The 130691-nt window shown below is 36.5% G+C and overlaps 3 protein-coding genes across 3 annotated transcripts; 2 read left to right on the forward strand and 1 right to left on the reverse strand.

Moving 5' to 3' along the window:
• The first annotated feature begins 47928 nt into the window (after positions 1-47928).
• Positions 47929-81145, forward strand: LOC132559686 (uncharacterized). Its single transcript, XM_060224305.1, has 6 exons — positions 47929-48035; positions 51996-52115; positions 61285-61370; positions 73545-73677; positions 78813-78859; positions 80358-81145. The coding sequence occupies exons 1-6, from the start codon at positions 47929-47931 to the stop codon at positions 81143-81145; spliced, it is 1281 nt and encodes a 426-aa protein (XP_060080288.1).
• A 9801-nt stretch (positions 81146-90946) lies between these two features.
• Positions 90947-113373, reverse strand: LOC132559671 (uncharacterized protein F13E9.13, mitochondrial-like). Its single transcript, XM_060224288.1, has 6 exons — positions 113298-113373; positions 111949-112031; positions 105026-105212; positions 102791-102941; positions 95478-95605; positions 90947-93358 (listed from the first exon to the last, which is right to left on the reverse strand). The coding sequence occupies exons 1-6, from the start codon at positions 113371-113373 to the stop codon at positions 93156-93158; spliced, it is 828 nt and encodes a 275-aa protein (XP_060080271.1). The 3' UTR covers positions 90947-93155.
• Positions 113374-114622: 1249 nt separating this feature from the next.
• LOC132559693 (G1/S-specific cyclin-E-like) lies at positions 114623-119808 on the forward strand. The gene is made up of 10 exons (XM_060224312.1): positions 114623-114655; positions 114768-114849; positions 114981-115034; positions 116224-116538; positions 116729-116875; positions 117201-117296; positions 117422-117568; positions 117909-118020; positions 118760-118917; positions 119234-119808. Exons 1-10 carry the CDS (start codon positions 114633-114635, stop codon positions 119417-119419), a joined length of 1320 nt encoding a protein of 439 aa, XP_060080295.1. The 5' UTR covers positions 114623-114632; the 3' UTR covers positions 119420-119808.
• The last annotated feature ends 10883 nt before the right edge of the window (positions 119809-130691 follow it).

Below are 130691 nucleotides of genomic sequence, written 5' to 3' on the forward strand. Positions count from 1 at the left end.
AACATAGAGGACCATACCCAAACAAATAGCGAGTTGAACGAAATAACACGCAGAACATACCAATTTCTTAAACATTCTCTGCAACAAACAGGAGTTTGGAAGTGATCAAGCTAAAATCCTGTATAAGGACTAAACATGTTATCCGAAATGAGATATCAAGATCCTTGTGGAGTCATGTCACTTAAACTACCATTTGTCAATATCCAGGTCAAAATAATTATATAAATTATAGACTGTATTATCTGCCTTGGTACAACATTTTCCCGCTAGACTGCGCTCCTTGTATTTTCGAAGCGTAGTCTAGCGGAGAGTGGAATAACTACGGCAGGCAATCCAGTATAATGTGACATACAGTGAAGCAGAAGGACGACAGCCTAATCCTCTTATAGACAGACAAAATACGCATGCCTATTTTCAATTAACTAGTTCTTATTTCCAATGAATTCTCTTTGACACGTGATGTAACATGCTGTACCTTTCTAACAACGCCTGACATTACAAGGTGGTTGACAGAATCCTCAGAGACCTGGCAAATGGAAAAGTTATCACCACTTTCACAAAATGGCTCAAATTCAGTTCAGAATACTACAGACTAATATGTTTGAACTGTATGCCAAGGACAATCATGTCGCTCGCTAAAGAGTCATCCCTATTGCGCCGTCCCCCTTCGGAAGCTCTCTGCAAATCGGTTGGAGTAATCGGTCTTTGCCCATGAGTTCCGAATACTTACAAAATGGCTGGCGAGAAATCGATGTCACCATGTGAATGAAACGAAACGAAATTGATATAATTTCGCAAATTATGAACACATTAAAAACGAAGAAAAAAGACAACATTGGCAAAGATAATCCATACAAAGGTAACCACGACGAAGAAACCCTGGCAAAGGCAACCCTAATAAAGGCAACCCTGACAAAGTCAACCCCAATAAAGGCAACCCTGACAAAGGCAACCCTAATAAAGGCAACCCTGGCAAAGGCAACCCTAATAAAGGCAACCCTGGCAAAGGCAACCCTAATAAAGGCAACCCTGACAAAGGCAAATCTAATAAAGGCAACCCTGACAAAGGCAACCCTAATAAAGGCAACCCTGGCAAAGGCAACCCTAATAAAGGCAACCCTTATAAAGACAATCCTTAAAAGGGAATCGTTAAACGGGCTTTAAGCTGATACCCATTTCTCTTGTTGGCCCGGATGGGAACACGCGAGAAATCTGAATGTGTGAGGATACCGGAATACCTAGGAAAAAGCAATGTGGTCGGACAGGTAACTCCCATACCACCCATAGAAAACAACGACAAAGATAACCATGGAAAAGCATGACGGACAAAGGTTACAATAATTAATTTAATCCTGACAATGGAAAATTTAACATAGGTATGTACGAAACATGGAAATGTATTAAAGGACACCTTGACAAATCAGCTATGACAAAGTCAACCGTATCAATGATAACAGCTACCCAGTACGTATACGGTAAGATCTGGTATTGTAGCATAAGGTGTGTGTTCTCCACGGTTACTGCTGAGTACAGATCTAGATATAAAACCATCTTCTAAACCACACGAATGAAATTGGCAGTACGTTTCCTAAGGCAACAGAAACCTGTAACTGTCCAACACAGGACTGCATGCCATGAACCGAGCTAACATAGAGACAGGTGACCTGTAACATTAGTGTCGTGTGTAGATACACATATGATACAATTGTAGTAATGCTGTCATTGGGGGAAAACAGGTACTTTAAAGGGACATCATGGTCAAAACATCAATTGTGTTATTGACTGTACGTGTGTTATAAATTTCCATTTAAGTTTCTTGGTCATACCATTATTCATAGTAGATTCCCGATGTCCCGTTTGACTAATTCTTTGGTCCGAGAAACCCAATTTAGCGCTGATAACGTTACGTAATAGTTTTGAAAATGAGGCAATTAATTTTGTAAACACGAATACATGTTGACAGTCAAGGAATTACAGTGACAGTATAACACATTAACTTAAATCCCGTTTTTCAGCTCCGGATTTTGCTATGGGTGTGGCAAATGTTATTTGATATCTTTTAGTCAGTTCATAATTACGATATAAGAGACATTAATCTCCATCATTGTCGCGACCAATTCAGACGGTAAGTTATTTTTGTTGACAGGCGACGGTGCTATGTGCACATGCGCTATTATAAATATATATATATATAGATTGCTGATCAACAGCTAAGAATTTCCTTTTTATGATTATTTTTGTTTTGTTTTCTTTATGTGCGTATTTCAGGGAGAACCAACTGTCATTGTTCATAGATGATATACTTGACATGTAGACGCAATAAAAAAAATCGTTTTACCGTGATGTCGCTTCAGTATAGTTCATCATAGAAAATAGACACGCTCTTCACCTGTCCTCTAAACACGTGTCAGTCTTAAATCTGTCGTCAAATATCGGGCTGAAAACTGATACTTCAAGATATTTTACCAATTCTCTCGTTTATCATTATGTACCGTGAATCTATTCTCTGTCTGCACCGGAAACACTTCCCACTTATAAAAGTAAACTTCCGGGTTCCAGGAGCCTAGTTTTCATCATTAGACCACACAACCGTACGTTCCCACTTGTGCTAACAATGATATATAATGCAGATCTTTAGTTCGCAGCATTTTTTCTCTTTTCACATGGTAATCTTCCAAGCAGACACCATGTTTTAAGATTTTCTGTGATGTAATGGACTTTTTCACTTCCATATTATTTAAAAATCTGAATGATGCTGGTGATATCGAGCAATGATATCTGGCCATATGCCAGTTACATATATCACGTCTCGCATGGCACGGCCCTTTCTTGTTGAATATCTCACCTTCCTCCATCAGCAGCTTTTAGTTGAGCATTGCATTCGGTTTCATTCGGTTGATGTGATGACAACAGATATGCAAACCCAATACTTAAATACAAACAAAACTTAATATACAAAAGTCTAGCAATAATCGACTCATTATGCACAACCAGTTGACTCATTGGGTACGATTGCCCTAATGGTCGGATTCTCGATTTGCACTTAATATAAACAAAAAGCATTGTGTCTCTATAAGTCAGTTAAATATGTACCCTAACAGTCACCTCAATGAATACAAGTTAGTTGGCCATGCTAATTTCTACGAATGTTGCGTCTAAATCATCATTTAAATCATATTTATCTAATATTTGCATTAATAAAATCCTAACAATGCGAATTTTATCGGACATCCGAGGCTAATATTCGAGAATATGTCCGCGCATCCGGTGCTAATACAAAACCCGTGTCCGCGCGATTGTCCAGATTACCGGTGGAGAGTTTGCCATGACGGCCAATCGAGGTCAAACCGAAAATGTCTAAATCCTATTATATTGTGTCAATTCATACATTTATATCTACTTTAATTATGCATTGTCCGTTGATCGTCACTGCCGGTCCGTTCGTACAGACACAATGGTTGGGAAATAAGGAGAGGCCTTTTCTCGTTACAACTGAGTCGGTAAATGATGGCGGAAATTAAAAGCTAATGCCCTTCACACGGAGATCGGCACACAGGTAATGGTGTTAATAAGCGGATCAATGCCCTCCTTCATCAAAACAGTGTTTCTACTGCATCCAAATAATGAAACGCACTCGAACGAAAGTATTATTAAAAGCTTTGTGAGAACTCTGAACAGTATGTTGTCCGCTAGCTTCATCAGGACGCGCGCATGTGCAGTGAAGGGTGAAAGGCACGGTATTATGATAATAGTTGATATAAATGTTGGTCTGACAATATTTTACCCATTATAGGTGATTGAATTACGACATAAACAGGAGATATTAGAGTGTAGCATAGATCAATACAGAAGAAAAGTCTATCGAAAGCTTCCTGTATCTAGGCCCACACACTAGCTATAGCGGTACAACACAGTATGCGCTCGGACCGGAATCTGATTTAGAAAGTGAAGTATTTGTTGTCTATGGGACTAGTAAACAAAGGCGTTAAATGTGGACAGTGCTATTTTTGACTACGAACGATAACCTGACGAACCCCAGGTAAGTAACGTATACATATTTAGCTTATCAATCTCTTAGAATATTTTTTGTTGGAATTGGATAAACCGATTCGCCGCACGAGAGCGCTGTCGTCTGCTCTAAGCCACTCAATCGTTTTGGTTTGTGAAAACTTCAATGTTCTTTATCACTAATATTATGTCGGTTGTTGTCCTTGGAAAATAAATCCGACCAAAACATCTAGGAAAGGTACGCTGTTTGGTCCGTTATCGAGCGTGAAGGATCATATAAAACCAATAGAGATGGCTCTTTTTCTATCCTATTCAAATGAACCCAATTTCTCCATCCAAGAAAAGTCGATATCTTCACAAAAACAAAAAGGCAGCACAACGCCGGAATGAATGGATGGATGCGTCACTATAGCTGTGTATGGGAGACGGTTTTATAGGGTGAAAACATGCGCGTTGTTTACATAACACGGAGTAGTTACCCTAAATTGCCTGATATCGTGATTAAAAAAGTAGATTGTACTGATTAAGCAACACTTATGCGCCAGAACCACGTTTCGCAGAAATATTGTACCAGTCCCGAGTCTCACAGTAATATTGTACCAGTACCCAGTCTCACAGTAATATTGTACCAGTCTCACAGTAATATTGTACCAGTCTCACAGAAATATTGTACCAGTCCCCAGTCTCACAGTAATATTGTACCAGTCCCCAGTCTCACAGTAATATTGTACCAGTCCAAAGTCTCACAGTAATATTGTACCAGTCCCCAGTCTCACAGTAATATTGTACCAGTCTCACAGTAATATTGTACCAGTCCCCAGTCTCACAGTAATATTGTACAAGTCCCCAGTCTCACAGTAATATTGTATCAGTCTCACAGTAATATTGTACCAGTCTCACAGTAATATTGTACCAGTCTCACAGTAATATTGTACCAGTCTCCCAGTCTCACAGTAATATTGTACCAGTCACCAGTCTCACAGTAATATTGTACCAGTCTCACAGTAATATTGTACCAGTCTCACAGTAATATTGTACCAGTCCCCAGTCTCACAGTAATATTGTACAAGTCCCCAGTCTCACAGTAATATTGTACCAGTCTCACAGTAATATTGTACCAGTCTCACAGTAATATTGTACCAGTCTCACAGTAATATTGTACCAGTCCCCAGTCTCACAGTAATACTGTATCAGTCTCACAGTAATATTGTATCAGTCCAAAGTGTCACAGTAATATTGTACCAGTCTCACAGTAATATTGTACCAGCCTCACAGTAATATTGTAACAGTCCACAGTCTCACAGTGTTATTGTAACAGTCTCACAGTCATATTGTACCAGTCTCACAGTAATATTGTACCAGTCTCACAGTAATATTGTACCAGTCTCACAGTAATATTGTCTCACAGTAATATTGTACCAGTCTCACCAGTCTCACAGTAATAGTCTCACAGTAATATTGTACCAGTCTCACAGTAATATTGTACCAGTCTCACAGTAATATTGTACCAGTCCCCAGTCTCACAGTAATATTGTACCAGTCCAAAGTCTCACAGTAATATTGTACCAGTCTCACAGTAATATTGTACCAGCCTCACAGTAATATTGTAACAGTCCACAGTCCCACAGTAATATTGTACCAGTCTCACAGTAATATTGTACCAGTCTCACAGTAATATTGTACCAGTCTCACAGTAATATTGTACCAGTCCCCAGTCTCACAGTAATATTGTATCAGTCTCACAGTAATATTGTACCAGTCTCACAGTAATATTGTACCAGTCCCCAGTCTCACAGTAATATTGTACCAGTCGAAAGTCTCACAGTAATATTGTACCAGTCCACAGTCTCACAGTAATATTGTATCAGTCTCACAGTAATATTGTACCAGTCCCCAGTCTCACAGTAATATTGTACAAGTCCCCAGTCTCACAGTAATATTGTATCAGTCTCACAGTAATATTGTACCAGTCCCCAGTCTCACAGTAACATTGTACCAGTCTCACAGAAATATTGTACCAGTCCACAGTCTCACAGTAATATTGTACCAGTCTCACAGTAATATTGTACCAGTCTCACAGTAATATTGTACCAGTCCACAGTCTCACAGTAATATTGTACCAGTCTCACAGTAATATTGTACCAGTCTCACAGTAATATTGTACCAGTCCACAGTCTCACAGTGATATTGTACCAGTCTCACAGTAATATTGTACCAGTCTCACAGTAATATTGTACCAGTCTCACAGTAATATTGTACCAGTCCCCAGTCTCACAGTAATATTGTACAGTCTCACAGTAATATTGTAGTCCCCAGTCTCACAGTAATAATCACAGTAATATTGTACCAGTCTCACAGTAATATTGTACCAGTCCAAAGTCTCACAGTAATATTGTACCAGTCCACAGTCTCACAGTAATATTGTAACAGTCCCCAGTCTCACAGTAATATTGTACCAGTCTCACAGTAATATTGTACCAGTCCACAGTCTCACAGTAATATTGTATCAGTCTCACAGTAATATTGTAACAGTCCCCAGTCTCACAGTAATATTGTACCAGTCTCACAGTAATATTGTACCAGTCTCACAGTAATATTGTAACAGTCCCCAGTCTCACAGTAATATTGTACCAGTCTCACAGTAATATTGTACCAGTCCACAGTCTCACAGTAATATTGTACCAGTCCCCAGTCTCACAGTAATATTGTATCAGTCTCACAGTGATATTGTACCAGTCTCACAGTAATATTGTACCACTTCTCAGTCTCACAGTAATATTGTATCAATCTCACAGTAATATTGTAACAGTCCCCAGTCTCACAGTATTATTGTATCAGTCTCACAGTGATATTGTACCAGTCTCAGAGTAATATTGTACCAGTCTCACAGTAATATTGTACCAGTCTCACAGTAATATTGTACCAGTCCCCAGTCTCACAGTAATATTGTAACAGTCCCCAGTCTCACAGTAATATTGTAACAGTCTCACAGTAATACTGTATCAGTCTCACAGTAATATTGTATCAGTCCAAAGTGTCACAGTAATATTGTACCAGTCTCACAGTAATATTGTACCAGCCTCACAGTAATATTGTAACAGTCCACAGTCCCACAGTAATATTGTACCAGTCTCACAGTAATATTGTACCAGTCTCACAGTAATATTGTACCACTCCCCAGTCTCGCAGTAATATTGTACCAGTCTCACAGTAATATTGTACCAGTCTCAGTAATATTGTACCAGTCTCCAGTCTCGCAGTAATATTGTACCAGTCTCACAGTAATATTGTACCAGTCTCACTAAATCAATGTAGCAGGTCCCAGTCTGGCTTCATTAAAGTACCAGCCCCCATTCTTAGTATAATGATTTACCATGTCCCAGTCTCGCTTTAATATTGTACCAGCCCCCATTCTCAGTATAATAACTAACCATGTCCCAGTCTTACTGTAATAATGTGCTAGTCCCCATTCTCAGTATAATCATGTACCAGGTCCCAGTCTCAGTATAATCATGTACCAGGTCCCAGTCACAGTATAACAATGTACCAGGTCCCAGTCTCAGTATAATCATGTATCAGGTCCCAGTCTCAGTATAACAATGTATTAGGTCCCAGTCTCACTGTAATAATGTACCATGTCCCAGTCCCGGTATAACAATGCACTAGGTCCCAGTCTCACTGTAATAATGTACCATGTCCCAGTCCCGGTATAACAATGCACTAGGTCCCAGTCTCACTGTAATAATGTACCAGGTCCCAGTCTCAGTATAACAATGCACTAGGTCCCAATCTCACTGTAATAATGTACCAGGTCCCAGTCTCAGTATAACAATGTACCAGGTCCCAGTCTCACTGTAATAATGTACCAGGTCCCAGTCTCAGTATAACAATGTACAGGTCCCAGTCTCAGTATAATAATGTACCAGGTCCCAGTCTCGCTTCATTAAAGTACCAGCCCCATTCTCAGTATAATAATGTACCATGTCCCATTCTCAGTATAATAATTTACCAGGTCCCAGTCCCAGTATAATAATGTACCATGTCCCATTCTCAGTATAATAATTTACCAGGTCCCAGTCTCACTGTAATAGTGTACCAGGAACCAGCGTCACCGTAATAGTGTCTTCCAGTTGATGAATCAAATTAAAAATTTCAAACAGAAAAGCCTTTTAGAATATAAGGATGTCTAATGAAGCTTATCTTGCTGTACACATCAATATCGGTTGTAATTGTACCCACTAACAACTATGTATTCGGCTTTTTTAATGTAACCTATGGTACATTATACATAGTTTTTACTTATCGCCCATTCAATAAACAAGAAAATAGCGAAAAGGAATTTAATAAAAATATTTCCATGATTATTTTACCGAGTTCGTCTTAAGATAAATCATTCAGTTACCGTTGTTTTTTTTTTTAATTATTTTCTTCATTAATTTAATGCTGCACTCGCTCGGGAGAACATAACGTGTCAGGGAAGAATTAATGAAAAATATTTCAAAATTTCACAAAGGCAAATTAGATCATTTTGAGAACATTTGGATCATCACGAAGGGTGTGATAAAGGTTTACTTGAAAGTTAGGTTATAATTTTTCATACATACTTAAACATGTTCTTGAACCAATGAGATTAGTTATGCTCCGTTACTAGTATATAATTGATCTGTTCTCTATTCACAGAGCTTTGTTAGGCTTTACCATATCTTCTTTGGCAGTATTACTGGGGCTTCAGTTTCATATCTGTTCTTTGAATATCATTTTTACACACCCCTCATAAAACGAATCCAGGGACTTCTTTTAATTCGTTATCTATTATACGTCGCTGATGAATACTATAGTATCTGTGAAAACCTATTGTTAGCAGGTGCCCGGACTCACCACGTGTTGTATTTCATCGATTTCTAAATGGTAAATGTCCTATTGCAGTGGACAATGGTAAATAACGGGACAGACACGAGTAAATGTTAGGCTTCAATTATTCTGTAACGCCAAGGGAAATCGTATTTATGTAAGCATCAACTGTCATTCAGTCCACGTGTTTCGGTTGCGCGTGATAGACCGACACGTGGAGGAAACGCTCTGTCTTTGTAGGAAACAATGACCTTGGTGTGATCGTGTGCCAAGTGAGTAGTACTGTTGAGTAAACCCCAATGCGTCATATGTCTATTGTAATATAGAATGTAACAATTCTTTTCACTAACCAAAACCCGTTGAAATAGTTAACGGAACTCTATTGTAAGGTGTAAGTCATAGAACCAGAGACTACCTAACAGTTCCGGAAATTTGTAGTGCGACAGAGTGTACATCATACAGACAATTGGAATAGAACTACTGCGTTCCACCATCTACTGTCTGTTACATATATATTATACAGTAGAAGCCCCAAGACTCTAGACCGACTTCATATTAAATTTGTTGAGTTTACAGAAACATTCACCGCGATACGTTCGTTGGTACGGCGTGGAAATTCAATTTGTATCCCACAGCATTTAGATATATATGTCTATTGTGACATGTTACTGCAAACACAACTGCGTGGCATGATACCGGTTCAACGTCGGGAAATTTGTCGAGGTTGAACTAAACACAACAGTTCTTGTAATCTATTTTGTCACTGTTTGTATAAAATGAAAAGTTTTCGCCAGATATAGCAATGCCAATTCATCGACAATATTTTGATGAAAGTCGTATCCTGAACAAGGTGTGACATGTATTCATCTTCCATATGATCACGCATTATATACTCTGTTCTGATGTTGAACGTTTCCTCAAATCGTTAATTTGACAGTAATTGGCTGTGTCTATGATTTCTAACTTAGCCAGAATAGCGACATATCCAGACAATTATCTCTTCAGTGACGTTCGTAAATAGATTATAAGTTTCCTCTTTTTTCTATTTAAAAAAAAAGAATTTTTTTCATTCTCATTTATTCCTTATATCGAACATCAATCATTCGCGTTTTTAAATCTGTGATCCAAATATAGATATGTACATATTTAGTTTTTTTACATTAATTTTGTACCTTAGTGTATAAATGATATACATGGTCAGTTTTTTTAACTATAAAAGGTGTATTCTGGCAAGGATGAAAAAGGATAGATGTGACGAGACTTTGTCGCGCAAAGTCTATCTCGACCGAAATACAGCTTAGATTTTAAGTCCATATATCAAATTCATCCTGTTAATACTCACAGGAACTCGGCACGAATTACAAACCCACGGTCTATATATATGCATTATAATGACATTATAAAATATGTATATGCGTACAGTGGGTTGGGAATTCGTGCCAAGTCCTTTAAGCAACAATTATTTTATAATGCCTGATGACATAAAACAAAATAATTGCTCCGCGGGTTAATATTGTTCCAATTTCAACTAATATATCAACAATTTTATGAATTTTCGTTAATAAACTTAATATAATAATGTCCATTTCAACAATTATACTAACAGTCATTCATATTTTAAATGAAATATACTAAATGCTAAAATACAGGCGTTTTCCGTCACTGCCGAATACAGCAAAAATGTACGTGAGAGGTATATTCCAACAATGGTGAGGCCAGTGGCAGAATAAAATTCTTCACGTCCGCACACTTGACATTAACTTACTTAACTGCAATATTTTCTTTCATTTTATATATAATCATCTCCACTTCTAAAATCACAATTTTCGGTCGTTCTAAACACCAAGATCATATTCCTCCTAATGGCAATTTATTGTGACTGCTCGTTGAGAATACAAACTTCGGAATTCATTCTAAACACCAAGACTTATGAACTCGTTCTCGGTATTACAATGTTTTCTCTCTGGTTAAAAGGCAAAGAACGAACATGGCTTATTATTCCTTTTAGATCATTTATCGAGTTATTGACTGTTTTACCAACAAAATCACTTCATCAGAAAGGACTAGAATTAACGCTCATTCTTACAGAACGACCCGGTCACCATTTGCATTTTACCAGACGGGTTTGTGTACTACTCCCTGAATGAGACCATTCAGTAGGCGCCATCTTTGTTTAGATATTCGGGGATGAGCCGATAACATGGTTGCGAGAGATATTTGCCGGAGTCATGGAGACCAGGCTAAGTTAGGAAACGTCGGTGACATCCCGCACAGCATTCCAGTCAGCATAGGACAGTTTCGTTTCGTTATAATTATCTTTTCTGTAATTTGTAAAACGCAACTCGAAGAGGCACCGAGAGGGTAAGCCGGGAACGGGTTTTCGGAGCCTCTACGTCGGGCCTGTCTGAAAAACTCGGCGACGCTTGTAAGGACGTGAACAATGTGAATTACAATTCGAAATATGATGTTCTTATATGTAATGAGGGATGAAAATGAGTAAATGTTGGTCGATTATGTCGCGGCTTGCTGACGCGTTGAGAGTGTCTTACTCTCAGACTATCGATAACCCTCCACTGTTGTTATAATCCATAGTGATATAACTATAACGGTCTCCTCCAACATTTCCTCTCGTATGTTCCTAGTTAAGGTGAACTGAAGCGTAACTCATTGTATCCAATTACATTTTCTACAAACGTCCTTCACCAAGGATTGTTATGATAAATTGAACTTAATTTTAGAAATTTTTTTTCGTGTTTTTAATCGTTCCGTCAACAGTAGTATTGATTTTCCTACAGTTTGTCAGGGAGGATTTACAGATGTTTTGTCTTCCCATCACGTTTATTCTCGACTGATCAAGGATATGACTAATGACTTTAATTTGTATCTTGTCGCCGATCGGTGACATTTCGAGGGACAAACACGGACTGTTTTGGTAAGTAGAACATCCGTCCTCACATGTTAGTGTTATCACCCAGCATTGGTCTCTAGGGACTTCCGTAACCTGCATACAACGTTTTAATCCATTTGAATTATGAATCCCGCATGTTATACTTTCATTTGAAAAGGGGCATGGTTCAGAATATATACATGTACCCGAGGCTATTTTGTAATCATCGGACTCAGTTCAGAGTTTGTACACGTACCCGAGGCTATTTTGTAATTATCGGCCTCCGTTCAGAGTTTGTACACGTACCCGAGGCTATTTTGTAATTATCGGCCTCGGTTCAGAGTTTGTACACGTACCCGAGGCTATTTTGTAATTATCGGCCTCGGTTCAGAGTTTGTACACGTACCCGAGGCTATTTTGTAATTATCGGCTTCGGTTCAGAGTTTGAACACGTACCCGAGGCTATTTTGTAATTATCGGCCTCGGTTCAGAGTTTGTACACGTACCCGAGGCTATTTTGTAATTATCGGCCTCAGTTCAGAGTTTGTACACATACCCGAGGCTATTTTGTAATCATCGGCCTCGGTTCAGAGTTTGTACATGTACCCGAGGCTAATTTGTAATCGTCAGCCTCGGTTCTGAATTTGTACATGTACCCGAGATTATTTTTGTAATCATCGGCCTCGGTTCTAGCCCACCTTCACATCAAGGATTTGACATGTTTTCTGACCAATTTCGATTTTACTTAGTCACCTACAATGCTTGCCCTTCATACCACTGACGAGTCCTAGTTAAATATCCTTTTGTATTGAAAAGTATCTTCATCTGTGTGTCTTTTGTGCAAACTTTGTGTCCGTTATCGAAAACATTTCTGTGAAATTCTGGTGTTTGTGTGGAAGTACATAATATACGGAGGAAAAAGCAACGTAATTTTCAAAAAGCTGAACTAAATGAATATATTTATTGTAGTTACAGCACTATTATTGGATAAAGCGATGAAAACAAGATTAAGGTGCGGAATTTTATATGTTTACGATCATAGCAGAATGAACTAAATATTGAAAAGTTACCTTTGTGGTTTAAGTCTTGTATCATAAAACTACAAGACATTTCTGGTTTTATTTTTCTATCACGCATTTCTCAACAACATGGAGATATTTATAGTATTGACGTTACGCGTGTCCTTGTATTGGTACTAAAATACGCTGTCAGGTTAACACTATTGAAACATTGTCTCTTCACAGCTTTACTCCATACAAAGAGAGTGAATTACAGCAATGTTATTCCTACTTCAGCTCTCAACACAATGCAGGCTATATATTCCACTTCCCCGAATTACATACGTATGATGACATTTAAATGAAAGCAACGCGTAAGGGTACTTTTATATGTATTTGGAGTGACACAACTTAAACTATTGAAACTGTAGCATTCACGTTTTAGGATACTTCTACATGTCTCTGGAGCGATACATCTAAAACTATTGAAATGTAGCATTCACGTTTTAGGATACTTCTACATGTCTCTGGAGCGATACATCTAAAACTATTGAAACTGTAGCATTCACATTTTAGGATACTTCTACATGTCTCTGGAGCGATACATCTAAAACTATTGAAACTGTAGCAGTCACGTTTTAGGATACTTCTACATGTCTCTGGAGCGATACATCTAAAACTATTGAAATGTAGCATTCACGTTTTATACTTCTACATGTCTCTGGAGCGATACATCTAAAACTATTGAAACTGTAGCAGTCACGTTTTAGGATACTTCTACATGTCTCTGGAGCGATACATCTAAAACTATTGAAATGTAGCAGTCACGTTTTATACTTCTACATGTCTGGAGCGATACATCTAAAACTATTGAAATGTAGCATTCACGTTTTATACTTCTACATGTCTCTGGAGCGATACATCTAAAACTATTGAAATGTAGCAGTCACGTTTTAGGATACTTCTACATGTCTCTGGAGCGATACATCTAAAACTATTGAAATGTAGCAGTCACGTTTTAGGATACTTCTACATGTCTCTGGAGCGATACATCTAAAACTATTGAAATGTAGCAGTCACGTTTTAGGATACTTCTACATGTCTCTGGAGCGATACATCTAAAACTATTGAAATGTAGCAGTCACGTTTTATACTTCTACATGTCTCTGGAGCGATACATCTAAAACTATTGAAATGTAGCAGTCACGTTTTATACTTCTACATGTCTCTGGAGCGATACATCTAAAACTATTGAAATGTAGCAGTCACGTTTTAGGATACTTCTACATGTCTCTGGAGCGATACATCTAAAACTATTGAAATGTAGCAGTCACGTTTTATACTTCTACATGTCTCTGGAGCGATACATCTAAAACTATTGAAATGTAGCATTCACGTTTTATACTTCTACATGTCTCTGGAGCGATACATCTAAAACTATTGAAATGTAGCAGTCACGTTTTTATACTTCTACATGTCTAAAACTATTGAAATGGAGCGATACATCTAAAACTATTGAAATGTAGCAGTCACGTTTTAGGATACTTCTACATGTCTCTGGAGCGATACATCTAAAACTATTGAAATGTAGCAGTCACGTTTTATACTTCTACATGTCTCTGGAGCGATACATCTAAAACTATTGAAATGTAGCAGTCACGTTTTAGGATACTTCTACATGTCTGGAGCGATACATCTAAAACTATTGAAATGTAGCAGTCACGTTTTAGGATACTTATATATGTCTCTGGAGCGATACATCTAAAACTATTGAAATGTAGCAGTCACGTTTTAGGATACTTCTACATGTCTCTGGAGCGATACATCTAAAACTATTGAAATGTAGCATTCACGTTTTAGGATACTTCTACATGTCTCTGGAGCGATACATCTAAAACTATTGAAATGTAGCAGTCACGTTTTATACTTCTACATGTCTCTGGAGCGATACATCTAAAACTATTGAAATGTAGCAGTCACGTTTTAGGATACTTCTACATGTCTCTGGAGCGATACATCTAAAACTATTGAAATGTAGCAGTCACGTTTTAGGATACTTCTACATGTCTCTGGAGCGATACATCTAAAACTATTGAAATGTAGCATTCACATTTTAGGATACTTCTACATGTCTCTGGAGCGATACATCTAAAACTATTGAAATGTAGCAGTCACGTTTTAGGATACTTCTACATGTCTCTGGAGCGATACATCTAAAACTATTGAAATGTAATTCACATTTTAGGATACTTCTACATGTCTCTGGAGCGATACATCTAAAACTATTGAAATGTAGCAGTCACGTTTTATACTTCTACATGTCTCTGGAGCGATACATCTAAAACTATTGAAATGTAGCAGTCACGTTTTAGGATACTTCTACATTTTACATCTAAAACTATTGAAATGTAGTCACGTTTTAGGATACTTCTACATGTCTCTGGAGCGATACATCTAAAACTATTGAAACTGTAGCAGTCACGTTTTAGGATACTTCTACATGTCTCTGGAGCGATACATCTAAAACTATTGAAATGTAGCAGCCACGTTTTAGGATACTTCATGTCTCTGGAGCGATACATCTAAAACTATTGAAACTGTAGCAGTCACGTTTTATACGTACATGTCTGGAGGATACACTAAAACTATTGAAATGTAGCAGTCACGTTTTAGGATACTTCTACATGTCTGGAGCGATACATCTAAAACTATTGAAATGTAGCAGTCACGTTTTAGGATACTTCTACGTGTCTCTGGAGCGATACATCTAAAACTATTGAAATGTAGCATTCACGTTTTAGGATACTTCTACATGTCTCTGGAGCGATACATCTAAAACTATTGAAATGTAGCAGTCACGTTTTACATGTCTGGAGCGATACATCTAAAACTATTGAAATGTAGCAGCCACGTTTTGGGTTATATACTGGAGCGATACATCTAAAACTATTGAAATGTAGCAGTCACGTTTTAGGATACTTCTACATGTCTGGAGCGATACATCTAAAACTATTGAAATGTAGCAGCCACGTTTTAGGGTACTTATATATGTCTCTGGAGCGATACATCTAAAACTATTGAAATGTAGCAGTCACGTTTTAGGAAACTTCTACATGTCTCTGGAGCGATACATCTAAAACTATTGAAATGTAGCAGCCACGTTTTATACTTCTACATGTCTGGAGCGATACATCTAAAACTATTGAAATGTAGCAGCCACGTTTTATACTTCTACATGTCTCTGGAGCGATACATCTAAAACTATTGAAATGTAGCAGTCACGTTTTAGGATACTTCTACATGTCTCTGGAGCGATACATCTAAAACTATTGAAATGTAGCAGTCACGTTTTATACTTCTACATGTCTGGAGCGATACATCTAAAACTATTGAAATGTAGCAGTCACGTTTTAGGATACTTCTACATGTCTCTGGAGCGATACATCTAAAACTATTGAAATGTAGCAGCCACGTTTTAGGGTACTTATATATGTCTATGGAGAGACACACCTTAAACTATAGTTTTTAACACATTAGTATTTTCGTTGAAAACATTTGGTATTTTCCACTAACCACTGACTCTTGAACTACCGATCAGGGCCTGGTGTTTTATGTGAATGTATTAAGTTTTGATATCGCACTGTTCCTTAATCATTCTGATTGTAGCAAAACTTGACAGAAGGAATTCTTCTTAGCTGTGCTCAGCATACATTATGATGACAGCCATTGGGACATTTGAAAGAGAACTTTGTCACCTTCGCTGTAGCTGCTGGCGGAAACTTTAATATCGGAAAGAACATCTTTGTTTCGGCCCGGAAATTCTGACGTTTGAAAGCACTGCATGAGCATACAAATCAATTATAATCCACCACACATTGAAATTCAACATGGAATATTTCATTCAGGAGCAACATGCCGTGATTGATGTCCTCTTACAAATCTCATATAGAAATGAAATATTTTGTGTTTTATGACATAGACAATGAGTTAAAGTCACGTTTCGCATGCGTAATTATCAATCTTGAGACTCGTAAACAAAACATATTAATTCGACGTAAATGACAATTAGCCTGCCATCTTAGATAAATATCCATACCAGTGCTTCTTCGTTCAAATCATTTACGCATTAGGGGAATCACAGATAATGGTACATCAGTACAGCTCACACACACCCAGAATGTCGCGGCACCCGTATGGTAAGGCATGATAATGTCTAACTGTATACATATTTATACTTTGGTTCGGCCGTAACGGCAATAATTTTTGTAGATTATTCAAATTAATCGCCGGTTGGCAAGTGTACCTTTTTATTAAACGAAAAGTAGACAGAAGTTGAATTTAAATTTTAACACCAGAATTACCGTTCACGTAAGAATTCAAAGACTTAAAACAATACAAGATATAGGATTTCCAATTAAATTGCCAGTCTTGTCACACGCGCCAAATAACAAGCAAGAGAAAGTTACGTAATCTACTTTCTGGGTTTCATTAAAACTGAAAGAATGGACCGGAAGTACAAACCCCAGAAAATGACATGAAAACAATTACTGGGAAATGTACTTTATTGATTAAATGTTTATTTCACGTCATTTAGAGGGAATCTGAACATTCTAGAATAGAATAAGTACATTGTAGATTTCGCGTGCGATCCGTAAATTGTAGTTAAACGTCCGGGCCTAATCTGTAATTAGGTTCATCATGTAAGTTTGATCCTCGTTTCTTCCGGTCAGATAAAGATAGACTCTTCCCTTTAATCTTTGTTGTGGGGATTGTTTACTCATCCGTTCTATCCTTCCGTTAGCAGACATTGTTTCTCTATCCTTCCGGTCAGATAAAGATAGACTCTTCCCTTTAATTTTTGTTGTGGACATTGTTTACTCATCCGTTCTATCCTTCCGTTAGCAGACATTGTTTACTCATCCGTTCTATCCTTCCGTTAGCAGACATTGTTAACTCAACCGTTTTATTCCTTTAATGGAGAATTTACCAAACTGTTCCTTCCACTTTCCCTTCCCAAAGCACACCACCTCTTGTAAACAGGGAGCAATTGAAACACAATGTCAACTGTTACCGAAGCTGTGAGCTCACACTTGGTTATATTGCATTAGATGGTTTGGCTTTGAGTAAGAGCGTGAGAAGCTCTCCTTTACGAATGATAAAAACCACAAATGTTTTTTCGTGGGAGGCATTGATTTCGCCATCGGAATCTGGTGCTAATAACAATAAAAGACGGTTCAGCAATTTCCCTTTAAGTTTAAAATTACGCAAGCAATTTCTCTACACAGGTTTGCTAAAATAAATAGTAATCTATTTATGCGGCAAAATTGATGCCATTGATTAAATACCGCCATCTCATACAGATATTCTTGATTCTATTTTGATAGGTTTTTCATGTGGGCTCCGAGATTAATTTGTTACAGATTGACTGATCGGGTTTGGGAGTTCCTCTAGTGCTTCTTAAAGATGGGTTACGTAAGATATGAAATGACAGAAAGGATGAGCTCTGTTTTTGTGTCATTGCTGTTTCTAATTGATGAATGGATCATATTCAGATTTTCAATTAGTACTAAAATGGTTACAAAACGTCAGAGTTTTAATGTGATTGAATCTAACGCGTTCGTCTTTAGGATTTTACAAAAGACAAGTGTAGTTGAATGTTAGTGTAATAACTTTGATATGCAATCACTTTTATTGATTTTTAGTAGAACACTGTCAATTTCTCAACTTTAATTTGTTTAAAGATTAATATTTTACTGTGCAACGATCAATACAATTGATGATGTGAAAATTCCATAAATTTGTGAAGGAAGTTTGTAAAAATTAAATTTTGACGTGACATAATTTTCATTACATTTTAAACTTTACGAAACACAAACTTATAACCCTTTCATGTTTGTTGTTGCTCGTTGCCAGTAGTTACAACTGGAGATGCTGAGAGTGAAACAAAAATGTTTTCGAGGTCTCGTTGTAGAAAGGAATTTTATACATTTATATAAAAAATAATCATGTAACGGCATATTGAATTTAAAAGCACGCTCCGTCCTTTCCAATACATATAGGCACTCCCTTATTGTTTCTCCTTCGTTGATGATCATCAGTTCTGGCTTCGCACACCAATTCCGGTGTATTAAGTACTTTCGGTAGGTGTCAAGGTATATACTTTATATATAACTTAGTCTACATTGTATATACAGGAACGGTTTTATTCGATTCATCTCATATGAAGAATACTCATTTTTTATTGTTTTATTGGAGAAATGTTTATTTTCTATTTTTGATTTGACGGAAATTCTCATATATCTTCTCTACAATCTGTACTTTCAGAAAGTGCAGGAAGGTGTTTGACACGCGGATGTTCTGGAACTTTTTCTCGTTTATTAGCACTATATCACTTACATATAGCACTATATCACTTACATATAGCACTATATCACTTACATATAGCACTATATCACTTACATATAGTGTTTTCCAAGACTTTTCCCATTTCCTCAAAGCCTCGGAGTGTGCGGAATAATATTAGTAAAACGTAAGTGTGATTGGGTTCAAAAGGACACTTTTTTCTAGACCTGAGTTTGTATTTAATGATCATACTAAATGTCCTGATATACACAGTTAAAGGGTGTATAGAAGATAAAATCAGCAAAAATTTTATATTTTACCGATAGAAATAAAATACTTACAATGAAGAAGGGAATAGTTCTATAACAAATAAATCAATTAAGACAGCAGAGAATAAATATTTTTGAAAAGAAAATAATGATAGAAAGAAAATCAATAAAGTAAAGATTCCTTCACTAAAGAAACTGGCTGTAATGAAATAAACAACAATAAAACAAACATTTGTCCAATAAAGGAACTCGCTAAAATAAAATTTCTCCAATACCCCAACTTGCTACAAGAAAACAGAAAATAGTCATTTTTCCAATAATAAGATAAACATTCCTTCAATAAACAAACTGGCTACAATGAAATAAACATTTCTTCTACAACAAAACTGGCAACAAAAATAAAAAAATTTCCAATTAACAAACTGGCTACAATACAAATACAATTTTCTCTTATCAAACTACAACAGAATTACAGGCTAAATCACGGCTCTAATTTAACTACAACAGAATTACAGGCTAAACCCTGACTCTTGTTAAACCACAACAGGATACAGGCTAAATCCCGGTTCTAATTTAAACTACAACAAAATTACAGGCTAAAATTCCACTTGGTTTTTCTATGAAGCCCTTTCAACTACAAATTAAATTAATAAATGTGAAAAAAAATCCAAGCACTTGAAGTTACCAAGCGGGGACTGACATGTATGAATTGGTTCCCAAACGGTAAAGTCCTGGTTGGAAAAAAAATATCAATTGAGGGGTCTGATTAAGGTGTTTTCTTTTTGATCTCTGTTCTCGGTGAAATTGATTCCTTTCGATGTCGGAGTTCTGTACTCGTGTTCCCCATTCTGGTTGCATGTTAGAAGAATATTTCGCCAACAGAATCGATATTCTGGCTACAATTCTTTTAATTTTTTAAAGGTTTAAACTTTTTGTCGAAGATTTGCAATATCTCACCGTTGAGAAGCCATCTAAATTTCAATTAATTCTTACTCTATGCCAATGACAAGTATAGGATGTCATCACGGGGCACTCAAAAGGAGAAGAGATTTTTCACTGTCTCAACATCGAGATATATATCGTTGTACAAGGAAATTCTGACTGAATGTACAGTGCTTCAAGGAGTGGAGCTAGAGTAATTAGTTTAATGCATATCATTATATATATTATACATTATATTAATGTACAGCCTCAGTAAAATACCTATAGATCAGGTAATGTCCACTGATAGAGGCGATATATAAAAGTGTAATGTAAAACATCAATTTTATAAAAACCGAACGATATGTAACAGTCAAATTAAACATTAAACATACTTAGGTTTAAACCATCCATATAAAGAAAAGGAGGAATTGAAATCGGGTGTAAAATCAAGTATAAAACAGGTGTTGGAGTTCAGGTAAATTCAGAAGAAATAAATCAGGTATGAAATGATTTGTACAGCGAACAAAGGTTACGACCAGGTGTAAAATAGGCATACAATCAGGTGTAAACATATACAAAAGCATTTTATACAATCACGTGTGAAACAAGTATAAAGCAATTTATAGAACCAGGTGTAAAACAAGTATTAAACAGGTATATAAACTATAGTATTCTGTTCTGATAATGAGTTTGCCTGTTCTGTTCCGATGACGAGTTGACTTATTCTGTTCTGATTATGAGTTTGCCTGTTCTGTTCCGATGACGAGTTGACTTATTCTGTTCCGATGATGAGTTGACCTGTTCTGCTGTCAGGTGTGTCACAGTTTGCTTTAACAATAATGAGATGCCACTAATCACTATATAAACTAACAATTTCAGAAACACACAAACATTATAAACTATAACAAGTAAATAACGGGTTTATTATCTTCAACGCAATAATTTGATAGAAACCTACATAAAAATCAAATTATTACAAAAACAATTTCTTACTTCGCGTTTTCATTTTCGCAAGTGCGAGAAGCATCCTTTTGGTAAAAGATAAAAGTGAAGGTGACTCAAACGCGATGATAGTTAATAATTCCACGTGTGATATAATTTTTCGTTGATGTCTATCTTCTACATTTTGTGATAGAAAACCAGGTACAACACATGTATAAATTTAGGTCTTAATTCAGACTGGTACAAAAGTGTTAGACAGGTGCAAAACCAGCCATACATCAACTGTAACATAGGGTATAAAGTTAAAAAGTTACATCGTACATACAAGGTGTAAACAAAGATAGAATCTGGAACGGTAACATATGAAACATGCGATCAATTATTTTTTTAGCAGGAACGGTTTAAAAGTGGTACAATTTACAGTGTATGTCTCGTTCCTCATTAAATGAAGTGTCAGAGAAACTACACCAGGTATGTTCCATTCTATTTTATACTACTGGACGTATATGGTGGGCTATCTAGTGTTTGCAGTCGGCGCGTGGCTGTCCTGGAATTACTTCGGCTTATGAGCTTCATGACATAACAACAGATCGGTTCCCGTGGCTTTGCTGTCTTTCCTCTCTCTCTCAATTCCTCTCCGTGTGTGGAATGCTGAGATTTATTTGAGTAATCAAAACACACATTGATGCAGTTTGGTAGCGTGTAGCAGCGATCTCCGATCTCTGTTTTGGTTTGAAATGACATGAATGTTAAAATATTCCAGTCCAAATTTCCATAACTATATTTTCTGACTTCCAACGATTTCCTTTAAATTCACTTTTGGATTCTGTCCTAATTTTATGTAAATTTGGGCACTGCTTGCTGAATTCTTAAGTGGCGGTCTAAGATAGCAAACCCAAAACTAACTTACATTTTAGAATAAATATATGACAATTCCTGACACCAGCTGCCGCGTTGGTAATATTTTAGATGTTACACAACTCCGGGAACGTCTGATCAATTACTCAGTGATATATGCTTCTTTGATAAGCATGTAGGACAGATATGTTGTATAATATCATTTAATTATTCACTGGTTCATCATAACAACAAATTGGTATGCAGCACGCGCCAGATGCGTCACAATGATTTGTACTCAGCAAATTCGTTTCCTTTAACAGCAAAAACGTTCACAAAAATTGGCGTTTTAAAGTAAGCAGCACCTCTTCGTGGTAAATTGAAGACATGTTCACGGAATTCGATGGCCGCTTTAATTTTGTTGCACCAGAGAAAAGGTCAGCGTGTCCTTAGCAAGAGGGACAATTTATTTACCTTTACTGACCACTACTTGACTGACCACTGCTTACTGACCATTACTAAATTGACTGTGACTATAGAGAGGACTGACCAATCAAATCAATCAATCAATATATTTTATTTGAGTGTCACATATCACAGTACATAGTAATAAAAACAATATTGAACAGTTATTAATAAAAGTGATACCCAGCCGATATCGGCTTATGAGACACTATATAGTTAAGCATTAAAGTTATGGTTAAAACAATAAAAGTTACGATTATAATGTCCTGTATTGATAATTACATGTACACCTAGTCAAAATATACTGATGTTTCCTACACAAGTGAGCGCCGGTATTTAAGCATTAAAAAGACTGTTTTGGCTAATAAAAACTGAATATCCGGCATCTCCATTAACCTTACAAATTTTTCACACGAAGTTGATAAAAGAAAGTTTGGTAAAATGGCTGCAGCTTCATTAAAAAGATCACTTCTAATTTCATTAAAAACTGGACAGTCACATAGAAAATGTATCTCGTCTTCGACTTGACCACTCTCACAATGTTTACACAGGCGGTCAAACGAAGACGCGACAATGCACGACGCTAATTTCTTGGAATAATAGACGTCACGTAACTATCGGGTATCATATCTTTCTTAAAACGTCGATACGTTCGCAGTTTGTTGCCATTTATTCCTTTATCTGTCCAGAGTTTTGTGAACCACACAGCTTCATCATGGATACGAAGGCTTCGCCCGATGTTACACATTTTCCACCTATTACTATTAGCACTGTTTATGATATCTCTAATGTTAAGTATTGATGCTAGGCGTTAAACTCTAGCTTCCCACGAGTTTCCTCTTCTTATAGACCATTTATGAATTTTGTGAAGAAGACGGTCTGCGTCCACATTTTGTAAACGAATGTATTGACGAAAAACCTCCATTCTTTGTTTTGTTACTAATGAAGTCCATCCCTTATCTCCTAACGAACCCAAGTTTGACGCACGTTTACCGACACATAAGAAGAGTTTCATGGCACGCGTTTGAATATTGTTCAATTTCCGATGCTCCGTATGACCATTACTGTATTGAAGCTACTATAAACAGTGTCGCTGGACTGACAACATGTTGAACTGACTTAACTTTCAATTACACTATACTAATTATCAGCATGACCATGAATTGCGGACCATTGTTGTAATTAGCCTGTCCGTTACTGCATTGACCATTACTATATGACCACTACCTCTTTACTGACATTTGATTAATGACCATTAATTTACTAACCATTTCTGTACTGACCACTAGTGTACAAACATTTACTGTACTGACCATCAGGATATTTATTATACTGACCATTACTGTATCGATAGTTACTATAATAGTTATTTCTATACTAAGCACGACTGTATTAAACACAATTGAACATCATTATACTGACCATTACTGTAGTGATCGCCATTATACTGACCATTATACTGACCATTATACTGACCATTACTGTACTGATTACCATTATACTGACCATTATACTGACCATTACTATACTGATCGCCATTATACTGACCATTATACTGACCATTACTGTACTGATCGCCATTATACTGACCATTATACTGACCATTACTGTATCGATAGTTACTATAATAGTTATTTCTATACTAAGCACGACTGTATTAAGCACCATTGAACATCATTATACTGACCATTACTGTACTGATCATCATTATACTGACCATTACTGTACTGATCATCATTATACTGACCATTACTGTACTGATCGCCATTATACTGACCATTACTGTACTGATCACCATTATACTGACCATTATACTGACCATTACTGTACTGATCATCATTATACTGACCATTACTGTACTGATCACCATTATACTGACCATTACTGTACTGATCATCATTATACTGACCATTACTGTACTGATCACCGTTATACTGACCATTATACTGACCATTACTGTACTGATCACCATTATACTGACCATTACTGTACTGATCACCGTTATACTGATCATTACTGTACTTATTACCATTATACTGACCATTATACTAACCATTACTGTACTGATCGCCATTATACTGACCATTATACTGACCATTACTGTACTGATCACCATTATACTGACCATTACTGTACTGATCGCCATTATACTGACCATTACTGTACTGATCACCATTATACTGACCATTATACTGACCATTACTGTACTGATCGCCATTATACTGACCATTACTGTACTGATCGCCATTATACTGACCATTATACTGACCATTACTGTATCGATAGTTACTATAATAGTTATTTCTATACTAAGCACGACTGTATTAAGCACCATTGACCATCATTATACTGACCATTACTGTACTGATCAACATTATACTGACCATTACTGTACTGATCAACATTATACTGACCATTACTGTACTGATCACCATTATACTGACCATTACTGTACTGATCACCATTATACTGACCATTACTGAAATAATCATCATTATACTGACCATTATACTGACCATTACTGTACTGATCACCATTATACTGACCATTACTGTACTGATCACCATTATACTGACCATTACTGTACTGATTGCCATTATACTGACCATTACTGTACTGATCACCAGTATACTGACCATTACTGTACTGATTACCATTATACTGACCATTACTGTACTGATCGCCATTATACTGACCATTATACTGACCATTACTGTGCTGATTGCCATTATACTGACCATTACTGTACTGATCACCATTATACTGACCATTATACTGACCATTACTGTACTGATTGCCATTATACTGACCATTACTGTACTGATCACCATTATACTGACCATTACTGTACTGATCACCGTTATACTGACCATTATACTGACCATTACTGTACTGATAACCATTATACTGACCATTACTGTACTGATTACCATTATACTGACCATTATACTGACCATTACTGTACTGATAACCATTATACTGACCATTACTGTACTGATTACCATTATACTGACCATTACTGTACTGATAACCATTATACTGACCATTACTGTACTGATTACCATTATACTGACCATTACTGAAATAATCATCATTATACTGACCATTACTGTACTGAACTGATCACCATTATACTTACCATTACTGTACTGATACCTATTATACTGACCATTACTGAAATAATCATCATTATATTGACCACTACTGCATTGACCATTAATATCCAGTAAAATGCTTCAAATACATGTGCGATTTTCGAAATATGATGGCAATTTAAAGAAATATCACTATTTTAAATAGTTTGACAAGAATTGCCACGTAAAAGCAAACATTCCTGTGACGGCGACCGTCTGTTCTGTCACGTTAAGTAGATATAGTCAGTTTTTATGAGCGTGTGCCGTCTGCCTCCTTCAGAGAAAACCCCGGATGAACGTTACCAAGTCCCCATCATTGGAGTATCTCCCTTTACTTATCTCGGCCGGAACCTTCCTTTACGGCTTTGTCTCATTTCCGGAGAGTTCGTCACCGATTGCATTTACGGAAGTATCTGGTCTGTGTCCACACGACGCTTAAAGCTTTCTCCCTCTACGCACATCGTGATTTTATGAGTTGACATCTTTTATGTAGATTCTCGGATCAACCTCGACATCATTTATCCATTCTAATGATGGAATAGGTTGTGTTTCTCAGGTTCAATCAGAGACTTCAGACATTAACACGGTAACTTCAATCGTAACGAATTCTCACTTATAAATCAAAGGTAATGATAACTGTTAGTGTCACAGATTAAACAGATAAGGAGGTCATACCCGTTGTCTGTCTTGGTGGTCTTAAGTTTCTTTTTGGCTTTTCTTATATATTACTTGTCATGAATAAAGATATATAAAACGATTGTTTCAAACAAAAATGACCAAACTAAAACTATTCACACAGTGACATCTGTACGTGCTACAGAGCTAGTGTTCCGAGACTTTGGTTGTAACTTTTTGTACTCGTCAACTGTTGAATGTTGATTTGACAATGGTAACAGATGATTTAAAATATTCGGCTTATAATTCTTTATACTACGTCCATTTAATGAAATGACGTAACCACAAAGGTAAATTACAGAACAAAAACCTCTTGTCTTGTATCTAAACAATTATATATGTATATATGTAGCCATATCAACAACATCAGAAAAATTAAAAAAAAAATCCCAGCAATGTCGGACGCCACTGTATGATAAGTCATAGTCATTTAAAAACGACTGTAGATTTGTTTCTATACATTGGCACAGCTCTCCATGACACTGGACCGTTTTCGCCAGACGTTCTAAAACAGAAGCCTAGGACGTCGGAATGAATATCCTGATGTTAACCATTGACCCCTTCAGCCATTTACCATTATGGCTAAGGAATGACCGGCTCTGGCGCGTATTTATTTCCGTAAACCCTCATTTTGTCCACTTGACCATTATGAAAACCATGTGGTAGACGTTCTATCAACATCGGTATATAAAGCCAAACCGTTTTGGTGTTATTTTCCCGCTTGGCCATCAAACGATTGGACTATGTACCGTCCGCACTGTAGAAGTCCATTAATACGAACAGCACTCTTTATGTTTTATGTCCAATCCTATCTTTGGACCAGCAATAGATACATTTTATACCGAAGAACAGGATATGTGGTGAATATTGTTTCACAAAAGTAAGATCTATCTATTAATAACTTTTAAGTTTTTGATACATTGTTGGAAATATTTCATCGTTTTATGTTGACCATTGGTCAGTAGAACAAATGGTAAACCCATTAGGGTGATTAAAGGATGTGTCTCTATGGTCCTATATGTTAACCCCTAACCCTATCTACACTTATTTGATAAAGTCTCTATCGATCTCTCATTTAATTACTCTACAACTGCGTTTAATGTCGTTTTGTCTCCTCGGCCACAATAAATGCATGTTAGAGAGGCCCACACGCAGTGTACATAGCGGAGTGATACTATGAAGGTCGGAGAACCTTGTCTTCAATTTCCGGTGCGTGACTACGAAATTCGTCCGCGGGATCAGAGAGTCCGTCCGAAGATCAATGCCCTGATAATGGAACGTGGCGAGAGCAGACTTAACGCACGATTACGTAAAGCAAATTGATTGGATTTGTTTTCCCCTCAAACGAACTTTCCTGCATGCAGATTTCCTCGGCATGGTATTTCCCTCCTGGGAAAGGAATACTGACTGTCCGTCAGCTGGCCTTATCTACTAAATAGCTAATCTCCTATGTCTCTTGAAGCACAATTAAGAACTTCAACTTTTCATAGATTATTCATACGTATCTAGCTTTGTACGGGTAATGTAGTCAGAACACAAAATAACCATTAATTCACAATTACTTGTACAACATGGTTTTCGTCAACAACCATTAACAAAACCATTAAGGCACAGTAAAAGAATGACAGTCGGTCAAAACACAGAACCTTCGTCAAGAATAATCGTGCTGTGTTAAATCGTACCGTGTCCCAGAAAGACATCATGATAAATATCACAATTGTCAAACATATATTTCCTTAATAAAATTAACTTTAATGTATTAAAAGTCGTGACGATATCATAAAGTTGAACAGCTATTTATCACCAACAAACTGCTGTCAATATAAGGAATATGATAGTATGAAGAGTCGTGTCTGACATCAGTTTTAAAGACACTTCTCTTCATAAAGCACGGACAACCTGTTCGTTCGGAATGTTTCAATCATTTACAGTCAAATAGAAAACTCCTTCACAATTCGATGGTGACCGAAATCTCCGTCATAACCTCGGGATAATAAAAAGGTGATTCACAATTCTAAGACAGTACAAAGCTCCTGCAAAATTCCAAAATAATAGAAAACTCCTTAACATTTTTTAGATAACATAACTGTATTTCACATTCCCAAAATAATAGAAAACTCCTTCATAATTCCAAGATAACGTTGAACCACACTCGGAATTTTATCTCTCTTCTTGACCTTTGATCCAATGACCTTGAAAGTTTGGTAACAAGTTGTTTTGGTAAACTATAAATTGATCCACCGATGAATAGAAATAAAACGTTGACCTTTTTCATTTTGAGTTTGACCTTGAGACAAGTGGTACATGTATCTCGTTCAAGTTTTAATATTTTAGGGGAAGGTCATTAAAATAACTACCTGTAACGAATAATCAATATTTGACCTCTGTGACTTTTAGTTCCAGCCAGCGTTTCCGTGTTTCCTTGGAATGTGTGTGTGGATTGTCTAGCATTAACATTTTAGTGTTAGTGACCTTGAACTTAGGGCGGATGTTTGAAACGCGAGCTCGTCCGAGTTATTTTACGTTGATAAAGTTAATCAAAGATCGATGATATGTAGATGTATATCACTGATTCAACTTTAAACCACGAGGATTCCTGAATAAACAACACAGAATAAATACACTTTTCTTACATAATGTATTATTGAAGCAGGATGCTGTGACGTACAGTGGTATTGCGTTCAGCTGCAAGGCGAGGAAGAGAACGAGTCCCCTTGCTGACATAAGAACGATTTATGCCACCTAATGAACCTTATTTGCAGGTGTGAACTAAGTAGCATAAGGTTTAAGTTCCAATATGCAGCTTTAGTTTCGTACCTGATGACACAAGGAACGCTACTAAATACATTATAGGCTGCTATTTTTATTGTCCTTTTTTACTGATCGCTACAAGGTGATGTTCTAAGAAATCAGATATTATTGCAGATGCTTGCATGCATCACAATTGAAGTTTCAGATCAGAGTTTTACATATTGTACATCAGGTAAGTAAATATTGCGTTCTATATACACATATACGGTTTTTCTGGTCTTTGCTGAGTTTCCCCTCGGCCGACTTTATATACTTAACAGTTGATGGACCAATAACAGTGTTGTCTAGTTGATAATGACGGTTATTAACTGATGATCCAATATATACGTGTAACAAGTCAAACAAAACCATTGATTCGCTACTAAGTCAACTTCTAATTCAATGATGAGATGAATGACTCTCGCCAAGATTTTAACAGACATAAAATTTATACTCGCTGCATGTGTAAAACACGTTAGTTTCGTACTATCTACGAGAAAACAAGCGAACCTTGAAGTTGCGTTGATCACATTTCCGTGTCTATACGTGAGAGAAGATCGACAGTGTTTGATGTTCCTGACGATAGTAACACTGGCGCTAATATCTGATTTGTGTGCCTGATAATAACTTTTATTAAATATGATATGTTTTAACATACGTGTTCACACATCTCTCTCGCGTACCGCCTACAAACGGATGTTAAAGCCACAGAAGCATTCATCAGCATTAAACACACACGGTGTAAATTTCCAGAACTGACTATTGTTCTGTAGGATAATTTCGGAAGTTTCTGATCAAATTAGATTCATTTAAGAAGATCGACAGGCTGTTTCTGGCATTACATTACGTGTAAACTGCTTGGTGAGAGATCAACACATTTCTTCTCTGATTGCCATACAACAGTTGATAGGTAGTCTCCCTTGATCTGTTTGCTGGTGCAGCATAATTTCACTGGATCATAGTTGTTTTTTAATCAAATTTTCCTCATATATTTGAGAGAATTGTGTGTGAATTGTTTCAATGTATTTGTGACGTCACTTATATTTAATTAGCTGTAGTGAAACTTGAATAATTACACTTCCCTTGCAAAGTTTTCAGATAAAGCGTCATTAACAATGACGTCACCAGTTTCTGATTGGGACCCTTGCACACTCTCCAAATAAAGCATCATTAACTATGACGTCACCAGTTTGTTGTTATTTATTGTAATTGGTGGTTTTGAGTTTAATGGTGTTGTTGATATGTGATGAATTGTAAATGATGGTTTTTGGGCTCAATGGTGTTGTCGATTTGTGATGAATTATAAGTGATGGTTTTGGGCTCAATAGTGTTATCGATTTGTGATGAAGTAAAATTGATGGTTTTGGGCTCAATGGTGTTGTCGATTTGTGATGAATTATAATGAATGACTCTGGGTTCAACGGTGTTGTCGATTTGTGATGAACTAAAATTGATGGTTTTGGGTTCAATGTTGTTGTCGATATGTATTTATTTGTTGCCGGAGGTTTTAAATTTCGCAGATGTAAGGATTATTCCACTCCGAATTTGTTAATCACTGTTGAAGCCCTAAAACCTAAATATTTTCTCTTCTTCCTAAAACTCTATGTTTACATATAACACCTGAAATGGCGTGCTTTTATTGATATTCTGAGAAGAGAAATATAATATCTTACTGAGATAGAGAAATGACCTTCTAAGATTTCTCCTAAACTGTCGGTAACACAATTATCTGTTCAATATTACTGTGGATTCTGCCATTACGTGGTAGTGCTGAGTGTAAAATGGTTATAACCCAGGGCTAGTGTAGGTATCGAGGGTAATTATTTGTAGATGCTTACGACAATAGGTGTTTTACAGCCCTCCTTAAAACCTTATGATAGGCGTATTAAACAATTAGGAGTGACAATATTTTTGAAAACAGTTCCATTAAAATTGTTAATGATACTTTGTGACAAATCTCGACGCTATTATTTGCAGATGTCAATATACCCTAGAGATAATGGCCGTACTTCTGTATAACGGCGCCTCGTGATAAGTCTCCGACGTGCGCGCGCATCGAATAATAGGTCTTCCCTTTCACAAATTCGTTTATATATCATCTTTTTATAGTTGCCTTTTTTATTGAGGTTGTATTTTATACGGTCCCATTTCGGTAATTTCATACTTTGGCTCTGTAAAACTCCAGTGTATCGTTCAGTTTCTCAGTCATTTAAATTGTTGATGTACTTGGCGAAACTCGGTTTATTCTCTCGCCTAGTGAGACGCAACTTCATACCACATCGTGCACATAAATGCTCGAGTTCTCCTTTGGATTTAGAAGGAATTGTATGTCATAATCAGATTGTCGGAACATAATTATCTGTTGCTGAGATATGGAGCTCGATCAGGTCTCGCCATTAAGGGAGTTGCCCCGACCCTACCGCAAGTGTAGCGCGACACGCCATCTTGGTAAAATACAGTGTTGGTTTGATTAGATTTGTTAAGAATAACGGACAGCATCGTCTCCCTCTTTACAAAGATCTAAACCAAGTATAAATAAATCATTAGAGATGACGAGTGTATCTGTTTAGAGCCTTTCCTGGTTATATTAAGTTATTGTTGGCATTTATATCCATTAAGTAAAAGCTTGTTTATTCTGTACTATTTCTCAGAATGGCGCGATTTGAAAACATTTATAAAGCGTAATTTTATTTGCCTGTACACTTATTTATATAGCTTCATGTTCTGGGTTTATTACCCCTTAAACCAGAATCATTTGAAACCGTTGTATCCTTGTATTATATGGTGGTTACCTCGCTGAAACCTATACAGGAAGTCCGCCGCAGGTCATTTAGAGCAATGGGCTAAAGTATCTTGCCCAAGGGCACAACAACAAGAGCACAGACCGGTGCCTTTCTCAGCTTCCTGGGAAAACCAAACTCCATGGACAGAAAGTCGACCCAAGTCTGAGTTTATCTTAAAAGTTCAATTAAATTCTACTATCCTCAACTACCTACAATGGGCTGCAAACTACAATGTAAACGTAAAACTGATCTTGGACATTTGTTTGAGACAACTTTCTATAAGGAGTATTAACGGAAACTTTATAACGCCTTAAGCTCTGGACAAAAAAAAAACATAATGTTAGGAAGGAATTGAATTGTAAAACATCGACGCACATCAGCTGGAGCACACCATTAAACTGCCGTCCATAAGAAGGAAATCAAATCGTTCTAAGTAAATTAATTCCCCACAGATTTGATAAATCTTTGAATGAAGTCGACCTGTGTTAACATATTACTGTACATTATATCCCGCTGTGAATATGTCTGCTTTTTCCAACTACACCAGACTGAAAGGTACGATGGCGTTAGACGTTATCCCTCTACTGGTGTATCCATGTCGGGGATCTAGTACGTCGCACTCTGTCGAACCAGTCGATCTGTATGCTGGTGGCTATCTCCCGTGTAAGGATTTGTGAAACCTTTTATCAGAAGCTACATGTACGTTGTTATTACAGATGTACCTCCATGACATTATAATTCGGCAAGATGTCTCCATCACACAGCTACCTGTAACATTTACAACGCCTGGGATTGCTGTTGATGCTTTCACTTCGGTAAAATCACCTGCTGCCCATGATGATGTACGTACCATGAGTACATTTTCTTAGCTCACACGCCATGTTATTGTGAGGATGTTGAATCCCATTAGAGAGACGATGCGGTCCTTCTTCCATTTTATAATCAAAGTAGTCATTTCATTAATTTTGCATTGTTGTCTTTTTTAATCATATGCGCTAGATGGAAATGGACGTGTTATATGACACACAACATTTCTTTGCTCGCTGAAGTATCTACCGCCATATTGGGTCACACCTTTCTCTGTTTACACAAAATAAAAAAACAACTGTAATCGGTGATTTTAAAAACTCTAACACATAACAAGGTATCTTTTGAGTAGGATAGTACACATCTATGTCTACTACCTAATTCCAATGTTACGCTTGTTGTTCGGGTTTCCAAGTAAGTTGCTGTATAGAGCCTTGTTCCGCCGTCACCACAATACCCCCATCACGTATTATATGGGTTTCTGAGTGTGTGCTGAATAGAACCCCATTCCGTCATTACCACGATACCAACATCACGTAATGTTTGTGGGGGGTTTCTGGGTATTGCGCTGTTCCGTCATCACCCGAGCACCACCATCACGTATTGTTTGTGGGGGGTTTCTGGGTATTGTGCTGTTCCGTCATCACCCGAGCACCACCATCACGTATTGGAATTCAGACGTAATTCAGAAGACACCGCCCTTCAGAAGACACCACCCTTCCCACGCCTACATGACTGACCTACCAGTTCTACATGTTCTCTACCTATCTAGTACATTATGGAGCTTTAACCCTATATTTGCATACGCGTGCACGCTGCCTCGGTCTGGCACGTGTCCGCCGAGGTGGATGATGTGACCATTATCAATGAGTACTACTGTTAGGGATGATCTCACAGGCAGTTAATAGTTTCCGCAATGTTAGGCGCCAGGCGCTCTATTCGGCGCTGAATACGTGACGTAATTCCAGAGCTACGATGTATAACCACAGATAACTTGTCCAAGATCATATTCGTCCGTACAACCTATTGTCTGTTTCGTCCGTACAATCTTTTGTCTGTTTCGTCCGAAACATCTTTCGCGCGAACACCTTCAGTCCTTGGCTCCTTATTCTTCAACACATGGATGAAGTTGGTTAATGAACACGTCAATAACATAGAACAATAAAAAATACTTTACAGAACATAGAAATAAATCTTTCTATTTTGAATTACTTAAGTTTACTGTAATAACATTCGGAAATATGCATTGTACACTAAGTACAATGTATATAAGCCATTGTTCTGATGCATGATATCAGTGCGATAAATTATTAAAATACTCTGCAATGTTACTATTTTTCGTCACTTCCGGTGTTAACTATTAAAAAACATGTCCTTATTGATTGGGGGAGCTGTCATAATATTAGTCTGAATATGTTCGCTCGAAACCTCCAAGAAGAGCCGGATTCACACAAACCGGCTTCGTTTTGTAATTACATCTCGCCTCTTATCCTCCTACTACCACTTAAAGGCACATCCTCGTCAGCTTTTGTTTTAAAAATAGTTTAATTACTCTCCTGATGATTACTTCGTATGATTATTTATCCACGCCAGTTTCAGACGGGATATTTTTTATTGGAGATCAATGGATGGTGTGTGTTCTGTCTGAGGGAAGCGAGATCTGACAGGAACAACTCAATATAACTTATCCGAAAAACAAATAGCGAAGATGCTTCGGCAAACAATGCTGACACATTTTGTGTTAAAATATTCATGAGGTTTCACGGCAGTTTTGAAACGAAATCCTCGAATGTCAATCTCATCATTATATTCCGATCAAAAATCTCGGTGCTTGCTGTCATTCCGTCTGCCCTGACTCGCCCCGTGTAGTCGATGACGTAATTAGCGATGACACGTATATCATATATGTAGCGGTGTAATGCTATCAGAGTAATGCTACGCTGACTTGACATGTAATCACTGTCTGTCTGATATAGTTGTAATCACACACGTGGGTGAAAAAGTCATCATACCATGTGATAACCAAAGTATTTTTTCTGTTCCATGTGCGGAAGGTTACGGTTCAAACCTTCGAAAATCGGCTTCTTCCGTAATTTCGTTTTTGTAATGCAAGTACCCTCTGTGCTCGGCAGCAAGCGCCTCTGCAGTCACAATAGCTACTCTAGCAACTATAACCTACTCTAGCAATCGTACCCTAGCTACTCTAAAGCCCGTGACATTCTCTAGCATTTGTCTGGAAACACGTGGCATTGGTGTGTGTTTGAGGATTTTTATTTATGAACTATATTTGAAGAAAGAGTCACTGAGATTCGGTTGATGTTTTGGTTCCATTCCTAAAGAACTCTTTGGCAAATCACTGGAAGAACCTGCAAATCCAAACTTTTTATGTAACTGGCGCAAAACCTATAGAGACCGGAACCAGGAGAGGAAAAACAGAAGTAGAACCTTACAATAACAGTGTTAAATAAGCGAAAAAGGGTCGTGATAACAAAGTTAATTCGTCGCTTCAGTGAAAACCTGGAAGCGGTTTTTTTGACGTATGGTCACTCAGACGACAGTTCTAAACAGTTGGATCAGTATTATTGGTTCTCATTACTGAGACTACGCTTGTGCTCGCCTGAACTCGAAGACTCCAGACGAAATATCGTACCATTGTGACATCTGATTCCATGTAAAGCTCATTCTAGGGTATTACCCGCACAAGAGCACTTATCAAAATAATACTTATCGGACGGAGCCTTGGCATCAATAAATGAAAATACCATGGACGTGTTTATGTTGTAACCTAAATAAAGACGTTTGATTTGAAATACATAGGTTAGTATGTTTCTAAATGAAGTGATCGATCTATCTTGAATCTCATTTCTAATCTCCAGATTTATTCCGCACGCCCGTGTCTGTGGCCGTAATCTTAAGCACCAAGTTGTTAAAAAAATTCCAATTTGTTTTTACCTGATAACAATAGTGGACATGTTTGTCTGTGGAGAGCTGAGGATCAACTGTAAGAAGCGATAATTACACCATCATCGGTCTCAATCTCGTCTCTATCACGACACTGTCCGTGTCTGTTTACCTATCGATCTATCGACCCGGTCGGCTAAACAGCGAGCGACGCGTCACATCACGCGCGCGGACTGATCGGCAGCACACCTTAAGTGGTGCCATTATAGTCGTAGATATCGTAATTCTGTCTTCCTCGTGGATTATTACACAATTATCTAAACCCTTTGTACAAATACCTGTGATTGTTCAGTTAATGAAATGTTGAGGACTATTTATTTCTCCTTCAGGAAATGCGAGATCTTTTGTTATCGTCACACACTCGGTGTGTATTCTTTCACCCATACGCGAAATGGACATGCAATTTGTATTGACCTGACGGTCGTTTGTTCAAACTATAGTCTCTTTTATTGCATGTATAAGACATTAGACTCAATGGTTTACATTAATTACTGGTCTCCTACATCGATCCTTATCCTAAAATCACTGTGAAGCACGGTTTGTCCATTACATTAATTAAGAGGGAGGCGGCAGTATCAACGTGTTTTAGCAAACATAACCAGTTATCGTTCTGTTTGTAGATGGCCGTTAATGATCTGTATTTGAATAAGTTGATTATCTTTTTTATCTTGATTTATTTTGAGGACGTACAAATTACACATTTGTTTAAAGTAAGCTACGATTTGAAAAATATTATATCCTTTTTTCATAGAATAAAATTTCTAATAAATACTGAAACCATTTTCATTTGGTAGCTCTGTGGTAACGCATCCGCCATTTTACCCGATGCCAACAGGAGTGATTAGGAACATTAGGAAAGAGGCTCAAGGTACATGTCTTTTTATTTCGACAGTAAAAACAGCTCGCGCGGTTTGATATTAAACCAGACAGATATTGGTGTAGCCTAGAATTATATAAAATTTCCAACATCATTGTTACACTATACAACATCCAAACTGACCATATCATTGTATACTAAGCACGAGCAAACGATTTTATTCCCAAATATCGAGAAATAATAAAATGGTCCTCAGGGTAACGTTTCGACTTTCATTAACATACCGAGGTGTTCCGAACAGTTGTTGGCATCTGACGTCATTTTGGAGATCTACAGCAGAACCGAGGTCATTCCGGGCCACATTTATGCGTTTAGACCCGAACTAAATATTAAATACAGACCCTTGCAGCACTTGACATGTATGACAAACATGTTTATTTCAATGTGGCTAACGCATGACCAGTCGACATTCAATTCTCCGTGAAAAGTATGAGATAACACTGGGTATCCCCATATACAACTGCCCTGGCAGTGTCTGATTATATTTGAAATCCCTGCAGAGAACTGACCCGGCGTAGTCTTGCCTATTTTATTCCGTGTGTTGCATGATGCTTATAGATAAAGGGGCTCCGAACAGCCCCTTGGGATTCGGAGTCCGGATCGATACCCTAACTCAACCGTGTCTGGGGAAGAAGGCGAAAACAAGGGCAGAAGGAGCCGTCACGTGAGCAGTTATAGACACATTGTTCATAGCCACTGGACATGAAACGTTAATATGGATGAAACAACGGGACAGAAAACACATTCATTAGTCCGCAGCGAGAGTGCGCGGGATAGGGGAATGTTCCCGTCAACAAGATATAATTTCAGTAACTGCATGAAAGATTGCCTCTACCTATTTATCAAACATGTGACAGTAATATTATGTTTTCTTTGAGGAACTAAGATTGCTTCAGGTAAACAATTTAAATTTCTGCCGCGTGCAATGTCGTGTAAACAACTTTTCTAATATTGCTATGCTTGGACTCACAGCAGTAATAAAGGATCCCTCTATCTAAGATTAAGTCGTGTGCTCGGTTGGTTTGAACACATTTAGGGAAATATATTCAATAGTCATCAAAGGTTATCCTTTTATCAAATCAGGTAATACTAGTCAATATTCAGGCGGCATTCCGGATTACTGTTTTCATGTTAGAATCTACTTTCCGTTTCCGCTTTGATCTTTTTATGAACTGAGATCAGCTCGGGGGAGTTTAGTTTATGGCTGAGAGTGGAGACAATCATAAATTCGGTGCTATATCTTTAGATATTTATTAGTGAAGACGAGACATTATATGAATAATTGACAAATATAGATATATATTTTTCTATGATTCATAAACAATTTGTACACTGGAGAAATTTACCAAAGTAGTAATACCTATACCGTTAGACATTACGGCAATTTATGGACATGCTTTTTAACACTCCTTGTATATCGACTCTATACATCTATATGAACGCGCCGTTTACTACTTACATGGTATTTTTCTCGCGTGCACTATTTTGCGTTACGTACCGAATGTGTGAACATTTTTCATAATTCATACCCTGCAGTTGCGTTATAACCGGTCATTACACATGGATCAGCAGATAGCGCCACTCTGAACTTCCCAGCGAATGACAAGTGAAATCAACCACAATATATTTACAAGGGGAGATAATTATCCTTAACTACTGCCATCTTACACTTGTTTGATTTACATTGAACGGGACGCGGAGAGATATCACGCATGGCCAGTCACCCACAAACATACATCATAACAGGACAAGATAAGCCACGTCAAAAGCAGTTCGGGTTCCATTTTATAGGTCGCGATCAAACATCCGACTCTATTTTAATTTCAGAACAAGGTAGAGATATATTATAGATAATTAGAGTTTCATGTAACCTGCTCATTAAAATAGGTTTTGTTACCGAATGTAATGGTACTTTGATGAAGATGGATTTTATATTCGGCACGGAGTTGACATATCAACTAGGATATATAAAAGTATTGATTGTGTGTGTAGTTTTTTCTAATGACGTTTTACCGAATGAGGTTGTTAACCAATATTATGATTCCAAACACTTTTCCAAACCATTTTGGATGAAACACGACAGTTGATTGGTCAATAAAAATAATTTGCTACCATTTGATCATGATAACTTCGCACAAAGTCCACTGAATTCTTATCAAACCAACCTATCAATCAAATTCAATCAACATTAAATAACCCTTGTATTAATGTAATACACGGGGAGGAATGACAATGGTTACAAATATATTGTTATCCTGCAACTGGCACCGTCATTGTCGGATAGCACCTGCCACATATATTTTTGCTGTATTCGGCAGTGACTGAAAACAGCTGTATTTAAGCACGTGCGGTAATTCTAGAGAATTGCTCTATGAATTAACTTAAATTTTACGCATAGAATTTTAAAACAGTCGTTGAAATAAACGATTTTACATGTTGTAATGAACAAGTTGATTTGTGAAAATTCATCAAATCGCTGTTATATTCGATGAAGTTTGGAACTATGTTTCCGCGCGGGGCAATTATTTGGCGTCCGTCATCAGACAAAAGTCATTGTAACGTCAATATCAGGTAAACACAGATTGAACAACAAAACTGTTTGAGTTTCAATAGTCTGATTTTCAATCAATGTTGCTGGATAAATAGAATACAGTTTTATCTTTCTTCACTCTCACCTAAAATATAGCTTATATCTTAAGACACTGACCACGTATTTTCTATGTATATATACAGTTGTAAATGACCTCGCCAATGGTCTCATTGTACTCTCTCTGGGATCAAAGTAGTCCCACCAAAGGTAACAGTGCACGTGTCATAGTGTCGTTTCTTTTTCTATTTTTTTAAAAATCAAATCTGCACAATCTTATATTTTACACTATAATTTTCTTATTTTCAATGATAGAAGCCTGCCAGTTAACACAAGAGTGTTTCAAAATATCTTATCTGTTGGATTTTCATGAATTGCAATGTTGACAGATTAATCAGTTACCGGGTTGACACTTCTATTTCAATTCAATATGTTTGACGTGTTATATTTCGATTCGTCTTCTTTTCTCCATGAAGAAAAAGCCAATGAAAAAAATAAGTGGATCAGAAAAATAAATAAGTGGAATTTAAATGTATTTTAAATTTTCAGTTGAAATTTTGTCAAAGCTTACTACCATAGTTTTTCCATAGGAATCAATCTGACCGACCATTTACAATCTGACAGAAAGCAAGCTCGAATTAGAAACTCCTGTCACATAAAAATACTGAACGATTGTAATGAAAGCTGATGCGCTTGGTGCAGAAGGTATTAAAAATATGATTGAGACAATTTTCTTTATTTGGCTATGCTGTAGTGATGAAGTGTTGAAAGATGCCATTTACTGGTACTGTACAGCCTGAGAGGCTTGTGAAGTTAAGGTGTAGTGGAAAACTGAGATGGAGAAAAAATCCGGAGCACTGCACATATTGCATGCACACGTATATAACCGGATGACAAACATGGTTATATTCATATGAAATAAATTCTCATTTTTTTTTCAGCGTAAATATTATACTAAAATAACATGCAGGGAAACATTTGAAATTCCTTTACACAATTTCTATTTCTTTCTGCGGTAGTATCTTATTGTCTTATTTTCATACATAGCAGCTTAACAACGACACAGTAAACAGTTAATGTGACTTTGCAAAGAAGTTCTAGCATCACGTGACCAAGGAAATGTAGGACAGATTAAAAAGGACCAATGCTTATGCTCCTATCTTTGTCTCGTCTGAATGCAGACCGGAAGTTCAAAACTCCACATACGGTTCTCGTCGTTGGCTGAATATCGGGACTCTTAGCGTGCAGGAAACTTACTGAACAGTTCCTAGTAATGTAAGAAAATGGTAGAGCCAGTATTTTATCACCTGTACCGTCAGGTCGGGTCCTAGTCGGTGAAATAGTGCAGCTCAACACGTACAGTGTTGGCATCAAAGAATCCTCCCATCCTTTGGGACGGCAGGAACTCTCGTCATAATGTTATCAAAGGTCAGAGTAATCTTATGGTGTAAAAACCTGCAATATAGCGCACAATCGATACTCCAGAATACCGTGAATAAATAAGATCGCTTAAGTTCTTAATGACACTAGTTTTATAGAAATGTAAACTACAGCAGTGTTGCTGGTGACGTGTATTCTTATACAGCGGTGCTCGTTTCGTGGCTTGAAAACCAGATAGAACGGGTTTCATATTGATCCTTTAGTAGAACATTTGATAAGGAATTATCTTTGGAGATGAAGTGTTCAGATGAAGTATCGACAGAAGTCAGATACAGGCTAGGCAAAAGGTCGCAACTGTCACCGACCTAGGGTGTACTTCTCGAATGGAACCACATATCTGAAGCACTAGGAATGTACTGTTTTAGACATTTTGTCATATTGTCAATACAAATATGATACTTTTGAAAGGCTTTGGCCTAGGAGAGGGAAGGGAAGGCACCATAGCGTCGGTACGCTTATTGATACATGGATTTTGATGGCCACATCAACACGTTCTCCACAAAATGTGTTTCTTTGCATTGTCCCTTTCCACATCGTCTCACTTGCCCACCATGTATACATCCTACACAATTTCCCCCACGTCGTCTACTCCCCACAACGTATTTCCTTCCTGCACAATTTCCCCACGTCGTCTCCTCCCCATGTCGTCTCACCTGCCATTTATACCCCCTACAATTTCTCCTACACACTGTCTCTTTCCCGCACTTCCTCCCTACACCGTCACTCAGGTCATCTCTTCCCCACAACGTCTTTCATTCCTGTCTCCTCCATACAGGGCCTTCTTCCCCTAACCACTGCTTTGCACACTGTCCCCTCCCTACACTGTCCCCTCCTTCCTTGCCACTGCTTCTCGTACTATCCCCTCCCTACACTCTCGCCCTCCTCGCTCACCACTTCTCATGCTTTCCACTTTCCCCCAAACCACTTCTTCCCATACCGTCCCCTTCCTACACTGACCCTTTCCCCCAACCATTGCTTTTCATACTGTCCCTCTCTACACTGCACCCACCTTTCCCCTATTCACTGCTTCTCACACTGTTCCCTTAGCCTTCACCACTGCTTCTCATACTGCCCCTTCCCTACACTGCCCCATGCCTACAATGCCCCTTCCCTACACTGCCCCATGCCTACAACGCCCCTTCCCTATAGTGCCCCCCTCTCTACAATGTCTCCATCCTGTATTGTCACCTTCCACCTCATCACTGCTTGTCATATTGTCCCCTGCCTACACAGACCTCTGCCTACAATGTTCCTCCCCGTTAGTGTTCCCTCCCTGTAATGTCTCCTTCCTTCATTGTTCCCTCTCTAAACTACCTCTCCACACTATGTTAGTAAATCTTCAGTCCAGCCAGTAAAAGACGCAGTGCGCTTTCCTTTGAATGAAATATATTCTCTATTGACCATAGTAATGTTCCGACTATTGAAGAGTGAGGTAGTCTGGTGCCGTGATGTACTGATACTTTGTCATCTTTAGCACGGAATTCCTCGTTAATATTTGTCGAGTCAGCCTTAAAGTAAATGAAACAGAAATGATTAAAAAAAAGAAACTAAAAACAAACTTGTTTTGAATGAGCCGAGAAAATTGTCAGCGAGTGTTCAATAATTCACGAACACGACATTGTTAAAGAGCGAGGTTTCAAATTCAAAGCTCATTCCCACACCCAAAATATTCTCTGAACAGTTCGACAATGTTAACGGACTCTCGAAGGCATCGTTCAGTTTGGAGTTTCCACAGTGGTGTGTCGTGTCCGTCGAGACCCACGTTGATAGAACTTCACATCTCTTATTTCTGTTCACTTCAACCATTGGAGGTAGGACTTCACAAACGTAATGTACACACTTAACAGAACAGCATGTCGTTAACTGTTGTTATTGACAAAACATACAAGTAAATTGAATCGTAAACAGAACCTACAACAAGTAAATTGCATGAAGCAGACCTAATCGATAGTAAAGCTACCGGCTGAGATGTTCACTTTAGACATACTCGGCCAGAAAAAAACCCACACAATCTTAATGTAGCAAAGTCAATCCTTTTTAATTGACTGTGTAGAAAATGTTTTTTTGTCGCGTATACATTACATTTAACATAAAACAATGAAAAGTACAACAAACCTGTCACAAACATGTAACATCGTGTTGGTTAGTTAGTGTCTGAAACATAACACTGGATACAAAGTGTCGGATACAAACTGTCGGATACATGTAACATCGTGTCGGCTACATAAAATACTAATATATTGACACTGACCTTCTTGCAAACTGTGGTAATAATTATATTCTTTTATGCATAAAAAGTGCAAAAACAAATTTTGGTGTGATGTTTTCAAAGCTTGGGGTACACTTAACACAAAATATGAGGATAAGCTATTTCAGAGTAATGTATTATCTGTCCCAATTTGGTATAACAATAAAATAAAGATAGGAGGTAAAACAGTATTTTATGAGAGTTGGTTTAAGAAGAATATAACTATTATAGCTAATTTAATCAAAGATACCAACAGATGTGTTTTCTATGGAAGGGAAGAATTTATTCGAAAATATCAAATAAATACAATTTTTTTACAATACCAGGGTCTTGTCTCTGCAGTCAAAAAATTTATTGCATCAGATACTATCTCTAACCCCTCTATAATCTATCCTTGCATACCAATCACCTTACGTATCTTTCTTCAAAACAAAAAAGGGTCAAAAAGGTTTTATAATACTCTAATTAAATGTAACGTGTTACCATCGGGTACCAAAAAATGGAATAGTATATTTGATAATATAGATAAACAAACTTGGGATAAGTGACTATTTAATGCCATTCCATGTAACAAAAAATACAAAGTTCCAGTGGTTCCAATATAGGGTAATCCACCATGCATTAGCAACAAATTCCCTTCTTTTTAAAATTAGATTAGTTATCTCCCCTCTTTGTGTGTTGTGTAACTCCGAGCGCGAAACAATCATTCATCTGCTGTGGGAATGTCAGGAAGTACAAAGACTATTACAGAGTCTTGATATTTTGTTAGAAGCTCTATTTATCCCTTTCTCAGTAAACAAGCAAACTTTCATTTTTGGTCTCCTACATCAAAACTTCCTTCCGAGTAACAGAGTAGACAATGAGATTATAATTATTATTAAACAGTATATTTATAAAATGAGATGCTTACACCGTTCACTAAACTTGCATGCACTAATTAATACAATCAAAGATAATTATATGATACAAAAATATATAGCTAATGGTAAGGATGATAAAGTAAAACGTAAATTTGAGAATGAATGGAAAAAATGGGAAAAATTAATACAGTTTTGATCTACACACTTTGATCTATTACCAATCGCATTACTAGTTTTTCTTTTTTTCTCTTTTTTTTTTTTTTTATAATTTTTTATAATTATATACAGTCCTTGACCATACCGAGTAATCAGATATAAAGAAAGAAAAACATGAAAAGATTAAATTATTCTAACCTATTTTACCATCTCACCCAACAATCCACTTTACTATTTCTTCCTTCTCTTCAATATCTTTCTCTAAATTTCTTATCCCTAATAAAGTTCTATTTAATTTCTTCATTTCTGTATGTTGATGTCAATTTATGGTTGTGTGTGTGTGTGTTTATGCATGTGTGCATGGTCGCATTTCAAACAAAAGTTTACTGTGATATTTATGAATCATAAGGTTTCATAATGGTTAAGAAAATATGAATCTTGATTTGATGATGATGATGAATTGTTGAATGTGGATGATGATGATGCATTATTTAGTATGTACAATAATCATGATAGTAATATTGATTGTGATATATATGTTGAAATGGATGATGAGGAAGATTATCATGTTTTTGAGGATGATGATGATGATGATGATGATGATGATGATGATGATGATGATGATGATGATGATGATGATGATGATGATGATGATGATGATGATGCATTATTTAGTGTGTAACATAATAATATTGATTGTGATATATGAGGATTATCATGTATGGTGATAATAATAATAATAATAATAATAATAATGATCACATGCATTGTTGAATGTTGATGATTATGTTGATGATTCTTTTGAATGGAGTGTTCTTGTTTAACACACAATGACTATATGTGCACCTGTGTTTGGATGTGTGAGAGGGTGTGAGTGTATTTGTCCTGTTCAACATGTAAAATCTTGAAAAATAAAAAATTATAAAAAAATAAAAACAAATACGGTAGAGAGTGTCGGATTCAAAAACGTCAGATACATAGTTTCGGATACAACGTGTCGGGTATATAGTGTCAGATACGAAGTGTTGGGTATATAGTGTCTGATACAAAGTGTCGGGTATATAGTGTCAGATACAAAGTGTGGGGTATATATTGTCAGATACAAAGTGTCGAGTATATAGTGTCAGATAGAAAGTGTGGGGTATATAGTGTCAGATACAAAGTGTGGGGTATATAATGTCATATACAAAGTGTCGGGTATATAGTGTCAGATACAAAGTGTTGGGTATATAGTGTCAGATACAAAGTGTGGGGTATATAGTGTCAGATACAAAGTGTCGGGTATATAGTGTCAGATACAAAGTGTCGGGTATATAGTGTCAGATACAAAGTGTCGGGTATATAGTGTCAGATACAAAGTGTGGGGTATATAGTGTCAGATACAAAGTGTCGGGTACATAGTGTCAGATACAAAGTGTCGGGTATATAGTGTCAGATACGAAGTGTGAGGTACATTAGGTTGTGTACAGTGAATTACAAATAGTCGGGTTCATAAGTTTCGGGTATAAAGTGCTTCGATATCAGTGTACTAAAAAAACTAACTCCATGATCAGAAATATAAAGTAACTATCAGGCTGACTTTAATGCCGCTCCATTGTAATTTAAGGGAAACACAGCATTAACATTAAACCACATTGGCGTGTTCGTGATGGAGTTCGCACTCTTCTCGATCTGGTGGAGGGCTAGCAATTATTCATTTAGATGGGATTATGGATTTATTCCCGATTTGGAAAAATAATTAGGCACTCTGCAGTTTCTTAAAAATATCTCTTAATACGAAAATTATCGTTAAAAAAGTGCAGAATTTTTAAATTGCTGTTCATTATCAAAATAAATGAGGTCGAATATTGTTAGGAACTAAGGGGAGTAGAGGATGTTCGTGTGATGATAGAAAGGACAACACGTGTGACACAAGACCACTTATAAAATCTTTAACAAGGATGTGCACGTGAGGATGTGTGTGTGAGGGTTTGTGTGTGTGTGTTGTCGCTTTCCTTACCCCCTCCTTCCCTTTATTACACAATCCTATTACTGTACCAGTTCTTGGTAACACAGAAAAGTATCTTAGTTCCTACTACCACAGGAAAATATTGCATAACTTACTACCAGAGGAAACCATTTCAGTTCTGGGTACGGTAGGAAACCATTTCAGTTCTGAGTACAACAGGGAACCATTTCAGTTCTGAGTACAACAGGAAACCATTTCAGTTCTGAGTACAACAGGGAACCATTTCAGTTCTGAGTACAACAGGAAACCATTTCAGTTCTGGGTACAGTAGGAAACCATTTGAGTTCTTGGTACAGTAGGAAACCATTTCAGTTCTGGGTACAGTAGGAAACCTTTTCAGTTCTGGGTACAGTAGGAAACCATTTCAGTTCTGGGTTTCACGGCAAACCATTTCAGTTCTAGGTACCAAGAGGGAACCATTTCAGGTCTGGATACCACAGGGAACCATTTCAGTTCTGGGTACCGCAGGGAACCATTTCAGGTCTGTGTACTACAGAAAACTATTTCAGGTCTGGATACCACTGGAAACCATTTCAGGTCTGGGTATCACGGCAAAACAGTTCAGTTCTAGGTGCGACAGGGAACTATTTCAGTTCTGAATACCACTGGAAATAATTTCAGTTCTAGGTACCACAAGGAATCATTTCAATTATGGGTATTACGGCAAAGCATTTCAGTTCTTGGTACCACAGGGAACTATTTCAGGTGTGGGTACCACAGGGAACTATTTCAGGCCTGGATACCACTGGAAATAATTTCAGTACCTGGTAACACAGGAAGATAATTTCAGCTCGTGGTTCTACAGATCATTTCTGTAATTTTTTATCATCTGTCATGTCTGTGTTACCCCGACATCTAACCACTCATCTTAGCTTCCAATAACGGCGTTACCCTTGTTTCTCCTGTAAATTATTGAAGGGACTCGTCCCATTCATACCCTCGGAACTTGACATGAAACAAATCAATGTTATTTTTCCCGTATCCAATATTTTAAAAATGCATGAATTGTGTTGCTCTGTTCATGGAATTCACTACATTTATTCTAAGTCACGATTCTAATGTCAGACACTCGATACAGATATCACCGATTGAGAAGCGGAGCTGATTAAAACTCCGGGAATATTATCCCTGCTCCGGTTCCTCATTCTAGGTGGCACCCCAGCTCTAGAAGCTAATAAAACATAACGCTGATTGGCGGGCTGTTTGACCAAATATCGATTTGTTTAATATTCAATCAAAATTTGAGTAGCCATGTTGTGTTAACACCTGTTAGTAAACCAACACAGATTATTGCGATCCTCTTGGCACAGACACATCGTGTAATGAACGTTGCTAAATCTGACAGATTGTCGTTGACTGTTCAATCACGTGACGTTGTCGGTTATAATTGCACGTGTAAGACTTGTTTCCGTCGCCTTATGTATTCTGTGTATTTTACAGCCTTGTGTTATTTTGAACCATTTTCTGTCTTTTTGTTGTTACAGCTTTATGTGTGTTGAATTGATTTAATTTGACATTGTACAAAGCAGCGCTTCCGATTCTCTCAGTTTCGAATCAACTTGATGCTTCCATAATTTCATGTCATTTAATATACACGTATCTTGTTTAGTTTGTATATCAGCTGAAGTACTCATACCTCTAAACTTCGAAATGTCAGAGTTTTAATAAATAAAACATGACCATGTGACGACAATCGAATTAAATTTTTTATCATTTAGGAATATCAATATTTTTTGTATACCTGTGAAAGTTTATAAAAGCTTTCCTGATTTAGATGTCGGCCATCAGCGTTAAAGGGACACCAACTCCGTATTTACAGTATCGATCCAATATGCTTTAATGAGTGATACTAATATTCAATATTGACAAGCTCTAGCTATCTGTGTTAAGTCCCCTCTCATCACCACAGATACAAAACCTGTCTCACCATCCTCCTGTGTTTATTTACAGACTGAGCGCGTGCGAGAGAGGCGGCGGGCTGCGGTGGTGACACAGTAGTACAAACAGCAGCAACTCTCTCTGTGGATGAGGAACATCACACAAACTCTTGGATGAACTGAAAATTACTCTTCACAAGCAATGGAATCGGGCACCTGGAATTTAATATTTCATCTTAGTGTCGTGTTTGGAATTTTAACATTTCTGGCCTGCCTCACAGAAGCTCAGCTTTGTACTCGTTCAGCACGGTAAGGTTATTTCTTTACTGTTACAAAAACTCCATTGTGCTTTGGCTTCCGACCCCGATCAATAAAGCACTTTCTCTTTATCCCTACACTATCATGGTTTGTTTTCAACATGGAAATTACTGGGTTTGCCGAGCAGTCTAGTTAACTTGATCAAGGCAAAGTGCTCATGGTAAATGGACTTGATATGTCCGTTAGGAATTCACCAGACTACCTAAAGACGTAAACCGTTTTGTCAGGCCTAGCCATTTCGATATTCGGAGCGGAATGCGGTTATTTTCAATTGTCAAATATGATTAATTGTTTCCAAGGAATTGTGTAAATATCCAAGGATTTGCTCTTGAATGATTGTCATTTATTATATATCTTGGTCCCAGTGAGACTCGATGTACAGCCTGTCTATTCGGAACCCTTGAGTACCGGTATATTGTTTACGGTAAAATCCGAGTGGAATTACTTTGCAAATGTAGCATTATCTACCAAAGATGATCACCATCGTCATGAATAAAATATTCAGGTCTCTTGTTTTCCAGTAGACACTTGGGATCTCATAGTATGGACAGCTTTCAACATAGAAATCAAATTACACACTTATAAGGAACTCCTTCGTATTCTCATTTTTTATCTTTTTTTTTTTTAACTTTCCGAAGAACAATGGTCGAGCCATGTATATTCTATATTCTGCAGAAGTTCACAGATATGTACGGCTCTAAAATTTGGAACACTACTATTTATCCAAAATAGTATATCTGAATTAGATCCCTTTAACATTTAACTTTCGTGTCTATATCACGCGGTTTTATGACAGTAATTTCGAGTTTATTCAGTCTTTGGGTCACTAATTAGTTCGGATATATCATGATGTAGACAATGCTTATTCATAATTCTATCCTTAATTTGTTTGCTTCATAAATATTAATTTCCCTATAAAGTGTCATTATTTAAAATTCAGTATATGTTACTCTTTCGTAATAAAAAGTAATTTGAAGGCAAAATAAACAGCATATTTAGATAAGAAACGTGTAGGAAATCAGAAAATTCGTAGTCAATATCACAAACTGACAGTAGCTAAAAATAGAGTTTGATAAAACAGGATGTAAGGTTCAGAAATTGAATTTCAAATAAATAATAAATCAAAAGTAGATTTCAATGTACATTCCAAGTTTTATATGGAGTGTAGTAATGACCCAATTGATGCAGACTTGTTTTATACAATAAAACTAAAATTCAAGTTGAATATTGAACAGGCACAGAAAGTTGTAATTAGACTTGAAAGGAAAAAAAGTGAAATTGAGATCTATTTCATTTGACATTTTGAAAGCTTTCTTTAGTCGTTGTTCTGAATATATGTTTAATTCATATACGTGTGAGTTACGTGGCGGTTCGGGCGTGATTAAAACATCAGAAACAGGACGATAGATATATGTAGCCATCAGAGATAATCACGAGGCATATGAATAAAATATTTAGTGTATAACTGTAAGTAGGCCTTCGGGACTACAGCAGAGTGTAGGGAAGACCCGGTAAGGAAACAAAGCCAAACTGCGTGCACACATTGGAATAATTGATGGTACAGCGACATATACTCCTCAAGGTGTCTGGCATGTTGTACAGATTCTGTCTAACTTCGGTTTTGCCTGCAACGTTTTGACATCAGTGTTATTCTGATTGTATGCCGGCATTAAAGTCACTGTAGCAAGCATTTCTTTCTTCTTAATCCTTGTTTCTCATTCAAATCCCGTTCAAAACATAATACTCTAAATTCGACGGAAAAAATCGCATTTTCATCAACACGGATTTAAAACCCTCTGCAGAGGAGTATTTAGAATGTTCGCTGATTGAACGATGTATTCTATAATACTGGATCGGCGAAGGAAAATATTAGTAAGCAGGTACTCGCGTATTAACTGGTCGGTAAACAAGTATGTGTATATTAACCAATACTAACTGGTCGCTAATCAGATAATTGTAAGTAGGAACTTGTATATTACCTGGTCGTTTAGCAGGTTTGGGTATATTAATTTCTATTAACTGGTCGGTAAGAGGTATTTGTGCATGAACAAGTCGTTAAGCCGTCAGTTAGATCTCAACGTATTATATGCAGGTGCTCTTATATCAACTAGTATTAACTGGTTGGTAAGCAGGTACTTGTACATTAACTAGTCAGTAAAAAGTACTAGTATTTTAACTAAAATTTACTGGCCAGTAACCTATACAAATGGGATATACTAAGGCAAATTGTAAGCTCCCCGACTTATTTTCAATCCCCTGAAATAAATCTGCTGCTGAAAATGACGGAGATAAAAGGGATACATTCGGCGTGTAGGCGAGTTTATGGTTTACACACCAACTAAATCCGATTCACCAACCATCTGTTTATCAGACAAGGAATATATGTTTCTTACGGTACTCTAGACTCGAGGAATCATAAAGAATTTAAATGAAAACATTGTCAGAACTTCAGATAGATTCTTGTGGATTTTTTGTATTTAATCAGCTTTGAAATTAATGTTCCTACAATCCTGACTTATCAAAATCACATGCATTATTATTTAGTTTAAACAATATTTAACATCAAATTATTCAATAAGATTGATATATACATACACTATTTAGACAAAACAAATTATCTATAAGCACCCTTGTACAGACCACAATTGCGCAGGTCTTATTTTGTTATATTGTTATATTATATTGTTGAAGTGTTGGAAATAGAACAGTAAAAAAGTTCCACTCTACCGAGGACTTCAACCAAAACTTGACTGTTCATGCTGCCTATTGATATAATTATAAATCAGTATTAGTGGAGATAATTACTGTAGCTCATATTAAACCTATAATGGTAGCATTAATTGGTAGACGTCCAGTGTAACTGATCACAGAGAAGTCAAAGTTATTGTTGCCATGGAAATGCTTTTAATTCCATCAGTGTGTGAGCGGATTCAGACGAGTCAACAGATGAAGATGTTTATCTAGTCACGTGTGTAGCTAGCATTCTGTCCTACAAAAGCGCGTGCATATAGGACAGAATCACTACCAACAATCCAATTTCCATTTAATTATAGTAACCCTCCCTGATGTTTCATGGCCGTAGTTACGATCCACTAGCTTATCTTACATTGTCACGGCATTAATTTGTTGAATTAAATGGGAAAAAAATCTAAGTTGAAATACGCATTTCATTGATCACACCATTACAATTACATTTCCGTTAAAGGCGATTGCGTTTATAGAGCTATGAACGTGGATGTATTAGTTTTCCCTTCTACATGTAACATTTAGATGACGCTACACTGTCCCAAAGAGAACGTTTGTACGAATACATCAATAGACGGTTTACCCCAACAGATGTAGAGAGAATACATATATTAAGAGATTACATATTTTCAAATTATTGTTGATGTAGAATATAAAAGACGTTGCATTAGGTATCCAGCCGCTTAGTGAAAACGCCATTTTTGTTTAAACCGTTAAACATATTATTGTATACATACATATTAAACATGGAAAACATTCCTCTATCATATTAACATATCCCAGTATCGTCATATCTTGTGTACTGTCCGATACACCAGACAGACCAAAATAACAAAATAGGAACATTTTGGAATACTTGCTGTATTCAATATACATATATTACATGGGAAGATCGGATGTGTGTTGCCGTGATATTACGCGTGACCTAAATGCAAGCTTGCATTGCGTGAAGTCTGAGTAGTTTTCATGTATAGGAATCTGTTACAGAGGTTTACCTGTTTATCCACCTGATAATAAAAAACAATAGCGATGAAACAAGCAATGCCTCTCAAAGTTGTTAAGAATGATTTATATTACGTTTCTATTTCAACCAAATTGATGAAATTTTCTGTGGTAAATGCATTATGTGTATCTCCCATACATTCCTCTATTGCGTTGAATGATAGTATAATAGCTAGTAACACTTCACTTTATTTAATGTTTCAGAGTGGAGGCCGGCAAGAATGTCCAACGAGTGCCTATGATTCGACGAATACCGGCCCAATGTTCTAACTGGGACAGGTCCTGGGTGTGGCTCACCAAGATAGACTGTGGCACCAAATATGTGTAGGTAGTTACCAAGATACCAAGAAAGGTCGTGATACTAATGCTGGGTGTGGCACACAAGTATATTGTATATTGTCCAAGATTATATGTAGCATCAATTTGTATATTGTCACCAAAGAAGAGCGTGGCAATATTTTTGCATATAGTCACAATTATGGGACATGGCACTGAATTCTATAGGTAGGCGCAAAGGTAGGCATGGTAACAAATATGTTGTCAGTCCCCAAGGTAAGCGTGGCGCCAAAGTTGTTGGCAATCTAAAAGGTTGTCGTGGCACCAAAGTTATCGGCAGTCTCAAAGGCAGACATAGCACCAAAGTTGTTGGCAGTCTCCAATGTAGGCGTGGAACCAAAGTTGGTGGCAATCTCAAAGGTAGGCGTGGCACCAAAGTTGTTGGCAGTCTCCAATGTAGGCGTGGCACCAAAGTTGGTGGCAATCTCAAAGGTAGGCGTGGCACCAAAGTTGTTGGCAGTCAAAGGTAGGTGTGGCACCAAAGTTGTTGGCAGTCTCAAAGGCAGACATGACACTAAAGCTGTTGGTAGTTTCCAAGGTAGGCAGGGCACCAAAGTTATAGTGTGGAGTATTGGATAATGAAGAAACACTTAAGATGGCTTTAAATGAAAAACAAAAATAAAAACTCACTCAATAATGATAAATGGCATAAAAACGACACAGAAAATACAGATATGTTAACAGGATTTTAATTTAGACTCCAGTGTGATGAAAGTAGGACAAAAAGTGAACAAAATAAAGATTTACACAGAGACCCCTGAAAAAGTACAAAAGGAATGAGACCAAGTGTTCCGGAAGGGTAAGCATCTTCTACTTCATGGACGACTCTAACCATGTAAATATTTGTCAACCCGCGTAATGTATCGATAAGTCCTAGGAAATACTTAATATTTCCCAATAAATTAAGAAAGTAGATACAGTTGGGAACGCCCAAAAATGGGTTTTCCCTTCTTTTTGATTTGATCGTTAGTAGTGGATATTTCTTCGTTCTTTTTTGGTTCTGTATCGAATCCTGCAGGTTTATAAGAGCGTGAAGTCCTTGTAAGATACATGGCGTTGTTATTAACCAAAGTCTAAGACGCAATGTTCAGAATTTCAATATCCTCACACCCGTACTGTGTGGGGAGTATTGATTTTGTCTTTATAAGGTTGTACAGCTGTGTTTACATGGCCTAGGTATACCTTGTATTACAATGGTTCACTGGATGATCGTCAGGAGGAACCTGAATCCTCAAACAACAATAACGAGCTCGAAATAAAAATCACAACATTTAAAACCGATCCCCAATCTCAACGTTCCTCGCACAATTCTTGAATTTTTTCATCAATGGATTTTTCCGTGTTGTTCCATTTTTCCATTTCAATAGACTTCAGTATTAAAGACTTGGATCTCCATAACTCCAGCACGTATATCGTCCATTACACGAATATATAGACTTCTGTTTTTCATGATAAAAGTGGATCATATGAAAAAATGGACATAGAGTACACTACACAAGCATGGTAGGTATCTTTATCAAACAAATCCAATTGTCTCGACTCACCTTGTGTCCAGAGTAGGTAATGTCAAGGGTAGATCGAGTTCAGGGTAGATCGTGTTCAGGAAAGATCGTGTTCAGGGTAGATCGTGTTCAGGGTAGATCGAGTTCAGGGTAGATCGTGTTCAGGGTAGATCGAGTTCAGGGTAGATCGAGTTCAGGGTAGATCGAGTTCAGGGTAGATCGAGTTCAGGGTAGATCGTGTTCAGGGTAGATCGAGTTCAGGGTAGATCGAGTTCAGTGTAGATCGAGTTCAGGGTAGATCGTGTTCAGGGTAGGTATCCATTTCGGCCTTTGTAAAAACGTTACTGATGAAAATATCCCTAATAACAGTCAGTAATGGAGGAAGGAAGACATTACAATGATATAGAGTTTCGTTATCACTTAGTTTACTTTTATCGATATGGGCCATGAAACTACGTTCAGTGGAGCTTGTCTTTTAAGTTTCATTAAAACAGTTTCTCAAAATGTATTTCTTTCCCAATTTTAAGTGACATTTGTCCAAGATTTGAGACTGGAATCTGAATTCCGAATTAAGTTAAGGTAAGGTACATCTGTTAGTCACGAGTTGTACTTCAGAATAATTTCATTGGTCAAGGTTGACGGACAGATGGAAGTACAATATCAAACCATGAACACTTCCCTCCCCCCAACACGCACGCGGCAAGATAATTCCTATAAAAAGGTACAAAGAGATATTAATATCAAAAAATTAAAATGATAAAATTAAACTTTTCACGTCATTTTGAATTGATCAGTACTTAACAAGTGCAAAATCTTAATAAAATGTAATTAAAAGAACGTCGATGGTGCATGTGTAGTCGTTATTAAAACACGTGTCATAAAAGTCCCGTCAATCTCAAAGGCAAGCAGGAATATCGAAACACTAACATGATAATTAAATGAGCACGATACTGTAGTTAACGTGGCAACATCTCTTCGCTTAATTTCTTTATTTTTACTTTCTCCTCGGTCGTATTACTTTCAATTGGATTTAATTGTGCAGCTGAATGGCGACTCGGCGGCAGGTTTCTGATATCCACAGTAGATAGGTTTACACAATAACGCCTAATTAGGGCTTCCGTCATTCTCAGTCAGCCTGATAACGCTGATCATCGAAATTTCACTTTAATAATTATCGAAAAATACCGTCTAATAAAACAGCCCAAGGGAAACCGTTGACAAATTCCGAAATTGGATTTGAGAAATCTTATTTCGTAATGCTTGATTAGATTATCTATCGTAAACAAATTGAAATTTCATTTCGTAATGGACATTTGTGAGATACAGATTGGAATCTTCAAACGGAAGATGGCGGAATAAACATTTTTGATTTATTGAAATGGGCAGTGCATGGAGTCATTTCTAGTCCACGTGATGGATAGTCCTTGTGTTTAGTACTAACGAGCGGATGAAACACTTCCTGGAGAAACCTACATTAGCACATATCATATAATGACTTTGTGGTGTTTAAAAAATCAATAATTATCATAGCTATAATTTATTATCATAAACTTTGAGCTTGACACAAGCTATCTTTACGGAATTCTAGATCTTAAATAGAAAACAGATCAAGATTTCGTTTTCTGGACATGTGAAGTGAAAACCTGTAACGAACTGCGGGTATAATCAGTGTGCACGTGATACGTAGATGTATCGGGTATAATCAGTGTGCACGTGATACGTAGATGTGTCGGGTATAACCCGTATACACGTGATACGTAGATGTGTCGGGTATAACCTGTGTACACGTGATACGTAGATGTGTCGGCTATAACCTGTATACACGTGATACGTAGATGTGTCGGCTATAACCTGTATACACGTGATACGTAGATGTGTCGGCTATAACCTGTATACACGTGATACGTAGATGTGTCGGGCATATCCTGTGTACACGTGATCCGATTTGTGTCTTATCTGTATTTCCAAAACAAACAAAAACACGTAATATGATGATACAGATCACCTAGCAAACATTCATCAGAAATAAATACGTAAATATAGAAAATAAAGGAAAATCTCTGAAGTCTAAGCTTTTGATACTATTGTCCCTAACAACACTTGGCTTCGTCACGTTTGATTAGTCGTCGTACATGTATTCCACGGAGAACTACACCCTAGCAGCTGTTGTTTCAGATTTAAAGTAAGACTCTCTCCCTAATAAGGTCTGTTTAAAAATAGGACTCCACCTGGTTAATTGGTGTTTAATGTAGGAATCCGCCTAGTTAGATCCTAGTTACGTAGGATAGAGAATAGGAATCCGCCTAGTTAGATCCTAGTTAGATAGGATTTAGAATAAGAATCCGCCTAGTTAGATCCTAGTTAGGTAGGATTTAGAATAGGAATCCGCCTAGTTTAATCCTAGTTATGTAGGATTTAAAATAGGAATCCGCCTAGTTAGATCCTAGTTAGGTAGGATTTAGAATAGGAATCCGCCTAGTTTGATCCTAGTTAGGTAGGATTTAGAATAGGAATCCGCCTAGTTTGATCCTTCTTAGGTAGGATTTAGAATAGGAATCCGCCTAGTTTGATCCTAGTTATGTAGGATTTAGAATAGGAATCCGCCTAGTTTGATCCTAGTTAGATAGGATTTAGAATAGGAATCCGCCTAGTTAGATCCTAGTTAAATAAGGTGTAGAATAGGAATCCGCCTAGTTAGATCCTAGTTAGGTAGGATTTAGAATAGGAATCCGCCTAGTTAGACCCTAGTTAGGTAGGATTTAGAACAGGAATCCGCCTAGTTTGATAGGATTTAGAATAAGAATCCGCCTAGTTAGACCCTAGTTAGGTAGGATTTAGAATAAGAATCCGCCTAGTTAGATCCTAGTTATGTAGGATTTAGAATAGGAATCCGCCTAGTTAGATCCTAGTTAGGTAGGATTTAGAATAGGAATCCGCCTAGTTTGATCCTAGTTAGGTAGGATTTAGAATAGGAATCCGCCTAGTTTGATCCTAGTTATGTAGGATTTAGAATAAGAATCCGCCTAGTTTGATCCTAGTTATGTAGGATTTAGAATAGGAATCCGCCTAGTTTGATCCTAGTTAGATAGGATTTAGAATAAGAATCCGCCTAGTTTGATAGGATTTAGAATAAGAATCCGCCTAGTTAGACCCTAGTTAGGTAGGATTTAGAATAAGAATCCGCCTAGTTAGATCCTAGTTAGGTAGGATTTAGAATAAGAATCCGCCTAGTTAGATCCTAGTTAGATAGGCATTAGAATAAAAATCCGTATAGTTAGATCCTGGTTATGTAAGGTTTAGAATAGGAATCCGCCTAGTTACTTCGTGTTTTATAATCCAGTGCTTGGACTGAAATGTAAGAGTAGGAGATATCATTTCAGATGGCATTAACAACAGGAAAGCTTTCAGCGTCATGGGGTCAATTTTTTACTTGATCCCTCTCAAAGAGCCTTAAACATCATCGTGACGGAACTTGGTCAGCTAAATGGCTCGTGGCCATACAACACGCTATTTGTTCCCGCCATTAATCAAGGATCTTCCTATGGCTGTAATGATTAGGATTGCACTACTTTGTCCTCAGTGTATTTGCTAAACCAATAGATTGCTTTCTGGCTCTACGCATAAAGCAAGCTCGTCTCATTCCCTTGTCATATGTAGCCTCCATTCAATTCCTGGTTTTGGCCCCTTTGATGGCGTGGCCCGTAGTACCATTTGTGTGAGGAAGCCTGCCCACCAGACGAAACTGTATTAAGTCATTACACCAATTCTTCACTGTAAAGAAATCCATTCTGTAAATAAATATCATTCTTTCTGTTTTTTTGTTGGTGGTCCACTGAGGTTTGTGCTCGGTGTAATGGAAAAGTCGACTGTATTATGTTACATTCCAGGGGGAAAATCTGCCATCACGCTTGGTGATGGCTAATATACATATTTATGTAGTTAGTGCTTCCTTCGTCGTTACATATCACACTTATGACCGTAGCTCCTGCAGAACTACTGACAGTTCTTGATAGATTCAAATCTCAACTGACCATCTTCAGACGTTACTGCTATTACGGATATCAAAATATTCGATACTCTCATGCTCCAATCAATAGCCTTGTATATAGGAGTAAAGATGGCATATAATGAGGGATGCAGGGAGTAAGGAGATTTAAACGGCCGGAGGGGTAAACCGTTATCCCTAGTCGATAGATAGCGTTAGATATGGTAACTATTTACTGCATATATTCAACCGAAATGACCACCCAAGGATGAAATATTTTATGTTGCGTTAGAAATTCGTGAGATCTCGTGAAAACTTGTTTGTCCCTTGTCAATGGACCAGTGATCCATTAAATTACAGCGAATTACCTCATTGTCATGTTTCGTTACTGGGTAATGCATCAAATTTGGTATACTGGAATAAATATAGACATCAAATATGTTTTAATGATAACAGCTTTGATATAGAGCCTACTGGGTTTTTTTTTTATTAAATTAGGCACTGTACAATACAACAATCAATTGTACGATCAGAGACATTTACATATATGTGATAAATAGAAAAACATAGACTGATGTAGATGGTATGGGATTTGATATATAAAACAGCGTCCTGCCTTCTGTTTAGTAAATAGTAAACAAATTGAAATATATATCAAGCAGTTGCAGCATAAGATGGAGATTTATATCTTTGTTGAAAGCAACATTCCTGCCATCGGGAATACTATCCCAATAATTATTTTCAAGACTTTCTATTTACTGAAAGGTGGATTTTGTATTGGTTAATTTTCGCAGTTTTACTAAACATTGTACATAGCAGGCCTCTAACATAACTGACGATTCTTATAGAAGGACAAATCACCTTAATGATGCTGTTTGATTCAGTATCAAATCCCAGTATCTTAGCCAACTAATGAATTTAACTACGTTATATAGCTGTTCTTCTTTTAGGACTTGTCAATGATGTTTAGGGTCTAAATTCTTAAAAAATAGGAGGCGATAGACGAAAACCTAAACTGATCTAAAGAAATGTCTAAATCTCAATGCACTAACCTCATAATTCAACATTTTTTAATTTTCACATATTCGAAAGTTTAAGAAGAACGTCAAATAGATATGTATATTCTGAAGCGAGCAACCATTAAAATGAACGTAGTATATAGGTCAAGGGACTCCCATCGGACTACAAGTACACCGGCAGTGTCTACCAGTGTATGGTGCTGTAAAATACATAATATGGCCATTCTGTACTTGATTTTATTGAAAGATTCTAATCACTTGTATGTCTCCTAGTTTCAAGATATTTCAATCTTATTCGTCAGAAAACAATTCCATCCTCTAACATAAAGCATAATGCTAACAAAAATATTCACAGTAATCTTCCTATTAACTTACCTGTTCTAATTCATTTCAAGTCCTCCATATTTACCAGGGTTGTATGGTAAGGAACACCTCGGTACAGTACAATGTTATATGGTAAGGAACACCTCGGTACAGTACAATGTTATATGGTAAGGAATACCTCGGTACAGTACAATGTTATATGGTAAGGAACACCTCGGTAAAGTACAATGTCATATGGTAAGGAACACCTCGGTACAGTACAATGTTATATGGTAAGGAACACCTTGGTACAGTACAATGTCATATGGTAAGGAACACCTCGGTACAGTACAATGTTATATGGTGAGAAACACCTCGGTACAGTACAATGTTATATGGTAAGGAACACCTCGGTACAGTACAATGTTATATGATAAGGAACACCTCGGTATAGTACAATGTCATATGGTAAGGAACACCTCGGTACAGTACAATGTTATATGGTAAGGAACACCTCGGTATAGTACAATGTTATATGGTAAGGAACACCTCGGTATAGTACAATGTTATATGGTAAGGAACACCTCGGTACAGTACAATTTTATATGGTAAGGAACACCTCGGTATAGTACAATGTTATATGGTAAGGAACACCTCGGTACAGTACAATGTTATATGGTAAGGAACACCTCGGTACAGTACAATGTCATATGGTAAGGAACACCTCGGTACAGTACAATGTTATATGGTAAGGAATACCTCGGTACAGAACAATGTTATATGGTAAGGAACACCTCGGTACAGTACGACGTCATATGGTAAGGAACACCTCGGTACAGTACAATGTTATATGGTTAGGAATACCTCGGTACAGAACAATGTTATATGGTAAGTAACACCTCGATACAGTACAATGTTATATGGTAAGGAACACCTCGGCACAGTACAATGTTATATGGCAAGGAATTCCTCGGTTCAGTACAATGTTATATGGTAAGGAACACCTCGATACAGTACACTGTTATATAGAAAGGAATACTCCAAAACGGTGCATGTCGTTATAGATTTCATCCGACACAGAACAGGGATTGAAGGTAATTCCAGTTGAATCACACAAAACCTGTTATCAGTTTCAAACATAAAACTGATAGAATTCAGAAACGTATTTTAAAACACCAAGAACTTGATTCGTTTATAACTTTTGCATGTCTGATAAACATCTTTTATTGAGTAGCTGCTAATGTGGTAAAATTCTTTCATTTTGATCTTTCTTGATTTGATATTTACTAAGTGCTATTATATATATTAGGTTTCGAATGAAATCAACAAAAACACATGAAGGTTATATCAGATGTATCAGGAAGGATGTGTTTATTTGATGATGTTCCAAACTCGAGGTACCAAGAATATTTATTGGATTCCTCTTCATCCTCACAAGGAATGTGAAATTTCTAACTTCTTTATTGCTCCAATTGCTTTGTGAGTACTTAGAACACACCTCCTCCTATCGGCAGGAGTTTTGATGCTGGCCGAGTCGAAGTCGTCTGAAGGCTTAACTTAAAGCATGTTCTACATTAATTTGCCGAGGTTGTTTACAGTACAAAGGGCATTTCCGAAAATCCAATCTTATTTTCAAATGAAAAACATCAGTGGTAAGACTGTTTTAATGTCAAAGGAATCTTCAGCATCATATTTAAATCTTTCCGACATCATCCCCCACAGATTGATATCGGGTGTGTTATGTGCCACCGCTACATTTATAATAAGTACAACTGGTACAATTTACCGCCGTTCCAGAAAGAACGGTAGCACGTGCAGATATTCCCCCAAACTTCGTCCACAAATCAAGACGAGATCGCAGTTTATAAAACTGGATTACAAATCACTAGTCAAAATAAGAAAATGTTGATATGATGAAATAAATGTTGATTTATTTATAAACAACTCAATGGTAGATGAATACAATCGATTACTCTCACAATATTTTGTCAGGGTATAATTAAATTAAAAAATTTTGCACTTTTGCCAATTTGTTCTGAAATCTTTTCAGTAAGTCCTATGTTGGAGAGAAAAAGTAAAAATGCTGGAAGGTAATGGCGGGCTGTTTGTAACAGAACATTAATGGCCGGAATACATTACACATCTGGCCTACACAATCAGAACTGACTTATTACACACCCTTAATTAACTCATTACATTCCAATCATATTTAGATACTTTAGAAGTCAGACTATATTACATTATACAGAAAATTTATCCGTATACTTCAAATAAAAATTCTATGATATTATTCAATGTGTAATTAAATGTTGACAGGGCTAATATGATTTCGGATTACTTTTTTTCAGAACGGAGTTCGTCAATTTTCCAAGCAGAGATCCGACCTACAGAACGGAATATGTGTGTTGTCCTAATGATGCTGAATGTAAACACGGTTAGTAAACAAGATTAGAATAGCTAATATGACTGCTGTATAATAATGCTAATGAGGGGATTTCATTATACAGATCAGTATTATGTTGATGCATTAGAATTGATGTTGCCAAAACATCACACAACAATATTCAGCAGGATAATCCTCCACTGCGATAAAGTTCCGAGTATTATTTTGTAACAATCTCCTGTCTTTGGTGAGCCCTATCATCAACTTCTGGACCAACTCCCTACAATACTGGTCAATTTCTTCATGACTGGACCAACTCGCTACAATACTGGTCCATTTCTTCATGACTGGACCAACTCGCTACAATACTGGTCCATTTCTTCATGACTGAACCAACTCGCTACAATACTGGTCAATTTCTTCATGACTGGGCCAACTCTCTATGAAACCGGTCCATTTCTACAGTCACTGGGCCAACTTTCTACAATACTGGTCCATTTCTACAGTCACTGGGCCAACTTCCTACAATACTTGTCCATTTCTACAGTCACTGGGCCAACTTCCTACAATACTGGTCCATTCCTTCATCACTGGGCCAACTTCCTACAATACTGGTCCATTCCTTCATCACTAGACCAACTTCCTACAATACTTGTCCATTTCTACAGTCACTGGGCCAACTTTCTACAATACTGGTCCATTTCTACAGTCACTGGGCCAACTTCCTACAATACTGGTCCATTTCTACAGTCACTGGGCCAACTTCCTACAATACTGGTCCATTTCTACAGTCACTGGGCCAACTTTCTACAATACTGGTCCATTTCTGCCGTCACTGGGCCAACTCTCTATGAAACCGGTCCATTTCTACAGTCACTGGGCCAACTTTCTACAATACTGGTCCATTCCTTCATCACTGGGCCAACTTCGTACAATACTGGTCCATTCCTTCATCACTAGACCAACTTCCTACAATACTTGTCCATTTCTACAGTCACTGGGCCAACTTTCTACAATACTGGTCCATTTCTACAGTCACTGGGCCAACTTCCTACAATACTGGTCCATTTCTGCAGTCACTGGGCCAACTTCCTACAATACTGGTCCATTCCTTCATCACTGGGCCAACTTCTTACAATACTGGTACATCCCTTCATCACTAGACCAACTTCCTACAATACTAGTCCATTTCTACAGTCACTGGACCAACTCGCTACAATACCGGTCCATTTCTACAGTCACTAGACCAACTCGCTACAATACCGGTCCATTTCTACAGTCACTGGACCAACACCTTACAACATCGGTCCATTTCTACAGTCACTGGACCAACACCTTACAACATCGGTCCATTTCTACAGTCACTGGACCAACACCTTACAACATCGGTCCATTTCTACAGTCACTGGACCAAGACCTTACAACATCGGTCCATTTCTACAGTCACTGGACCAACACCTTACAACATCGGTCCATTTCTACAGTCACTGGACCAACACCTTACAACATCGGTCCATTTCTACAGTCACTGGACCAACACCTTACAACATCGGTCCATTTCTACAGTCACTGGGCCAACTCTCTATGAAACCGGTCCATTTCCTCTGTTACTTGGCAAACACCTCGAATGCTAGATTAACAGATTTAGGTTTTCGTCCAAACACCTTATATATTTAAATACTTTAGATACGTGTCCAACAACTTCAGTGCCCAACTTCCCAAGATCGTGCCCAACCACATTTACCAGGAGGTACCAACCATTCTCCCTAAAACATTAGTCTTTCAACCGTCAAGGTTATTTTTATTTACCTATGTTGACTACTATACACACGAATAAAATCTTTTATCAGCAATCCCTAGTCATAAACTATATATTTCTCCATACACCACAAATTCATTGTAATGAGCAATAAAGGAATAGAAGAAAGTCCCCATTACGAAAACCAGAAACAGGTTTATACAAAATATTGATAATTTGAGTGTGATAAAGAGAACATTTTGGCGTAAGTTATTGGCAATTTCACATGCTTTAAGGTTGTTAGGAAGACTTGGCAAATGTTACTGTTCGTTTGTCAGAGATCAATATAAGTTTTCTCCCAAAGCTGGACTGAGGATACACGTGTATAGCTTGTCTGATGGAACAGCTAAGTGTCTAGTATCGGGTAGTATAAATTGTATAGCTTGTCTGATGGAAGAGCCAAGTGTCTAGTATCGGGTAGTATAACTTGTATAGCTTGTCTGATGGAACAGCCAAGTGTCTAGTATCGGGTAGTATAAATTTATAGCTTGTCTGATGGAAGAGCCAAGTATCTGGTATTGAGTAATACAATAGTTTGTCTGATTGAACAGCTAAATGTTTGCTCTCGGGTAGAGTGAAATATATATCGTGTTTTATGGTAATCCGTCTGGTGTCTGGTAGAGTGAAATATATATCGTGTTTTATGGTAATCCGTCTGGTGTCTGGTAGAGTGAAATATATATCGTGTTTTATGGTAATCCGTCTGGTGTCTGGTAGAGTGAAATATATATCGTGTTTTATGGTAATCCGTCTGGTGTCTGGTAGAGTGAAATATATATCGTGTTTTATGGTAATCCGTCTGGTGTCTGGTAGAGTGAAATATATATCGTGTTTTATGGTAATCCGTTTGGTGTCGGGTAGAGTGAAATATATATCGTGTTTTATGGTAATCCGTCTGGTGTCGGGTAGAGTGAAATATATATCGTGTTTAATAGTAATCCGTCTGGTGTCGGGTAGAGTGAAATATATATCGTGTTTTATGGTAATCCGTCTGGTGTTGGGGAGAATAAAATGTATATCGTGTTTAATAGTAATCCGTCTGGTGTCGGGTAGAGTGAAATATATATCGTGTTTTATGGTAATCCGTTTGGTGTCGGGTAGAGTGAAATATATATCGTGTTTTATGGTAATCCGTCTGGTGTCTGGTAGAGTGAAATATATATCGTGTTTAATGGTAATCCGTTTGGTGTCGGGTAGAGTGAAATATATATCGTGTTTCATGGTAATCCGTCTGTTGTCGGGTAGAGTGAAATGTATATCGTGTTTTATGGTAATCCGTCTGGTGTCGGGTAGAGTGAAATATATATCGTGTTTTATGGTAATCCGTCTGGTGTTGGGGAGAATAAAATGTATATCGTGTTTAATAGTAATCCGTCTGGTGTCGGGTAGAGTGAAATATATATCGTGTTTTATGGTAATCCATCTGGTGTCGGGTAGAGTGAAATATATATCGTGTTTTATGGTAATCCGTCTGGTGTTGAGGAGAATAAAATGTATATCGTGTTTAATAGTAATCCGTCTGGTGTCTGGTAGAGTGAAATATATATCGTGTTTAATAGTAATCCGTCTGGTGTCGGGTAGAGTGAAATATATATCGTGTTTTATGGTAATCCGTCTAGTGTCGGGTAGAGTGAAATATATATCGTGTTTTATGGTAATCCGTCTGGTGTTGGTAGAGTGAAATATATATCGTTTTTATGGTAATCCGTCTGGTGTCTGGTAGAGTGAAATGTATATCGTGTTTAATGGTAATCCGTCTGGTGTTGGGGAGAATGATATGTATATCGTGTTTAATGATAATTCGTCTGGTGTTTTGGAGAATGAAATGTATATCATGTTTAATGGTAATCCGTCTGGTGTCGGGTAGAGTGAAATGTATATCGTGTTTAATGGTAATCCGTCTGGTGTCGGGTAGAATGAAATGTATATCGTGTTTAATGATAATCCGTCTGGTGTCGGGTAGAGTGAAATGTATATCGTGTTTAATGGTAATCCGTCTGGTGTCGTGAGGAATGGTTCATGACCTGTTGTCAGCTATTTCATTCGTCTTTAAAACTTACCAACATTTAGTTATAACTGTGATTGATTCCCATCAATCTATTCAGCACACATGTTACGACTTACGTATACATGTGTTATATTCTATATGATATTAGTTGTTGCCAGACTTTATTTGATTTCATGCCAAATATCCAAAACAAGTTCTAGAATGTACTTAAAGGATTTCTTGTAGGTTTTTGTTTAATATCAAATCAATGAGGAGAAATGCTGAACTGATATTAGAAAAGCTAACACTTTAAATGAGAGTTTTTCTGATAGCTATAAAAATATTTTTTATTTCAAATCGATTGTTAAATTTGTTATTTGTTATACCAGACAAACCGGTTTCTGACTCTAATCCCATGTTATTATTGGCTGTAATATCCCGTGTTTCCTTGCTGTTTGAAGTTCTACATACAGGAACTTTGTCTCCTTGCTATGTGCTGTGTTCTACATACGGGTACCTTACGTATCCCTGCACTATGTAGGATGATCTAAGCATACGGGTGTCTGAATTTGTTCTGAATTTCGAGTAAGTGTACAATAAAACCCGTATATTAAACACTCAATTAAATTATACCTTTTTGAATATGATATCTCATATAATTTTAATATAACCTTGAATTAATGCTTACAACTTTTGAGAGAAATGTTGAAGATATCAAATTATTCGCCTATTATGATGACGGCTACACAAATTAAGGAAATGTTGAAACTCTATTCAAAAAGGGTTGTCACGTTTTCTCAAGTTAAGTATTGTCATTTAATTGTTCATTGAATAAAAGTACATAGAAATACTACTGTCTTTTGATGTACTCTGATATATAAAACATGGTGAAATAGAACATATGGTTTTATTTTTAGTACCCGACATATCAGATTTCTTGAACATTTAGAAACTAAGACCTGTAGGACTCATAACTATAAATAAATATAAATATTTCACTTTATACACTTTCTAAACTCTAAAAAATCCAATATTGTATTCCATTTTAAATAAATTCTGTAGATGTAAACATGATTGTGTTGAGGAAAGGAAAAACTAGTACCGGCCATCGTTCTGAAGTGAACAAGGAGGTACTGAATTTTTGTATTGGATTTCAACTACATTGATAGTTCAGTACCTTAAATACGATGTACAATATATTTTTCGGTCATCATTAGTCGGTAGACAGATAATCACTAAGAATTGCGTTTTTCCTCTCTGTAGGTAAAAGAGGACAGCATTTATCTTGTTCCTATATACATTGTCATGTTGATTCAGTATAGAACTGTAATATGTCTAGGCAATGGAAACGAGTATGTTTCATATTTTCATACCACGTATATTTCAACAGAGCAGTTACAATAAATGTGATTAATATATTCTTATCGTCTTAGTCAGTAGACAGAAAAATATATTTTAAAAGCATGTAACTATGTTATGTATAAAGTGAAAATATATAACTATATTAAGAAATTAAAAGATATCCAGAATTCTGTGATATGATTGGGGACGACTAGCAATTCCAGGAATGTATATCTAGATATTACATATTTGACTATCGGAAAACATATTAAATGATAGATAGCAGCCGGTCCGGATGACTTTTAATTCACATGTATACATAACTTTCATGAATAATCTTTTGTGAGAATGATCATTATTACAGTCTCCAACATGTTCTTTAAAAATGAATATGCTTTATTTCCTTGTAATCTCTATGGGTTGTTTTTCTAAATTGAATTGTTGTCCTTCTAAAATGATATGTGAAAGTTACATTTTTTAAGTATTCGCCGGATGGACCTCCCCATCTACGTTTTTACAATTTTTCGATTACTTTGGATTTGCCTCAGTCGCCTCTTAGGCAAGAAAATTTAGACCCGGAGTAAGAAGGACGAAACAGTTGTGTGATGCAGTTTAATTCATTGTTTGGCTCTAACTCTAAAGTTTCATTAGAAGTTGCTATGTTGTGGTGATTTTTGTACAATCTTAAATAGGTATATATTGCTCCCGCACATACGTAGTAATATTGGTTGGGTTATGGCATCACTTTTTTCATATTTTACAGTATCGTCTTTAAACTTGATAACTCCGATGTGTTTTTTTTTATTTATTTATTGTAAGATTTTTTAAAAACTTGGTTACCTCGACGTAATTTTTTTTAGATATTTTGTAAGACATTCTTTAAACTTGATGACTTCAATTTTTTTATAATATTCTAAGGGACCTTTAAACGTGATAACCTCGGATGATATTTTTATATTTTGTAAGACCTTCCTAAGACTTGATAGTCTCGGTGTATATTATGTACTTTGTGTGACCTGTAAACTTGATAATCTCTATGCATATTTTTTATATTTTGTAAAACATTCTTTAAACGTGATAACCTCGGTGTATTTTTTAATATTTTATAAGACCTTCATTACACTTGATAGTCTGGATGTATTCTAATTTTTTGTGGACGTGTTAGCTTGATAACCTCGAAGATTTTTTTATAATGTGTGACACCTTTAAAGTTGACAAAACTCGATGTATTTAAAAAATAAAATTGTATAACCTTCTTGAAACTTGATAACTTGTATCGGGCATGCTGTAGATAAATCACATCAATACTTGTTTACCACCTTATCGGAGTTGATCGGAACTTGCTTCATAAAGTTCAAATATTTCTCAAAGAAATTAAAGTCTTGACTATTTCCTGGACAAGCTAGCTGATTGTGCAATGTCTTGTTGAAAGGCATTTTTTCATTTGGAAATATTAACATACATTCATCGTAACTTGTTTCTGATGTCAGTTAATGTCAATGTTCCCCAATACGTTTCAGAACACCGTCGCCTTCATGACCAATCACTTCCCACACGTAGACACCGTGTTCAATACACATATGATGAGATTGTTCTGACATTTTCATTAGAATTTTACCTTTTTTACTGTAACAATAACTTCGGAATATGATTTCGTTAGACAATAAAACGTTTTCTTAATAATTTTAAGTAAATCATCTCGAGATTTTTCCACTCGAAACGTCATTTATTTGGCGTTTTAATCAACAATGGCTTTCAGACTGGTATAGACAACTTCGTCTCACTTTACAATATTCTCTGAATTAGCCACCTGCTAACCAGTTTCATCGTTCAATTTTGTCTTTAATTCGCTCAACGTCAATCGTCTGCTTTTCCAAAAAAAATCAACACATCTGTTCTTCTCTCCTTCGGAAATAATTTCCGTCCTTTTTTCTTATTCAAGTCTTTAATACCAATCGTTTCCTGTACTTTTCCATATCATCTGGTCATTGCAGATATTTTCTTCGGCTTTAATGTTATATCACACCTCGAAAGGGATGATTAGCAAGTTAGCTATATTTGGCAGCAGCATACCTGAAGACAAATGGTAAACTTATAATCGATATCGAAATAAACTATTTTTATGTTAACAGCATATATTGATTATATATTAAAAGAATGACAGATTAGGAGTGGCGAGGTAGGAGGACAGATGTTCAGATACCCGGTATTACACTTTTGAAGTTATACCCAGAGTGTACTAATGTTATTTTGTAGAAGTTTTGAGTTGTGTTTAACAAGGATTTCGATATTTGATCAATTATATTTATAAACTATTGATTAAGGAATATAAACCATCATCCTATCACAAGATACACAAGAGAGGTAACATTTACATTAAAACACAAAGAGTTTTTAATGCTTTAGACTGTATGTTCTGTCATTGACAGCGAGAGACACTACACCCGTGTTCAGCTTGGTCCTTTTAACAAAAGGGATTGACAAGAGAGACTTGTTTGCTCTGCTACGTCGTTTGAAAGTAAATAGTGTTCTGTAGGAAATTCGTCACGTTCAGGAACAATTTCATTCCTAAAATTTAACCGAAGACGATGTCATTATCATTGCCATGAAACATGATATAATGTTAAGTCTAGCGACTTCTAGACTTCTCAGCAGAACCCTTTATGTGTCAACCAGATCCACACAACCATTGTGTTCTCTATGTCACCAACTCAACATGTTAGACTCAAGTTGTTTTAGTGAGGTTTGCAAACCAGTTTAGAGACTTCATAAAAACAATTGATGATGATGAAACAGATCAAATCGACATAACTAAATCTAGTCTGGCGACGAATGATTAGATAAATGTTACTAAATAACAACTTCATTACAAGTCTAAGTCTATTCATGGCTTTCCTCACAAAAGTGCCCACGATCCTCCCTATTATAACTGTAGGTCTGCTGCTTCCAACAATTCCAATGTAATGACCTTGATCCAACTCCTCTTTAAGGATATTCCTGGTCTACAACTTTACACAACTATCTTTTAGATAGCCTTTTAGTCAAGGTCATTCGCATCATTATCCAAAATGGAAAACTACGAGATTCTCTAATGGAATCTGTTGAAGGTTACGTCAGAGGAAGGCAAAACTGTGCAAAGGGTACACGACTGTGTGGTTAAATCTATCAGGTCGGTTAATTATTGTAAGAAATATCAGAAGCTGGAAATCAATTTTTATTTATCTCTTTTTTAAGTCTGCATTCCCTAATACCGACATCAAAACCAGTCAACCATTGGAATAATGAATTTGTAGTTACATCTACCGGCAGTGCACCAAGAAGTATTTATTTCTTGCTTGTTAAAATAACTAGATATACTCGGTGGACTTTGAAAAAAAAGATTTGAGGAATCTTGTCTTTTTCGTTATCCTTCTGAATACCAGTTATATATATTATATATATATATATATTACCTAATCGTATCATGGCGGCTAAATCAGTTGTTCAACTACACTTTATCTAAATTGCTGAATACCATTTGAGGAAGTACTTTTAATTCAATATTATGGTCGCATCGTGACATTCTTCACTCCAGTACTGAAATCGGTGGAATATGGAAAAGTGTATCAACCATTTGATCATCTTGTGTATCCATTCCTCGAATTATTTAATTCATTTTAAAGTCTTTCTTTTCTACTTTGTTAAACACCATGCCTCATGCGTAGCTGAATGCATATTTCTTGTTTCTCATGAAATACTACAGCTTAGATAAACTGTACCGAGAATAGAATCGTGAAAATGATTGACTTCCTATTCCGTTTCTGTTACCTTTACTTATCAGAAAAGCTGTATCGATAACGCCGATCATACAAGTTGAAATAAGAAATAAGATTCCCTAGATACTTACATGATTCTCGAGTCTCGCCCTACACTAAATACCTACCTGATTCCCTAGTCTCGCCCTACACTAGATACCTACCTGATTCCCGAGTCTCGCTCCATAACAAATACCTGCCTGATCCTCTAGTCTCGCTCTATAATAGATAACCGCCTCATCCCCGAGTCTCGCTCCATAATAGATACCTGTCTGATCCCCGAGTCTCGCTCCATAATAGATACCTGCCTGATTCCCGAGTCTCGCTCCATAACAGATACCTGCCTGATCCCCGAGTCTCGCTCCATAATATATACCTGCCTGATTCCCGAGTCTCGCACCATAATAGATACCTGCCTGATCCCCGAGTCTCGCTCCATAATAGATACCTGTCTGATTCCCGAGTCTCGCACCATAATAGATACCTACTTGATCTCCAATTCTCGCTCCATAATATATACCTGTCTGATTCCCGAGTCTCGCACCATAATAGATACCTGCCTGATCCCCGAGTCTCGCTCCATAATAGATACCTGCCTGATCCCCGAGTCTCGCACCATAATAGATACCTGCCTGATCCCCGAGTCTCGCTCCATAATAGATACCTGTCTGATCTCCGAGTATCGCTCCATAATATATACCTGTCTGATCTCCGAGTCTCGCTCCATAATAGATACCTGCCTGATCCCCGAGTCTCGCTCCATAATAGATACCTACTTGATCTCCAATTCTCGCTCCATAATATATACCTGTCTGATTCCCGAGTCTCGCGACATAATAGATACCTGCCTGATCCCCGAGTCTCGCTCCATAATAGATACCTGTCTGATCTCCGAGTCTCGCTCCATAATATATACCTGTCTGATCTCCGAGTCTCGCTCCATAATAGATACCTGCCTGATCCCCGAGTCTCGCTCCATAATAGATACCTGCCTGATCCCCGAGTCTCGCACCATAATAGATACCTGCCTGATCCCCGAGTCTCGCTCCATAATAGATACCTGTCTGATCTCCGAGTCTCGCTCCATAATATATACCTGTCTGATCTCCGAGTCTCGCTCCATAATAGATACCTGCCTGATCCCCGAGTCTCGCTCCATAATAGATACCTGCCTGATTCCCGAGTCTCGCACCATAATAGATACCTGCCTGATCCCCGAGTCTCGCTCCATAATAGATACCTGTCTGATCTCCGAGTCTCGCTCCATAATATATACCTGTCTGATCCCCGTGTCTCGCTCCATAATAGATACCTACTTGATCTCAGATTCTCGCTCCATAACAGATACCTGCCTGATACCCGAGTCTCGCACCATAATAGATACCTGTCTGATTCCCGAGTCTCGCACCATAATACATACCTGCCTGATTCCTGAGTCTCTCACCATAACAGATACCTACCTGATCTCCGATTCTCGCACCATAACAGATACCTACTTGATCTCCGATTCTCGCTCCATAATAGATACCTGTCTGATCCCCGAGTCTCGCACCATAACAGATACCTACTTGATCTCCGATTCTCGCTCCATAATAGATACCTGTCTGATTCCCGAGTCTCGCACCATAACAGATACCTACTTGATCTCCGATTCTCGCTCCATAATAGATACCTGTCTGATCCCCGAGTCTCGCACCATAATAGATACCTGTCTGATCTCCGAGTCTCGCTCCATAACAGATACCTACTTGATCTCCGATTCTCGCTCCATAATAGATACCTGTCTGATCCCCGAGTCTCGCACCATAATAGATACCTGTCTGATTCCCGAGTCTCGCACCATAATAGATACCTGTCTGATCTCCGAGTCTCGCTCCATAACAGATACCTACTTGATCTCCGATTCTCGCTCCATAATAGATACCTGTCTGATCCCCGAGTCTCGCACCATAATAGATACCTGTCTGATTCCCGAGTCTCGCACCATAATAGATACCTGCCTGATCCCCGATTCTCGCTCCATAACAGATACCTGCCTGATCCCCGAGTCTCGCCTTACACTAGATCATTGCATGATCCCTGGGTGTCACCTGAAGCGCTCAGAGACCTGGTGACAATGGATGACCAATTACCTAGATTAACTCCCTAAAACAAATTGTGCCGAGCTTCTGACCAGTCTTCATTTCCTGCCTACACTATACATGTCAATATCAGCCTGGAAATCTCCCTTGTAATTATCTTTTTTCTCCTCTGTATCCATCATTATCCAGGCCTGTGATTGGGTAAACCTTGTAGATGAAACGATTCATTTTTCTATCGTGTATAAAAATGATATATTGTCGAGCGATCAGGTGTGTGTTATTGTCAATGATGATGAGATAGCAGGTAAGATTTCAGAATTCCCGGGACACACTGTCATTAATGAGTGAAATGGATCCATGTAATTGAGTATTAAATAAAGAATGCACGCCGGTGTGGTGCTGCCGTAGGACAGTGAGCCCTGTCGGTGACAGCCTTGTCACAAACACTTGATCACGTTTAGATGACAAGATAATTATTTTCCGATTGGATTGACAGATAAACTTCTGTTATGGATAATATTCTGATATATAAAGCAGTAATTAATTTTCTGCAAATCAGGATATATTCTTTCAGAGGATGTTCTAAACGTTTTCCTTAAAATATTTGAGTATTTCTTGTTTCCGGAAAGTTTAATCTGTTTTTGGCAGTAATTTTTGCCTTTGTTAATCGTTAATGATATTTTAGTGGGTCGTCAGTCCTTATTTATCTCTAGCACTAGAGAGCTCCATTGATTCTGGCTATCTGGTCCCAATAATCAATAGAAATGGTAATATTACAATGGAGTGCAGGCTTCAAAGAGACACAAAGATTTTATCGGCACTTTAGTAAAACTTAAATATAAATCAGTTTTATATTTCACGCCAATGAGTTTCTTTTTCACTGAATTTTATAACAGGAAATATTTAATTATTAAAACATGAAAGGAGTCATGATATTAGTAGTAAATCATTCTCGTTTCTAATTAAATGATCACTGATAAGAGTGAAATGGTTCTTCATTGATGTTGTTTTAAGTACTATTCTGGCAACTTTATTATAGAAAATGGCCTTATAAAATTTACTGTCTATCAGGATAGATATTTGTAGAAATATTTTGATCACTGCTGGGTTGACTATTCAGCAGTTATGTTCTATGATTTGGTGATATAGAAGCTCGTTATTAACTGTGCTCTGACATTATGATATTAAGATTTCTTGAACATGTTTTAATTTTTCGTTTTACAGCAGCCGCACGTAACAATGGTCTAAATGAATCAGACGAGCGATTTCTCGCCATCACATTCGGCTCAGCCACAGCAGTCCTCATCATCATCGGCCTGGTGTTTATCATCAGCTTCTGTCACAAACGGAGAAACAGGTACGGTACTGTCACACACACCAAACTGTCATGATGATGGTGACGGGATGAAGTGATGTCAGAAAAATGTAATACCTTTGTATATACTGTTCATACTGAGAGATAGATTTCACACACTTTTCGATACAAATTACCAATAACATATAGATGCAGTATAAGATATAAAAATATGCAATTATTTCAACCTTACAGGACTAGTAATGATAGTTTTAATGTGTAATGAGATATTAAGGTGTACCATACAACTATTTCATCTTTAAGGGACTAGTAATGATAGTTTTAATCTGTAATGAGGTATTAAAGTGTACCATACAGCTATTTCACCTTTAAGGGACTAGTAATGGTAGTTTTAATGTATAATGAGATATTAAAGTGTACCATACAGCTGTTTCATCTTTACGGGACTAGTTATAATAGTTTTAATGTGTAATGACATTATTTCAAAGAATTAAGAAGTGCAGGTATTTCAATATAAGTTCTTATTCTCACTTCAAACAAGCATTACATTTACAGACATACGTATGATTATCACCCTTCATTACAAACTAAAGAAAAGATATAGTAGATTAGAACCATTATATTGAATTTCGTCTTAATTCATCAATCTATTTGTTATTGTCTGAGGCTAATCCGATCTACAAATCGGTAACGTCATATATCTATAAATTTAAATAACATTGAATATCACTGAATACTGTCGGTTACTGACTACCTGTACTGATACTCACAATGTCATTTAACACACTTTACTAGATCATGCTGACATTGTAAATCATATGTGGCTTCCTCTTGTTAAAGTAATATTTCATACAGAAATGTAAAAACAACATGCAAAAATCCAAATGCCTTTACAAATCATGTCATGTTAGGCTACGCTTGTGCTTTTACAGGCACAAAATATATCGTGATTAGATTACAATAGCACTTCATTATAGACTGAAAACGAAGAAAAAAATGTTGAGACCCTTTTATGAAAATGGGCAAATAGTGGAATAATTGGTAAAATCTTTGTCGGAGATTATCAATACAGGATGAAAAATCCATTAGGTCCCTTGTGTACACGACTACCATGTATAAAGGCCCGTCAATCACTCCATAGACTTAGTCACTAGCTTATCTCCGTGACGAGGAAAGCCTGTTATTCCAATCCATGGATAACCCTTGGGATTATTCACATGATTTCAAAGATGGCATCTTCTCTTTGGTTACGTTTACAAGTAGAACATGCCTTTTCCGTACACAGCCTTTCAAAGATATGTCATCTTTACCCTTGTTTGTGACGTATACGTATAGATTTTCAATAAAATTCTTTTTGCCTGTCTAGCTGAAGATGGGTGTGTATATATAGTCTATTCTACTACTAGAATCGATGCTTGACAGTGTTATAGAAGTCTGGCATCATAGCTTTGAAATCCTGATAACATTTTATATTTGGTCTGACATCATAGCAATATCTGACTTCATAAAAAGTCTGACGTCTTAGCAATGTCTGATATCAAGAAATGTCTGATATCGTAGCAATGTCTAACATTATAAAAATGTTTGACATCATAGTAGTGTCTGACATCATAGAAATATATTGCGTCATAGTAGTAAAAAATATCACATTAATGGTTGACATCAACAGTGGTTGCGAAATTTTACACTCGTTGATACAGGAAAAGACTAGTGAAGGTCAGAAATTGCTTCTCTAGTTAGTAGAGATTGTCTGCCGTAGCTAGTGCCAGAAAAAAATCTTTAGCTGGTACAAGAAACCTGTCACCAAGTAATCACTAACAATGTTCTAGAGAAGCGGGTGTCAGAGATTTCTGCCATAGCTAGTGCCAGAGAACTTAAACCTTGGCTAGTGCTAGAAAAACTGCCACCAAGCAATTGCCAGAAAACTTCTACCCTAGCTGATGCCAGAAAACTGCTATCAAGCAATTGCTAAAAACTTCTACTGTAGCTAATGTCAGAACTTCTTCTCTAGCTAGTGCCAGGAAACTGCCACTAAGTAATTACCAGAACATTTCTACCCCAGCTAGTTTCAAACATGGCTACCCCATCTAGCGCTGGATTGCTTCTAGAATAGCGGGCGCCATGAAAATACTGCATAAGGTGGTGCCAGAGTTTGAAAGCAATAGTGTAGTGTTCTTCACTTTAAATTATGCTTGTCACATTTTTGCCATTTATTCTCATGTCAAAAAATGTAACGACACGCCTTTATGGCCTTTTTGCAAAGAAACTTAAGATATCTCTCCCTTAATTGTATTGAAGTAAAACATCGAAGTGTTAGCTTTTAGTTGAGGTTTAATGACACTGTAATGTAACAGAAGAACCATGACCAATGAATGATATATCCACATGTATCAGACAAGATGCTGTTCATGTAACGTTATTTATGTCTGATATATTTTCTCATGGTCAAACCAGACTGTCACATATCCCAATGTTTACCAAGGACTTATAAAACAATTGAGGTTAGTCCTGGTAAAACATGAGACAAACAGGCTGAATGTCGTGTGTAGACAATCTAATACCATGCACCACAACATCATTAAACATGAGAATCAGACTCTTTAATCGTTTTTATGTAACAAGTTCGTATACTTAAATGTAGACAACAAAGAACCTGACGCACCCGACTTTCTAGCCCTGAATAAATGTTTAATGACATCGCCTACCGAACACAATAAGTACACTGGTACTCAACACCCTCTTCAAGCGCCCTGCGCCAGTTGATACATTGCGCCATCGACAACCACTGATTGGATTTTTTTCACTAAACGTAACAGATTTCTCTTTCAGTACAACTTTCAAGGGGTGTTTCATTGAATTTCTACATTCAAGAACTAGACACATCAACATAACACACGATATACAAACAAAAGGAAGCATCTCTGCACGTGAATTTATCGGAGCAAACAGACCCATTTATGTTCCTGAGAAATTGAATCCCCAAACAAAACCGTAACAGTAAGAATATAATACTGTTTAAATCAATACGAAGCCTATCTTTCTTACGTCGGAGGTTTTAAGAGCTCCCTTATGACCTTGGGTTTCAATGCATCTGATTTACCCGATATAGAAACCATCGGTAGACTGTTTAGTTGATAGTTCCAAACTTGGTACTCTGTATACCGACAATAGACAAATTGATACTCCATATACTGCCATTATTGTTGTGCTTTATTTGACACTGGCTTGACACCTAGTGTACTGTCTTAAGCTTGGTTCCTATACACAGCAGTATTATAACGAGAACTTGGTAGACCTGTAATACTAAGATAACTCTCTACCTCGACATATTGATATCCAGAGAATACTCACTCGTTAATGAAGTAAAATGTTTATAACATAGATTGTACAAAAGACACACAAGCGAACAGCACCTTTTACATAATTTAGAGTGAGATACAGTAGAGCCAAAGTATGAGTTAAATTACATCATACAGTGTATAGTCCTTCTAGAATTCGTCAGCATGCTAAGGGCCTAAATACTGAAGCCGAGGAGGCGACTAAGGAAAATCCAAAGTGATCAAAAAGGCAAAATCTAGACGGGGAGGTGCAGCAGCCTCATTATTAGATAAAGTTCGTATTTTTCATATATTAGCTAATTTTAGAATAGGGTCAAATACATGTGTATTTTCTGAACCGTGCCACTATTCGAGATAATTAAAACGTGGCAAGGATGTTACGGCAAACATCGGGACTTAAAGTCCATCATCAGTGTCTATCACCTGCTACCTTAAAGATTGTATAAAAGACATACAAGTGAATAGCACCTTTTCATAATTTAGAGTGAGATAGAGTAGAGCCAAACTATGAGTTAAACTGCATCATACAGCTAAGTAAATAAATATTTCTATCAAAGATTACATGAACATCATTGTATCAAATTGCCAGCCTTGTGGTAATACAAGGTGACAGAGCACTACTAACTTCAGCCGAAACAAATGTTTGTATATAAATACGTTATGTCTTTAATGTTACTTATCTCGCTGAAAATTTCTGTCGGATTCGAATTGTCAATAGAATTGCAAGACTTGTCTATAGAAATTCAAGGTAACTACCACATGGCGAAGACCAGCTCAGGGTGTGAAATCGTTACAATATATGATAAAACAACGGTCCATTTTAAACAGTAAACACTACAGAGAACAGGTGAACATCGATATACTGGTAATTCACCAACAACATTCTTTTTCAGGCTTAAAAAGAAAAAAAAAAAACATTATTAAAAGTTTATTTATACCAGATCACAAAAACAATACAGCAGGTAATGGTTATATTCATACAGCTGAAAATTTGTTTGGTCAATATTTGTGATCAATAGTAAAGAATATCTGAACCGTTTCAGATGTAGTGTTTGATAGTTGTAGCAGTGAACGTGGCTGTCCGATTACCTGTTTACTCAATGATCAACACCATATTATGTGATAACGGATATTCCTGATATTTTATTATGAATAACACACAGATTGTTTAATCAAATCCTTTTACAACTCCAAACAATATGGAGACAAACAGTGCTGTCGTATGTTTCCTACACGAGGTTGTATCAAAGCTATCATGTTTACTTGGTCTAGAAAGCATTACAATTATTCACAGGACGGTGCCAAACTATCGATTGGTTTTTATTCTCATACAGGATTATCATCAATAATTTTGTCAGACATATAGTGCTATCCTGTGTGTACCAAAAGGCTTGTAATTAAACTAGTACTTGGACTGACAGCGATCAACCTGTCTGGTCCATCCCCCGCATCTCCACATCAGTATTACATCCCCTATGATTTTGTTCATATACGATATTCTTACGAACAGTTCATGCCATAATGCTGGTATTTGTTCATGATTGTAAGACACACAAGTGAATGGCACATTTTAAAACAATTCAGAGTTATATATAACAGGGCCAAATGATGAATTAAACTGCATCATACAGTTGTTTCGTCCTTTTACAACACGTCAGTGATGTTGAGGGTCGAGGAGGCGACTGAGGAAAATCCGAAGTGATCGAAAAAAAAATGTCGGAATCTAGCCCATAATTCAGTAAATTTCGTAATTTTCATAAAACTTTCAGAAAAAAAGTTAAGTAAATGTGAACATACAGAACCTTTCAAACATTTGAACGGATTTTCTTTTTATTGCAGTTTCATCTTCTGGAGTAGGAGTCAAGACGCCTATGAAGCGACCAATGGTAACTTAAACACTGTGTTATTAATCGTTTACAGGGAATCGGGACGGAGTGACCATTTATACTTTTGTACACCGTGGGTCAAGTCTACTGTCAGTTCTGTATTCTCCCTGTCCTTAATCGTCCTCTTCTGGACACCGAGAGATAGGATGTTGTCAATACTATGGTTCTGTACTCTCCCTGTCCTTAATCGTCCTCTTCTGGACACCGACAGAGTGGATGTTGTCAATACTATGGTTCTGTATTCTCCCCGTCCTTAATCGTTCTCTTCTGGACACCGAGAAAGCGAAAGTTATTTAAACTGTCGATTTTGTATTCTCCCCGTCCTTAATCTTCCTCTTCTGGATATCGAGAGAGTGGATGTTGTCAATACTATGGTTCTGTATTCTCCCCGTCCTTAATCGTTCTCTTCTGGACACCGAGAAAGCGAAAGTTATTTAAACTGTCGATTTTGTATTCTCCCCGTCCTTAATCTTCCTATTCTGGACACCGAGAAAGCGAAAGTTATTTAAACTGTCGATTTTGTATTCTCCCCGTCCTTAATCTTCCTCTTCTGGATATCGAGAGATAGGATGTTGTCAATACTATGGTTCTGTACTCTCCCTGTCCTTAATCGTCCTCTTCTGGACACCGACAGAGTGGATGTTGTCAATACTATGGTTCTGTATTCTCCCCGTCCTTAATCGTTCTCTTCTGGACACCGAGAAAGCGAAAGTTATTTAAACTGTCGATTTTGTATTCTCCCCGTCCTTAATCGTCCTCTTCTGGATATCGAGAGAGTGGATGTTGTCAATGCTATGGTTCTGTATTCTCCCCGTCCTAAATCGTCCACTTCTGGAAACCAAGAAAGCGAAAGTAGTCTAAACTGTCGGTTCTGTATTCTCCCTGTCCTTGATGTTCCTCTTCAGAACACTGAGAAAGTGGATATTGTCTACACTGTCAATTTTGTATTCTCCCAGTCTTTAATCGTCCTCTTCTGGACACCGACAGAGTAGATGCTGTCCCGTCCTTAGATTCCCACTATCATAGCTAGAGAGTGAATGAAGTCTTTATTATAGCATTCGATCACTCTGAGTGTTGCAGTGAGGTTAATGGACATCCAAGTCTAGCCATATTTCAATGAAGGATGTCTATATATCCTGTACAAATGGCTTCGTATCTCTTTATAGATCAGATATATTGATCTAAACTTGTCTCAATTATATAGTCTTGTTTTATGTTGTGTAAAGTTCGAATTTTTATCTCATGTTAGCTAATACGTGATTTGAATTATTCCTTTATAGTTCTGTCCCATTGTCTGATATAAATATATGATTACTCCTGAATAGTTTTGTCCCATATTCTCATATAAAGATAGAATTATTGAAATCTTCATACAAATGTATTTACAGATGTTGTATTGTCTTTATATTTAGGCTTGTCCAATGTGTGACTGATTTGAACTAAGATGTTATGAGCACCACAACATCTGGAGAGACTCATTCCTATGCTATAATTTCAGGTGTTGAACAGATTGGACGTAACATTGACAGCGCTGGGCAGAATGACTATGTCAGCGACGACCTTAAGCTTGTCGAATCAGAATATGAGGAAATCTGCGACGTCAACCAAGACTGGAAAAAGGAAAAACTACCGATATTTGACAAAGTTTGTGATCCTGATGAAAATGATGCCAAGTTAGTAGGGGAGAATTCTCTCCCACACACAAATGGGGTTCTCCCTGTTCATAACGGTGTCAGTAGTGACCAGACTGAATCTAAGCCAGTTTGTTGTACAGAACCCGTCCAGCCGATGGACGGTAACCTCATCATGGCTGACCGGCTATTGTCACAATCCAATAACAAAGCAGACACACAAGAAATGGATCTGCTCCACCTTACAGACTTCAGTGATATGAAACCTCAGGATGATTCCGAGTCCTCCGATATCATGTCATCAAAAGTAGTGAAAGACTCCAACATAGATAACAACCATTTTGGTATCGATGATGCTAATCAAGTAGCTAGTACATCTACGGTGCAGCCGAGCTGTCCTCCGCCACCTGAGGAGGCAAGTCAGGGTGAACCTTTGGGTCAAAGTCAGTATATAAATGTTGATGGAGTCAACAATGACAATATAACAGAAAATTATACAAACTTAAATAAAGGCGAAAGTTCACATTCCTACGAACACCTTGACCCTAATACACGAGAAGACCCCTCGTCCAACCAAACTTACGAGGCCTTAATTCCAGTCATCGCTCCAGACCAACGGCAAGATCTGACTAGTGACCAATCCACCACAAGTTAATGTGATGTGGGGATATCTATAGAGTTGCCGATGTGTGACACAAGTTCTACATACATATGTTTATTACAATTACTGTATATTTCTCAACTTTTAGATATTGGATTACGAAGTAGGGTCCGTTCGGATCTTACCACTCTAGTGTTTTGGACATAACCGAACACTTGATCCAGCAAACCATGGTCACGTGACTCCGGCTACAAAAATGATAAGGTAATAAGTAAACAACACGTTCAAATGTAGGTACAGGCCATTATGGAAGTGGAATGGTCATAGTCACAGTAATTAAGGTAAATGTACTTTGGCTGTCGCTATTTGACAATAACATGGTTATCTTGGTACCCATATACTTCGAACCCAAAAGTCACCATGGTAATACTTATGTAGTCTTACCACACTAGTTTCCATGTCAGCCATTCGATAATTATATATTTGTAGTCCTTTTTTTACCATGGTAATCTTATGATTACTATATCTTGACTACTACAGTAGAAACATCACAGCCATGGTAATGAGTATATAACTGTTAATATTATTCGTGTCGTCATGGTAATTGTGAGAGATATATAACTACAGACACTACTATGGTTAAGGTTAATATACTGATATGAACATTGTTGCTATGGTTACAATAAACTAGGTTACTATAGTAATATAACTATAATCAGTATTTGTACTTATGTTTATCAGTTTTATCACTGATATTAATATCACAAAGATACTTAATTATACAGTAAATTTGTTGTCGACAATGTACCATCAAGGGACGTAACTCAGAAGATGGATTTCATTGATGCATTTGTTAAACAAAACAAAAAAAATGACTTTGATGTTATACCATATAATGGTGCCTGTGACAGGCTAACGTGAGACACTTTGTGACTGGTGGGTTTTAGTAAGTATGAGACACCTTGTGACTGAATGGCTTTTTGTTAGCACGAGACACTGTGACTGGTGGGTTTTAGTTGGCATGAGACACTTTGTGACTGATGGATTTTAGTTGGCATGAGACACTTTGTGACTGATGGATTTTAGTTGGCATGAGACACTTTGTGACTGATGGATTTTAGTTGGCATGAGACACTTTGTGACTGATGGATTTTAGTTGGCATGAGACACTTTGTGACTGATGGATTTTAGTTGGCATGAGACACTTTGTGACTGATGGATTTTAGTTGGCATGAGACACTTTGTGACTGATGGATTTTAGTTGGCATGAGACACTTTGTGACTGATGGATTTTAGTTGGCATGAGACACTGTGACTGATGGATTTTAGTTGGCATGAGACACTTTGTGACTGATGGATTTTAGTTGGCATGAGACACTTTGTGACTGATGGATTTTAGTTGCCATGAGACACTTTGTGACTGATGGATTTTAGTTGGCATGAGACACTTTGTGACTGATAGATTTCTGTTAACTTGAGACACTTTGTGATTGACGGGCTTTTGTTGACATCAGACAATTTCTGACTGGTGGGTTATAGCTAACATGAGACACTGTGATTGGTGTATACAATAGGCTTTATGACTTGTTGAACTCGAAGGTTTTTTTTTCTTTTTTGGAATATTATTCCTAGATTTTATTTAATAATAAACATTTTTATTCTTTCACTGTCTGGAATAGTTTTATAGATACCTGACGTTTGCTGCCTAAATTATTAAACCAAATCGATGGTGTTCTACCGCTTATCTTGTATTGTCTGGAATTCGTTTGTTTTGTAAGGTGTAGTAAATTATATCCGACTATTTGTATATGTATATATATATATATATGTATATATATACATATTTGCATCGAGGTTTTGGCTGATTGAAACATATGCTGCCTATATGTGTACAGATGTGACGCAGTATATACGTTAAAAGATCACGTGATTTGGATGACTGTTGTGATTGGTTAGAGTATGAATGGTTGCTGTGGATACATGGAATACTGTATGTAGCTGTGCATTTCTCTTGATATTTGTTACAGATTCTTTTTCTATACATTGCTCAATATGGTCACTCCATGTATGTTCGTGTCTGAGTGTAACATCATGACGTCATTATAAAACGTGTATAGTAATGTATGTTTATAACTGCAACTGAACGCTAGGATTAAATCATTATATGTTTTTAATATTTTGTTTAATTTTCATGCATCGTTTGACATGTCACATTCTATTTCCAAGGTATGACAAATGTTTTTTGCCTTTACATAATGCTTTGATCAGTATATAGATGTGACACCCTGTTTATATTGGTGTAACATACATGCTTGACCAAGTTCACAACCCTATCTGGGCAAACAGATATGATCATTATCTTAGTGTGACAATCCTGTTTGTCAGGACAAGTGATTCTGAGAAGTTCTGATCATAATACAAGTTTGACTAATTTTCTGTCAAGACAAACGGTTCTTATCAATATATATATATAAATACTCTCTGGATAAATTGCATTGAAATTGATACAGGTGTGGCACGCCTACTTGTTCAGACAAATATCTCTGATCAATATATTGGTATTATACGTGTTTGTCCAGACGAAAAACTCTGATCATTAAACAGGTTCGATAAACCTGCTTGTTTAGACCAATAACTCTGATCATTTTATAGGTATGACACGTATTTGTCTAGACGAACAGATGTGATCATTATATAGATGTGACACACCTGTTTGTCAAGACAAATAACTGATAATTTTATAGGGAAGACACGTGTTTGTCTAGACGAACAGATGTGATCATTATATAGATGTGACACACCTGTTTGTCAAGACAAATAACTGATAATTTTATAGGGAAGACACGTGTTTGTCTAGACGAACAGATGTGATCATTATATAGATGTGACACACCTGTTTGTATAGACAAATAACTGATCATTTTATAGGTATGACACGTGTTTGTCTAGACGAACAGATGTGATCATTATATAGATGTGACACACCTGTTTGTCTAGACAAATCACTCTAATCATTCTATAGGTATGACACCTGTTTGTCTAGACGGACAGCTGTGATCACTATATAGGTGTGACACCTGTTTGTCTGGACGAACAGCTGTGATAATTATATACGTGTAATACATGATTGTCTAGACATAAACAGTAATGTTAATCACATTATAATTACTTTGTGGAGAAAGAAAACGGGATTTTTCAACTCCATGTACACATTAAGAATTCTTAACAATGGAGGCAGAGCATTTTTTTTCGAAACTTAATTAAAAATCAAAATGTTCATGAATCATGATGGCATGACATTTATGTGTGTACACTGAAGCGTGACCTTGTCCGATACCTTATATTGTCATGTTTGAAGAGGAGCACCACTTGCAAATAAATTGTTCAATTTTTTTTAAAGTTTGTTTTTCATGATGAAAATTTGTTACTTTCTCCTTTATATACCACTCAGAAGAATCGCATAACGACATGCATGCATTGCATTATGATTTTCATATTATCTTTTCAAAATCTTTTGAAACAAATATATATCACATACACAATCAAGTAAAAATTAATTTTATGAATGTTAATTTACTGAAAATTGTATTTGATAATCATCTTCATTGATTACCTGGTGCCCTTGTTAACCTTTGAACCTTCTCCGGTTAAAGAGAATTGTAGATGTCTCCATACACCTTATAAGCCTAATGAACCATTTGCATCCGACAAAATTATGTCAAATATGTTTTAATTTCCAAAAGCCATACAGCAGGTAATAAAATTTGGCTTCAAAGACAACGTTAATAATGGAGGGAGTCCGCAGATACGGGATTTCGACTAATGGAAAGTCCAAATGTAGGCCTTTACTGGACAATGCTCGTTACGTTAATTTACATAAGGAAATTCGTCTTTCGCCCCATTACACTTTACAGGGCAAATTTTACCTGAAAACCAACCAACAGAGACAGCTTTCCAGCAAACTGTATAAGCATAACAATTCCGATATCCCTATTTTGAACTTTCCATTTCTGGTATTCCTAATTAAAATCATGGTTAAACTGTCTTCGTTGATGTATATGCAAAGGCTTGTTCCCAATATCAAGAGGTGCGAGATAAACTCATAATACTGAGTTTCAAGAGATGTAGTTCGATGAAGACTGGGGAAGTTCTATGGTCGTCATCGTCATCGCATTGCTAGTATTTTTTTAAAAAGAGACCCTGCCCGCAGTACAATATGTAATACGGTTACTTTGATTGTGAGTGATTCCGTGTCCATTACAGTCAAAGGATGTTAGGTAAGTCAGCCATGATCTGTCCTGGCAGCTTATCTCTGTAACACACAAACATCCGCTCTGTGATAACGCCGAGACATGCGACATCCACTTATAATATTGGAAGGTAAAGTATTGACAACCCTTGATAATGCTGGTGTAATTAGTGACAGGATACGTTACTGTGAACATTCACTTTTAAGATAAATAGGGCAATTATCAACTCTCATCTTTCCTTGTTATGGAAGAAGACGCCATGCAGTGCGCAATTATGAAATTTGCTATTAACAACTCTCTAGTCGAGGAAAGGAAAGAGTTGTACAAGCATTCTAAATATTTGTAATTAGCCTAAGAATAATTCCATTATTCTAACGATCGCACCTTGTTTAGAAGTCACATGATGTGAGATCCCTTACAATATAGAAACCAACCATGTTATGTATAAAATTGAGATTGGTTAGATGGAAACGAGAAAATTTTTAAACACTTTTTCTCATTCAGAAAGTGGTAATCAAACATTTTGTAAAGCACACGAATAAGGACAAAATAATATATATTAAGGGCGAATCGTGAGAAGAATTAAATTCAAGGTTTAGTTTGTCTTAGTTCAGGCATGTGCATAGGGATATGTTATATCCCTCTCTAGACCGTACGTGTTTGTTGATATACGAGATTAAGTCTTCGACATCAAACCTTTCAGGGCAGATATCAACCTCATTTTCACCAGGCTTGTTTGTCTTTGAACAGGAAATCTATTGACCATGCCGACCTCACATACCTCCTTGACCCAACAAGGACAAAAAACTGTTAACACTGTCACATACCTCGATCCTTACTGCCGAGTAAACCAACAGCGATACATAACCTTGTAAGCTGTTAGATAAACATCAGAAGTATTGTGAATTTTCTATTACTACATGGTAATAGTCCTGATTTCTCCGCGAAACATATTCAAGTCACCATTAACTGGATTCCCAATTTTGGGGTAATGTATTTCTGTGATTAATATTGATAACCTAAGATAAATAAACAAAACATGAATCCGAGATTTACAGGTCGGTGATGACAACATGGCAGCTACATGATCACCATCAATGGAAACTATCACATTTAAAATTTGGGAACATAAAATCCGCCTGATATGTTCATATACGCCACCTGACGCTTAAAATAACAGAATTTGAGAGCTTCCTGAAACAAAAGAATGACCATCATTCTGCAGTTAGATTTACCGTTGAGTAGCTGAAACAAAAATAATATCTTCATTCTGCAGTGTTTGATTTACATATTATTCCCTGAAACAAAATAATGGTCGTCAATCTGCAGTGAAACACTATGACAATCATCAATTTTATCAGCAGTTCAATTTTTATTATTTTGATATATATATTGTCCATGATTTCCCATAGTTTAGATATTTACTCCGGCAAAAGCTGCAGTGACCGTCGAGACTGTTGGAAAGTCTATCAAATCCAGGACGAAGTAAAGCAAACATGTGCCATTCCACGGAGACGACACCCATCCGTATACAATGGTAAATTATAAAACATCTTAACAACTCTAAAAAACGTAGCCACCATGTCCGGTGTACATCTCGTACGTTCGTCGTGTCTGTGTTATAAATATCACTAAAGGAATCATATATAAATGACGAGGTTCGGGGACTACTTGGAAGGTGTCATGGATGCAGGGAGTGACTTAGACTACCTGATAGTGACTGTTCAAGGGGTTCTATCTATGAACACTAACCTCCTAATCCAGTTGTAATTCCACATCTCGTGACATATAGTGGCTGGTGATATAAACAGTATTATGAAAAATCAAGAGAGATTTAGGTAAATGATACAGGAAAAGATTTCAATCACAACAAGAAAATATCAACATCCCAACAGAACCATAATCCAAACCCAAATTCAACAGGGCAAAATATGAAAAAAAGAAAAATTTACGCGAAGATCAATGAAAAAGTACAAGGAGAATAGGACCAGGTGTTCCAGAAGAGTAAGTGTCTTCTGCTTTATCGATGTCACCCACAGTGTTATTCTTGATCCTTCCTAATAAATAATGTTATGTTCCCCAAATGAGAACAACAAGAATACTTATCAATGAGATAACTGTAACGACCGAAAACTTCCTCGCCATTTTTATCAACTTCTATCTCTCGAAACCCCGTGTTGAGAAAATCGTGATGAGAACAAGCCATTGAAAGACATCGAAATCATCAAGGAATTCGAATCATTACAAGTATCATACAATTTGGTGAAAAGCTGTTCCTTTTTATTTCGTAGTGGAAGGATTGGATGAAGTGTTGATGCAGAAAAATCTGTCGTATCCTTGATTTCCAGTACAGGTGGGTGTATACCTATTCCTAAAAAAATCATAAATTCTTAAAAAGTGAAATTGAAAGGCTTTGCAAGGTTCTTGTGATCAGTTTTCATAAATTCATTGTCAAATTAAAAACAAGTCGGCAAAAACAGAGGGGTACAGTTAGTTCCTATGGGTATTCCGATAGTCTGTTGGAAGATCTTACCATCAAACTCGAGGGAGATCTTGTCAACCAGTAATTCTATCTTTCTGATAACTTCTTCCTTCGAATATTTCTTTTTTTGATGTGGATGTTTTTTTCCACAAAATGCGCTATAGTATGACGATGGATTTCGCTCTTCTCCAGTTCGAGGGGAATGAAAGCCTTTTTCACAATGATTCACTTCCATTGTGGATCTATATCTAGGGTCCATCATTGAGAAGGAAAATCTATTTAGGAAATCCAAAACACAAACGTGGACTTACTTGATTTTGAAATCATAGTTATTTTTTTAATATTTCATAATTTTCTGACAAAACACCAAAATACCTCACACTTACCTCTACTATTTCCTGATATCACACGAAAAAAGGTGAGTAAACATTTCTTTTATAATAAAATTTTATTTTCCATCCAGTACACCCCATTCTAAACTAAAGAAACGCCTTCGTTCTCTTGGTATGATAGTTTTCCTGTCTTTTCCGAGAAAGATGAAAATCGGTACAAATACAAGGTTGTGAACTATACTGAAGCGTATTTCGTAAAACAATAACGTCCAAATCAAAGAAGAAATATACAACAGACGAAATCATAACAATGACCGAGTTTGGTGGGAAGATCTTCCAACAGACTGTTGACATACCTATTGGAACTAACTGCGCCCCTCCGTTGGTCGACTTGTTTTTGTTTTCACATGAGGTTGAATATCCTTGCAAAGTTGTATAATTTCACTTCAAGATATATTGATGACGTCTCGTCTTTAAATAACAAGAAATTCATAGACCACGTTCATTTTATATACTCACCAGAATTGAAAAATTTAGAAATTCAACACTTAGCACACTCTTCTACAACAGCCGCTTATCTCAGTATCTTCATAAAACTAAACGACATGAATAACTTTCCACCAAGCTGTATGATGCACGTGATGATATCAATTTCAATACTGTGAATTTATAATTCTGGATAGTAATAACCCCTATAACACAACATATAGTGTTGATTCGATGTTCAAGGGCCCATTCCCATTGTCACCATTTTCTTGCAAGAAGTCATCAACTGACAGGGTTTCAAAGGATGAAAGTAACAGGGAAATTTGATGGTCGTCATAGTGTTCTCATTGAAAAATTGAACGTGACATTACTTACTTGAATTGAGCTAGCTTTACACAGCGAGTGTCAACGATGAAGCTGAAGACACGTACCCTTTGTACTTTTTCAGGAGTCTCCGTGTAAATCTTTCTTTTGCTCATATTCTGTCCTGGTTTTATTAAATTTGAGATTTGATTATGATTATGTTCACATGTTGGTATTATCTTTAAGTTTTTCTCTCAATTAGTGAAACACTATCTTCATATAATTTCCAAAGATAAAATTCTATGCGATCTCTGCTTCCCCAACCTATCGTGTTTACATGTCGCAATAGATTTAATATTTCTGCGCTTGTAGACACATGCACTTATTCTCCTTGTTCTTCTGTCAGAAGCCATCGTGTAAAGCATTGGTTCATTCATATTTGACCCACCTTTCAGCAATTTGAGCTTAAAACAAGATTATGTTGACGTTTCGGTATTGTCTTAATTGTTCTTTAAGATAACGCTATGGTAAAAACACGAGTCTATTTCTATTGCTAGCTCGCCTAGTTGCACCATCCAGGCTTAATCAATAACTGTCATTCTTGGTGATATCAAACAAAGGTTAAACACCCCGATGCGTATTGTTGATCTCTGGAAAATAAATACTGAAGAAGGGCACAGATACAACTGCTTATGATAGAAGAGTTGGCATATCCACTCTCAAAACTCATTCAAAAATAAAAAGAAAGTTTGATCTTTGGTTATGAGAACTTTCCAGTAATGGTGATAATGATAAATGTACAATAATCGTTAACTATTATGGAGTGTTATCACTGGCAATGTTATAACCACTACTCGGCGACATCATTGTTGAATTCCCGAACAACGTTTCCAGCAGACTCCAGCCAAGCTTACAGGACAATGTTACCTGCCTTGATTGACTTACTTGTTATATGTTTTCGTGGGACACTGAATTCCATGAAGAGTTAATAAATATTAAAAACTTTCCTTCGTCTGTCCTTCACTCATATAATTAATATTGAATGGTTTCTTTCCAATATCATGTTTTATATGAGATAATTGGCCTGCTGACTGATAAAGTAGAAATATGAGTTTTCATCGCCGTCATCTTAACTTGATGGTTCTTCAGTATGATGTACCGAATGTATGCTTCCTACTCTTGTTTCTCTGTATGCCACGATATTCATTTTGAGAACTTGAAATTTTATATAAAAGCAGAAGGCAGACTCGTGTTTACAAACACGTCGATGCGTCAACATACTAGTATGACAATATCCTTTCATCAATATCTAAATCATATTTTATAAATTCTCTGTCTTTTGGTATGGGAACAGAAATTTTAAGGATTTCCAGCAGATGATAAAACGGAATTCAATTTATTTCATACAATGTTCTCCCTTTTGAAAGCCGTATTTATGCTATTTATAGTACAAACTAGCACGAAATCTCATTTGTCACAATGCATTATTATTCAAAATCAGAATCCCATGATATTTACAACACAAATAAAACATGCCCTATTGCGAGATTTTCTATATTTCATTAGACACGTTACGTTACAGAATAACAAAATATCTCATATAAAACGAATGTATCATCCTAGAATCTCAGTCAATGATGAGGCAAGGGATTTGAACCCAATTTCTTTGCCTAACAAGAACATCGACCAGAAATGATCTGTGATGAATTAAATGTCATCTTGTCTAAACTGTTTGTCTCTCGTTACTTGGGATTGACATCCATTACTTCACAGCTAACAATACTAGCTCCTTGGTCATTAATCAAAATATTTAGACTTGACAGCAGAAACTTTTAAAGGTATTAAAAGTCTTCCCTGTAGGCACTTCCATGGATCAGCGGAGTACTCGGCTCATCTCTTGCCGAGGTGTATTTAGCACTGGGGACACTGACAAGTTAGTAATTTCCCGATAGCCGAGGAAATCCTACCCGAGATAGATCAATACAAACGTCAAAATCGACAATCTCTTAAAGAATATTTATTTACTGTTACATTCTGATACATTTCGTCCAATTACTACACTTGTCTGTGGTGCAGACTGGGATGAGAGAAAGGAGGCAGTAAGTAAACTCTCCAGTTTTTCAGTTTGTCAATTCAATCTTCACAGAAATGTCCCGATATCAAAAGCATCATTCAGTAAATAACGAAAAAGAAATCAATACATTGTCTTATTTTGTTGAAACTTAGAAATGAACATTAAAACAATCCAAATAAAGGAAGGAAAGAGATACACAAAATGTACGTACACAGATCTATAAAAATACTGCTGTGTAGGAGGAGTGTAGGGTGTATTTCTACAGACAAAAGTCTAAAACATCGTAAATATGGTGTAAATGTTGAAAAAAAATTGGACCTCTAATAATTGTATACACTAAATAGCCAGTTGGTTAGAGAATGTATATTTGTAGACAATGATCCCAACTGGTAACCAGTGAGCTAAAAACGAAAGTATTATCTTTTCTTTACCATTTTTAATAGATAAATGGATATCACAATTAATCAGGACTAGACTTTATTTGGCACCACATGTGCCAGCAAAAATTTTTTAAAAATAAGCTAACACACCAAATTAACAAATTTTTTGCAATACTATTAAATTTTCATATATCATAGAGTCGAATAAATCAATAAAAAGTTTCCCAGCTGAGCTTCAACAACCATACCCCCAATCCTTCCCTTCTCTCGTGGTCAATATATTAAGTCAATATATACTTGGATCATTTGTTGTATAGTAGCTACAAACATTCAAATTAGTATCATCATATTAATAGTAATTTCATTTCTGATTATTAATTTTTAATCAGTCACGTTTTACCAAGCACATTTTTTGAAAACCATAGATCTGATTCAACGTTAACTTTGCATGACCATAGATGGCTTAGCAAAGTTCTGCTTTCAACTATTCTTTTTTTCAAATGGACATCAACTGATGAACATGTCTATATTTGTGTGAGACATTTTATTTTCAAAATTCAAGATGACTGCCGCAGGGAGAGGAAATTTGGTTGTTGTCCAATTTTGATGAAAATTAACATAGAGGTGTGGTCTAATACAAGGAACACAATCAGGTTTTTAATAACACAGCTGCCGAAAACTTTTAAATTTTTAAAATCTAATATTGTTTATGGTGTATGTCAAGGCTCTTCCAACACTTGTCTGTTGATATTCACTGTATGGGTTTATCAATTAATCTGCAGGAAGCATGACAGTATGTTGTGCATTTTGAAGTTGGGTGTCGCTCCTTTGTAAACTTCAAAGGAGCATATCAGTCTGTGATTGGACAGTTTTTTCTCCTAAAACCTTCTCTAAACCAATCAAATTACTTCATTTGTGCCTTCAGGTTTTCTAAGAAATGTTCCAGAAAGCTGAGAGTGAAAGTGAAATTAACCTCTGGTTAGTTGGTTGGTTTGTTGGTTTGTTGGTTGGTTGGTTGGTTGGTTGGCTGGCAAGTTTAACATCTGCTTTCATGAATGTTATCAGTGTTAAACAGATGAAAGGCAGGTGTCATATGTTAACCTTACCTCTGATGAAACATTGCCCTGTCTATTCCGTATGTAACCAGAGTTGGGCCAGCAGGGAATGTGTCAGGAGACCAAGTTTTGACATGTGCCAAGAGACAGTGCCTTGACATGTGTCAGAAGACTGTACCTTGATATGTTTAAGGGGAAATTGCCTTTACTGGTGTCAAGACAAAGTGCCTTGGCATGTGTCAGAAGAGAGTACCTTGATATGTTTAAGGGGAAATTGCCTTTACTGGTGTGAAGACAAAGTGCCTTGACATGTGTCAGAAGACAGTGTCTTGATATGTTTAAGGGGAAATTGCCTTTACTGGTGTGCCCTGACATGTGTCAGAAGACAGTGTCTTGACATAATTAGATTGGCAGATTGTGTCTTCTTATGTCTCAAAAGACTGTGCTGGAATGTGTACTTGAAAAGAAAGAAAATTCAACAATCAGATCCAGATTTGAACCAGAGATCATTCCCAACAATTGAGGCATCAGAAGATGACCTAGTCCAGCTATGCTACATTCCTCACTCCTTCAATGAAGTCTCCAATAGCTCAGACACATTGGAGCTTCAGAACCACCTTCTAAGAACAGATTTAGATAATGCAAAACACAAGTGATTTGATTAAAGTCAATTATCATGTAGAGCTTGGATGATATTGCCTTTTATCTATTGTCTGACTCCCGTAGCTTTACCACTTCCTCCATAAATGTGTGAACTCTCCAGGGGTCAATTTCATTCTGCCATTGTCCATCTTTTTTGAAATGTGATCCAACAATCAGGCCACTGGCAGAAGAGTACATGTGTAAATTGTCATTGGTAACTCCTGAGCCAATCAGAACAGGGATGTTTACCGCCTCTGCTACATCTGTAAAAATACAGCGTAGTTAGCCTCAGAATGTCAGTAACAAATGAAACAGATAAACCATATATCAGAAAGCAGATTCCCCCCCCCCCCCAAGTAGTCCTTTGTTTGACTCCAGGAAATGATAATTAACCCCAAAGGGACGCTGATATCAAATTTCAGTACCCTAGTAGTCATATCTGAAAATAATGTATGGATATATTTAAACACTTAAACAAAAATCTGAACAGTGTATTAAACACAGAAAATCCAAGTCCATAATTTTCTCTTTTTCAAAAATGTTTAAAACCATCTACAGTAAGGGATAGGTAACCCCTGAAAGACTGTGATACAGAATATCAGTACTTAAGTACTATTACAAAGAGATGTACTGATGCCTTTTAATACTTTTACCAAAACCTCAACACTTGAAAACTGCTGATGTGGTGAAAATATTTTATCTCCCTCTCTTCTTTGAAGATTCAAGCTAATAAACATTACATCCACCCATCTGAAAACAAACACACTTCGCGGCCAACAATACACTAATCTGTGTGATTGTCTCAGGAAGGGTAACCATATTTTTGGGATGTGAATATGTAAAATGAAGCATATTCTGACTGTAGATATAACTAGAGGCCCATAGGGTCTATATCACTCACCAGGTTTAGCTCCCTGAAATTGATCAATTTAAAATGAAGGAAAAGTATTTAAAACACTTGTATATTTTCCCTACTAGGTCCCTCTCCTTCTCCCCAAGGAAGTTAGATGCACTGTTTGTACAAAACTAAAATCTCTCACCCAAGGATCAAATCTGGGAAACAGATTCATTCCAACACAGGAAGTAGTTTTACCAATTTGTTCTATTTCCACTAACGAGTCATACTCCTTCCCCCATGAGCACCGAAACCACTGTTCATAGAAAAGTGATCCAATGTCTCATGACCAAATTGAGAAAACTGATTTTAAAGAATTTGCCTTATTTGGCCCCTAATTCCATCCGAAGGTTCTGAGACCAACCATTTGTACAAAATTTATTCCAAAATCATTCTTGCAGGAGGAGTAGGATTTTTAAGAATTTCCCCTTTTGGGCCCCATCTCTAAGCCCTGAGGGGCCAAGACCTCATGTTTATATCCTGAAACTGGCACTGCCATTGTCAGAATACACCAGCCATATATATTTTTGCTGTATTTGGCAGTGACAGAAAACAGCTGTATTTAAGCACATGCATAACTTCAACAGAATTATTGTCTGAAGTTACTCAAAAATCATGTTTAACAATAAAAATTACTATTGAAATAAGTGATTTTATATGTTGTTATGTACAAGTTTATTGACGAAAATTCATAAAGTCGCTGTCATATCCATTGAAGTTTGGAACTACTTTTCATCATGGAGCAATTATTTTGACGTATGTCATCAGGCAAAATTAAGTGTAATGTCAACGCAAGAGGCTCATCACTTTTGTCTTTCTTCACCCTAGCCAAAATACAGCTTATATTTTAAGACACTGACTGTGTATTCTCTATATATTCAGCATTCTTTTTATAGAAATAGTGATTTTAACCTTTGACATTAACAGCATTCAAAGCAAGCATTTTCTCTGCAGAATACATTGATAAAGTCTTAGTATAAAATTGTTTTCTATTCATAATAACAGTGATCTTCGCCTTTGATACCTGGACATGAAAGCAATCCTAATTTAGCACTTTCCTGGAGGAATAGATGAAGTTTAAATATAATTGGCTCATCCAAATAGGACATAAAAACAGATGGACAGACAGACGTACAGACAGATGTACAGACAGATGTACAGACAAGCTGATAACTATAGGGCACCTGCATCTACAATGTGAGGTCCTAATAAATGGCAATATCTCTGATAATAAGGTTTTAAGAGGTAATTATTTAGTGTACAACACCAAAGCCTCCAGAGTATACAACTTGTTCATTAGAATTATGGTAAGATAAAAGTATAAAAGCAGACATAGGACTCGTTAGATAAAAAGATCTCAAAGATGATGAAATATTGATATTTTAATTAATGTATAACATGAGAATAGTAAGCATTGGAATGAAGAAAATTTGTGAACAGGTTGCTTGCTCCAGTCCTAATCTATCTCAGATGTCATTATAGCTTACCTTTCATCTCCATGACATCAGCTTCCTGTCCAGTGGCTCCCCCTGTAATGATGACACCGTCGCTAAGGAAGAACTCTGCAGCCTTAGATGTCTCCTTGATACTCACATCTGAAGTAATTGCATGAGCACTGGAAAAAAAAATCTATTGTATTTATCTCAAAGCTAGCCTAAGATGAATACATATCTGATCGAGAGATGATTATCAAAGACGCTTTGATTTGTTCTTTCAAATTTTCATCAAACATCAGAGAAAAATGGAGGAGATGGTGTCTATATCTTATAAGGCATATCTCACAGAGACCACTCTCATTACTCAACAATATTAAGTCCCTTTATATCAAAATCAGAATCCAGAGCTTTGATTTTCATTCCAATCATGACTGGTTTTAATCATTAAAAACAACAGAGGTGGTTGATATCTTTATTTCTTTAAAGGCAGCTTGTATACAGCCCAGTGGCTAGACTGCTTCATCAACAATAGATATAATGATTAACATTATAACAAGGAACAGTTCATTAGCAATAAACCATTCTATATTAAATATCTAAAAAAGATTGTTTACCAAAATGCAGCCAGTTACATCTAAGGATGTGTTCAAGGAGTGTCTAAGGTTGTGTCTAAGGTTGTGACTGGGATTGTGACCTGGGCTGTTTCAGGGTTGTGACTGCGGTTGTGGCCTGGGTTGTGTCGGAGTTGTGACAGAGGTTGTTAGTTGAGCTGTGTCGGGGTTGTGACCTGGACTGTGTCTAGGGCTGTAACTGGGGTTGTGACCTGAGCTGTGTCTAAGGTTGTGACTGGAGTTGTGACTGGGTTTGTGACCGGAGCTGTGTCTAAGTTTGTGACTGGGGTTGTGACTGGGCTGTGTTGGGGTTGCAACTGGGGTTGTGACCTGGGCTGTGTCTAAGGTTGTTACTGGGATTGAGACCTGGGCTTTGTCTAAGGTTGTGACTAGGGTTGTGACTGGGCTGTGTCTAGGGTTGTTACTGGGGTTGAGACCTGGGCTTTGTCTAAGGTTGTGACTGGGGTAGTGACTGGGCTGTGTTGGGGTTGTGACTTTGGCTGTGACCTGGGCTGTGTCTGGGGTTGCGACTGGGGTTGTGACCTTAGCTGTGTCTAGGGCTGTGACTTGGGTTGTGACCTGGGTTGTGCCTAGGGTTGTTACTGGGGTTGTGACCTTGGCTGTGTCTGGGCTGTGACTTGGGTTGTGACCTGGACTGTGTCTGCAATGAGGCCAACTAGCCATCCCAATTGCATTGTTAAGCATTTCACAAGGTGGACATCAATTCATCAGCATTCCCCATCAAGTTTCAAGTCAAAGCAACTGATACCACTACAGAGGAAGTCTTAAATGTGATTTTCAAGGTGGCAGCTATCTTTGCTTTAAATTAACTCAAAAACACTCCTGCTGGAGACAATATCATGTTCATTCCTGGCAAGTTAACTAAACCTCTTTCTACATCCACCGATGATCCTTTAATCCAAGTCACCAGTTGATTTAAATATTCAAAATAAATAAATCAACAGACCATGTGTACAATATTTTAATTATTTTAAAAACCAAACCCATAGACATCATGACCACTGAAGTTTTAGGTATCTCTGTTCCAAAATCCTGGATGTGTCAGTGAGTAAATTTATGTCTAATTAATTGCTGTTAAGCAATGATATACCGGTATTCAGATTTGTTAGGTGTCATGTAAGGCTGCATGTTTGTGTAAACTCTCCCCAACAACAGATCATATCTACATTCTCACATTTGAAACATTTTTATTTTGGAATCCAAATTGTGTAAGATAGATGTCAGATGATTACTGTCACAGTTCCTGAATTTTTTTTATCAGTTACGTCATTTTTACACGCAGCAGCTCTTTAATTGCTATCTCAAACGAACAAACAAAACAGTCTGAATGGTTTCTTAAGAACCTTAATTTCTTTCTTCAAGAGATAATTAGTAAACATGTTCTAGAAAGGTAATCAACAAAAGCATGTTGTTATTGTCCCCATCCCTACGCCATCAAGATAACAGAATTATCACAGTTTTGTCAAACAGTTGGTGTGGTGTTGTGGTGATATAAGGTACAAATAAAGGCTATACTATAACAATGTCCTGCTAAGAAATCAATACCTTATTTCTGCTACTGAAAACTCCACTACATCTACACAAATCCCTGTGTTTGACATGTTCAATGTGGGACAAATTTGATATCCCTGAGTTAGGTTTTCTCAGTAGATATATCTCAGGGAGTATGAATAGACAGAGATTTTTGATATCCTAGAAGATATAGATTACTAGACCGATGTTGAGGAAGGGCCCTGCCTATAAACTATCGTAAGGTTTCATACACCAGCACACCATGACAAGTAACACTACATCGCCATGACCTTATAAGTATAATTTTTACCAAGTTAGGAATCCATTCTACCATCCATTTTTGAGAAAAATTCAAAAATATCTCAGCCAATCAGAAGACTCTTCGGCCATTTTGGATTTTCCAATCTGCATGAGAACAACAATATCTGTATGGGACTCCATAACGATCATTACATCAAGTTAGAAGTCAATTGCATCAGCCATTCTTGAGAAAAATGTCTCATCAGATACCACAGTGGCCATTTTGAATTTTAGATGAAAGAATTTTGAAATTTTATTTGACAGGAGAAGGGAGAGGCTTTTGAAATCTTCATGGACATGAATAAGAAGAAACTCATGTAATCTTAGTGAACATTGATAATTAGAGAATTTTAAAATCAAAGAGGACAATAATTAGTGGGAATTATGAAATCTTATTAGATATGGATAAATACAGAATTTTGAAAGTGGCTATGATATAGTAGAGAATTTTTGGACCTGTGATGAGTGAACATTGTAGATATATTGTTTCAAATTTAGATCAAATATGATAAATGAAAAAGATGCATTAGATGGTGACCTACATGACCATCAGTTCACATGACTGACCAATCACTAATGAAATGTAAACACTTAGAACTACTCCCATATCTCCCAGTGGTGATACTGTGATCTGTCTCCAGATCAGAGCCATGAGCCATTAGCCTTCCTCATCACACAACATCCCTAGTCTTTATCACCATAGCAACCAGCGCTAGGAAAGGAAGCCATGGAAATGATGCAATCACTCAAGTAATTATTCAAGAAAATCCCTCAAAGTTCTTCAGCGTGATTTCAGCACTGTATCAACAGAGCATCGAACTCTGATGACAAGACAATCCTCTTAGGGTAGGATCAAAGGACTTTGACCACAGAAAAAATGTCCCAATCTTTTACAGGATTCTGAAGAACAGCTTTAAAGCAGAATTAACAGAACAATAAAACCTAATTTATAAATCAATACAACATGATTTCAAAGGAAATGAACATGGTGTTGAAACATTTTATGAATAAGTCAGCAAGAATCAGTTCTATAACTAGTGATTATTTTTCAAGTATGGAATTAATTTCAACAGGAAAATTGTACCCAATCGTTCCCCAGATTAATTCAGTACCCTGCTGTCCCACTGATGGAAGTCTCTGCAGTACATGAACATCAATGTCCACACTGTGTGCTGATTTGAAAAGGTGACTAACCACAGTGGATTTATTTTTTTTCTTGTGTAGTTATAACTGTGGAATAATCATTACATTACAGCTATGTTTCAGGAATCTATTTTACCGGAAACATGGCTGACATTTCTACATCAACATGAATTTTCCAAAGTAAAACACCAAGAAGTGCCTCAGTTAAACTGGAAAAGTTGTATACAAAGTTGTCTGTCTGTCATAATGTTTTTTGTATTTGCCTTAGCAGCTTTATGAGTATAACAACCTAAAAATGGTGTTTAACAGTGGTAGTGATAGCATTGAACAACTGAAAAACAACATTCTTCATTTAAGTTTCTCAAAATTCCTGAAACAAAAGATCCCAGAGGGATCTTGGCACCCACCATTGTTTGATCTTTATTTGTTCTTTGAACAAATGGATCTTTTCCCATCTTTTCTCTTCTCTGTTTTTGCTCTTAATAATAAGAAATTTGAACATTTATCCTTTGCAGAAAAAGTAATCACTAGAACCAGGATGGCTGACTAATTCCCCCTCCCCGTGCTCCCCAATCAACAACAATCTTGGAGGGGTTGTCCCAACAAGATTCTTCCAAGAGGTCTTCATTTGGTCACTATGAAAACCAAATGGAAACAATTTCTTTTTTTTTTTCCAAAAATGATATTGTATTTGTTATCCCCTAAACCATTTTATACTTATTTTCAACATAATCAGATTATATCTTTATTTCAACCAATCAGGAGCCTTGAAAATGTTTCTAGGTAATGGTTTTGGAACACCTAATATGTCAAATTATAGGCCATAATTAGCTGTAGCATTTTATCAAGTTTAAGTGAAAAGTGAAACGGCACAAGCTTGAGAAGTATTGCTTGAGCACTTTATTAGATACACTTGAGACAATATTCGAAACAGAAAATCTACAAGTAGGGGCATAACTCTTACAAAGTTGTCAAAATTTCACGAAAAGCGAAAGGCCACAACTTTATATCATAAGGATGTAGTATGCCAAGTTTGAGGAAAGTTGCTTCAGCATTTTTTAAGATACACTTGACACAATATTCTGGACAGACAGTTGGAGGGTCAGAAGGTCAAACAGCCAGGCCGGGAGATTCCAATATACCCCTCCAACTTCATTGTAGGAGGGTATAATAATCTTTAGCTGCCAAATCCAAGATGGTCAGATGGAAGCCATTTTGTTTTTATTGATCAGTTCCAAAATCAAACAGGCACCAAGAGGAACCTACATATATTTAAGAGAGATCCATTCAGTACTTCTTAAGAAATAGCTGTAACAGCCTTTACTAAGCAAAACTCAAGATGGCCACTTGTCGGCCATTTCACTTTTCTGATTAGTCCCAAAATCAAACGGGCACAACTAGGGATCAAGTGGAATCTACATATGAAATTTGAGAGAGATCAATTGAGTACCTACTAAGAAATAGTGATAACAAAATTTACCAGGTGAAATCCAAGCTGGCCACCTGTCTACCCTTTTTGTTTTTATGATCAAGTCAAAATCAAACATGCACAACAAGATACAAAATGGAACCTACATATGAAATTTGAGAAAGATTTCTCAAGAATAGCAATAACAAACTTTCGAAGTCAAAATCCAAGATGGCCACTTGTTTGATCAGACCCAAAATCTAACGGACACAACTAGACAGCAAGGGGAACTTACATAAGTAATTTGAGAAAGATCCATCTAGTAGTTCTCAAGAAATAGCAATAACAAACTTGCAAAGTCAAGATCCAAAATGGCTGTCTGTTGGCGATTTCGTTCTTTTTTATCAGTTCCAAAATTTAATGGCCACAACTAAGGACCAAGGGGAACCTACATATGAAATATCTATTAAGTACTTCTCAAGAAATATTGTTTACTGATGGCTGGACCACAATTATCGGGTGACTTGAAAAATATTTTGATTGGGTCTATAGGGAAACAGAATTTTGCTGAGGATAAGAAAATAGTAATAGCCCATTGGGTTTGCATTTCTCACCTGGTTTTTGGTCGCTATTATTATTTTATCTACACTGATGAAGGACTTTCAGGTTGATTCCAAGTCCCCTCATTGTCCATTGGATATGCCCCTCAGTCCTGAGAGGGTGTCAGACCCATGATTTATTTGAAATTTTACAAAATTGTCTCGCACCAATGATGCTTTAAAGTCCCTTCATTCCTAAAGGAGAAAAATTTTTAAAAATATTCACTATTTGTCCTTGCCCCTTTGGTCTTAGGGGGTCTACACCCACCAATTACTGTGTTTTACGATAGATCCTGGATGGTTGTAACCTTTACCTTGATATGCATCGTGCTCTGGAAATCATCTCATGAATGTTTCCCAAAAGATGAAGGATTATTTATTTTAACACCTGTGATTACGGTTGGGAAAACTTCATTATTTCTGTAATTGTTCAGTAGAGAAAGAGTTTACTTCTGGTTACCCTCCAAAGGTGCTAAACCTTTGTTACAAAGTCCAATGATGCTTTACAACTTATTTACTTGACTGTATCATATAACAGGTAATTAATTGAAAGGAAGACATTGTATTGAAAGACAAGGTATCGTGTAAGATGGCCACTAGTGGAGGGGAGACAACTCTTACAATTGTACAACAAACATCAATTTGGATTTAACAAACAATAAACAGTGTGAAAATTCTCCAACAATTCAGAAATATTTTATCAATCTGATACCATGGAAGCAATCTTCAATTTCTGGTTAAATTATAAATGTAACAAATACCATTCACCACTGGTGTTCATACAGTTGAAGATGCTAGACAGATGCCATCTTGATGTGAGGTGTCTGAACTATACACAGAGCATCTGAATAACTTGAAAATCAATCTTTGAGTCAGAAACCACTATCTATAAAATATGTAATAATTTCCTTGTGTTTTGTTTACAGAAATTCCTCACTGATTTCAACCTCAGAACTAATTAAAATTAACATTTTTTATCACTTCCAGTATCTCATCAGATTGCTTGCCTTTGTCAGTGAACACCTGTATGTGGTAGTCCCTATATTATCTGTGATGTCAGTGAACACCTGTATGTGGTAGTCCCTATGTTATCTGTGATGTCAGTGAACACCTGTACGTGGTCAGTCCCTATATTATCTGTGATGTCAGTGAACACCTGTATGTGGTAGTCCCTATGTTATCTGTGATGTCAGTGAACACCTGTATGTGGTAGTCCCTATGTTATCTGTGATGTCAGTGAACACCTGTATGTGGTAGTCCCTATGTTATCTGTGATGTCAGTGAACACCTGTATGTGGTAGTCCCTATGTTATCTGTGATGTCAGTGAACACCTGTATGTGGTAGTCCCTATGTGGTAGTCCCTATGTTATCTGTGATGTCAGTGAACACCTGTATGTGGTAGTCCCTATGTTATCTGTGATGTCAGTGAACACCTGTATGTGGTAGTCCCTATGTTATCTGTGATGTCAGTGAACACCTGTATGTGGTAGTCCCTATGTTATCTGTGATGTCAGTGAACACCTCTTTGTTGTTGTCCCTATGTTATATGTGATGTCAGTGAACACCTGTATGTGGTAGTCCATATGTTATCTGTGATGTCAGTGGTCCCTGTGTTATCTGTGATGTCAGTGAACACCCTATGTGGTGTAGTGAACACCTGTATGTGGCAGTCCCTATGATGTCAGTTTTGTGGTAGTCCCTATGTTATCTGTGATGTCAGTGAACACCTGTACGTGGTCAGTCCCTATTTATCTTATCAGATCCCTTACCTATGTTTTTTTTTTATGTCTGTGAACACCCGTATGTCTTCAGCCCCTATGTGCCTCCGGTATCGAAGCAGATCTCCAGCGCAAGCATTCATTACTCCCTCATCAGCAACATGAGAAAACACAAAGCCCTCAGCTCTAATAAAGTCCAGCCCTGCATTACAAATCAGTTTCATTTTAAATTGTGACAAACCTTATTGTCAGTTTAAGATAATATTAACATACAAAATTATATCATAACAATATACAATATGCTTGGTATATTCATAAGAGAATCATCTTTAAGGTGACTAGGTCACATTAATACTACATACATTGGTAAAGTCACCAGGTCACAGCAATATAACACATTGTTAAGGTCACTCAGTCACATTAACATAACATATTGTTAGGGTCATCAGGTCAAAGCAATATAACGCACATCTTAAAGTCACCAGGTCACAGTAATTTAATATGTATTGTTAAGGTCACCAGGTCACAGTAATTGAATATGTATTGTTAAGGTCACAGTAATTGAATATGTATTGTTAAGGTCACCAGGTCAGTAGTAAAGTGTACATTGTTAAGGTCACCAGGTCACAGTAGTAAAACATACACTAAGGTCACAAGGTCACAGTAGTAAAATATACACTAAGGTCACCAGGTCACAGTTGTAAAACATACATTGTTAAGGTCACAAGGTCACAGTAGTAAAACATACACTAAGGTCACACAGGTAACACATATATTGTTAAGGTAAAACATACTTTTTATGGTCACCAGGTCACAGTTGTAAAACATACATTGTTAAGGTCACCAGATCACAGTAGTAAAACATACACTAAGGTCACAAGGTCACAGTAGTAAAACATACATTGTTAAAGGCACAAGGTCACAGTAGTAAAACATACACTATTAAGGTCACAAGGTCACGGTTATGAGGACTAACTGATAAGTATTGAAGAAGTTAAGCAAGGATGTCTTTTTCAGCTCTACTATTCCCTGACATCTTAAGGCTGTGTACCAGAAGATTGGTGTCATTTGGTCAGTTTATGTCGTAGAGGTTGCACTCTAAAGTAAACAAGGCAAGTGACTTTTGCAAATGGACAAAATTGCTGAAAAAGCAGTGACTCAATATTTGCATACGAAAGGGCTAGCACCTATGGATATTCATACTGATATGGTAGCAACACTAGGGAATGATGCCCCTTCATATGCTACAGTGAAAAGTTGGGTGATGTAATTTAAGTGTGGCAGGCAGAGCCTTGGGGATAATACATGTCCTGGAAGGCCTGTCACTGTTGCAATCCCAGGAATGGTCAATAAATTCCATGACATTATCATGGCTGACAGGCGAGATACAGAAAAAAATAAAGCCAGTACAGTTGGGATTTCACTGGAAAGAGTACATTCTATTCCTATGGAAGATCTTGCACTGAGAGAGCTCTCAGCCCGTTGGGTACCCAGACTTCTGACAGTTGATCAGAAGCACACCAGACTTTTTTGTGTGCTAATCTGAACATTTTAGAGGCAGATCCTGCTAACTTTCAGCTTAGATTTGTGACTATGGATGAAACATGGGGCCATCATTTCACCACAGAGGTCAAACAACACTTTAAACAATGGAAGCACCATGGTTCATCCCTGCCAAAGAAGGCAATGACTATTCAGCTGGAAAGGTCATGACCTCAATTTTCTGGGATGCTGATGGTATTATGATGGTAGTTTATCTGCAAAAGGGACAAACAATCAATGACACATATTATGCACCATTTCTTAGGCAGTTGAGAGAAAATATCAAGCTCAAGCACCACAGAAAACTCAGTAAAGATGTGTTGTTCCACCAGGACAATACCCCTGTTCACATATCTGTCATTGCCATGGGTGCCATGAACTATTGTATCAATTGAGCATCCACCTTATTTGCCTGATCACCCTCCATCAGACTTTCATCTGTTTCCAAGACTGAAAAAGGCCATTTTCCGTACTCATTTTTAGCCAGATGATGACGTCGTACATGCAGTGGAGGACTTTGTGAGCAGTCAAGAAAAGGACTTCTTTAAAAGTGGCATTTAGGCCCTTAAACATTGTCGGCGAAAGTGTATAGATACTGAAGGGTATTACACTGAAATACAACATATCCGCCAAAAGACAAACTTTTAAATATGAGGCTCAAAACTTGTCAATCAGACCTCATATACAACTTACAATGTAAAGGTCACCAGGTCACAGTAGGTAAGTATAAGTAACTTCCCTCACCTGCAGCCTTAGCCACCCCAAGGGCTTGCTTGTTTGCTCCTGCCAGAACCTGGACACCAACTGGTTTCACCCCCATAACTGACTTGACCGCTGCACAGATGACCGCCATACTGGCACTAATCTCATGGCCAACTGCTGCACTGTGTTGATATGGTACATCATTCATGTTCTCAACAATAACACCATCCTGTTAATAAAAAGTCAATAACCAATACTGAATGCCTGTGATTTCAATGACACCTGTCTCATTCACAACTCACACATGTTAACTAATAGTTAATGTCTGACTTTAAAGACACCTGTTTTACCGTAAATTTTCAAAAAGCACAAGTATGAGCTAGTGGTGATTACCTGTTACTCTAGAGACAAATATCTCACTCACAGCTCTCATCCTTATACTAGTCAGGAATCCTTTGGTTTTTTTTTTTTTTTTTTTTTGCTTTTTAATGTATTGAGGAACATAATTAAGTAAACTGATAAAAAATTTAGTGAAGAAACAACAATGCAAACAAACTAAGGTGGCTTTACTTTACCATACTCTACACTGGGATATCAAAAGTCAACAATAGTGGTCACAATATCGTAAAAAAGTGTGCGGCTTACATATGGACCAAATTGTAAAAAAATTGCTAAGAACTGGCCCAGCAGTTTATATATTGATGCAGCTTATAACCCAGAAAATATGGTACTAAGCTTTAAAATCTATCCATAGGTCCTCCATATACAATGTGTATTTGTTAAACGTTATACATTCTGAAATAATAAATTATATATTTATAAATATGGATACTATAGAAAGCATCATTGTTTATATCTAATGGGGACTTTACTTACTTACTGATGATTACCAGGTCCAGCAGATTAAACCTTATTGTCTTTACTCACATATTAAGGTCTTTTCCTGAAATTGTTTAAGTGGCTGAGGGGAGATAACTCAATAACAGAACTTTAAGCTGAATAAATGCCAACTTTAAAGTGATCAGATGAAGATGATTTGTCAGATAAATTACCAATTGATCTGGCAGTTTCTCAAAACAAAGTATTTTGTATTCTTACTTATGCAAATTTTTTTTGTCCGATAAAACTGAGTAAATAGAATCATCATACAAATGCATCAGTCATTATCTTGATTGAGATCAACATAGATTTATGTTACTATTTTTCATCTGTACACATTTTCTTTTTTTCATATTTCCTGAGGTACCCAATATTTTGCCATTAAGATTAACTCTTATAGTTTGTCATGAAGTTTAATTCTGGTAGTTTGTCATTAACTTTAATTCTGTAGTTTGTCATTAACTTTAAATCTGGTATTTCTGAAAGAAAATTGTTCGATAAGAGTCCTTATTGATAGCTGAATTGTTGACCTGAGATTGGGTGAAAAACAAATCTTTGTTAGAAATTCAGTTTCAAAAAGGTCAAATTTAATCACATAAAAATGAAATAATGAGCTGGGAGCTCATAGACTACCTTACTCATCATGCTTTTTTCAGGTCCATATACTACTAAACTCATCATGTTTGTATTAGGACCACAGACTGTATAAGTCATCATATTGTTTTTATTAGGTTAATACACTAACCAACTTGTTATGTTTTTGTAAGGTCCATGGACTAACTGAAATATTAGCGTTTTGTTTCACATATGGTAGGTGTACATATAATTATACAGATAATGTAAAAAAATATTCTCAAATAACAAAATATACAAGTACAGAATGTTGTACTAAGGTACCAGAGAGATAGAGAACACACCACAGTCTTAATATTATACCATAAATAGATATACTTATTTTCAATATGATAGGTATATAAATGTCCTATAGATATACTTATTTTCAATATGATAGGTATATAAATGTCCTATAGATATACTTATTTTCAATATGATAGGTATATAAATGTCCTATAGATATACTTATTTTCATTATGATAGGTATATAAATGTCCTATAGATATACTTATTTTCAATATGATAGGTATATAAATGTCCTATAGATATACTTATTTTCAATATGATAGGTATATAAATGTCCTATAGATATACTTATTTTCAATATGATAGGTATATAAATGTCCTATAGATATACTTATTTTCAGTATGATAGGTATATAAATGTCCTATAGATATACTTATTTTCAATATGATAGGTATATAAATGTCCTATAGATATACTTATTTTCAGTATGATAGGTATATAAATGTCCTATAGATATACTTATTTTCAGTATGATAGGTATATAAATGTCCTATAGATATACTTATTTTCAGTATGATAGGTATATAAATGTCCTATAGATATACTTATTTTCAATATGATAGGTATATAAATGTCCTACAGATATACTTATTTTCAGTATGATAGGTATATAAATGTCCTATAGATATACTTATTTTCAGTATGATAGGTATATAAATGTCCTATAGATATACTTATTTTCAATATGATAGGTATATAAATGTCCTATAGATATACTTATTTTCAATATGATAGGTATATAAATGTCCTATAGATATACTTTTCTATTGTATTATATTTTGGTATTAATTTACACAGAAATGTTATAAAAAAGTATCATCCTTTATTAGAATGACATAATAAAACAGACCAATTAATTCTATACCTGTCATTGTCTTTATAATTTGTTAAAATAATCAATTTTGACAATAAAAAACTAATCAAACAATTATATATTTACAGTAGAGCTAAGTGGATAGTCATTTCATATTGAATAAGTGTGAATTGCATGTATAAACAATGGGTCTGGTGGCTGGGGTGACTGTTAAATGTTCTGAAGGTGTCAGTGACAGGTACCTTCTCCTACACCCCTACCCAAGCCAAGGGACTCAGGGCGATAGGACAGTCACCTAAACTGTAATCTAGTGGTTATCATCTGTCAATCAGTCAGGAACAAAGGGGCGTGTCTCTCAGGTGGACAGTGGTCAAGGATGTACCTGATCAACTCAAGTGCTCATCTGTCAAGCTTGATTACCTAAATGATACCTTGCCTATACAGTATATAAGTCCAGCAGTATATCACATTGTCTGTATACTCTACCCATGTAACAACCTGGTTTCCTTGTAACACATACTACATCTGTAGGTATACTGACCACTATAGAGCCAACATCATGTTATATCATAATTCTGCTTACTACAGTACCTGTAACAGCTACTATGACTACAGCGGGGTCGGAGGTTACTGGGGAGAGGTCAGTGAGACTGTGGAGGTCATCACCACAAATAATGACAAAGGAGATATATCACAAGGACCAATTCACATAGAAATACCAAAACTGGAAGAGGGAGTCAAAATCAGCCCTGAATTCAAGGAGAGGGTCAGTCCCACCAGGGTTGGTGGTCAGTCTGCATCCCGAGTGTATGACCCCCTACCCTGTGGCCAGCGTCAGTGCCAGTTCATACAAGAAAACATAGAAAACATACTACCTGAAACCCATGTGATGGAGGACCTCCCAAACAGTCCACGCACCTACCGATGTCTCACGCTCAAAAACAAGACAGGCAAAGAGAAAATGTAAGTTACACTGAATTTTCCTTATGAACATCTTTTTCTGCTATTATGTAGTAAAATTAATTCATTATGGAGAAATTGACTAAAAATAGTATCGTGTTAAATTAAAAATATTTTATATGCTTTTGTCTGTCATAATTGTTTCCTAAAGTAAACAAGACCATCCAACTTCTGTGAACCTGATAATCCATTTAAACTTGAATTACCTCCCCTCCACTATTAGCTGTGAACTTTACACAATATGTTATATTCAGCAATGGACTGTGTAATGCTAGTGATATTTCCGGAAAATAATATCAAAAATCATTTTTAACCAAAAAAATGTATCAGGTCCCAGTTTAATGAATCTTCCATAACTTGAGGGTATTTTCCATAACATAAAATTACAAATAGGACAGCATTACATAAGTTCCTGAAGATTTTCCTTAACTTAATAATGCTTTCTATGGTAGTTTAGATTTCCTTAAATTAAGTAAGAATCATAAAACTGGGTCCAGAAGTTGTGTCGCAATGGTTATGTGTCATAATAGTTACGCATCATGTTGTGTCAAAGTGGTCATGTGTCATTGTGTCACAATGGTGAGGTGTCATGTTGTTTCACACTGGCTTTATGTGTCATGACCTGTAACAGTGGTGATGTGTCATGTGTAAAAAATGGTTTTGTGACATGTTGTGTCACAGTGGTTGTGTCATGTTGTGTCAAAGTGGCCAGAAATTATGTCACAATGGTTATGCATCATAGTAGTTATGTGTCATGATGTGTCACAGTGGTAATTTGACATGTTGTGTCACTGGTTTTATGTGTAAAGTTGTTTCACATTGGCTTAATGTGTCATGTTGTGTAACAATGGTGATGTGTCATATTGTGTCACAATGGTGATGTGTCATATTGTGTCACAATGGTTATGTGTCGTGGTGTCACAGTGGTTATGTGTCATGTTGTGCCACTGGTTTTATGTATCATGTTGTTTTCACAGTGGTGATGTGTCATGTTGTGTAACAATGGTGATGTGTCATGTTGTGTAACAATGGTGATGTGCCATGATGTGTCAAAGTGGTCATGTGTCATATTGTGTCACTATGGTTAGGTGTCATTTTGTTTCACACTTGCTTAATGTGTCATGTTGTGTCACTATGGTTATGTGTCATGGTGTGTCACAACGGTTATGTGTCATGGTGTGTCACAGTGGTCATGTGTCATGTTGTGTCACACTAGCTATATGTTGTTATGTTTCACTTTGGTTAGGTCTTGATGTGTCACACTAGTTATGTGTCATAATTTGCCGCACTAGCTACCTGTCTATGTTTTACAATGGTTACATGTAATGGTGGAGAGTTTTATGTAAATTCTTTCCCAATAAATTATCAAAGCCTCTTGATATTTGCTATCTATCTTTGCCTCGTGCAGTTTCGTCTGTATTTTGGTATTAAGATAAGCAAGATTTTCCATTGTCACTTTGATCAACCATTAACAGTTAATCTTATTGTCAAATCTTGCCAACCTTTTCCATTAAGGAGGATTGTATTATGTCAATTTTAGACATCATTTTCAGTAAATCTTCTTAAAATACAAAATCCAGTTTATGTAACAGAAAGAATGGTCTAAGATATGTTTTATGGTAATAAAATGAGGTCTATAATAGGTTCTTTTTCCTTGAGGCTGTAAGTTTGTAAAAAATATACAATATCTAATTTTTTTTTAAATTACCATTATAGAAATAAGAGAGCAATGTTATGTGTATGAAAAAAACAAACAAAAAAGACAAACAAAAAAAGAAAACACATTCTTGCCAAGCTCCCTAAGAAAAATTGGATACAGTTCTGTGGTGCTGTAATCTGAGGCTTTTCCAACTGAGCCAAAGTAGTATACCCTCTCAGCTAAGTGAAAGAGACTTTCTTTTTCAAAACTTCAAAAAGCTGTCATCATCAGCTCACCACAAAAATACAACTAGATGATCCTGGTAATTTCATCTTTTTTCTTTCTTTCTTTTGTTTTCTTTTTAGTGATTTTAAATTTTCCAAATGAATCATAACTATGTTTCTCTCCATTACAACCATAGAATCTTCTTGGGTGTAAAAATTAATGAACACAGAACACATTCCTGCACACTGCAGCACACCAAAAGGAATCTGACTAGACTTATGGTTTGATAAATAAAACAAATTGAACTAAAGTGAGCGAAGAAACATTTGCAGCTATCTGACATTGATTAAACTTTATTCAGTTTTCTTTTCAATGCCCTGAATTTTGAAAATATTACACAAGTAATGAAAAAATAGTACATTGGGTAATAATGATGGACATTTTTCACACAATATGCCTACACAATAATGCATACATAAACAACATATACAGAAAAAAATGTTGCATCATAAATGGAGATAATAATATAGAATAGAATTTTTTTGCTGCCCCAACTTGTTTTGTAATTGTTGTAAAAAAAGTAAGTTTGTAGTGTGAAAATAAAGACAGGAGAGGTAACGGTTCTTCAATGACTTGTGTCTTGTTACAGTAACGAAGCCATCATCACCCTTTCTCTGGATGAACTCATTTCAATCCTCTACATACATGGCTTCCAGTTAGACTTGTAATAATATCAATGCATTAATATTGCTGATTACTTACTTCATTTGCTATAAAAAAAAATGTAGAGAAGTCCTAGGGCAGTATTGTGACGTTGCCTCCAGTGACTTACTGCAGTCTGACAGATTAAAGTTTAACAATAAAAAAATCTCTATTTGTCATATTTTGATGGTGCTTTCACCAACTTTGTCATCTGATATAATACCTAGGGTGTGGACAGGTATACAAACAGGTTATCAAACCTGTAATTAATGTCACAGGTAAGGTGGCAGGAACTTTTGTCTGTATACAACCTTAAGTCTCACCCATTGTGTAATAATGTCAGGGTTAGAATTAAAAGGAAGTGATTGACAGTTTTGATTTACCTTATATGCCATTGTTTGATGAAAAAATGAAACAGTGTTGTATAATAACAGTGTAGTATTGTATGATAAAATGGACTCACCACAAATATAATGCTTCCGCTTTGCTAACAAATTTGATAGATCATAATTTTTTAAAGAAATCTTTGTTGAATGTTGTTTAAATCTTGGAATATAACGTGAAAGTATTCTATTTTTTGCTTCACTTAACCAGTATCAAACCCAGGTACACATACATCAAATAAAATTCTAATAGACAAGGTTTACATTAAAAATCAAACTGAAATGTAATATATTAAGTTATACATTATTACATCAGATGAAAGTGGCTCATTGTGTACCACTTTATACACTAGATTACGTTACATCAAATCTGACATCTATACATCACTGAAAAAATAAATCCATCATACAGAATCTCTTAACTACTCAGTAATAGCTCACAAGTTCCAAATCTTTATATAGCTGAGCTTCATAACACGCTGCTTTCTGTATCTCTCCAACAGTGAGGGTATGTCTAGGGCATCCTAAATGTGGAAAAAAACAAAAGAGATATTACAAAAGTTACCTACCTTTACCTTTGTACTCTACAATTGTCTACTATTGAAAACATGGGTCTCCAGAAAACCAGCAAAAATATAGAATTAATTGTAAAGAATGAGTGATGTTAAAAAATGTTTATCACTTCATTACAAAGATTGAAAGAAAACAGGCAAAGCATCATGTTTTGTATTGTAGAATTGATAGTTTATTTCAGAATCATCGCTGTATAGCTGGGATGATTGAATATATATGACAGACTTAGTACTGCTATTCCAACAAGTAATGCTACATATATTGATTGTTTGCAGCAGGCGCCAAAACACATCACCTGCTCAGACATATCACCTAACACAACATATTCATAAATATTCAAGATATATTGATTTTTACCTATACTGCGAACAATGGCCAATCATTCTTACAGGTGCATACAACTTAATTATAATACATGGCTTATTACTTATGTAGATAATCAAATTTATGCATGTTTGTCATTCACATATGCAAATAGCTATAGGTTTCATTTGCATGTTATATATAGAAATAAACAATTGACTTTAGAAAGCTTCATCAACCAATCAGAACTTTGGAATAGGAGGCTTGCAAAACATCATGCCGCAATTGTGTGCATAGGAGTATGTTTCATACATTTTAATGACATACTCAAGGATTACAATACTTTAAAGTGAGAAATTATAAACTGAAGTTAACATTCAACAGATATCAAGGTAAGTTAATTGTTATCTAATTTGTGTACTTGGTAAATTGGAATGTTTTTGTTTTTATCTTGGATCTCCTCGGTCAAATCAGACATGCACATGTTTCTTTTTTTTTCAGGTTACAAAAACAAAATCATTAAATTAGTAAACATTCCATCTTTCACGCTCTTTCCAAACACATAAAACTTTATATTTCACATGACAAGCTCAATTAATACTGATGAAGCTCGTGAATAAGCATACGTGTAACATATATTTTCCTGTATTTATAAATAGATCAAGGACCAGTTACCGATGTATTGATTTATGTGAACTATGTCAGAATTATCATGTTCTGTCACGTAGAATTCAGTGGCTGAAAAATAATGCTAGTAAAGGGGGGGGGCGTGTCTTTAATGTCTACTTTCACATTGCTCTTTATACAACACCAGGATGACACGAGGTTGTCAAAAAGCTATTATTCAAGTATGAAGTATGTGAATCGACCTTGATATCACTTGCATAGTCTGAAATAAGTATATAAAACGAGACCTGGCAACGCTTTCAGGTGTATCATCCCCAAAACAACATTGAATTGTCGTCTGAACAATACTGTGAAATGTTCCATGCTACCGACCGGAAGCAACATACTAGTTCCTGTGAAAGAGGCGGTCCCGAAAACAAACCAATCGAAATTGAGAATAGAAATAGCGAGGGCAATAGGGCAACTGCTTTGCGCATGCCCGTTTACTTTGTTTTTATGATGTTTACAACATTAAAATTGTAATTTTCTTTTTAATTTTTATACCGAAAATAATTTTCATCGGTCTCATTCAGAAGTTTATTGCCTTATCTTTCAGATGATATGCGACAATAGGTACAATATTCTACTGATATATTGTTATATCACGTTTTCTATACGAACCCCTCTCCGCGTTTCTGTTTTTGATATCCACGTGTGCGTTACAAATTGTAAACAAATATTGAAAAATTATTATTTTTACATTTTATGCTATTACTTGCTTCTGGGTATCAGTTAGTGTTACAGTCATGACTCTTAAACGTTTTTAAAGCTAAATTATTGTTTAAAAAATCGTTTTTTCGCGCCTCGCGTATTTTTTCCCAATGTTTAATCGGAAGTTAAAATTTTGGTCATCTTTTTTTGGAAGTAAATAATTTTTTCCTCTTCATATATGAATATATTAAAAACATGATTAGCGAGAACTATGAAAACTTCGCCTCAATAATTAAAATAATTATAAAAAATCATTGTTCACTGCCCTTTGGCGGGTTGGCGCGCGGGTAGGGGGCATCTCGAGATTACCACCTTCACAGTCCAGCTGCGAGAGTTCCTCAGTTGATCTTTCGGGCGTCGAGCAGTGAACATCGGTGTGAGGCAAAATGAAGTTTAGATGAAGAATCTAATCACGCTTTCATTATCATCGTTTAGGTGTAAGAAAGTCTATTTTTGCTTAATCACTTGACTTGCCCACTGGATTTTAATCGGAATTTATATTTGCATAGGAATTTTGACTGCTAACATTCTGATGGATCGAGAGACGCCGATTAGACGAATCGGCTTATCCAAACTGGCGCGTGGAATTTTGTAAAGGAAAATTACAAAAAGTTCATTTTGATCTACAAGGTTGTGAAAATATGGATATCTTACCCATCAGTGATAAAGATTGGTAATGCAGGTAATTTTTTAACTTTTACACCGCTGACATGGAGTCGTGCTACTGGCTTCCATTTTTGTCAGATTACGTAGGGAACCCATATTTCACCGCCAAAAATAATGGATAATTTTTGCTATGATTACGCATTTCTTAGATACAAACTTAAATTAGAATGTTTTTCTTTCACAGCTTGGTCGATCCCAGAGCACCGATGTCTACAATGTCTAGAAAAAGGTATGTAAACTGACCCACTATTCTATTGCCCGTCAACCCGCGCCATTTTGACATGTCGGCTTTCCATTGAAGTTTGTGAACAAAAAAAACACTTGATGCATTTCTATTTCAGTGCACGATTGTTATCGAGAACCAAAAGCGATGAAGAAACTGCACCAGCTGCTAAAGTGAGCAGGAAAAGGAAGGCAGAAGAGGTAAATTTCATTTACACAACATCGCTACCCCGCGGCATACGTTGCAATGATATGGCTGTTCTTTGTTCATTCATTCGGCGACCCATTTTATTCATCGCATTTAACCAATTGTCTTCTTTGTCCTTCTGTAGGATTTAGACGAAGATACAACGATGATTAAAAGAACGAAGACGTACAGAATTGAAGTAAGTTTATCATTTCATACCCCTTCAGATTACTTCTTAAACTTCTAGTAAAGCGTGAAATGGCGCCATTGACCCTGATTAGCTGGAACCCTCGACTGGTATCGGATTTAAACTGTTTGCAATTAACGCTTCCACTTTATTTTAAGGAAAGACATAAAAATGTCGAAATCGAACTATATGCAATCGGTTTGGTTCCGTAAATTGTGTTGTAAATATTTTTTTACATTTTTTTTTCAAACGTCAGTATTTGACCTCGCTGCCTCCATGTTTTTCCTGTTCGTGAACTCATGAATATGCATGACCAGATTCCTGGTCGATTTGTGTGCAATAATGATAGTTTATTTCTTCAGCAGGTCGTTATTATTTTCTTTTCTTTCATATTATTTTCATTATTCCTTTTTTTTTATTTCAAAATACATTTTACCTCAAGTGGTTAAGTAGACAGTTATAGTTATTATTTGGAAATTTTCTTGACACAATTTGCAGTAGTTATTGACAATTGTTTGACACTGCTGGTTGCTTAAGGTGTGTTTTTTTTATCTGAGCTATCAAAATTGTCCTTATAAAAGCAGTACCCAAGCTGTTTGTGCTAAGCCCTGTCAGGTTTAAGTCACTCACCCAAGCCAAATACCAGGTGGTCAAAGGCTCATAAGAAAACATATCCCAAGCTGACACTTGAGTTACTTCCTAACCCAAAAATGAATAGTTTACACCGAATCAAATTGTTAATGAGCATTTGTTGAGTCACAATAACAATATTGGTTAATGTATGTTTGTAGTGTGAAATTTACCAAAGGGATTGATAAAAGCAAACAGTCTTAATGTCTATGAAATTTTTGTCATGTTTTTACTATAAAGTGGTTATGTTCAGGTTTCCACAACTGTGGTGACATGATGAAATGTTTGCTATAATTTTTTTTATTTTTGAATTTTCCATTCCTTCTGATATTTGTTTTTTTGTTACATGAAACACATTCGTAAAGAAGGGAATTGGGTGTTGCTTGATTTTGTGTGTAGAGTTACTTTTCCAATCTACCATTAGATTTCTGTTCAGTTTACCCACAAAACTCATTAGACAAGTGGTTAAGTGTCTTATAAGGTAAATTTTTTAACTTTCATTTCTGATTGGCTATGTTTTTGAAGGAATTTTTTAGCTGAAAATCACGTTTGACTCTTATGTTGTTTACAGACGCAGTGGATACCCATCTCTGAGAACTCCTCCATTTCAACGTGCACACTAGTACCTAGTCACCCACCCACACCAGAAAGTGAAGAAAAGAAACCAACAGATATCATTTTAGGTTCAAAATTTCGCTTCAGAAACTACTTTATATCCACAAACAGATCATCTCCACTTCCTAAATTAAGTTGGGCAGACTCGAGAGAAGTATGGCAATTCATGTTGAAGAAGGAATCCCATTATCATCGAGATGTAAACCTATTTAAGAATCACCCAGCTTTACAGTCAAGAATGAGGACTATCTTATTGGACTGGCTCATTGAGGTAATTTTTTTTCGATGTTATTAATGGATAGCTAAAATTTGCTGTGTTATAAGAAGAGTATATTTTTTGAGGCTAAATTGTAGCAATTAACTGATTTTAACAGTTTTGAAAAGATGCTACCACATATATAATTATCTGATGCTCTTGTGTTTATTTAAAATGATGTCTATCATCTATTTGGTTCCAACAGGTGTGCGAGGTGTATCGGCTACACAGGGAGACTTTCTACCTGGGCGTGGACTTTGTGGATCGATATATGAGTTTAAGTAATGGGATACAGAAACACCAACTTCAGCTCATTGGCATCACATCGTTGTTCATAGCAGCCAAGTTAGAGGTAATATCTTAATTCTACTCTCTAGATTGCAAATTTTGCAGAAAAAAAATGTAAGCGGAAATGGTCAAGTTATTGAACATGCACTCTGCATTTTAACTACCAAGTGCCATTATCAAGTTTTTAAATTGTGCATTGCATACACTGTTCATGTATGAAAATGAATACAGAAAATTTTATATTTATACTAAAGTTAATTTGAAGGGATTGTTCCTAATGGCAGGCCTTATACAATAATTTAAATACACATCTCTCAAGAGCAAATAAAATAAAAAATCTAAGCAAATATACCAGACCTAACAGCCATTTCTTTTATATATTCTGCTAGGAAATCTACCCACCAAAGATAGCAGAGTTCGCGTACGTAACAGATGGCGCCTGTACAGAAGATGAAATTTTGGACCAAGAACTGATCATGTTGAAGGTAAACACTTTATTCTCTTCTCAAAAACTGAAAATACATTTAAACTATTGTAGTTTTTATGACCCTGTCTTTTTCTTCCATGCTTATTCTCTAGTGCTGATATTGATTTCTTTGGTACTTTGTAGGCACTGAACTGGGACTTATCACCACTTACCACCAATGGTTGGCTCAACCTATACCTACAAGTTGCCAATATAGATCACATTGTGGAATCAGAGCATGGATTTGTCTTCCCTCAGTATTCCTCTCATGCATTTATACAAATAGCTCGGGTAAGAATTGGCTCTGATATAACCCATTCACTTTGTACTGTTTGGATGATATCTAGTTTTGTTTTATAGTAAAAAGTTCATTTTTGAAACCACACTGATTTAAAAATTATTCGGAACAGTATGAAAAAGCAAATATGGAGCAATGTTTGTTTCCTGACCAAAAAATCATCAAAGCATTGAAAAAGTATTCCATTATATCACTGACCTATATTTTGAACTACACTTACATTCGTTAGGCTGTGACTTACTTGTGTTTGAGGAAGGTACATGTTTACATAATTTTGTCAGCATGATATTTTGTTCGTCTCTTGTTCACACCTGTTGGTATGTTTGGTTGCAGTTGGTGGACTTGTGTATCCTGGACATTGGCTGTCTTCAGTTTCCCTACAGTGTCATTGCTGCCTCTGCACTCTATCACCTCACAACCAAAGAAATTGCCCTCTCAGTCTCTGGTAAGTGAAATGTTCCAGTGGCCTCACTGACTTTAACATCTTTTTTTTTTTTCCGTCAGATTACAAGAGTACATCACAGTTCTTGTGTCCTTGTTTACTTTCAGAAGGTGAAATGTCAATTTACTTAAATACATGTACATCGTTTATCTGTCTGTTTTTCCAGTAAATGTGTTTCATGAATTAATATTCAAGCAGAAAATAAAGTCTTAACTTCAAAGATAAAGCATTCAATATTCTGAAGTGCAAAAGTGTCTTAAACTTTGGAGAAGATTTTAACTAAATTGTATAATGTGCAAATATTATCGGACAACTGTAAATACAAATCTATTTAGGTAATGGCTAAAAAGCTTTCATAAAATATGGTAAGGAGATGGGGCATTGCAGGAGATGGAAATTCCATGTCATATGTAACATGTTCACAGGTCACTGGGACTGAAACTAAAACAATTATGTATAATTTCTTTTCATCTGTAGAGGGGTGGGAGGAGTATAAGTTATCCTCAGGATGATAGTTCTAGTTAACATACCACTTGTACCTTTGCCATTGCTTGGAACAATTGAAGGGCATCCCTTGTACGATTTATGAAAAATCTGACAACTTATCTAAGGGAGATACTTTCCCATCATGGTATGTAATGTGAAAAGAGATTTTGAAATGCATATTTTTGAAACTGGACTTGTATTGATGAAGTTATGCAAAATATTGTCATAAATATTTAAAATATATTGTCTGTTACAGGCTTTGCATGGGTAGACATTCTTCAGTGTGTGAGCTGGATGGCTCCCTTTGCAATAACTGTGCGAGAGTCTGGTCCTGCAGAAGTGAAGTTCTTTCCTAATGTGGCACCAGAGGACAGCCATCACATCCAGACACATTCTATTGACCTCAGCCTCCTGGTATGTATCAGTCATAACATCGCTTTTCTGTAACATGGCAGGAAGGAAATATTTCCTGTGATAATGTATAGGAAAAGCTTGCATGTTAATTACCTGGTGATGGTAAAACCCATGGGCCTACTAAATAAAACTCAAAATCTACCATACCACTTTTTTTCTGACCAATTTCCTGCTTGAAGTTATAACCTGATATATTGGTCATAAGCCTTATGTCATACTTGACCATGTATTAAATTTTAAGTGATCACATGTCCCTATTTCATATATCAAGGGGGATCGTTGCAGATTTGTTAATAAAAATCTTTGATATTTTCAGGAAAAGGCACAGGAAAGGCAGGAACAAGTGCTTAGCTCTTTGCGAGCAGGAAGTCCAGACCTGCAGGCTCAAGTGATCACACAACTAACACCACCTCACAGTAACAAAAAGACTGGCTCTACAAGTGATCTAATGTCCTCACCACATCAAGATGAAATACGGGAAAATACAGAAGAATGCAACTGATACGGCGCAGCGAGGTGTGCATTATGATTGTGCTATTTGAGGACCTTTACCAAGGGTATCATAGACTAAAGGATATTAGGACAGACAACTGCTTCATAGCCTCTAGGAGAATGACTCTTTGGTATGAGATAGTGCAAAATACTAGGAAAGTGAAAGCAGGTCTGTCAAAATGTATTTCTGTTTGTCATATAAAACAGCAAAATTCAGATCATAGATGACACTGAATGAATATGGATATTACTTCTACTCGTGTGCAATAAACGATGAAACCTGTGCAACGATTGAAAGACAGTTTTTTCTCCTTCAGCGCATTAGATATTTGACAATTGACCTGACAGAGTAAAAGATATTGGACATATGAACTGACAGAATTGGATTGATCTGATATTTAGAAGTTATGGACATCAATGCCATAAGTTGTTGCTGTGTGAGTTTTAACCGAGTGACTGAAATGATGGAATGAATGTGGAGTTGTGAGTGAAGTTCAACAGCAATGTATACATTTTAAGCTAATTGAACACTGTCCCCAAGGGATCTTATTTACATGTCACCAATGTGTTCAGAAATGTTCTTGTGAAGAACTTTTTTTATTATAAATGGCCATTAGAACAGGATGTTATAGTGCTTGTTACTTGTACAAAGTTTTGAGATTTGTTAAATTTGTATTGATACTCTTCTTCACATTACAAAAAAAATCATTCTCATCCTCTGTAATGTGATGAAAGGGTTAACATGCCTCGTTACAAAGTAATGTTTCCACTTCCCACCAATGTGTTCTTTTAATATATAGTTTGATCTCTGGCTGATACTGCCCATAGTTTTTATGTTTGTGGAAGTAGAAGACTTAACAAGTTATAATTTGTATCAAAATAAACCAATGTGTTCATTAACTTTATACATGTACTTCGTTCTTAATTCCTAACAATTTTTCAGGCAAATTCAACAGAATTGATAAAGGCAAGATGTTAGGATCATAGTTCTTGTGTGGGATACCATTTCAGATGGGTTTTGCAACCTCAAATTCGTAATATTTCAGGAATGGTCCACCATCTTGATTCATTTTCAATTTAATAAAGACATAACAATGCTAGTAGTTTGAAAGATCCTCTCTTTGTGACAAAAGGAGAAATCACTGCTATGATGCTTTACCAATTAAGAAAACATGTCTGTTATATTGTAATATGTTTTGGATCATTTTAAGTTGATGTGCAATACAAGAAATGTAATAATAGACAAAAATGTGGAGTATTGAATTAGACATAGTACATATAGGAAAGTGGTGTAAATCCAGAATGAACTTGTCAATATTTTCATTGATGCTTTAGTTCAACATATCTATATTTTTTTATATGAGTGTCTATATGTGTGATTGTTTTAATTGAGATAAAAAGAGTCTGCACTGAAGTAACTATTAACTTCATTGTGTGAGTTTGTGTAACTGCCTGTCAATGTATTAGCACTAGTCAGAACGGAAGCTGTGAAAGCTTGGGAGAGGATGGGCAGGTTTTCTACTACAGATCTAGTGGAGGGGTTTAAGACCATCTACAGTTACAGGTAATCAGTCTCATCAGGCAGATTACCTTGATTGTGGAGAAGGTGTCATGATGTACAGTAATTTCATTTCATAATTATCATTTTTGTCGGCAAATGTTTTGTTATCTCTTTTCTTGACTTGAAAAAAAATAGTTCTAATGAGTTGTCATTATTTTCACATGTGACTTTACAAATTGGAAAAAATCTCTATACATTGAATATTATGTATGGGTGACCTGCCCAGTATATGAGGGAGTGTGGTTAATATTGCGGACTACTGAATTGGCAACCCTGTCATTGGATACTCCTGCTTTGTACCATTGTACAGATATTTAAAGAGAAATGATTTATCTTGTATAATTAAATTAAGTAATTTATGCTATTTATATTCTGAAACATTTGTATTTCTGATTATTACTTGATAGTAATCTGAATTAAAATGTTAATATATAATTTATTTAATTTAGAATATATCAATACTGGAGTAACCCTGCTACTACATGTGAGCTGATGTATAACTATTGACAAAGACGAGAATGTATGTAGGAGAGGTCAGTCAGAGATGTTTATTTCATCAAGTTGGTTTTTTTTTTCCAAAACGATTTTTCTCTTCTCTTTTTTTTCTTATAGAAAGTTTCTAATTATGTAAAAAAGAAAATCAAAAGGATGTTTGACTTCTGTTATTTCCCCACCTTTTCTCATTAAGCTCTCTTGATTTCATTTAATTTTATGTAAAATAGAAAAAATGTGTCGCCCGTCTTGTAAAAACTGCAAGATATTTTATGTGCATCTTGAGAAAGGCCATAATAAAGGTATAGTGTTAACTTAAGTCCATGTGGCATTATAATATGTATGTTTTAACACAATAAAATATCTTGTCCTATCAAGCTTGATAGGGGAAGTGTTTATACACTACTACTGCCAAAGCCTTATTTCTAACTACAAGTTGTAGTGACCCATGTACCATGTACTATCACATGAAGGTAAGATCTGTTATTGACCAGTGGACTGTTTAGCTTGAGGCAGTGCTGGTAGTAAGTCTGATTTAATCAGACATAATCTATGGAATCCATGATTTGATCAAGTTCCTGTTAGATAAGGGCCTTTATTTGCCATGTAGAAGTTGAGTTCCAAACAACAAAGAAAGTTGAATTTCAAAATGATGAACATGGTCATTCTCCATGAATTAAAAGTATATACAAATGTACAAATATTGTAGCTTAATGTTTTAGAAGTTGAAAACATTTCAGATTTTGTTCTTTAAGATACTGAATCATGAATTTGTCAGATTATTTTTGATGTTTTTCACTGTTTGTCCTCCAAAGCTTACCTTTGTTATAAGACAGACTTAAGCCTCTGTCAAAACTTGAGATATTTCACTAAAGGACCAATAATAGAAGAGTCAAAAGGGACCAATGTTTTTAAACAAGTGAATATTTTAGGTTATGTTGTATCTTCAGCAAAAATAAATGTTTTAAAATCAACATCAGTTTTGTTTGTTATCAATAATATGTGTTTACTTCAGCATTCATCTTTAAAGTTTAGAATTTAAATATCGGAAAATGTAGATTTGGATTGGTTTCATTTCTTTCACAATTTTTCCTGGAATTTCTAGTCCAAATTCAACCATATAAAAGAGAACTATTGCCGTAGGATAAGTTGTTCCATCTATCAGATAATCGATGTTTTATGTACGAGTTTATATACGTAACCGATTTCTTTGTTATTACCGCCATAAAACGTCTATAGAGAGACCCGAAATCGCGCTAAATGGCGTGCGCTCCTTTCGGAACTTTGATGGGACAGAGAAAGATAAGCTCGCGATCTACAAAGCGTCACGTGTGTGTGCCCGGGGGTGTGGCACTTGTAACAGATTCACAAACACCACATGTCAACGACACACTAAAGGGGTAAGCTTGGGGCTAGGTAAACAATTAAATTTTCAAAATACGTTTGCCAAATCAGAGATTAAGTTATTTTTATTAACTGTATATGAGTTTGATTATACTTTATTTTATTCATAAAAATGTCTTGTCTGTTTCTCTCACTTTCTCTGTTTGACCGTATGAAACATTCCATAAGTAACGCGTGCCTAAAAGTCACGTGACGTGCTCTCCATGAAGGGAATCTCAGAAGTGGAATCGAATAAGGGCGTTAATTATGCTTATGTCACAGTCCAGAAAAGACCCAACTGTGGGATTGCTTGTCTACCTCCACGAGACCTGTCTAAAGTGTCAACTTAATTTACTTCCATGAAAATGATGAAATTATAAAACCTACAAGTCTAGGATAGGCGATAAGTGGGTTAAATTTGTAATGAATGGAATGTGGACACACTGATGTCTAGTGATTGTATAGTAATTTATAGACAAAACATGACTGTAACACATGGACGTCCCGTTTACACAGCATTTAGTGACGTACAACTTCACAAGATTTTCGCCATGAAAACTCCCCATTTTGAAAGTGTGATATATTTATGCTATTATTCACTGAATTAACGTGATGATAAAGGAAAATATACGTTTTCGTTTTCCGAGACGGCATTATTGCTATAGCCGACAAGGATTTTTATTCCGACAAGCATTTTCCGATACGCGGTGTCCTTTTAGTGAAGAAGGATAAAAATAAATTCTCCATCCTCCATTATAGACTAAAATAGTTTATACTTTTTCCAACGTTGTCTACAAACACAGACGTGTACACAGAAATATGTAGTTTTTTTATATTGTTATAAGGGTACACTGTTACCTATTATGTCTTAATGTCACCATTTAACCATATAGAAAATTTTATCAAAACCTAATAAATAAAACGATTTTTGAAAATGATTGAAGCGATGATATGTCACAGTAGATACATAACATGAGGTGACGTCAGAAAGTGTAAAGATTACACATATATAACGTCTCTGACAGCAACAATAACACAAGATATACTGCATCAACGATATAGCTGGTAACAATGTTTCATGAAGAAGTCCAGTCCAGTATTTAGATATCATTGTTCCTTATCTGATCGCCTGTCCCGATTAGCTGTAATTCTGACATGATATTGTGGTCAAATTAATGGATGGACATAGACCAGTCGGCCCTGTTGAACTACTGATGGACAGGCCGATAGCGTGACACCCGGGGTGGATAACACTAACTCACGTAATCCTGTCTTAGACAAATGCCTCAGGTCTGAATGTCGAAAGGCTATAATCGTGAATCATAGAATAAATACATTGTCATATTTTACATTCTGAGTTATGAATATGAGCTCTTGTACAAACAGTAAAGAAAATAGCCTTAGATTACGTGTACATAACACGCGAAAGTAGATACTATATTAGCGATTAGTCTGTCTTCCGATAAACACATCGTAGTTAAAGTGACGGCACTCTTACTTACGTGCCGGAGGGTGGGGACCTAGTAATTAACATCTCTTACTAACGTGCCCGAGGGTGTGGACCTAGTACTTAACAACTCTTACTAACGTGCCAGAGGGTGGGGACCTTATACTTGTTTTTTACTTGTTTGTTACTTGGATTTGGACATCTTCCGAGGAAAAGGCCCTTGCAAGCTTTTAATGGGACGCAATTCCTTATGTAGTTTAAAAAGAGGGAAAGAGGCTAATCATGAATAAATTTAACATCCCTTTAGTGTTTAAAACTCGTGCATTTTAAGACCTGTTTAATCATTTTCAAACTGAATAAAAACATATTTTTGTAGAGCAGATTTCCATAACTCCAACATATCATTTCTGTAGAAAATAATGTTTTTATATCAAGTAAATATAGGTAGTCCTGGTATTTTAGGTGATGGATTAGAGCTTTCATTAGTGAGGCCTCTCTCCTTGTCTCCCCACTGTCCACGGGTGTCTATGATTTGCCACACCTACAATAAAAAGTGTCCTGCGACATTTTGCCAGTTTGTCACCTGACATGTATTATGCTACTTTTCCAGGTGATCTGGTCGGTTTCCGGTGTCTTTGATGCGCGGCAGGTGACGTGGCAACATTTTCTGTCTGTATAAACCTGGGTAGATTAGATGTACATTAGCCAAACATTGTCAAAAACACTTTGTTCATTACTGTGTCATTGGTGATATAAGCCGCCAATGAAAATGTTTGTATATGTAATATCTCCGAGATTACGGAGGCACTTGACCTGTGACGTAATCGGATTATGGTGTGGACACCTCGCTCGCGAATGAGCCAGGTTATAGCTCTATGATAACAAGGGGAAGTGACAAGAGCCATGCTAATGCTTTCTATTGCATTAAGTGTCACATAAACCCATATCGGTTCTTATTATACAAACATTTCTTGTGAAACCTATTCCGTCTATGTAAATAAGAATGTCAAAAACTCCACAGATGCAGTCTTCTCATTTTACTAGAACTACCATCGATGTCTAGGTTATGTAATATATTTGCAATTAAAGATAAGATATCTTTCCTGTTCCTGTTTAATATATTGACCGACCTGATCTAAACTAAAAAAATATTCTGTTTTATTTGAGTTAAAACTCAAAGTAAGGTGCAGCCAACCTCACCAGCAGATGCCGAACGGATGTATCACGTGACTTTTCAAAGGTAAGATGTTGGATTCAGTTACTATATCGACTTTCACGAGTCATGATCTGACCACACAGCTTGACCTCTGGTCATCAGTGACCAATGCTGACATTGTTTGACGTTAGCGTCAGGACAAGCATCGGTCAGTTGATCCGGAGTTGATGCGTACGGATAAGGGACACCGTGTCCGTTGGCTATCTGTATAGTGTAAACAATTAGGGGGTTCCGAAGGGATAACCATCTCCTGCAGTACTTAAACATTTCGTGAGTCATTGTAGTAAATATATATATGTTAGTTAACTATCTCATCGATATATATCAAGAAAGTCCGTGTATTTTACTATTATTTATTTCTGATTTCCCCTATCTTGGCCTCTCTGATCAGATATGACGCAACAACAAAACACCGAACGAGGCTCCCCGGGGCTGTGGTCAGGTTTTTATAGCCAGAACAGATCACGTGTTAAGTCCTACTGACTTACAGGTGTGGTTAGTACATCATACTTTAAATACTAATTAAGAGAAATAAAATTGAAACCACAAACAAGTCGAATTAACATACATACAAACAGATACTGATATAGGTCTACCCAATCAAAAATATTTCACGGGATAGAATCGTCAAAATGTATTTAACAGTATAAAGAATAGAATAGACAAAGTGATTTCTATTTCTACTGAAAATGCAATGTAAAATCTCATCCTATCATACACTTTTTATTCCTCCACACAAATCACATATATAATCATAACAAAAGACCTATAGGGCATGACGGTCATCCGAGGAAAGCAATATTGAATAGTAAGGTTAAGGGTTAGTAGCTTTCATGTGTCACAAAAAAGAAATTGTGACATTGATGATAGTAAGCCAGTGTCAATACATGCATACCATCAAAACGGTCATCCTGTACTAATAGCGCGTATAAAGTTATTTCCACTGGGAAATAAACAACGGTACGCTAAAAATGCAATTTTCTGTGAAAATTATTATTAAAAAGTTGACCTCCTCCCTAGCAAGAAATGTGAAATCCATTTTGGTAAAGCACTTTAAAACACTTTCATCCAAGAACATCTTTGAAATTTCACTCAATTGACCCTTTATTGGTCCCGCCCATCAGCCCCTGGGGGTCAGTCAAGGTCAATATGTTCATCTCGTTAAACTGTCATCTTATATCAATAATTCTAACCAGGTTTGAACTATTTCCAATAGAAAATAAACAAATAAGGTTCAAAAACGTAATTATATAAACTATAGTAAACTTTACCCTCTCCCCAGGGGGAAATGTGAAACCCTGGGGTCATGAAATTTACAATTTTAGTAGAGCATCTGAAAGTCTTTCCATCAACGAAGAGCACTTGATTCTACCATATCTGGGATTTGAGATTTTTGAAGTTTCAAAGACCTTTTTTACCCTTTTAAGCCCTGCCCTTCAGGCCTCTCGGGGTGGAGACCATATAATTTTCAATTTGCGCCATTAGCCATCGAAGGTTTTTGTAAAATTTCATCAAAATTGGTTAAAGAGTTTTCCAGGAGAAGTCGAAAATGTTAAAAGTTTACAACACACAACGCCGAACAAAAAGTGGTCGCAATAAGTCACCCTTAGACTGTCTCAGGTAACCTAAAACGTTCACGGACGCACGTCGCCGGACAAACGGGTGACCGCGATAGGTTAATGGAGTGGGTTATCAGAAAGCAATGGGCATTAGCAAAGTGGTCAAATGGTCGAATGGTAGGAAAATATTCAGGATGGAAAAAAGTGTTTATCATAATAAGACCTGCATCGATGTAATCACTAACCAATGTCCAACGGACTGATCCCTCTGTGGCTTCCGGAAAAAAAAAACAAGCGTGATAACGCCAGTCCTTGTAGGGTGGAGGGTAGGCGTTAGGCCATGAATGTTTTAAAGGTATTTAACGGACTTCAAAGTTACCCTGACATAAATCAAATCTATGTAGACCCCTTATCATTCATGGCCACTTCTGGAGAAGTATCAAACTGCTAGAGTTAGGATCAGCCGTTTTCTAAACCTAGCATAATCAAACACAACGTCGCGACAGACGGTTCCACCCTTCTGAGAAGGATGATAGTCGCCCCCCTCACGTCGCCAGAACACTGACGTTTATGGGCGAGACGATGCCCAGAGGAGTCGCGGAGACGGAAAACCTGTAAACCAACCAACCGGTGTGGTTAGTAGTCATTAAGGATGTAAAACGGCAAATTACCATTCTAAACTTAACTACTTTGCAGGGAAAAAAGGTATTCATGTGCAAAGCTTCTTCACGGAGAAATCAATAAAAACAAGAGGCACATGGGACTTATTAAGTGGTCACGTGAATATAACGACTTGTACAAGATACAACAGCGGCAGTAGTAGTAGTAGGAATAGTTATTAAATGTTGAAACAGTTCGAAATATTTCATCAGCCGGTTAAAAACACACCTCATTTAAGTTTCTCAAAATTCCTACAAAATTTCAGATCAATGACGCCGGTCGAACTTTAGAAGGTTAAAACGTGTTCATTTTATTCAAGATGGCGACCATATTAGATTATTAGGAGAAATTGAAATAGATGTATTTGTGGTCAAAATGAGGTATAAAACTTGAAACGTTAACGCATGGCGTTCCCGTGTAGATATTTCGTTTATAAGATCCTTTACCAAAATTCTTTATTATTTCTTATATATTATTTTTAAGTGTCCGACAATTTCTATGTGGAACAGATTTTCATTCAGTGACATCTAATTCAATTCTACAGAAAGAAGCATGTTCACTACAGCTTTTCATATTTCAAAAATTACATCATGGATTTAGATCATAGCGATGTCCGCGATGCCACGCAAGCGGAAAATCCTTCTTATGATAAATAACGTCATGCCTAAGTGGAATTCTTTATCATTCTGGTGACATAAACCCTTCCGTGAAAGATAAAAACAATCTCATTGACGTAAAATTAATTACCAGTAGGCGTTTATATTAGCTGGAGAGGAAGTAAGATTTAATAATAAAATGCTTTGTTATAATATTTTGATATTCGAGAGTGTAGAAAAAACTGTTCAAATATGCATGACCATTTGTTTCGTAAGTTTGATGAAAAGTTCCAGGAAGTGATGAGATAATGAAAGAGGTAAAATGGTATTGTAGATGAGACAGATAAACGGTCCCATGCCCACAGGGCGATGTTTTAGTGTGTTTTTAATTGTCATTGGAAACGCCAACAATGAAATTGAGGTTACACACCTCTAGCAAACTTCATCTGCTCACAAAGGTTTTACATGTTGATAAAGGGATGTACCAGCAATTACTACTTCCTATATTACGCAAACTATATAATAATCTTTCCTGATATATCAACACTTTACTAAATTTACGTCTTACTACGAGAAAACTATCACACCAAAAACAACCATTTTTGTTTCGCAATTCTTTTCTAATTCGCTCAGTTGTGATTCACGAATTTCCACTTGTTAAACCCATTTTTTCTAATTCGCCAATTTCGACGTAAAATACCTGGTCCCTGATCTAATTCCACTTTAAAGAGTCCATATTACATGACACATGACTACTGACAGTAGCCAGTAGTAGTTAGACCTCTTGTGTAACATGACTAATTATTTATCGGAATACAACCAATTAATAATTTCCTAGGCATAATTTTCACAAAGACATGTCAGCGAGACTGTATAGATAATTGAATAGTGGTCACTAATGGATCCCTGTGATCCGTTGTCGAACTGCGCGAGACGTGACGGGTTGACTAACCGTTTACGTAACACACAGCAATACCCTGTCAGACCGACAGGAAATACACGTAAATCAGCACTCTTTTCTCGCGCCATTTTCCACGGGGGCCTGCCAATAGAGTGTGGTACCGATTGGTTAGTATGTACAGTTACTATGACACTGTGTCAAATATCGATAGTTAATACCACGTGGTTACAAGTCAATAGCTGTATATTTTGCACCCCCTGACGGGTAAATAGGGGCAGCTAGGACGGATGACAACTGCCAATGCCAGTGACGGCATTTTCTCATTTTTTAAATCACGCTGGTTATATAGCATGTACCGTGTAATTATTTAAGGATTATCTTTCCATTCTGTTTTCTGACGAAAAGCTATTACTGAACTCCGGTGACTTCAATAACAAGCTAGTTATGCAAGATTTACCGTGTTCAGTTGTAATTGTGGTTTCCCCCCGATTACAGTAACAAGTGTTAATTTCCATCTTATGCATTCGAAATCTTACAAAAAAAGAGAGAAAACTTTAGGTATGCCGGCATTAAAAATACCATCAAGGAACGGCATTATATTTTTAATATTTCTCATATTTTCATAATTTATTTGAGAAATACAAAAATTGCAACATTTATTACAGTCAGATTCAGTTAAAGAAAATCACAATAGTATGACAAGTACCATATTTCTAACGGATTTCATTTCGTGGAAGCGTGTAAGAGGAAATAGGATTAAATGTTAAAACGGCTTGCCATATGTAATACGTATTTATTTACTAGTAGATCACTTAATTACTGGTTCAAACGTATGTCCCCAAATATATACTATTTGAAAAAAATAAATCAAAGCTGCCTCCTTGTCACAGGCTAAACTTATTACAGAGAAATATATATGCCATTGTTACACTTTGGTAAAATTACGAATTACATTTATTCTACTGGTTGCCATACTCATCATCAGGGAGAAGACATGTACGTAATATAGATTACAACTGTATTGTGCCCACTTCTCTCTTTGATACCAAATGATGGAATGCTTGTTGGTTTGTTATTTTTCTACACAACGTTTTAATTAATACGACTTGCCATTCATTGCAGCATTGTTCCATAATTTTAAACTTTTTCTAAGAGTTATTTCCATTTGTGTACTAATGTAACAAACCATCTCTTTTGGTCAAATTCAATTCATTGAAATGTTTGTACTGAATTACTATCTGAATAAATTACCAATAAATAAAATAAAGCTTATGTCTGAATCAGTGAATGTGAATCATTACCTGTTGTTATTTCCAATTACTTTCCTTTCAATAGAAGGTTTTTTCATTTATTGAAAATTGTTTTCATTACTGTTATGTTTTAATGGCTTCAGCTATATCATTGTTATCCTGCATTTTTCTTGGTAAATAGATAACTAATATTTGACCTACACTATAGAAAAGACAC

This window comes from Ylistrum balloti, unplaced genomic scaffold (assembly GCF_031769215.1).
Source record: "Ylistrum balloti isolate Yb309-2 unplaced genomic scaffold, AGI_CSIRO_Ybal_v1 Utg370948, whole genome shotgun sequence".
In the NCBI taxonomy this organism is placed as follows: Eukaryota; Metazoa; Mollusca; class Bivalvia; order Pectinida; family Pectinidae; genus Ylistrum; species Ylistrum balloti.

Coding starts and splice junctions, on each gene's coding strand:
- LOC132559671 (XM_060224288.1), bottom strand. CDS start 113,373: ATGGAACATTTCACAGTATTGTTCAGACGACAATTCAATGTTGTTTTG. Junction 105,213..111,948: donor TATATAAAGATTTGGAACTT/GTGAGCTATTAC, acceptor TTTTATTAACAG/GATGGTGTTATTGTTGAGAA. Junction 95,606..102,790: donor GACATAAAAAAAAAACATAG/GTAAGGGATCTG, acceptor TTTTTTTTCCAG/TGCTCATGCAATTACTTCAG.
- LOC132559693 (XM_060224312.1), top strand. CDS start 114,633: ATGTCTACAATGTCTAGAAAAAG. Junction 114,850..114,980: donor GGAAAAGGAAGGCAGAAGAG/GTAAATTTCATT, acceptor GTCCTTCTGTAG/GATTTAGACGAAGATACAAC. Junction 116,876..117,200: donor TCATAGCAGCCAAGTTAGAG/GTAATATCTTAA, acceptor ATATTCTGCTAG/GAAATCTACCCACCAAAGAT.
- LOC132559686 (XM_060224305.1), top strand. CDS start 47,929: ATGGAATCGGGCACCTGGAATTTAATATTTCATCTTAGTGTCGTGTTT. Junction 52,116..61,284: donor GACTGTGGCACCAAATATGT/GTAGGTAGTTAC, acceptor ACTTTTTTTCAG/AACGGAGTTCGTCAATTTTC. Junction 73,678..78,812: donor TGTCACAAACGGAGAAACAG/GTACGGTACTGT, acceptor TTTTTATTGCAG/TTTCATCTTCTGGAGTAGGA.